The sequence below is a fragment of the Ylistrum balloti genome, unplaced genomic scaffold (genome assembly GCF_031769215.1).
Source record: "Ylistrum balloti isolate Yb309-2 unplaced genomic scaffold, AGI_CSIRO_Ybal_v1 Utg369672, whole genome shotgun sequence".
Taxonomy (NCBI): domain Eukaryota; kingdom Metazoa; phylum Mollusca; class Bivalvia; order Pectinida; family Pectinidae; genus Ylistrum; species Ylistrum balloti.
Window position 1 is genome coordinate 1,573,429 of NW_026781917.1, and position 144,179 is coordinate 1,717,607.

Sequence of the window (144,179 nt, forward strand, 5' to 3'; positions counted from 1 at the left end):
TCTATTCTATAATCGCTATCTATATCTATTCTTTTATTCAGTAATTGATGTTATTGCATGCGATGGGAGACGAACTACAGAAATGATGAAACTTTTTTTTGAAATGATAGCAATAACAATTTCTGCAACCAACATAATGTGTTGATTTTTTTCTGACAAGAAGATAGATGCAGTCCATGATCCTACATTTCACTTCCTCGTTTTAAAGTGAGTTTTAACCTCTCACATGATCAAATCCATTTCAGATTGTGTATTATGTTGCTGTCTTCACTTCATCAATCACAGTTAATCCCACTGTGGTATTTTACTAGGGTCTCATTGACTGTATACACATTAATATCCGACGTTAAAGTATTGAAAGCTTTGATATAGTCAGAAAATTGTTTTATCTGTTTTCGTAAATTAAAAAAGATTCAACATGATTTTGTAAGAAAGATTTCGTCTTTACTTAAGCAATTCGAACAACCTTTAAAAAAACAACTATATCGGATGTAGCGTTCACGGATTCGTTTGATAAGTTTGAAATTCAGATTTTTATTTTAAAAAAAAACCGTTCTTATCACAGTTTTGAGAATATATATGTAACACTTTAGCAAAACAAAATTAATTGAAATTAAAATGAAACCAAATATCGATAATTTCAGTTCGATTTTTACACCTTTGCTTCCGTTTACTTTTTTCTTTTTTTTTTTTTACATATTTATCTAATTTCATTCTATTATCATTATCATTTTTTTAAAACTTATTTTATATTATGTTATATTTTGTTTTTTTTAAATGTGCCCTGAAGCTAACAAGACTTTGTTTATCCCTGTATTCAAAATACATCTATTTTATCGAGAGATAAATATGTCTACAGGGACTGAACATCTACAAATCACACACAGGTATATATCAACCACCACACCAAGCAAGCAATTCGTTTATTCTATTGGCAAACATTATAGCAACAGCATGTCTGGACGTAATCCTTTCTTCGGAATAAATTACGCGACATCTGCGTTGGAATCATTTTTATTAAATTGAAATAGAAGTTTTTTAGGCACGTCAACAATAGTTTTTTTTCCCTTCTTTCCTTCAATAGCCGAGATCAAATTTTGTTTGTGTTTACTAGCGCTAATCGGTTCTGAGATATGTCAAAACGTTATTTCTTTCTAAACAGATTGAAGCAAATTAAACGTGTCTCTTAAAATAGGCCAATAAAGTGACATATAAGTAACATATACATATATCGTTGAAACACATCACGAATGTTGACGTCACAGATGTTTTCTAAACCGGGATGTTTTCAATCGAGAAATTCACAACCTTAAAATGCTATCGATTCGAGTGGGTTTTTTTTTTTTTTATCTAAACACGTACAATACCGATAGTATTCTAATATGTTTCTAGTGCCAACATCGTCGGGGAAGTTACAAAGTTATATTCTAATTTACAAATTAATGTTTTTGAACATCTTAATTCAAAATGTCTCTCATCGTTGAATAATTCAGAGTGTAATGAATAACCAAACACATAATATATACCTGAGAAAACATTAACAAGTTTTTGACTTCTTATTGTGCATTTTGGCGTGGTGGAGTTCACAACCAAGTTCATCGATAACAGCAGAGAAAAATCACAGACAGTCTATGTGGATTTAAACTTAATGTTGTGACAAGAAGAAGTACACACTCAAAAGAGGCTACTTTAGACAAGGAAACCTGTAACCTGAAATCTTCATTTCCATATGATAGTTGCACACCAAAGTGGATTGATAAAAATCGAGGGCACATTTTATTTGTATTCTGAATTGTGTGCTCTGGCGTACAAGATTGTATAAACACGCAAGTGGATTAAGGAGAGGAAAATTCGGAGACGTTTTATTACATATCAAGGTTTTTAACAAGCATATAAAACTTCCATTTGAACGATGATAAAGACGAGGATCTGTTATATTGGTATCATCTTCATTGCTTGCTTTGGTACGTATCATCAATATCCTTGCTGACTTGTGTCTAACATTTTGAGTAACGTTACATATACCGCTACTGTATCTGGTCAAGTCGTTGAATCCACAAGTTAAAAAATGATATATGTGATCGTTTACAAAACCGCGTTTATTTAAGTGATTGTAATTCACTAAATACAACACATTAAGGCCAACGTGGTAGATCATCATCGTCATCATCATCATTAACAACAACAACAACAACAACAACAACAACAACAACAACAACAACAACACCAATATCTACATAAAGTAATATTCAAAACGACACAGAATTACAGAGGAAGCAAATCATAGTGTGGGTGTCGCTGTATGATGTTAACCTAAGTGTAGGTGTCGCTGTAGGATACCAACCAAAGTGTTGGTGTAACTGTAAGATACCTGTAGGATATCACCCTAAGTGTAGGTGTCGCTGTAGGATATCAACCTAAGTGTAGGTGTCGCTGTAGAATATCAACCAAAGTATAGGTGTAACTGTAGGATATTAGTTTAAGTGTAGGTGTCGCTGTAGGATATTAATTTAAGTGTAGGTGTCGCTGTAGGATACCAACCAAAGTATAGGGTGTCGCTGTAGGACACCAACCAAAGTGTAGGTGTCGCTGTAGGATACCAACCAAAGTGTAGGTGTAACTGTAGGATACCAACCAAAGTGTAGGTGTCGCTGTAGGATACTAACCAAAGTATAGAGTGTTGCTGTAGGATATAAACTTAAGTGTAATATAATGATAATAAATTTATTCAGGATAAATATGTACAGATTTGTATACAAAACATATGGATATATAGCACATATAACATGTTATACATAATTAGGAATAAGTTGTTAGCTATATCTTTAATGTATCAGCTAGTTATGATTATTAATAAAGACAAAAATACATATATCCTAGGATCCCCCCCCCCCAAAAAAAAACCCCGTTAAAACGCTTATTTTCATTGGGGTCCTTAAAATGGATTTACAAATGTATTTTCCTCAATAATATCATAATAACTAGCATGATTCTCTTGCATTTTGTTTTGAAAGTGACGTTTCATTTGGGTTTTGAACTTAAGCTTGTTTGATATACTTTTAATATCATCTGGAAGAGAATTCTAATTTTTGCGCCAGTAAAGTAGAATGTTGAAGAATCTTTACCTTGTACTGATGGGAGACTGAAATTATATGCAGAAGATCGAGTATTTTGTAGAAAAGAATTAAACACATAGTTTGGAGCCTTTTCAAGGAAAACATTAAAACTATCATTTAGTCTGATGAGACTAACCCTATAATTAATGTTTAATTAACATGTTTGTACGAAAAACAATCACTGCATCTTATACTGTACCTATTTTGACATTCAAAATAAATTTATTACTTTGTTTTGCGCTACCTGTAATTTAGGTCTGATACCGAGAGAGTGAAACGAGTGGGACATCAGAGCGGAATAATTTCATTGATGGTATTTGATGTTAATGGGGAATAGTTATGACATGCAAAAGAGAAACACAATAAAGCTGGCGTTCTAAAGTTACAAGACTGAGCTGAATTTGCATCCAATAATGGAAAAAAGGATAGAAATATTTTCTTCTTGTCGCTCTACGAATGAGATATCTATGTATATTTTAATACTTGGTTTTAGTACTCATACGCTGTTGAACTTTCAGGCTCAATATTTTCCTCGTGTACATATCCTTGGGGAGGAGGACCATGGAAAGACTCACTAGGACGAACAACTATAAACTTTAATAGCAGCAGCATGCAAAACTATGATCTGTCATTTAGAGGATCTGTTGTCTCCACATGGACCTGTTTGTTTAAGAATGGATCCTTAATTCTTTCAAGGTAGGTATTTTCATTTTTTTTATTTTGCAATACAAGTAAATATCAATAGTTCTAAACAAAAAACTAAAGTATTTATGAATTGATATGACATTTTTATCCGCAAGTTTCTTCTTTTTTGCTTATCATCTCTATTTAGAATTTTACGAATGAAATATTTTATCATGTTTTTAGACAATGAGAAAAATTGCTGAGATTTCTGATAGATAAGTGAGGTTAAAGAGAATGTTCACACACTCGGTAGACATTTTTCATGGTTTCCTTTTAAGAAATGTTCCAATTTTGGTAGCGTCACGTTAGCACATACAAGAACATGACCCGATAGTTCAAGTGGGTAAGACGAATGAAACGATAAAAAAATGCTTTAAATGGTCTTACAGTTGTCTGACTGATTAAACATTAATGTTTGTATATCCCCACCACCCTAAAAAGAAACCAAAACATAACAAAATGCTTTAAATGATGTCAACCAGGGTCACCAAATCACCCACAAACAAGTCAGTCAGGGTCACCAAATCACCCATAAACAAGTAAGCCAGGGTCACCAAATGAAAAACAAGTCAGCCAGGGTCACCAAATCACCCACAAACAAGTCAGCCAGGGTCACCAAATCACCCACAAACAAGTCAACCAGGGTCACCAAATCATCAATAAACAAGTCAGCCAGGGTCACCAAATCCCAAACAAACAAGTCAGCCAGGGTCACCAAATCACAAACAAACAAGTCAGCCAGGGTCACCAAATCACCAACAAACAAGTCAGCCAGGGTCACCAAATCACCCACAAACAAGTCAGCCAGGGTCACCAAATCCCAAACAAACAAGTTAGCCAGGGTCACCAAATCACCAACAAACAAGTCAACCAGGGTCACCAAATCACAAACAAGTCAGCCAGGGTCACCAAATCACCCAAAAACAAGTCAGCCAAACAAGTCAGCCAGGGTCACCAAATCACCAACAAACAAGTTAACCAGGGTCACCAAATCAACAACAAACAAGTCAGCCAGGGTCACCAAATCACCCATAAACAAGTCAGCCAGGGTCACCAAATCACCCACAAACAAGTCAGCCAGGGTCACCAAATCACCCACAAACAAGTCAGTCAGGGTCACCAAATCACCCATAAACAAGTCAGCCAGGGTCACCAAATCACCCACAAACAAGTCAGCCAGGGTCACCAAATCCCAAACAAACAAGTTAGCCAGGGTCACCAAATCACCAACAAACAAGTCAACCAGGGTCACCAAATCACAAACAAGTCAGCCAGGGTCACCAAATCACAAACAAACAAGTTAGCCAGGGTCACCAAATCACCCATAAACAAGTCAGCCAGGGTCACCAAATCACCAACAAACAAGTCAGTCAGGGTCACCAAATCACCAACAAACAAGTTAACCAGGGTCACCAAATCAACAACAAACAAGTCAGCCAGGGTCACCTAATCACCCACAAACAAGTCAGCCAGGGTCATCAAATCCCATACAAACAAGTCAGCCAGGGTCACCAAATCACCCACAAACAAGTCAGCCAGGGTCACCAAACAACAAACAAGTCACCAGGGTCACCAAACAAACAAGTCAACCAGGGTCACCAAATCATCAATAAACAAGTCAGCCAGGGTCACCAAATCCAAAACAAACAAGTCAGCCAGGGTCACCAAATCCAAAACAAACAAGTCAGCCAGGGTCACCAAATCACCCATAAACAAGTCAGCCAGGGTCACCAAATCACCAACAAACAAGTCAGCCAGGGTCACCAAATCACAAACAAAGACGTCAGCCAGGGTCACCAAATCACAATCAAACAAGTCAACCAGGGTCACCAAATCACCCACAAACAAGTCAGCCAGGGTCACCAAATCACCAACAAACAAGTCAGCCAGGGTCACCAAATCACCAACAAACAAGTCAGCCAGGGTCACCAAATCCCAAACAAGTCAGCCAGGGTCACCAAATCACCAACAAACAAGTCAGCCAGGGTCACCAAATCACCAACAAACAAGTCAGCCAGGGTCACCAAATCACCCATAAACAAGTCAGCCAGGGTCACCAAATCACCCACACACAAGTCAGTCAGGGTCACTAAATCCCAAACAAACAAGTCAGTCAGGGTCACCAAATCACCAACAAACAAGTCAGTCAGGGTCACCAAATCACCAACAAACAAGTCAGCCAGGGTCACCAAATCAACAACAAACAAGTCAGCCAGGGTCACCAAATCAAATCACCCAGGGTCACCAAAACAAGTCAGCCAGGGTCACCAAATCCCAAACAAACAAGTCAGCCAGGGTCACCAAATCACCCATAAACAAGTCAGCCAGGGTCACCAAATCACCCACAAACAAGTCAGTCAGGGTCACCAAATCACCAACAAACAAGTCAGCCAGGGTCACCAAATCACAAACAAACAAGTCAGCCAGGGTCACCTAATCACCCACAAACAAGTCAGCCAGGGTCACCAAATCCAAAACAAACAAGTCAGCCAGGGTCACCAAATCAACAACAAACAGGTCAGTCAGGGTCACTAAATCACCAACAAACAAGTCAGTCAGGGTCACCAAATCACCAACAAACAAGTTAACCAGGGTCACCAAATCAACAACAAACAAGTTAACCAGGGTCACCAAATCACAAACAAACAAGTTAGCCAGGGTCACCAAATCACCCACAAACAAGTCAGCCAGGGTCACCAAATCACCCATAAACAAGTCAGCCAGGGTCACCAAATCACCAACAAACAAGTTAACCAGGGTCACCAAATCAACAACAAACAAGTTAACCAGGGTCACCAAATCACCCACAAACAAGTCAGTCAGGGTCACCAAATCACCACAGTAAATGTTACAGGCTTGTGTACAGTATGTACGCAAACTACCACATCCAGGGTCTCCTTCACTACAGAGTTCATATCTGATGGAAATAGATTTTACAGTTGTTGTGTATCAGAAATGACTTTGTCGATGTGAAATAAATATACATATGTAAATGTGTTTTCTAATAATTAATATTGCATTATTTCAGAGAGAATTCATGACTAAAAATTTTTTTTTTTTAAATCTATATTGGGAATGGCTCTTCAGTAGTTCAGAAACGAATAACTTCATTTGAAACGTATGACCAAGTTATCACAATGTGCTCAGGCTGTACGAATACGAATCGAGACTAGTTGGCCGACTGCTTTGGAAAATGTATGGACGGATTAAATACTTACTTCTGCACGATTTCCGTGTCATTTGTCAATTTTTCCCTTCATTGTAACACCCTCTAGTACCGTATTCTTCACTGAGGTAATGCTATCTTCTAAAACACAACGCCATTTGTATTAAGAAAATCCACAGCTTTCAATACTTTTGTTATTGTATCTTCAAAATCAACAGTAAAACATGCAGTTTCTGTTTCAGAGAGTTAAGGAGTTGCTTAAGCTAGCATTAAACAAATGACATATATCAAATAAGTATTTTTAACTTGTCGTCACACCAACTCTTCAAAAGCTCGACAAAATTCAAAATTTTAAGACTTGTTTCTACATATGCCACCAGTTCTATTAACTTTTGTGTTTGTTTTCATTAAACCATGAGCACAACATTTCTAGGTAACGTGACATTGGTTACAACTCCGTCATTTGCACCAAACCCATGTGACCTGACAACTACAACACAAGTTCCAACGACAACAACAACTATTACAACAACAACTTCACAGAACCCAGCCAATCCAGGGACTACATCTCAAGGTTCCGGAACTGCTAGTAATCTATCACTCCATACCTTTCCTATATCTGTTAATGTTTGCTATGGTAATACAATGTAATACAATGTAATACAATGTACGCATTTTAAAACTCCAATGAAATACCAACAATAAAACTAGAGCAAATATGAACAAAAGAAAGATAAACACAAAGACTCCAAAATCAGTACAGGGAGAATAAGACCAGGTGTTCCGACGACACCTGCCGTATTGGTATGTACAAGTAATACCATGTTCCCAAAATGAGAACAAGGTATAGAACAATTTGAGAACAAAAATTTTCATAGTTCGTTCTTGAATTTTTATCATGATTTTATAGGTAAACATTGGCTTTCGAGTATCATTCATCAGCTGAAGCTTGCATCCATTTATTTTGTTGAGAGGCAAAGCAAACCTAGAAGTCGGGAGAAAATGTCGACAATACTCACAGATGAAATGTAATAGATATTTGATAACAAACCAAAGGTTTTCCCACAAGTATACTTTTTCTTACAAAGAAAATAATCTCCAAGATAGCTTACTAGAAATAGTGTAATGTTCACAACCGCTAACAGACAAATAATGTTTCAAATATTGATTTTGATTTTAGAATATTTTATTGTCTTGGTGGTATTGACAATAGGAATTGGGCAACAGGCAGAGCCTATGAAAGCCCTCTCCTTACAGTGCATAAACAAGTATACAGACACATCAATCAAAACTAAAGACAACAGATAATAATAATATTAGGAATAAGAATGTAGAAGATAGATTCATATGGATGATTATATAACAGAAATGCAAAATAGGCATCACCATCATTTGTATTATTGAGTTCCAGAGCAGTAACATAAACTAAAAAGTACAATTAGGTATCACAAGATATTACAAGACTGGGTCAAAATATGTCCATTTGTGGTGGGACAGGCTGCAGGTTTCAAACATTGTATCGGCAATCATGAAGAAACGGATGTGTGGTCATAATCATCATATCTCACAGTTTTTAAAAGTTCAAAATGACATATTCTATATGTTTTAAAATGTGTTAAAATGTTACTTAGGATATAAAGTCATTTGTATTTAGCTTCAAGATCTGGTATTGAACAGGTAAACAATGAAACAATATTTATTTAAGTTGATAGCGACATAATTTCATTGAAAAATATTCTCGTTTACATTCAATTATCAAAGTTACGTCTGATTGTCATTGTATCTTATGCTATTTATTGAATTATTTCAGCCGAAACTTCCACAAGTACTGAAAGAACATCGGTGAATTTAGGAGCCGTGATAGGGCCAACCATAGGCATTCTAGTGTTAATATTTTTGATATCGATGATTGTGATATGGCTTACAAAGAAAAAGAACGACTGCAGTCGTATTGGTCAAGGAGGGATCTCACCGGACGAATCAGTGGATGGGAAGAACACTAGATGGAGTTAAGCATATCTTCAACAGCCGATATGTGTTAAATACTAACGGTTTATGATGAACCAATCTTTTCATTTCTACCGATATGGATAAATTTCTTATCTGATTGGTATAAAACTCTTCATTATAAAGAGACACTATGGAGTTATTGCCGAGTTGGTCTCTCTAGTTTCTTGTTTTACTTTTCATCGCGAAACATTCAGTAGAATCTTTTCAAAAGTATAACTTCCCTTTTTCAAAAGAATACGTTATGTATAGTATAATTAAAAATGTTAAGGTAGCAGGAAACAGTTAATTTGCAATTTTCCTGAAATTATTGGTTATTATGTTTAAGATATACAGGTATAGCAGTTTGGTTATACATTTATAAACTACAATTACATTTATAGTAGAGAGATAAAATTTGTGTAAATAAACAATTTCCTCTAATTTCTGACATGTGATTGCCATGATTATCAAATAAAAAGTGCTAAAAATGAAAAAAATACTGCTAATTCCAAACTAACAAGACAAATTTATAGAAGAAAAAATCAACAACACTGTCATGGTAACAAAGTACTTACATTTCAGAAAATTCTAAATCGGAAGTCCTTCACAATATGACAATGGGTACAAACATTGAAAACTGTAAAGCAAGTTTCTGGTGCGTAGACACATATTCGAGACTGCCCAAATAATAATCTCCAACACAAAGCAAAAATATTATTCTGAAAAAAATGAAACCTCACATTGTTAACTTCAACATGACAAGACTAACTTTACCAAGGATTTATTTTTCAAATTTTACTAAAAAAAAACCTTTTTAATGGGGTCATCTTATGAACAAAAATGTCACCCATTGTCACACCGAGAAACTGTGTACAAGACGAGCAAATCGATATATCGCTAAACAGTGTTATTGAGTAATATTAATTTTCCAGTATGGTGTATTATGACAAATAATATTCTCAAATTAGGAATAAGGGAGGTAATTTGAAAAATTAAAATCACAATAAGCCTCAAGTTTTCTTGAATAAAGTTGCAATTGAAACTGAATTGAGTAGTCTGTGCTTCTGTGAATTTAGATAACTGAAAAGTAAGTAGATATATATATAGTCTTATTGATGACGTCATAGTAACTGGTGATGCCACAAGAACTATGACGTCATCGATTGCTAATGATGACGTCACCAATGCACTGTGGTGTAATGTCATAGTGAAAGCTAGAAATCGCACAAAACCTTCAGATTAGCATCTGACACATTTCATGTCCGCACCGAGAAACTCTACTGCTACCTAATAACTACTTTATAAAAGTAAGGTAGGAATCGCTTAGATAATTTTTACCTTTTCATGGACGAGATAATAGGTAGTACACAGCATCACACAGAACAAAATTATCTCTACACAGAATCAGGTAAGTGCATGAGAGGATCAAACAGAAGAAAATTATCTCCACACAGAATCAGGTTAGAATTAGAGAATCTAATAGGTACCACACAGCATCACACAGAACAAAATTATCTCCATACAGAATCAGGTTAGAATTAGAGAATCTAATAGGTACCACACAGCATCACACAGAACAAAATTATCTCCACACAGAATCAGGTACGAATTAGAGAATCTAATAGGTACCACACAGCATCACACAGAACAAAATTATCTCCACACAGAATCAGGTAAGTGCATGAGAGGATCAAACAGAAGAAAATTATCTCCATACAGAATCAGGTAAGTGCATGAGAGGATCAAACAGAAGAAAATTATCTCCATACAGAATCAAGAAAGAATAAGATAATAGGTAGTACACAGCATCACACAGAACACAATTATCTCCACACAGAATCAGGTAAGTGCATGAGAGGATCAAACAGAAGAAAATTATCTCCACACAGGATCAGGTTAGAATTAGAGAATCTAATAGGTACCACACAGCATCACACAGAACAAAATTATCTCCATACAGAATCAGGTTAGAATTAGAGAATCTAATAGGTACCACACAGCATTACACAGAACAACACACAGAATCGGGTTAGAATTAGAGAATCTAATAGGTACCACACAGCATCACACAGAACAAAATTATCTCCACACAGAATCGGGTTAGAATTAGAGAATCTAATAGGTACCACACAGCATCACACAGAACAAAATTATCTCCATACAGAATCAGGTTAGAATTAGAGAATCTAATAGGTACCACACAGCATCACACAGAACAAAATTATAATTATCAAGTATGTTCAATAGAGGATCAAACATAACAGTATTAAAGTATTCAATTCCACAGCTAGATAAGTGTTCTCGGCACACTCGTACTTTATTTTGGTTTGTTTTGCGGTTCTGACATGGCAAGGCGAGCCACCTTTATCACCGATGTTTCAGAAATAATTTCTATTACTGTATTTTTCGGTAAATCGTCCCTGTTTTCATTTCTCTAATTATTTCGGGAGTTTATATTGATCGGCCTCGTTGGCTTTCCCGTCATTGTGGACAAATCCATATCTTGTTTGTTGAAAAAAAATTGTGAATTGTGACAAAGCAGAAAATTGTTCCTTCGTCAAATAAGCTAAACAAGATGTCTGAACAGTTTTGATATGTCTACACTGAAGTAAGCTTACTGGACTACTGTGCCTTGATATGTCTACACTGAAGTAAGCTTACTGGAACACTGTGCCTTGATATGTCTACACTGAAGTAAGCTTACTGGACTACTGTGCCTTGATATGTCTACACTGAAGTAAGCTTACTGGACTACTGTGCCTTGATATGTCTACACTGAAGTAAGCTTACTGGACTACTGTGCCTTGATATGTCTACACTGAAGTAAGCTTACTGGACTACTGTGCCTTGATATGTCTACACTGAAGTAAGCTTACTGGACTACTGTGCCTTGATATGTCTACACTGAAGTAAGCTTACTGGACTACTGTGCCTTGTTATGTCTACACTGAAGTAAGCTTACTGGACTACTGTGCCTTGATATGTCTACACTGAAGTAAGCTTACTGGACTACTGTGCCTTGATATGTCTACACTGAAGTAAGCTTACTGGACTACTGTGCCTTGTTATATGTCTACACTGAAGTAAGCTTACTGGACTACTGGGCCTTGATATGTCTACACTGAAGTAAGCTTACTGGACTACTGTGCCTTGATATGTCTTCACTGAAGTAAGCTTACTGGACTACTGTGCATTGATATGTCTACACTGAAGTAAGCTTACTGGAACACTGTGCCTTGATATGTCTACACTGAAGTAAGCTTACTGGACTACTGTGCCTTGATATGTCTACACTGAAGTAAGCTTACTGGACTACTGTGCCTTGATATGTCTACACTGAAGTAAGCTTACTGGACTACTGTGCCTTGATATGTCTACACTGAAGTAAGCTTACTGGACTACTGGGCCTTGATATGTCTACACTGAAGTAAGCTTACTGGACTACTGTGCCTTGATATGTCTACACTGAAGTAAGCTTACTGGACTACTGGGCCTTGATATGTCTACACTGAAGTAAGCTTACTGGACTACTGTGCCTTGATATGTCTTCACTGAAGTAAGCTTACTGGACTACTGTGCCTTGATATGTCTACACTGAAGTAAGCTTACTGGACTACTGGGCCTTGTTTCGCACTTTTGTGTCATTTTACCCTGAGTATAACATCTGTTCTGTCACGACGTCCTGGAGCCTTTCTATTCTATCATTATGATTTGATTCCAGTGGTCATTGGCGCTGCACGTATATATATATATCCTTATTTGATACACAAAGTAAGAAAAGATATCCTGTATCTGATGATTTGTTTGGCCATTGCAATGTTATATAAAAATATCAAAAATATCAAATGAGGATCAGATCCAACACCAGAGTGTCTATGTTACACAAAGACGTTTGAAATTAATATTTAAGTGCACAAAATATCTGATGAGGCAAATTTCGGAGGAACTTATAAGTATGATCAGACTAGCAGCTGAAAAAAACAACACTTTGTTCGTTTTGTTAATTTCTACATTATCCAGTCAATCGTCTATAGATTGGAGATTTAGGTCATTATTTGTGTTACATCATTGCTGTTTTAATGATCTCAAAATATTAACATTAACAATATCTAGATACTAATTCAATAAGTTTACACTTATAATACATTGATTCCGGATTAGAACAAACAAGCCACGAGAACGATTAAAATAGCTGTACGAATCAGTTTAGTTCATTTATGGATAAACTGTATTTATTTCTAAATTTTTATCAAAGGTACTTTTGACTTGTTAGTCTTTTTATAATCATTTGGAATTGCAGATGGAAGTCATTGCTTTTTGTTCAAATGGTTTGCTGTGCCATGCCTGCCAAGTCATTTGAATAGTAAAGAATACACACATTGACTTGACGCTGTTTTGAAATTAAACGATACTGAAAATTAAGGAGTTAAATAAATTTTCATCACCTACAATTCTGGTTTTAACATTTATTTCAACCTATATTGATTTTCTTTCAATGCCCTCAAGGTTTCAATAATTTAGACCCTTAGTATCGTTGACGAGTCCTGGAAGGGCGAAACAGCTGTATGATGCAGCTTAATATTATTTTGGCTATACGACATTCAATTCTATATTTATATTGAAAAATGATATCTCTGTGTTTTTAATCTTATACTAAGTTACATTATAGACAATGTTTCTGCTTGTGTTGTAATGCTGATTTCTATAATAGAGGTTAGTCTGGCAGTGTGTCAGACTTTTATCCGAGGTCATACAGATAAGACACTTCAAGTACTTAACCTTTAAATACGTCGTATCTCAGGTAGGTGGATCTAATCAAAATTTTTATGATACTTTATGTAAAACATTTTGGATTTCCAACGGAAATAGTAAGTAATACTACGCTTGTCTTTCTTTCTCATTCCTGTTCAATAATCACTGGTCCAAAGTCTCAGAATACTTCGAATATCTTGATCCAAAGATTTGGGTTTGGCAAAGCATGACCAAAGATAACATATCTGATCTTAAGCAATATCACGAAATGTTTGTAATATCAGAAACCTTATGGAAATCTTACCTCTGAATGATGTAACCCAACATAGGACAACCTATACGTCTTGCAACTGGGGTTAGAGGTACCCTGTTTTTGAAATATTCTTTTTCTTTCTATGAAGCTGGACGTGTTTGATACCTGTTTGTCATGTTACTGTTAACCATATCTTCATTTATGAACATAATATCACCTCCTTGGATTGACCAAGTTTTGCATGGTTGGTGTCGTCGAAGAAGCAGAAGACGCTAACTCTCCCGGAACACCTTGTCTTATTATCTTTTTCAAGATTTTTCATGTAAATCTTTTTAGTGTATTCTCCTTGTTTGATTGAATATGAGTGTGGAATATATTTATATTAACATGTTAATATTTTCTTGGGTTTTTGTGTGTTAATATTACTCCTGTATACAAATTGACTGACATATCAGTCTAAATTAGTGTATATTCTGTTCTGTTTTCCTGTATCATTATTCCATTCACCTGCCCCTCTTTATATTTGTTTATGAATTCTGAAACGGAATAATCTGACTAAGATGTAAAACATTCCCTAGGTATCAGATTTCATTGTGCAAATTTGACGAAATTAAAGTTCGTAAATATTACCCAGTATAGAGTGCGCAAACATTTGTTTCAAGTTTATGTTATTTGTTTGTGGTTTTAATAGCATTTTCTTTGTATTATAAAGAAATAAGCATACTTACCTTGTGCTTTTTCCCAATGCTTTCCTCAGTCGCCTCACAGACTCCAAAATTTATGCCATTAACATCACTGACGAGTCCTAGAAGAACGAAATAATTGTATGATTTAGCATCGCTTACGAGTTCTAGAAAGTCGAAATAGCTGTATGATTTAGCATCACTGACGAGTCTTAGAAAGACGAAATAGCTGTATAATTTAGCATCACTGACGAGTCCTAGAAAGACGAAATAGCTGTATAATTTAGCATCACTGACGAGTCTTAGAAAGACGAAATAGCTGTATGATTTAGCATCACTGACGAGTCTTAGAAAGACGAATAGCTGTATGATTTAGCATCACTGACGAGTCTTAGAAAGACGAAATAGCTGTATGATTTAGCATCACTGATGCATTTTAGAAAGACGAGATAGCTGTTTGATGAATTTTTAATCATGACTTTGCTTCACTGTATCTTACTCTAAATCTACACCTGTGTGACTTTTGTGCAGATTAAGTTATGTTCAAAACAGATAGATGTTGCTCGGGCATTTTTGTTCAATTGTGTTCGTTGGTTTGTGGACAACAACGTCATCAACATAACGGATAACATTACCTTTTGAGTCGATACAATTTATGAAGGACACCACAGGGGTCTGGTTTCTTATTCTATTAATGGCACTATTGTTTTATTACATCCTCTTATTACCTGAGGGATTTTTGGTATGCTTTCTTATTCAATGAACTATTTTATTTAGAAACTTAATTTTAATTTTTTTTTTTTTTTAAAAATTCCCCGGATGTAAGCTGAAGATGTATTGATGAACTTCCTCTGAGATCATTTTCCGAAGAAGAAGTAAGAAAAAGATACTATGAGAAGAGGCATATATTGTCACAGGTTTTTCATACTGTTAAGAAAAGATTCCTTTTGTTTGCAAATGGGAGGATAAAATTTATCCGAAAGACATACACATCGTTATATAAAACTAAACAAGAATTTCCGTTTTTATAATCTTAAACAAAAAAAAAATACTATTTTTTTTTTTTTTTTTTTTTTTTTTTTTTTATTTTTTTTTTTTTTTTTTTTTTTTTTTTTTTTGTTTTTTTTTTTTTTTTTGTTTTTTTTTTTTTTTTTTTTTTTTTTTTTTGCACTCAGAGAACAAGATACTGATTTCAGCAATGTTTACTTCAACAATGTGTTTCATGCGTTTTCTCTCCAGACTTGTACACTCACACTTTTTCGTACCAATTTCCATTCAACGATTTTTTAGAAGTACGCATAGACTCGCTCATACATCCATTCCTTATCAGTATATTTATAGCAGTCTTATTTTGTTTTTAAATCAATTACGCGTCTGGGAAAATGTTGTACCTGTCATAATCTATGTATTGTTTTTACATTTATTAACATTCAAGGTATCTATTTTTTAATTAAGCAAATGAACACTCTTACTCATTCACAGACTCGCTCATACTTACTTTCCTTATCAGCACATTCACTGCAGCCTTGTTTTGTTTTTCAATCGACCCGACAAAAAAATTAAACTATATATATTTCTATATTTGTTTCACTTTGACAAGATAGCATGACAAGATCCGAATCGATATGTTCGGATATGTTCGATTAAAGAAAAAATTTAAAAGGAAAGATGAAAAAAAGGAAAGATGAAAAAAAGGAAAAAGAAAAGGGGTGATCATATTTGCAAAATATAATCATATATAGATTTTCCATTACGTAAATAAAGGTGTATAATCATATATGCATACCATACATAATATAAACAAACGTCTACTCACACATACATTTCAATTTTCACGCACAAACAATTATTTATGTATATGTCTTTTTCATTTCATAATCAGATGTTTTATATTAAACTCTTATACACATACATGTATTTTTCTGTTGCTGAATCGTACTCTATCATTTTGTCTCATTATTGTGCTTTTTTCTTTTATCTGTTCAATAATTATTTTATTATCACCTTGTTTTCTATTGTACATGTCATATTTTTGTTCCCATCACATACCTAAACATATCAATGGTCCAGGTTGTCTAGTAATGAGTTGAGCATATTAGGTTTTTTACTCTTATAAATTATTTGCATATTTTTTAATTCATTCTTAAATATGTCCTTCACATTTATTATTTTTTGCTTTTGTTCGCTCAAATGGTAAACTTTATATATTGTAAAACCTATTAAATATAATATTGTATTGATTTCAGTACAGTTCTTTTGGTATATCTTATATCCATATATAATATATTTCAATTTCTTCATATCAGTTCTATAACTAATTTTTTCAAGTATTTTTATAACAAAATCCCATAGATCTTTAAAGTATTCGCATTCAATAAAATAGTGATTATAATCTTCAGTAACATTACAGAATTTACATACATTATTTTTTTTCTATTTTCCGTCTTTTCAACAAAACATTGCAAGGTATAATGTAATGAAAAAGTTTCCATTTAAATATAAATTTAAAAATATAACGGTTATCTTTAATTGTATTAAAATTAAAATCAAACATATATTTGTGTATTTCAGTTTTCTCTGGCCTAAACTTTTCTTTCCACATATTCAAGCAGTAGCTTTTTAAAAATTTCCTTTTTACGGCCTTATTGTGTAAATCTTTGTTTTTCAAACAAAACAAATTGATTTTTGTTCCCCTCATCTTTATCGTTATTCGTTTATCCAATTTAAATTTTGTTTTACGCGATTGTTCAGATAGCAATATTTCTTTCCATTCTTTTGGTATTGCTTTCTTCACCCTTGTTGTTTCCACAATCCAGTTTCGTTTTTCTTTTACTTTCTTGTAAATGATATTTTCGTCAATTTGTCCTTGTTTATTATATCTTCTACAAAAACTATGCCACTATCCGTCCAAGTTTTGTTGATTTCCGTATGCGTATATCTCCGTTACCCCATATAATAGAGTTTCTTATATCTCTATAACTGTTTTTTACTTTAATTGAACCTTTAATCTTAACCCACGATTTTAAAATGTCATAATAAAAATCAAACAGGTCCCTGTTCACGTTTTCTATATCTGTTAAATGGGCAATATTCATTTTGAAAATAAGTAAGTCCTTTCCATATTTTTCATACTGTAGGTTTGGAATAATTAGCCACCATTCCATCATTTAATCTTTTGACCCAGCTAATTCTTAATATATCTATATGAGATTCAATGTCTTACTTTTAGCCCCCCTTGATTATAATTTCCAATCATAGTTCTTCGTTTTACTTTGTCTGTTTTTCCTTCCCATATGAAATCATAAATCTTTTGTTCAAGTTCTTTTATCTGTTTACTCGAAACAGTTTGTGTACTGGCGTGATACGTAATTTTTGGTATGAGAAGGGATTGCACTATCAGAACTCTCCCTATTAAAGTTAATTTTCTTCTATTCCAGTTTTTCATCAATGCGTCAATTGTTACCATTTTACTTTCCCAGTTCATGTTATTGCAAACTTTCTTATTTGTACCGAAATACACCCCTAATGACTTAATTTCGTTTCGTGACCACTTGATATTTTCATAAAACTTACCCCTGTTTTTATTACAGCCTAGCCATAAACCTTCTGTTTTCCCTCTATTCAAACTTAGTCCAGATAATTTCCCAAACTCTTCTATTATATTTAAGGCAGTCAGTATGTCTCTATATTTCAAAAACAGTGTCGTGTCATCTGCCAGCTGTGAGATCTTTATTTTCTTATTACATATGTTAAATCCCGATATGTTCTCATTATTTCTTATTCTACAAGCCATTATCTCGACAGCTATTACAAAAAGTAGATATGAGAGTGGACATCCCTGTCGAATTCCTCTTGTTATTTCGTAATCTGGAGTTAACCAGTTATTATTTTTTACACATCCCCTGATATTAGAATAAAGCGTTTTAACCCAGTCCTTAAAAGAATTACCAAAACCAAATTTTGTCAAACAAGAAAACATGAAATTCCACTCAATTGTGTCAAAGGCTTTTTTGAAGTCTATGAAAATTATGGATGCATCTAAATTAATTTTTTCCGAATAATCAATTATGTCTTGTATTTGCCTAATATTATATCCGATAAATCTATTTTTTATATATACGTTTTGGTCTGTGTGAATAATTTTTGGAATAACATTTTTAGTCTAGTCGCTAATACATATGCTGCTATCTTATATTCAGTATTTAAAAGGGTTATCGGTCTCCAATTTTCGAGATTCAGTATATCATTTTTTTTAGATTAATGAAATTAAGCCTACTCTTTCTTCGTTTCACTGAATTCTTTCTGTGTTTCACTGAATTCTTTCTGTTCATACGCTTCATTTTAAGATTCAGTAACTATATGTCCAATCTTATCCCAAAACGTCTGATAAAATTCTACACTTAATCCGTGTTGTTGTTTCTTGTGGCTGATGGCTTGTAGAATGTTCTGTCAATCTTAATTAATACACTTGTCAGCCAATAGAATATTTTAATATAATAAAAATTTACCAACCAAGAACGATGAAATTCAAAAAGTAATCAAACTATGTAATTTTATGTAAGAAATATCCCTACTCTATTTCTCCGTATTTGGTAAGTAGAGGCTAATTATAGGACATACCTTGTAGGTCGGGGTGATTTCTTTTATGTCTTCTGTTGAGGAAAAATCGGAGAGCCGAAGAATACGCTTTGCTCTATTCCATTGCTTGATCAGAAAAAGAATCGGGTGTTTTCTTCTGTGTTTTCTTTCTAGGTGACATTGAAGAGGCCAAATTCTCCTGCATTCAATGTAACAATAATGACATTGGATTTTTCCTTTCTCTGCTGTTGGCTCCTTCTTTCCGTGCTTTAAAAATGCTTAGTATACCTGTTATAAATTTCTTTTTTCAGAAAAAATGTGGTTCTTCACCTGTTTCGTGTGCGTTTCTTGGCTAATATTGAATGTGGTTTTTGCCACCGACCAGAACTGCCTTTGCGTGACCGGCTCTACAAAGAAGATTTACACTAGCCCGGATGTTACTCGGGAGGAGATCGGCCTCGCCATCAGAGGCGAGTGTTTACCTGTAGCTCATACGAACGACGAGAATGATGCGTGGGTAGCTGTCGATTTCATAAAGAATATCATATTTCATCAACTACATTTGGTGAGTACTTTTTTTATTGTTATTTTAACTAACTTTATTATAAAATACAAATTGAAAATTAATTTTGAACGGATATCCCTATATACTATATTTGTATTTACTTTATGTGTTTAATTGATGTTCTGTATTTAACATATGTTGTTTAGATAGGGTATATGGCACGCGATAGTGGTGTGGTGTACCGGCAATGTACAGGAGGACAAGAAATTGCTTTTCTTACTACCACTGAGTCTTATATCACATACAATCCCACAACAGGTACTGTAAGACTTTCAATTCATCCTATTTCCCATACAATCCCACAACAGCTACTGTCTATCATACCTCTAATTCACCCTACAGCCCATACAAAAATTCCACAACAGCTACTGTCTGTCATACCTCTAATTCACCCTACAGCCCATACAATCCCACAACAGCTACTGTCTGGAATACCTCTAATTCACCCTACATCCCATACAATCCCACAACAGCTACTGTCTGTCATACCTCTAATTCACCCTACATCCCATACAATCCCACAACAGCTACTGTCTGTCATACATCTAATTCACCCTACATCCCATACAATCCCACAACAGCTACTGTCTATCATACCTCTAATTCACCCTACAGTCCATACAATCCCACAACAGCTACTGTCTATCATACCTCTAATTTACCCTACAGCCCATACAATCCCACAACAGCTACTGTCTGTCATACCTCTAATTCACCCTACAGCCCATACAATCCCACAACAGCTACTGTCTGTCATACCTCTAATTCACCCTACAGCCCATACAATACCACAACAGCTACTTTCTGTCATATCTCTAATTCACCCTACAGCCCATACAATCCCACAACAGCTACTGTCTGGAATACCTCTAATTCACCCTACATCCCATACAATCCCACAACAGCTACTCTCTGGAATATCTCTAATTCACCCTACATCCCATACAATCCCACAACAGCTACTGTCTGGAATACCTCTAATTCACCCTACATCCCATACAATCCCACAACAGCTACTGTCTGTCATACCTCTAATTCACCCTACAGCCCATACAATCCCACAACAGCTACTGTCTGTCATACCTCTAATTCACCCTACATCCCATACAATCCCACAACAGCTACTGTCTATCATACCTCTAATTCACCCTACATCCCATACAATCCCACAACAGCTACTGTCTGGAATATCTCTAATTCACTCTACATCCCATACAATCCCACAACAGCTACTGTCTGTCATACCTCTAATTCACCCTACATCCCATACAATCCCACAACAGCTACTGTCTGGAATATCTCTAATTCACCCTACATCCCATACAATCCCACAACAGCTACTGTCTGTCATACTTCTAATTCACCCTACAGCCCATACAATCCCACAACAGCTACTGTCTGTCATACCTCTAATTCACCCTACATCCCATACAATCCCACAACAGCTACTGTCTGGAATACCTCTAATTCACCCTACAGCCCATACAATCCCACAACAGCTACTGTCTGTCATACCTCTAATTCACCCTACAGCCCATACAATCCCACAACAGCTACTGTCTGGAATACCTCTAATTCACCCTACAGCCCATACAATCCCACAACAGCTACTGTCTGTCATACCTCTAATTCACCCTACATCCCATACAATCCCACAACAGCTACTGTCTGTCATACCTCTAATTCACCCTACAGCCCATACAATCCCACAACAGCTACTGTCTGTCATACCTCTAATTCACCCTACATCCCATACAATCCCACAACAGCTACTGTCTGTCATACCTCTAATTCACCCTACAGCCCATACAATCCCACAACAGCTACTGTCTGTCATACCTCTAATTCACCCTACATCCCATACAATCCCACAACAGCTACTGTCTGTCATACCTCTAATTCACCCTACAGCCCATACAATCCCACAACAGCTACTGTCTGGAATACCTCTAATTTACCCTACATCCCATACAATCCCACAACAGCTACTGTCTGTCATACCTCTAATTCACCCTACAGCCCATACAATCCCACAACAGCAACTGTCTATCATACCTCTAATTCACCCTACATCCCATACAATCCCACAACAGCTACTGTCTATCATACCTCTAATTCACCCTACATCCCATACAATCCCACAACAGCTACTGTCTGTCATACCTCTAATTCACCCTACATCCCATACAATCCCACAACAGCTACTGTCTATCATACCTCTAATTCACCCTACATCCCATACAATCCCACAACAGCTACTGTCAGTCATACCTCTAATTCACCCTACATCCCATACAATCCCACAACAGCTACTGTCTATCATACCTCTAATTCACCCTACATCCCATACAATCCCACAACAGCTACTGTCAGTCATACCTCTAATTCACCCTACATCCCATACAATCCCACAACAGCTACTGTCTGTCATACCTCTAATTTACCCTACAGCCCATACAATCCCACAACAGCTACTGTCTGTCATACCTCTAATTCACCCTACAGCCCATACAATCCCACAACAGCTACTGTCTGTCATACCTCTAATTCACCCTACAGCCCATACAATACCACAACAGCTACTTTCTGTCATATCTCTAATTCACCCTACAGCCCATACAATCCCACAACAGCTACTGTCTGTCATACCTCTAATTCACCCTACACCCTATACAATCCCCCAACATATATTGTCCGTCAGGCTTTTCATCAAAGTCTTAAATAATTGGATATTTACGTTAAAAAATACTTTGCGCTAGCGGTCATGTTAATGTTTGCTCTAATTGCAGACGGTCACAATAAACGATTTACATGATGAAACAAGTTCTAAAAATGTATGGAAAAAATTTCTTACAAATCTGTGGTTTATATTAATCATTTGATTTATTCTTCATACAAATATTCCCATCTAAAAATAAACTTCTCGCACTAGAATTTCTACCACAAAATCCTTGTTAACATTATATTCAAAACCAACTTTAACGAAAACAAATATGATCGGGTTTAAGATAGAATCTAACCTGCTACTTAGAACATCAAATATGATATTGTCAAATTATCTTTTCTACTAACGAATTTACTTCTCTCCATACTAATTAACTTGTCTAATCATTAATAAACTTATCACCAGTATAGAAATAACAACTACGGAAGAAACCCTCACAACCGCTAGTGCTTCCGCCTCTCCAGAAACAACGCTTATGTCGACTTTGAAACCGACGTCTGATGTCATATCCGGAAGGGTCACAACACCTATTACATCTATCACAGATGGCGCAACAGTATTCTCAACTACAGAATCAGTAACTTTGCCACCAACGACAGAACCAGACACGATGCCACCAACGAAAGAACAAGGTACGTTTCCACCATCAACAGAGCCAGACACGATGCCACCAACGAAAGAACAAGGTACGTTGCCACCATCAACAGAGCCAGACACTATGCCACCAACGAAAGCGACAGATACGATGCCACCAACAAAAGAACAAGTAACTCTCAACGAATTCACCTCTCGTGCAACATCAACAAAAGACGTGTCCCCCACGACATCGTCAATGATGCCAACAACGAATTCGGCTTCTTCATGGATGACAGTAGAATTCACTTCTATAGAACCCGTATCTAGTACGTCACACAGCATAGTGAACAGTGAAGTTACGACCGCCTCAAAAACCACAAGTAATAGGACTACTGTACTTCCCCTACCACAATCCACTATTACGAAGCAGAATACAGCAATGGAAACTACGTGGCATGGTTCAACAGCCATAACCAAGCCCACAGAAGTATACTTGACGTCAAATACTGATACCATGACGTCAGAAATCACTAAAGAAGCAAGTTATTCTGCAGAAACGACAACCATTTTTGTGTCGCCTTCTACAAGTACGTACTCACTTTTGTCTATATCAAATTTTACGTGAGTTACAAAATTATCAAAAAATGTCTTTTGGATTTAACTATTTCGTCTTTCGATTGTCTCACATTGGTTTGATTTACTAACTTTGATATGTTGTTTTTTCTGTAATGAATTGACAGTGAAAGCGAACACCAACACTACAGATACGTCATGTGGTTTGACATGTATGAATGGAGGTATATGTATCACAGAACCTTTAGAGTCATGTCTTTGTACTGGGGCATGGACCGGGGTGTCATGTGACATGTGCTCCGGAACTACATGTTACCAAGGAGATTGCTTCATGATTGGTGCCACGCCCAAGTGTGTATGCAGCCCTGGATTCACCGGAGAGTCTTGCAATGAAAGTGAGTAATTACTGAATGGCTTCACAAATTTAGAAAGGTAATTCATGTTAATTAACAAATATTCAGGTTCCTATTTGCCACATGATTTATTTTCAATTCATTGATCATGATTCGTATTTTTTATTTTATTTCGCCTTGTCACGAACTCATGTAAATCATTAATTTTTGAATAGACAAAATAAAAGTGTTAAATGCACCGTTGGTAATCAGGTCTGTATTCACTGCAAATATTTCAAAACTATCTTATCTTGACATACATATGCATTATTTCATTGTAGCCCAAGTCTGTAATTCATCAGAGATCTCTATTGGAGGAAAATGCTATACATTTAGTGAGTATATTCTACACTGAAGAAACTTCCTTTACAGAAAAAAAGGCAGAATGGATAGAATGTGCACGGGAAGAAAAGTTACTACTATTGCGTTGACTTTCAATTTTGAAATAGAGCCCCTTGTTTTTAGTTCACTTTCAAAGATTTGATGGGTTTTTTTCCCAAAGCTTCAAATTTTAAATAAAAACAGATAAAAACATTTAAACAGTATTTTATTCAGAGCAGTCTATAATGGTCACAGTGTAATTATTATAATCATAACTTTCGTTTTCTCACTAGACTATGTCTATGAAACATGCCAGGAAAACTACTGCATAAACCAACCAGGTACCGAATGTCTCGTCAATTCGGAAGGTATCTACTGTCTTTGTAAGGATGAATTTAACCCAACTGATTCAACACCGTGTGGATGCCCTGCAGGTTACGTGAGACATCTTAACGGCACTTGTGTCGGTATGTATATATCATTCGTAACAGATCGAAAGAAAATATCACGGAAGGAAGGTAACGTGCACACACACACACACACACACACCCACACACACACATACCTCCCCCCTCCTCCCTCCCCCCTCCCCCCCAAAAAACACACACCAGAAAGGATATACTTAAAACAAAACCAGAAACAAACAAATAATGATGAAAAGGTAAACACAAAAACAACAAGCAAAACAAAAAATGGAAACGAAAAAGAGAAAGTAAACTGTCAAGAGTCAAGATCAGGACATTATTTTAAATGATAATTGACGTTTAAAGAATTTTAAAGATCTGTCACCATTGCACGCATTTATTGCAGTATGATGTAAGAAATTATGTAGAAATAGATTCTGTGGCATGACTTAGACTATCCTTGCTTCTTTATGCAGTGTATTTAAAGATTCGTAACACAAAGACTGACCATCTACAGAATTGTTTTCTAGAATATAACAATAATTGTTTCATGGAGAAGTTTTCAAAATACAACTGATCAAAGAAGCATTAGTTTTTTTTCCTCTTTCCAGAAATAGACTGTCGCGGAGCTTCAACTTGTTCACATGGTACCTGCTACTTTAGATCGTTTTATAACTTTGGCTGTTTATGTGATGAAGGATGGCATGGAGAGAATTGTGATTTGGGTAAGTATGAATAAAACATAGGATGGAGGACTTCCTTGGAATGGTATAGTATAATACTTTCGTGAAAATTATCGTCACAGCCAGTGCATTTTAGGGAAGCTTATATATAAAGGTATGCAAAGTCATGAAAGCGTTTGAACTGCATTAATGATAAAATGTTATACAAGTATTTAAAAGACACTGGTCATTGTGCCAATGCCCTTCTTGATATCGTATTTCTAATCACTGATTTGAATGTTGACCGTCATGGCCTATATTTGTCTTTTTAATTTCTTATAATATCTCCCAATATGCAATTATTTGTGTATAAAAGCGTCTTGCAATATGGAATTTCAGGACCTACACATACTATCATAGTTTCTGAACTGAAATATCCAGAAAAATCTATAAATGCTTACAACAGATAACTATGGATACATGTCTTTTTTATCTGACAGGATGAATACCTTTGGTTTATTCTGCTTTACTTTCGGTTGAATTTCGCTGAAAATAAGTCACTTGTTAAATACATATATTTGATAGTAATGCATAATTTGAAAGAGAGAATGATATTACTTATTCGTGTATACTAAAAGGACCATAAACGACCCACCAGTTGACTTTTATCATCACGTAAAATAATAAAACATGGAAACCATGTTACCGAGCCTATAATAAAATAAAGAAAGTAACGACATAAATGTGTCATATTCTTTTATCATTCATTGTGTTATATACTTATAGAGTTAAATGCACATCCGTATTTATTTATAGATATTCTAGGCAGTTTAAATTTATATTTAGATTTAGACCTAATATTGCTCATATTTAATAGAAAACAAATGTTTTGCATGACTTATTCATAATTCGACTTTACTGTTACGAATTTATGATTGAAGGTATTTTTGTTTTCTCTAATATAAACCATGTCAGTCCTATTTGGAGTACCTCAAATGGCATACAGCCTTCCAGTCGCCCTCCTGTAATATCTACTGCTTTGTAATATTTGTATATAAATAGATAAAATAAATATTGCATAAACAATTAACACTAGTTGGTGTTAATTGGGTTATTGTAAATATCTTTAATGCCCACTTTCATTGCCATTGCACACAATTAAAAACCGACAGATTTCTATAAATTATTTTCTGTTCTTTCACTAGCCGTGACACAATGTGGCGATCATCTCTGTAACAATAACGGTACGTGTGTTCAGGACCCAGACGCCATGTGTCACTGTGCTGATGCCTGGACGGGTCCAGAATGTGACATGTGTGGATTACAGACTTGTCACCACGGAGTTTGCATTCTAGATAGATACCAACAACCTATGTGCGTATGTGACAAAGAGTATGGCGGACTAAACTGTGACCAAGGTGAGTTCAACCATGTAATCTTAAATGAGAATGTAAAGAATATACCAGTAATAACAAAAAAAAAAAAAAAAAACATCCCGATTACTTGAAGACAAAATAAAATGAGAAGAACACACTTAGTTTCCCGAATTCCTTGAATAGTGTGATAAAACATCATGTTTGACCATTGAAAATAATTACAATTTGAAAAAATTATTTTTCTCGATTAACGATTTTTTCTCTCTCAAAATATCTGCACCTGAATAAAGGATATCAGACATTTCATATCATTTATAATATTTTGAGCAATATACTCTAGTCAAGGTAGGTATTATTTTTTTTTCGTTTTTTAGCATTTTGTCTGCCTGTTTACTTGTTTTTTAGATTGTTATCTAAAGTATCGTAAGGTTTTTGCTGATATCATAGTTTAAAACTCTTCGTTTCTACGAATATCTATTTTATTATAAACAATCCAATTATGATTGTCATTTATTAACAAAACCGACACGCTCTTAAATTCACGTATAAAATCTTATTTTTAACAATTGCGAAACAAACTTATATCACTATCGTTGGCGCGAATAAAAGCACGCGAGGGGTTTTACTATGAAAGAAAATTAGAGTAACTGGGAAAATCGCATGTGGTTGGGCCGTTTCACGTTCAATCTGTGTCGTCTTTCAAAAAAAATGAGAAAGTTACAAAATAATGTCTGTACATGGGATTTCCATAATAATCGTCCCGGTGCTTTATACACGGTTTCAAACATAAGAATCTAATGACCACTTGAAAAAATACTTTGCATTTTCTTCCTGTAAGTGGTGCAATGTTCTGGACAGCAATTTGGAGGACACTGCTATGGAAATGGTAAGTATGGTAAATGTTTGAAGATAATTATTCCAGACAATTACTTATATCGGAATTTTGCAAAAAAACATTTTCTGACAACATTAAAAATGTATTAAACTCTTCTAATTGCATTTACTGACAGCTGTGCAAGTATTCTACCCCTCTTATAATCATTTCTGATAGATCAGTTATTTAAATAACAGGTCATTCTATATTACCCATATTTTCTTTTTTCGTATAAGAAATAATTGATTTATTTGTTTTAAGTTTTACTGCTGTTATTGATTTCTTTAATTTGATTTTCATGTTTCACCTTGTTTTTAGAACTTCAGAATTTCGCCCCTTGTATTGAAAACGTTTGCCAGTCAGGTCAGTTGTGTGTCGCCGCTCTCCACACCTTCAAGAATGACCTGTACTGTGTGTGTAAGGAAAACGCCACTGCAGCCTACTTGACGACAGATTGTGGCTGTCCAGAACGGTCATTACGTAACTATCGTGGGGAGTGTGTAGGTAAGGTCAACCAATAAAGTTCATGACCTTTCACGAGTTCAAAATATTAAGTTCGTGACATTTGGTAGGTTTTTATGATATTCAGCAGTGAGAGTGAAAACATTGAAAGAAACATACAAAAAGCCCTTGTATATAAGCTTGTCGTAAGGGGTTTATTCATTGAGAGGATTGTGTCATTTTTCAGAGGTTCAAATGAGAAAAGTTTAATAATGATCATATATGATGATGCAAAACAGATGCATTTTATAAGTAAACAAAAGTATACATGTATGTAATAAATATATCCTGTTCACACAGTGTTTACCTAGATTTGAATAAAAATATTTGTGAATTTCCTAGCACCGTTTTTATCGTACAAATGAAGTTTTACAATGAATTTCAATAACTGTGATTCCGTGGAAATCAATATTGTTATCACATAAATATTCTGCGCTTTCGTTTTACTTTATTGGTCTAAAGTGTGCAGTGAGCAGCACTCTCAATATAAAAAGACATTCCCTTATTATTGTTTTATTTATTTCCAGACATTCTGTTAAAGAGTTGAGAACAAATTCATTACGGTAAGTTTTAAAGAATGATACCTTGAATTCATTGATTCGATATAAAATACTGATAATTGATATGGTGTAAAAAATTTGGGGTTTTTTTCGTTTGTTTTAGCTCACTTGGCCTTTTGTAATAAAATGCTACCAGTCATGAAGAGGGGATTTTGACAAAAAATTGGTCAGACGCATCCTAAGAGGAAGAGACACATTTTCTGTATAAATGGTTAAAGGGGGGATCAATATTGTATTAATGGTGGATGGTGCCCCCCTAGGGCAGGAGAGGCGAGACGGGAAATAGAACAAATTCTTTTAAATTCTACTCCTGTAGATATGATTTGGTTTTGCCATAATTTGGTGTGAATCATGTTTAGATGAAGGTAAATCAATTTTGTATTAACAGTGGATCTCGGCACCCTTGGGTGGAAGGGGCGGGGCCTAAGAGGGGAAATAAAGCAAATTCTTTCAAATCCTACTCTTGTTGTAGGAATTATTGGGGGCGGGGTCGGGTCGGTCGAGTCCCACGTGGTAATATCTTGAAACAGTTGAGATCCCCACCCCTAAACCATACATGACATTGCAGGGCATCCAGGGATATCCACAATGTAACTGGCCCTTGGGTGTGACCCCACCTCTCGAGATCTAAACTTAATTTCTTGGTAAAATGTTTGAAACAGTCTTAATCCCAACCACATAACCATATATATATGGAATTGTATAGCACAAAGAGATAAACACATTTGTAAGATTTAAATATTTGGTGTGGCACACCTCATTGGGCATTATTTCTTGTTTATATTTTTGACATTGTTGAGATACCAAACCAGAAGATAAAAGATAGCGGTGCTAGGCAACTCGCAAGGCAACAATTAATCATTCCGAATGTTGTATAAACGCACACATTATACCACATGTGGTATAACACTGTGGCATGTTATAATCCGTTCACAGATTGAACTTTGACCGAAATTTAATATCATATTAATTGATATCATTTGTTTTCCAATTTTATTCATTTTAACTGCCTTTTTAAAATATGGTTCTCTCTCATATTTCAAAACAAATTAATGTTTGCCTTTTTTTTCAGCTCAAGAAGCATTTCAAGATTGAAATTTAATATTTTATATGAAATTAAAATAAAACTCGCAAAACACGTGACTCCAGTGTTTTTTAATTTTTTAAATTATGGTTAACAAGTGCACACTGAATCACGATAAACAATTTCAAACAAGTCATGCACAATAAACAGGCACTGACCAATGTACAGTCACAGCACCATAATAACAAATAACAAACAATGGTAGTGCATGTATTACAATATAACACAGATAATACTAAAACGATACCAACACTGCACATCACATCTTTTTACTAATGATTTTATTACTACTAGATAAAATGATTTCATATATTAATGTAACCTTATTAAGACATATAAGTAATAATCGCATATGCACACAAATGCATTCTTTAAAACGTTTTTCTTATAATTTTTATTTGATACATAAAATTGACAAGACTGGCAAGTAATATGCATTCTGAACATCTGTACACTCTCGTGCTTTTACAAAAACAAAATAAATATCATTTCTCCTCAACACATTTCACTCCATTTAAAAGAACAATTATAATTATGAAAATGGGCATACTCGGACATATCATGATGATATCCGACGAATTTTCAGTATTCCATACGATTCTCTGTTTAAAATGCATAAGCTCACCGGAAGGTAAAGCGTCTCCTGCTTCATTGACGGGACCGGCCACGTAATTGCAAGTACCCATTTTAAGAACATGGTTTGTAACATCGGAACCGTTCGGCTACTTAAGAATCAATTCACTTCAGACATCGAGATTTTGAATCCTTTCTTTTGTCTCAGAACAACAAAATCACGTATCGCCACACATCAAATGAAATTGAATTTAATGTATAAAACCAATCGAGATTTCACAGTACTTTTTTTAATTGGATAGTGAAATATCCTTTTGTTGCAATTTAGATATCGAGAGTATTTTAAGCAATTTAACACGACGCAAATTTATAGAGGATGTAATTAGTTATAAATGCGATTACCAGATGAACTTTTTAAAAAAAATCTTGAAAAACAAATATTTTTTCTTTCAAAGTTATCTTTGAATAGAATTTCGAATCCTAACGTCTAGATAACCGCTTTGTCATAAATGATTTAATTTGTTACTATCCTATATTAGTCCGGCAAGGGTCGGCATGATTTGGTTACGGGGACTCGAATGGTAAAGTTATCATGTGTGAGAAGTTATACGTAATTTACCGAGTGTTATGGATTACAATATTAAAGGGGAAATCAATCAAATCGTAGGTCCCCTTCTTTCGGAATACCTCTAGAAAATCATGTAAAATGTAAGTTCCAAAGAAAATCAACGTTAGAAGCATTGCATATTAATGGGAACAACGCAAACGTCAACCAGACTTGAGTTCAGCTACATGTTGTTTATGAAAGCCGTCATCTCTGATTGAAAACTAAGCTGAGTCAAACCTTAACTGCCTTCGATTCTTCTTGTACGTCAATAATCACAGGAAGATCAGATGTAGAAAGCTAGAAAGTTTTAAACACTCGAACCTAATTACGACATTTCACTTCTCGCAGCCCTGGGCGACTCCCTTGGCCAGTACCGTGAGACCAGCTCCCATGTATAAAACGGGCCATACCACGTAGTCCAACTTATCCCCCGTAGTTGTATAAGACGAAAACAAGTTAGAATCGAACGCTGTTCCTCGCTCCACTAACCATTCCATCTCTAACGGTGGGTTCTGAAACGAGGTTGAAATATTAGTCATTCAGGAATAGAAAAAGGGATATTGTCAAACTGAAAATACAAAATTAAATTCATCATGAAATGATATTAAATAAAGTGGAAAGTGTTAAAACAAGTCCTACGTGATCCACTGTGACTCTGGATGAAATCATATTCAAGAGTCACATGTAAACAACAAAAGACATTCGAGATTTTGGGATTTTTTCCCATTTTATTGTACAATGTTATATCTGCCATCTGTAACATGTTGGTTCATATTACGAGTTACTACCCTTTGAACCAGTTACGTCATTTACCTGAATATCTAAAAACATATTTACATATTTCTGATGTAAAACACGACTGGAAAACCATGAATATGTCGAATTATTTGAGAACATGGTCAATTTAATTTATTCAATTTATTTAATTTAAATATTAACAACACTAAAATATATATTTGAAAAAAACAGTCGCCCATTTCTAGAGAACATTACAATAACGTTTCTGAACCACTAACCAGCCTGAACCTCCAACTATCAAATACTCTCTGTCTTACCTGAATAGCCATGTACCAGCAGAGTTCCGCACATTTGTGTACATAAGCAGCGATTTCTGGCTCTTCTGACCGAGCGCCGAGACGAGACCAGCATATCTGACAAATTTGTAAATTGCAATCAGATGTCAGTTTCAAACTACAATCATATTGTAAGTGCTAGTAATTTTTAACATTCTCTCTTTGACGGTGACCATCCTTGCTTGTTGCAAATATGATATATGTTCTTACAAGGCGTATGATATATATCTGGCTTGTAACCAACGGTTCCATGAAAACATGTATAGTCGGGTCCAAGTTCTCTATCATGTGCTATTTCTATAGTGTTTTGTCGGCATCGATATACAGAGTTTATATCGAGTTTCTGTGTTTAGAAATGTTATATTGCATTGTTCCGTAACAAGCATCGAGGATGCTGTAAACTCGTTATCGACAAAGGTCATTGTTTATTGTGCCAATTACACTGCTCTCGGCTTTGGCAACAGAAATGAGGCAAAATTAATGTTATTCGTTACAAATCAGCACAGACATAAACCAAGCAAACATTGGAAAATGAAACCTACTTCTCTGATATGAGGAAGTGTATTTACTGCCGTTTTTTTCTGGAAGTCTCGAATGGCTACAGCCACTGATGTGGGTACAGCAGTCGACTGGGGCTACAACATATATCACTAACAATCAAATGATGAATTATTTGAATTGATCGGCGGATACACATAAACAGTGTTTTTAACCAAAAAAACTTGAAAAGGGTACATCAAAACACATTCTATTGCTTTTGTTATTGTGTAGTGCCTTCATCTAATTATTTTTGACGTTTTGGTCACACAATATTGATGTTCTACAAAACCTGATTTTACAAATGATATCACTAAACATGATATATATACCAATATTTTAGATTTTAGCGATTTGATCAGGAAATTGGTGAAATTGTGGCAATCCATAAACCTTGTAATATTTCTACGAATGCAAAGTACGTAAGTGTTCTTATACTCAATACTTTATCATAAAAATACAAGACAGAAAATTCTTGATGATTTGATGACAAACTGTAGTAACGCTCCTATATAAGCCGATATTTCCTGGAAACCGTTTTTACCTTATTGTCAAGAGATAGACAGCGCTTGCACCATTCCCGTTGGTCCTCTGCTTTCTTTCGACAGATTTCATAACACGTCTGTAACACAAGATACATGTGTTTGAGGATGCTCACTCTACAATATCTGAAAATTCGATTTTTTCGCTGAACCACAAATGTGTAACTGATCTGCTGTTATAGGGAAGAGTTGTGTTATCATTTTATGTAAAAATGATTTTATTAAAATATTGACAAGATCGGTAATATATATAACAACATAACTGTATCGTCCATACGTATTTCAATTTCTAAGTGAAATCATAGAAAATTACGAAATATTTGGATTTGGATAAAAATGAGACAATGTAACTCGCTTAATTTTGACAACAAAGAATAAAAAATGAAAATAAAAACCATGGACTAACTTTTATACATTTAAATATTCCTGCTCGAAAAATGTTATTACGAAATCCTCCTTTTTTCTTTTTTCTTTTAATACGATACACCTAACTGTAAATTACCGTGATCCATGTTAGAAGGGTGTCTGAGCACGCTCGTTCAGTCTCGTGAGACTTCGTGAGGCACTCAAATGCCTCAGTCCATTCTTGGCTGTAGACAGCGGTTAGTCGTTCCGCGATAGTCGTTGGTCTGTTGGGGTCACTCATGTCTTGAAGGGCGGGATTCCCGTCTATAAGGCGGTTGTTTTTAGCTACGACCCTATACAAATAAACGTGAGATGTTAACATGAAGTGATGAAAACCAACCGATTAGAGAGTTGCCGCCCTTCCCGCCTTAAAAACGAATTCCAGGTGATCTTTGTGTCCATTATGCATCTATCTGTAAGTGTCTACAAGAACATGAAATTAACATGATCCCTATGCATGCTCATCATTCATCAGATATTCTTCACTTTAAAAAAAGATGTAAAGTAAAGTCAGTATATAACTTTAACGTTATGTGACATAATGTCTTTTTAACGATAATGACTAAATTTGATAGATCGAACTCATATCGATTTTCATCGATTTCAAATTGACATAGCAAACCTTGGTTATACAAAATGGAAGAAAAAAAATTACTAAACGTCATCCTGTCCCAAACATATGCATTAGTCTTATCTCGTTATGTAACAAATTTTGTACTTTTTTACAAAAGGAAAATTCTACAAAAACCAACATGTCAACAGAATCATAGTCCATATTTAATTCAATAAAACTCCAGAAAAACATGACTTATTTTTTATGGAGATTCGCGAGAGCAAGACCTATCCATGTGTAAACATTTCTCCGAAAAAAATACACTTGAGTCACCGTTAATAATAGGTTCAGTCACGCCTTATATGCTTTCATCTTTACTCTGTTCAGTACTTCACAGGCCATTTAGACAAAAACATCAAAAACCACAGTGCAGTTTTAATTGTGTTTAAAACATTATAAACGGTATGCGAGTCGTATTTAGTTAAGTTATAGCTCATATTCAGTTTGTTCACAGATGTCTTCTTTCATTTTAGTCACAATGACCAAACGGAACTCCCAATATCAATTTTTCCCAAATAATAGCGAGCGTAACTCGAGCCCTTAAGATAACACGAGCAAATAAAGAAGTTTACACATACTATAAGGCATGAAGTTGTGATACGGAAGTGGAATTCCCAGTAATGCTTTGCGCCAATGGCGCATGAAAACGTGGCGGACATAGTGACAAATATTCTCGCTCACAAAAACGCTAAATAACGCGAGAAGACGACAAGGGTTTGGCTGAACGAGACTACGCGATTAGTATTTTAATCGGGAAATGCAGTGATTGTCCGAAAGGATAAACTAGGTGAAACAAAACACCATAAACTAGTACGGAACTCTATAAACATAATAAACATAATCTTCAAGGTAGGAAGAGTTCCCTAAGCTTTAGATTTAATAATTATTGTCGCCAAATTAAATACATAAAGTTATAATACCAAGTTCGCTTCAAATATCTTTACCATTATTCAAAAAATAGATGACACCTAGATATGGTCTGTGTATAGGTTACGTTCATCGTCATTACGTTCGTGGTGACAATTATGTTTGGTTACCTCCATGGTAACAATGATGTTTGGTTACCTCCATGGTAACAATGATGTTTGATTACGTCCATGGTAACAATGATGTTTGATTACGTCCATGGTGACAATGATGTTTGGTTACCTCCATGGTAACAATGATGTTTGATTGCCTCATGTTAACAATGTTGTTTGATTACGTCCATGGTAACAATGACGTATGATTACCTCATGGTGACAATGATGTTTGATTACGTCCATGGTAACAATGATGTATGATTACCTCATAGTGACAATAATGTTTGGTTACCTCCATGGTAATAATGATGTTTGGTTACGTCCATGGTGACAATGATGTTTGTTTACCTCATGGTGACAATGATGTTTGGTTACCTCCATGGTAACAATGATGTTTGATTACGTCCATGGTAACAATGATGTATGATTACCTCATGGTGACAATAATGTTTGGTTACGTCCTTGGTAACAATGATGTTTGATTACGTCCATGGTAACAATGATGTTTGGTTACCTCCATGGTAACAATGATGTGTGATTACGTCCATGGTAACAATGATGTTTGATTACGTCCATGGTAACAATGATGTTTGGTTACCTCCATGGTAACAATGATGTATGATTACCTCATGGTAACAATGATGTTTGATTACGTCCATGGTAACAATGATGTTTGTTTACCTCATGGTGACAATGATGTTTGATTACGTCCATGGTAACAATGATGTTTGATTGCCTCATGTTAACAATGTTGTTTGATTACGTCCATGGTAACAATGATGTATGATTACCTCATGGTGACAATGATGTTTGATTACGTCCATGGTAACAATGATGTTTGATTACGTCCATGGTAACAATGATGTTTGTTTACCTCATGGTAACAATGATGTTTGATTACGTCCATGGTAACAATGATGTTTGTTTACCTCATGGTGACAATAATGTTTGGTTACGTCCTTGGTAACAATGATGTTTGATTACGTCCATGGTGACAATAATGTTTGGTTACCTCCATGGTAACAATGATGTTTGATTACGTCCATGGCGACAATAATGTTTGGTTACCTCCATGGTAAGAATGATGTTTGATTACCTCATGGTGACAATAATGTTTGGTTACGTCCATGGTAACAATGATGTATGATTACCTCATGGTGACAATAATTTTCGATTACGTCCATGGTAACAATGATGTATGATTACCTCATGGTGACAATAATGTTTGGTTACCTCCATGGTAACAATGATGTTTGGTTACGTCCTTGGTAACAATGATGTTTGATTACCTCCATGGTAACAATGATGTATGATTACCTCATGGAAACAATGATGTTTGATTACGTCCATGGTAACAATGATGTTTGATTACGTCCATGGTAACAATGATGTTTGATTACGTCTATGGTAACAATGATGTTTGATTACGTCTATGGTAAAAATGATGTTTGGTTACCTCCATGGTAACAATGATGTTTGATTACGTCCATGGTAACAATGATGTTTGATTACGTCCATGGTAACAATGATGTTTGATTACGTCTATGGTAACAATGATGTTTGATTACGTCCTTGGTAACAATGATGTTTGTTTACGTCCTTGGTAACAATGATGTTTGATTACGTCCATGGTAACAATGATGTTTGGTTACCTCCATGGTAACAATGATGTATGATTACGTCCTTGGTAACAATGATGTTTGTTTACGTCCATGGTAACAATGATGTTTGATTACGTCTATGGTAAAAATGATGTTTGGTTACCTCCATGGTAACAATGATGTTTGATTACGTCCATGGTAACAATGATGTTTGATTACGTCCATGGTAACAATGATGTTTGATTACGTCTATGGTAACAATGATGTTTGATTACGTCCTTGGTAACAATGATGTTTGTTTACGTCCTTGGTAACAATGATGTTTGATTACGTCCATGATAACAATGATGTTTGATTACGTCTATGGTAACAATGATGTTTGATTACGTCCTTGGTAACAATGATGTTTGTTTACGTCCTTGGTAACAATGATGTTTGATTACGTCCATGGTAACAATGATGTTTGTTTACCTCCATGGTAACAATGATGTATGATTACGTCCTTGGTAACAATGATGTTTGTTTACGTCCTTGGTAACAATGATGTTTGATGACGTTTATTGTGACAATGATGTTTGATGACGTTTATTGTGACAATGATCTTTGATGACGTTTATTGTGACAATGATGTTTGATGACGTTTATTGTGACAATGATGTATGATTACGTCCTTGGTAACAATGATGTTTGATGACGTTTATTGTGACAATGATGTTTGTTTACGTCCTTGGTAACAATGATGTTTGATGACGTTTATTGTGACAATGATATTTGATGACGTTTATTGTGACAATGATCTTTGATGACGTTTATTGTGACAATGATGTTTGATGACGTTTATTGTGACAATGATGTTTGATGACGTTTATTGTGACAATGATGTTTGATGACGTTTATTGTGACAATGATCTTTGATGACGTTTATTGTGACAATGATGTTTGATGACGTTTATTGTGACAATGATGTATGATTACGTCCTTGGTAACAATGATGTTTGATGACGTTTATTGTGACAATGATGTTTGTTTACGTCCTTGGTAACAATGATGTTTGATGACGTTTATTGTGACAATGATGTTTGATGACGTTTATTGTGACAATTATGTTTGGTTACCTCCATGGTAACAATGATGTTTGGTTACCTCCATGGTAACAATGATGTATGATTACGTCCTTGGTAACAATGATGTTTGTTTACGTCCTTGGTAACAATGATGTTTGATGACGTTTATTGTGACAATGATGTTTGATGACGTTTATTGTGACAATTATGTTTGGTTACCTCCATGGTAACAATGATGTTTGGTTACCTCCATGGTAACAATGATGTATGATTACGTCCTTGGTAACAATGATGTTTGTTTACGTCATTGGTAACAATGATGTTTGATGACGTTTATTGTGACAATGATCTTTGATCGTGTATAGTGACAATGATGTTTGATGACGTTTATTGTGACAATGATCTTTGATCGTGTATAGTGACAATGATGTTTGATGACGTTTATTGTGACAATGATGTTTGATGACGTTTATTGTGACAATGATCTTTGATGACGTTTATTGTGACAATGATCTTTGATTACGTCCTTGGTAACAATGATGTTTGATGACGTTTATTGTGACAATGATGTTTGATGACGTTTATTGTGACAATGATCTTTGATGACGTTTATTGTGACAATGATCTTTGATGACGTTTATTGTGACAATGATCTTTGATGACGTTTATGGTGACAATGATCTTTGATGACGTTTATTGTGACAATGATCTTTGATGACGTTTATTGTGACAATGATGTTTGATGACGTTTATTGTGACAATGATCTTTGATGACGTTTATTGTGACAATGATCTTTGATCGTGTATAGTGACAATGATCTTTGATGACGTTTATTGTGACAATGATGACGTTTATTGTGACAATGATGTTTGATGACGTTTATTGTGACAATGATCTTTGATGACGTTTATTGTGACAATGATCTTTGATGACGTTTATTGTGACAATGATGTTTGATGACGTTTATTGTGACAATGATCTTTGATTACGTCCTTGGTAACAATGATCTTTGATGACGTTTATTGTGACAATGATGTTTGATCGTGTATAGTGACAATGATGTTTGATGACGTTTATTGTGACAATGATGTTTGATGACGTTTATTGTGACAATGATGTTTGATGACGTTTATTGTGACAATGATGTTTGATCGTGTATAGTGACAATGATGTTTGATGACGTTTATTGTGACAATGATCTTTGATCGTGTATATAATAAATTGTTTTTAATTGTATTCATTACAACACTACAGTTACATTTATATGGATTTGTAAATTGAATTATTCTCTGCATAGTTACCCCTAGTTTCATCGAATTTCGGTTTAACTCATTGTTATGTTGACATGTCGGTTTTTTATCTCTTATTCTATATCTTAATATCGATATCCGCCGCTATTGATTTTCTTAAATCGCCATATTAAGTTTCGCTCTTTTGGCCCCTCGTATCAGACTGCCGAACTGCCAAAAACTCTGGTTGTGATATACACTAGAACAATAACGGCGTGTTACATGATGATTTAAAGGTAGAAATTGATATTAAAGCATTTGATACTAATTCATATTTGCTTAACAACTATTTACAGCGATTTTTGTATGTGATTGAACAAGTTAAATCAACTTAAGGTGGTATGAAGGCATTAAGACGTGATAAAAGCCTAAGAAATCCTTGGAAAATCTTGAGGTCTGCAGGGTTTTCCCTCAGCTCTGCAGCCTATTATGTCCGATTAGTAATTTTGGCGAAGGGCAGGCGTGAATTCCTTCGATCTATTTCTAAATCTTTTGTAATGTCAGTAATAACTCTCAGTTATTTTTTCATAAATGCATTGTTTTCCTGTCTTATTTACAAATGAGTAACATTTTCTAGCCAAAATTTTAAAGCTATCGTTATATTTTTAATTTTGATTTTTTAATGATTTATAATCTAAAATCTTTTTTCGAGTCAAATTTTATTTCTCAGACGCACGCCAACTTCATGTACCGAGCAATGCAGGGCGCCTTAAATTGTATAGGAAGATAAGATTGATACAACTACCTGTTCATATGCTCGTTCTTCTCAGCGTACATCTGTTTAAGTTGTTTTCGGAGCTCTGCTTTCTCTCCTCTCAGCACAGTCACCTGTTTCCGTAGTTCCGTCACTACATCCGGGTGTATACGGGGAGTCCTGGAGGAAGACAAATCGCTATTTATGGCACAAGGAATTCTGGTAAATTCAAACAATTAAAACAAAGACATGATGCATCATGAGAAAGATAAATAATTTATTTTGTTTGATTTACATTGATCAGAATATTTTTGGAATTTCCCATTTAATCTAACTTTATGTGCTTACTGTGTACTCATCTTGAAATCTTCAATCGTTTTGTCTAACTGGCGCTGAAGATCTGCGTTTTCTTTATTCAGCCTCGCAATAGTGTGTTTGGCGTCTTTCCCTTCTCGTTCTTGTGTTTCACACCTACAAAAGTTTTAACTCATACCACTGAGTAAGGATAAAGGAAGATTCGCAAACACAAAGCATGTTTTTGCTGAAACCTCTTGAATGTGGTGTTACATTAACTACTTATGCAAATATGTAAAACACATAAAGACGATGAAATTTGCTATACGTTGTTTTTTTTTTACTCAGGTCTGCACTTAAATTTTGCTAAACTTTATGGTTGTTTTGAACTTACTTTCCTAAAAGATAAGGCAGTTAACCTAGCTATATTTCATATATTTCAAAAGTATGCATAAACTTATTCTCGTGATAATATCTGACGTCGTGTCATCGGCTAAGACAAACCAGTCAGAACGTACGAGAGAAACTGACAAGTAATTAATGTGGATGTGTTTTGACATATAATAACAAGTGGAATGTTAGAATAGAGTTGTCACACTTACTTGGCTTGTAGGTCTTTGTATATGTTGTAAGCGGTCTCGGCTGATGTGGAGTCTACGGGACCTCGACGTGGGGTTCCGGGCACGGCAAACGGTTGCTCCCTGTCTCCTGGGCCCTGACCGAATAAAGGTTAAAATATTTCATTCCAACAGACCAACAGCTGTCAAAAAGCCGAAAATATTGTCAAAACTATGTTTTCTATTTTGTTTTTGTTTTTTGTTTTGTTATTGAGTTGTTGGGACGGGAGATAAATAGTATGTTTAAGCAGGGATTGAGTAGAGGAATAATCGATATTTCACTGTATAACATTATAGAACAGGGCATAGCTTTTCATCCAATGACTGTTCCACTTTAGTGCTATTTTTTTCAGTTTGACAATTAATGTCTAGCTAGTATATAGTACATATTCGATCTACGATCATTCGGGTTTCAAAACTTTTAAGCATAGACATTGTTGAAATATCTTTACTTCATCGTATCACCTTGTCACAAATGATACCGACATCGGACAAAAGTTTACAAAACAACATGGCACCGATATACAATGCATACAATACAAACTGAAGGAGTCACATTTTCTAAAGGACGAAAACGACATTAAAATCAGAAAAGGCGGTCAATGACAAACAATCTTCCCCTTTTTAGTGTCTGAAATTATCAAGATATTTCATCTACTCGATTCCAATCAATTAAAAAGAATGCAATATTCCAGATACATCAATAAAACGGTTGTGTTTCAGAAAAAAAAACTGTTGGAATTGTGAGTTACCGAAGTATAAACGAAAGCTCCATGGTGACCGCCTTATTTGTTCTAGGCCATCATTACACAGAATAATCGTATATAATTGTCACATGGTCGATCCGATATTTCCGGTTCTGAATATTAAACGGCTATTATATGTTATTTTATATTATTGATCATGTGCTGAATGGTGTTATTAATTAAATACAAAAGCCACGTGAAACGTTTGTTACTTGTATAGATTTATCATTCCACATCAATTACTATATTATGACTGTGGTTATAAAAATTATAGATCTTTTTTAATGAACACTTTTAGTATTTGAACAAAGTAGAATACTATCGTGTATTTAGATGCATGCGGCACCACGAAAATAGACCGGTATCTGTGATATTTTTAATGAGCATCGCGCATGCCCCAGAAACATTTCCGGTCAAACACTGATGTGATGACGTCAGGTCATCAAATACAATTCCTTACCAATCATATTGCCTTGGTTTTGTGTACATTGTTCAAGCTGATAATACATCTTGCGCTTTCCATCAGCGGGTGAATGAACACTCGATAATAGATTAGTAAATGTTTAAGACCCTGAAATGTAAGACCTGCACTAACGTGAAGGCCATTAACACAGAACTTGCTCAAAGCTTGTTCAGAGTTAACGAGTAATGAGAATAAATAGATAATGAATAGATAAATAAATAAATAAAAAAACAAATAAAATTGTTGCTTTTAAAGCAAAACTAATAAAATGAGTCCGTCTTACTTATATCAGCAAATATTCCTGATTTTGCTGAATTCATTCACTATGGTCAATTCTATCCAATCCTTTGCCAACTTGGACCTTGAGCATGCTTGTATTTGATTAACAAAAATACTGACCAGTTTCTTGTCCATTCCAGAGCGGACTGACCGGAGCATAGTCTCATACTTTGTCTGAATCGTCCCTTCCGTAAAACTTCTCCATGGATACTGACGTAACAAATCTTCAGTCTCCTTGTGAACTTTCTCAAGGTCAAATTTCAACCTCTCCAGCCGCCCCTTTAGCAGTTGTCTGTTGGCTGTCATCTTCGAAACTGTGAAGACAATTTGAGTTTTACGTGGTATAAATAGGTTCGGTGAACAATAACGAAGGATAGCATGGAACAAATCCTTGGTCTCTCTAATACGCTGTATGTGGTACAATTCTGTAGATCCGGGATATCGAAATACAATTGAATGCAACTTTGTTTTTGTTTTTTTTAACCTATGACACGACCTTCAAAAAGGTCAGTCTTGAATCAGTTCTACAACAGGAACCTTCCATTCAATTACAATACAGATCAATTCCTGACCCTCCCTTCCACCCTTCCACCTGTGTTTCTTATATAGTATTTCTAGGAACTCGAATCCAAATACCAACTGCTAACGTTTTTTACCCTTCACATGTCTACAAATTTGGCATCGTGGAATTCAGTCTAGCATCTGGGCTACAGTATATGTTAATCATATAGTAGATTTACGAGAAGATTGCATTTTACCACACCAATAATTACACTCATTCCCTTTATTGTGTTTTATCTGGATTCCGGATATGTTGGACTTGTACCAGATCGAGTAAATAAAGCCGATCGAGAATTTTGTATCACTTTAAGGCCTTATGTTAATAAGACATGTAAATTTATTTTATTTTAGAACTTCAAAAATCACAACAAAGTTTCTTTTTCGGTCAAGTCGCAAAGTTTATTTCATGTTTGAAAATCAAGATAAAATCATTTATTGAAAATATTTACAATCCAACTAGAATGACGTCATACAGATCGCACGCGACTCCCGCACGAGGCTTGCCAAAACTCCGTACATATTCTTGCCAAATACTGATTCTAAAATAGCATTCTTCGGCCTATACTAAACACGTACTTATCTTTGTTATATGGGAGATGACCCAATAAAATTGATAGAAATCACAATCATATTCAAATTTGTTGAATTATATGCAATACAACACGGCTAATTGTCTGTTTTGGTTTTTTAAATATGGAAACCTCGATGATATGAATACTAGACCAATATATTATTGAACCAACTGCTCATAATCTAGCAAGAAACAGGTATCTATAATCTGTCACATTTTTGAAATTTTCAATATCAACTTGATGAAATCAATGTTATTTTAAAACACATTTACATAGCGTTAGTCACTGAACTTACTTGCTATCGGAGAGATATTTCTAAACAAGGTCTTCAGTACGAAAGATGTCACACTTCTCGTGTCAAATGTAAGTTTAAATCCCCAGGATACCACTGTTTTGACCACAACTGACCCGTGGTTGTTATATAAAAACACCTTTCTCCTGGATGTTCTGTTTTGCCGTTAGTCTAAATTAAAGTTAATTTAAACCGGCCGGTACCAGTCACCTTATTTCTCTAGTACAGGAAAGTCGACGGTCCAGTTTACCAATAAAACCCTGTCGAGTTTCAGTCGTTTTCACAGCGGACGTCCCCGCAAAACAATAAAGCTTTTAACAAAATGCTAATAGAACATTTGTGATTTATAATTCATATTATTTGTGTTTAGAGTGTTGCTCTATAGAAATTAACCCCGATTCTATATGTCCAGTGACGTCAGTTAAAAAATACATGTATATGTGTATAGTAGTTAATAGTTTAGTTCTAGGGACGTATCAAATTACAAATAATTTGCATGAATTAAATAGTAAATTTGTAACTTACCTTGAGGTAGGTAATGTAAATGTCCCTGATAACCGTTCAATCCCGTAAATATCGTCCTCACAGAACAACTCCCATGTATAAATTAAGAAACCCGTTTACTATAAACATTTGCTATGACGTTTTATGTTTTTTTCACAACACCCAACTCAATAGAGCTTTGTTCACGTTTTGTTCATAAAGAAAATACCTTTGTTTTAGATGTCGTAAATACACGTGTGTATTTTTATCCTTCAAAAAGAATTATTTAAACTTGTAAATATCTCTTGCTTAAATTGTTGATATGACCAAATATATATAACCGTATGATGTGCACTTTAAATCGCCCATGAATGGCCTGGCGATGGCACCCTGGGTAATCTGATCGCCAGTGCTATTGACGAATATAAATAACACCACGTGACCAGTCAACCGGAACCGTCAACTATAAACCGGGTCGATAAAATCACACAGTCTTTTGTTTTTATTCTCTTCAATACACAGATTCTCATCAAGCGTAAAACTAATTATTTTTAATCAAGCCTTTGAATGTGAATGTAATTATCCAATTAATGTTCGTTTGTTGTGTGGCTTTACCAATACATATTTGCGTCCAATTTGATCGACGTAATCTATCCATTTTGTTTCAAATACCCGGTGCATGGTATCATGTCACGTCAATCAATTACAAGTCTTTATGACGTCCATTTATAAACATGAAAGGTGACTTTACACAAACAAGTGTAACATTGAGTTGGGATAATAAGTTGTGTCACTGGTAAACTGAGCGAACATGATAAATGATTAGAGATATTAATCATGCGAGCATATTTACAAGTTAAAAACTGACATGAATTACATATTATCGCTGGCTACATAGTAAGGAACTAGAGAGGGAGTTATTCCCCTTTAAACGTAGCTCTCCTTGTCGAAACTTTGAATACAGTTGAATTCAACATTCTTCACTGAAACAGCTTAACTTATTTGATCAAATTTCAGAGAAAACTCGTTTGTGCAAGAAACCTGTAGGCATTTATTTGAAAGTACCACGCATGCCTTAATGACACTATAATGTTGTGGCACCTTAACAGGGGTCACCAGCAAGTGGAACATCAATGCCATTCTCTTCATACATTAAACATGCAATCAGACAATAATTTTGACCCTATATTATGAGAAGGACTCACATATGTCGCCTGTAAATATATAGTAATCCATTTTTGTTGAACATTCAGTCGTCTTGAATCGAACCCTGACATCTAGTAACATCTGGAAAAACCCCACACATTTAACGATATAATAATATATATATATATAATAATATATGTTTAAATGACAGAGACTTTTATCAAACCGGCAGTTCTATAAATACGTGCATATACAATTGCGTCTAATGAGTGGACTAAAAAGTTCATTGAGTGCACTTAAAAGCACATCATGTGTCCCATCTTAGCGAGAAACACTTTCGGCGCCTCTTGAAAATATGGACAGATCAGGTGCCTCAATAAATATGAAGATTTCGATGACCACATCGCAGGCGAACTCTCTAATGTTTCTTGACTGGCAACGGTTTCTAATTACAACCATATGAAGACTGATGTTGATACGGGTTTTAATGGATTAAGAACAAAATATCGGCGAAACAGTGACTATACATGTTTTTGGAATAAATACGGATATCCTGCAACTGGGCTTATAATCGTACACTCTGTTGTCAGGTATAAATACCCTGTTTGTTTGTCTGCTTGGTCAGACAGGTATCGTTTTCCTATCACCTCCAGCTGATATTGTCAAGATGCAGATTGAACCCGTCTCCTTGGAAACGGGACACCCATCTGCACGCGCTCAGTTTAGGTTCGTTGATGTCTGCCACCGCTGACGCCATTTCAGGCCTAAATGAAACCATTTTCACATATCTTATCTTATAAGCCATCAGGGGCTGATGACCTTCCACGAGACTACATGACCATCTAGATTCAGTAGGTAAAAAAAAAAAAAAAAAACGAAAAGATTTTTAAAGTAGGTTTCCGTGCAAAAGATTTCTCTTTTGAAGCACTTTATCTAACACGTGATTCTATCCTTGATACAGAAAGATACACTGACAGAAAAATAACAACGAGACAAAATCTAGGTCTGTTCTTGTTGTCATGGATACCAGTGGTAAAATCTGTTCCCGGGGCGTGTCGCTGTTCTACGGACGCCCCCACAAAAGACAGTTTATGCACCGCGTTACCGCTTGGCTGTTCCGTCGATCTAGCTGTCAGAAACAGTACCCCGTTGTGTGTGAAATCGGATCTTTCAAAGAATTTTCAAATAACTTTTGCAATCTTCTGGACGCCATCTTTCAAAGATGTTGGATGAGAGCAGTAATTGAAAACCTCCGATAAGAAATTAAGGCTTTTTGGAGATTATCTAACTCGACGGCTTGGTAAGTCCCTTTGAATACTGAATATTCGAGCTTAAGCGGGCTTAGTTTTAATCAGAAATTTCACACAAGCTATTGTGTTATCAGTTTCACAAGATAACGATCGTTTTCACAACATCTTAAACTCTGTTTTAAACGTTTCTTCCTATTGCTCGATGACCATGTTTTCTTTAGTATTGTATCTTACGGTGTTTGGTGAACGTGCTTTATGATAAAATGATGTATGAGCGTTATACACACGTGTAGTTAGCATGCAAATAAATCACGTGCAAAAACTTGCAAACATACATGGAGTCACACACAATACAAAACGCAATAAATACCAATTCAATTACACGCGTGATCTTCGTAAAAAAATACATAAAAATACTATTTTACTTAAATTTTTTATGAATTTTGTTCATATACATATATATATATGTTTGATGTCCATAGTTCAAAAATGATAAAGATGTTAAAACAATTTAACAGACATAAATGAAACATCCCTCTCTTATCACTTTGAATTCGTCGACTCATTGATGCGGGCGGTTTTACTTTGACCAAGAGGTTACAAAGGTCCCTAAGTTCCAGGTGGTAATGCCGTTTAGGCCGATGCTAACCTGCAGGCCTACAAATGTTCACGGTAAAGTCGTCAGCTCCGGTCTGGTATATATCTCCCACAATTTTCACAAGTACGAAGCCTGGGAAATGTAATTAAAAAATCCACATAAAATTGTTCCCTTTTTCTCCTTACAGATTCAGCAAGGTTGCTAGCTGTCTCCGCTCACAGGTTTTAACGTTTCTGGTCTCTGGGCTGGTGAATTATACCCAATGGCGGTAAGTCAACATTTTATCTTCTGTTAAGATTTTTTTGATATGTTAATTCATTCTAAAAAAGCAGAAATAGTTTTCTTTCTTTAGATGTGTGGCCATCTCGAGTTTGTCTTCGATTTATCTACTTTGAATGTTACTGGTCAGTTAAACAAGATTCGGAATACACGGGTCGTTTTTGTAGAAAGGGTTCAAAACAAAAGGAAATATTATTACTATGCGCCAGCTTGTTTGTTGGAAAAGAGAGTCTGTCGGAATACGGAGAGAATGTATAAACCTAAACTAAAAGTTTGTTTCTTAATTCCATTACACAGTGCATGTTTATATGTATGGTTGATTGTAACCGATTATATTACTGAATTAATTCTTTACAGTGATTGTTCATGTTATCAGAATTTTTTAACGTTTTGTTCCCGGTAGGATATCAGATTAGACAGGTTGAGAGTTGTCTAGAGTAAAACCTGCCAAAACCGACATTTTTTATACAAACTGACGACCGGTTTATTATACATTAAATTTCATTACGTTAAACACAGCGTTTGACTACAGAAGTTTTGTATTGTGGGTTTTTTTGCAAGAAATGAGAATATTTCAATGCAGCAGGATTTAAAAGTGTTTGAGAGACAGATTACACGGGTCCATCGGGACACAAACATCTGCAAACAAAGATAACTCGACTACACCATGTTTATTGATTCTATGATTTGATAATTATTGTGAAACCTCTCAATACGACAGCTTTGTTAAACAAAACATCGGTCATATTAGACAAGTGTCGGAAAACACGGATGGTTTATGAATTTATTAAAGCGGATATCAGAATATCAAAGGGGCAGATAAGCCAGAGCACTCATAGAATAAGATAAGACAGGATGTGATAATACTCATGGCATAAGATAAGACAGGATATCAGATTAGTCAAAGGATCAGATAAGACAGGATGTCAGAATACTCGTAGGATAAGATAAGACAGGATTTCAGTTTAGTCAAAGGATAAGATAAGACAGGATATCAGATTAGTCAAAGGATAAGACAAGACAGAATGTCAGATTAGTCAAAGGATCAGATAAGACAGGATATCAGAATACTCGTAGGATAAGATAAGACAGGATGTCAGATAAGTCAAAGGATAAGATAAGACAGGATATCAGATTAGTCAAAGGATAAGACAAGAAAGGATGTCAGATAAGTCAAAGGATAAGATAAGACAGAATGTCAGAATGCTCATGGGATAAGATAAGACAGGATTTCAGATTAGTCAAAGAATAGATAAGACAGGATGTCAGATTGATCATGGGATAAGATAAGACAGGATGTCAGAATACTCGTAGGATAAGATAAGACAGGATGTCAGATTAGTCAAAGGATAAGATAAGACAGTATGTCAGATTAGTCAAAGGATAAGAAAGGATGTCAGAATAGTCAAAGGATAAGATAAGACAGGATGTCAGTTTAGTCAAAGGATAAGATAAGACAGGATGTCAGTTTAGTCAAAGGATAAGATAAGACAGGATGTCAGTTTAGTCAAAGGATAAGATAAGACAGGATGTCAGTTTAGTCAAAGGATAAGATAAGACAGGATGTCAGATTAGTCAAAGAATAAGAAAGGATGTCAGAATAGTCAAAGGATAAGATAAGACAGGATGTCAGTTTAGTCAAAGGATAAGATAAGACAGGATGTCAGATTAGTCAAAGAATAAGATAAGACAGGATGTCAGAATACTCGTAGGATAAGATAAGACAGGATGTCAGATAAGTCAAAGGATAAGATAAGACAGGATGTCAGATTAGTCAAAGGATAAGATAAGACAGGATGATAGAATATTCGAGGGATAAGATAAGACAGAGTGTCAGTTTTCGCTGCGGTCATATTAGACAATATCTTCAGAGTGCAAAGAAGACACAGTAGACATTTAAAGTTTTCTAGGTGCAAACCTCGTACCAAATATAAACACAAACAAGACGTATGTACCGTATGTGCACAGACGCTGAGAAATATGCACTGCATTCTAGAAAGTTTAAATATTTCCATATGTTGGTCATAAATTGATTTATATATAAATATGTATGTGTGTGTGTATGGATATAGGGGCACGGCTGTTACTTGAGGTCAAAGGTCAGGTCAAGGTCGATTACACGACTGGCTCGTAGTATGATATTCGGGAGATGATACCACTTTTCTGTTATGCATATGTCGTTATCGACTGCCAACTCAAATGTTTTCGACGGTTTTTTTAAGAACACTGGAATGTGTTTTATAGAACTTACCGTCCTGTTAGCACTATTTCACCCACAATACATTACGGTTTTGCGGTTTTACGTGTTTTTACTTCTCTAATTCCGAAACACGTGGTTCTCGTGAGTGGATGTGCAGATGCACGTGTTGGTATATGCAGGTTTTAGCTATTGATAAGTAAACCTTGTCGAGTTACTGGTGTCTGTATCTACGAGGTATTTACATACCATTTATCTTCATTAGTGGTTTACATAAATAGTGCAAGGTGTCAATGGATATTTAAACCAGTAGTTTTCAACATTCCTGCAGTTAACCTATGTTTCTGCTGACAATTTGTTATTTTGTGTAAATTCTACAATTATCTTGACCAATTATATTAGTTAAACATTGTCTTAGTGGACTAAACAAACCAATTTCATACAATACTGAAAACGGAATAGTCTGAACTCGAAATAAATATTACTAATTCTAACTGGCTTGTTTTCAGGGCAATTTTACCACAAAGGCAACCATGATTTATTTTCATGATTTCAGAGAATTCCGTTTGAGTAGTATAGATTAATTTAGAAAGTGTGATGGATACTTTCATTTGTAACCAGCTGTAACTGGGTAATTAAATACGGATTCTAGTGTCGCATTTATAACTGCCTAATCCGATTTCCCCTGTATTCCGATTGTAAAAACCACACATAATTTATTTAACTGAAAAATGTAGGGTAAAAGAACAAAAAATAAAAAATAAAAAAAATAAAAAACAAAATCGTGGATACCAGTATTATGTTGGACCAATGTACTTTACGGAATGAATGATGACTGGACGGAGTGGACAAATGTGAGTTGGACACTGTCCTCTCTTATTAGCCATTACATGTGTAAACCATCTTATGAATGTACTATTAATTAATTCCTTAACGTAAGGATGGGATACCTAAAAGCCTTGACCACTCCTATTCAGAACACTCATTAATTATCGATAGGGCCATCGGTCAGACAACTTCGGCCACTCATGATTAGTTAGAGCTGTGAGCGGCGTCGGATGTTTAGGAGGGGGAGGGGCATGTGCGCTGGCGTGTAAACACAGCCCAGCATCAACCCAACCATAGAATGCATTACTGCTGTTATTGGTATGGGGTTCAAAAGATATGAAATATGTAACATCTTTTAAAAATAGTATCAGAGGCACTGTAAGGGGCATTTTAGTATCATTATGAATTTAAACAGCTGCATGTCATTCAAAACAGTACCAGCTCTCGGAATTGGAAAATTGGTATAGTTTTATTCCGAAGAAAATCTCGGGGAAATGTATGTTTTATGATTGTGATAAAGAACATATCTTTAGAGTTTACATTTCCTCAATCTGTTCCTTTTTTATAAACTGCTGTCAACACCAGCTGAGCGGGGGCATTAGGGGTGGAGAGCCGAGATGCGTTCTTGTAGCATCTCTCACTACAGAGCTAACCATAGTATAGTGGTACTGCTGAGACGTCCCAAAGCAAGTTATCTTTTACAGCAATCGTAGCGTGTTTATCAGGATAAGATGAGAGGGGCCCGATAGTCACTGAACGGCCGATACATATTTACTCCACATTGGACTAATCAGCAGTGTTATTGGACGAGTTATTAGAGGGGTGCGTTCGTGTATATTTCCCAAGCAATACTAGTAGGGTGCGTTCGATTACACTTCTCCAGTTTTTTTCTCTCCACCGGTGGCAGGGCTGTGCAGTTTTCTTCACATTCGGAACACGCCTACCGAAGGAGGAATACTGTACGTTAAACCCTATTTATTTCAACGGGGATTTGATTTATCACGTAGCTGCAGTTGTTTTGACAGACCTGAGTGGAATCTGTAGTGTTGTCCTCTTCATAACAGAGGCGTGTGTGCAGCAGTGGTGACATTCGTTGGGAGTATTAAGCATACTGCGTACATTGAATTTTTCCAATAGCTATTCGGAGTACCTTTATTACACTGAGGTAAACAGGGTTTTATTTTCATTGGAATACACAGTGTGAATATCATTTCAGTCTGAAAAATCAACACAGGTCGTGGTAAGAAATTTGCATGTTTCATCAATGTCGTAGACTTCATTTCAGGATTTTGTTGAATCTGTGTCGTGTTCTGAAAATCATCCGGATTGTTTCTAGTTTTGGATAACCTTTGATCTATATAAACAAAAAACTCCGATATTGTATCTTTGGTTCTACCAAAAATACATCTATTTGTTACCTTCGCGACAAGGGTTTCAATGTTTTCATCTTGATTACAATTGTTTACACACTGTTACCTGGACGATAGTTGTTTTAACACTGTTACCTTGACGACAGTTGTTTTCATACTGTTACCTTGACGACAGTTGTTTTCATACTGTTACCTTGACGGCAGTTGTTTCCACACTGTTACCCAGACGACAGTTGTTTTCATACTGTTACCTTGACGACAGTTGTTTTCATACTGTTACCTTGACGGCAGTTGTTTCCACACTGTTACCCAGACGACAGTTGTTTTCATACTGTTACCTTGACGACAGTTGTTTTCACACTGTAACCTTGACGACAGTTGTTTTCATACTGTTACCTTGACGAAAGACGTTTCAACAATGTTACCTTGACGAAAGACGTTTCAACAATGTTACCTTGACGACAATTGTTTCAACAATATTACCTTGACGGTAATCGTTGTGACCATGTTACACTGTAAGTATACCTAACTTGTAACCTTGAAAGAAGTTGTATACACCCTGTGACCTTGACTTCATTTGTACTGGCCCTGTACAGGAGTTGAAATCTTGACAACAGTTGTATCTACATTGTAACATTAACAGGAGTTGTATCGATCCTGAAACCTTGACAACTGTTTTACCGGCTCTGTAACCTATGCAACAGTTGCTAATCAAACGGTAGGTGCACCGACATGATAACCTTGACAACAGTTGATTTACACTTTGACATCATTTGTTCCGAAAATGTTTTACCTTGACAAGAAGTGTTTCGACAATGATAAATAGACAACGGTTGTAGCTCCATTTTGCATACCCTAAAATTGCCGTTGCTGTATTGCTGATGTGTTTTTACCTGTACCGTCACGTGATATTGAGCTGTACCAGTCAAGTACCGTGGTCTTGACCTTGACACGTCTATTGTTTTGGCAGATTTTAGTGATTTCCCCTAAACATGAGGCGATCTGGTGTTTACATTGTTAACGAACCAGCCGAAGACCCACCTAGTGCAGAAAACGGAGGGCCTGACCACGTGTACCTGAACAAAATGTCGGAAGAAGGCGAAAACGGAGTGGGAGAAGAAATGATGAACGATACTGTAGGACTTCCGGTAGAGGCATCCACACCTACGCCAAAGAAATCGAAAAGGGCCCGCTTACCTTCTGTATACAGGTGAGTAGGATATATAGAGTGACAACATGAATGGATGGGTTTTGTTAAGCTCTCACATAAAATGAAAAGAAGAGGCATGATACAGAAATTAATCCTTGCACACATTTACCGTGGCTTGCATCTTTGGCTAATGGATTCCATTTTTAAAATTAAAATTAAGTTAGCTTTCAGACAGTTTACTGATACCAAAACCTTCCTGGTCATACCGGTGGTCGAGATTATAGCGACACCTGTTAGCCGGGAAATGTGCCAATGTCTGGTGTTCTACTTGTTCCGGTGCCAAACAGTAACTAGTTATTAATAAAACCAGAATGTCATAAATCATCTCTGATATAAACTGCTCTTCCGTCAACGTTCTAGATTTACAGTATACTTGATTCAAGACCCCCACCCCACCACATCCCCTCCTCCCAAAAAAATCGCATAGGTATTGGCATTAACTGTATGCAAACAGTCATCTGAAGTTACAAGAAATTAAGTGAAATGATTTAGAAATGTTTTTCCTCTCTTAAACGAAATACACTTTGTCATTGCTTCTCACTTTTACGTAATTGTTTTTTTCTACAACACAGAAGTTAACAATACTTTAATGAACCTGTTTACATGCCTTGTTACATGTATATGTCCTCTAGGGCGTGGGCGTGTCGATATTGCACCAAGATGCGCGTGAAATATTTGGCTGATTGTATACAATCTGTTGGCTTCGAGAGACAAACGTTCTGTCGATCAAGACTTCAGAGAGAGAGCCAGAGAGACAGAGAGAGAGACGTTGTGATAGGCTCGGTATAGACATTCAAAACGTGATACACTCGGCAACTATTTAATCAGTTAACTTTTAAATTAAGCGTTATTCCCATTAAAAGAACAGTACATCATGCAACGATATCTTACGGCACAGACAGACGTGATGCGATGTTTTTTTCCACTGTCTCACGTTGTGGTTTAATTAGCGAAAAAATTAAAATATATTCACATAGATCTGTCATGAAGGATCAAACTTCGTCGTCTGTAATATGTGTCGTGTGGCTGCGTTCCACGTCACGCTTTTAGAAAACATATTACTTTATTTGCAAATAACAAACTTGCTACACTATAATAACTCCTATCATACAAATACAGTGACGTAGATGGACTTCTGAATTATTTCCATTTTGCTCTATTGCTATTGGATCCATTGACGAACTGTCAGCAATATTCATATCACATTTGTTTACTTAAAGCTGACATTGTAGTGGATTTTTATCAAAGAAATTTAAAATCATCGCCAAGTTATATATTTATCACCATGAATACGGCATGCATTCATGAAGTTTTGAACAGTAAAACCATCTCTAGGATAAGTGTACTCCAGGAGTTCGACCTCAGCATTGGTATAGCTCTGAAAGGAGGGGGATTAAGCCGGACCGGAAATGACATTTCTTCTGGTGCCAAAACACATTTTCTGTCTTAATTTAATTTCCGATAGAGATATAGCACAAATCTGTTAGACACTGTAGAGCGATGTCGTTTAGACGGGGCGACTCAACAAAGTTCACAGTTAAATTTAAAACGTATGTTTTGATAAAGGGTTATCTCGACATATGTTGGAACGGGGGGAGGGGGTTCTCATTACAGAGAAATGTGTGCAATGAGGGGAGGGATAAAAAAGGTGGGAAAGGGGCGAGGAGAGGTGTGTAGCAAAAAGAGGAGAGAAAACGCTAGCGAGGAGAGGAGGAACAGAGAAGAGGGGGGAGGGGGTGGGAAGGGGACGGCAACAGACAGAAAGATGAAGTTTGGATGGGTGGGGATGTCTCACAATAGGACAATTTCGCTCAATGAGAGTAGTGATTAAACAAGAGATGGGCGAGGAAAAGTGGTCAGTAGTGAGGGGACAAGGATATGTGAAAGAAGAGAGTTTGGGGCAGACGGCATAGTACATGTAATAGATGAGAAAAGAGAGAGAACATTAGCTAATTTAAAGCTTGTAGGATGAAAGCAGAGATCGAGAGGAAGGTCTGATTAACATGGAAAGGGGAAAATGGAAGAAACGAAAGGAGAAGTTATCACCGTATTGGAAACTGGTACGATGAAAGAAGGAGAGGAAAATATCGTGGAAGGGTTTAAGAATAAGAAAGTTACCTCGAGGCAGAGGAAAGGGAAGAAAAAGAGAGAGGCATGACAAAGGGTGGAGTATAGGGTTAAACAATACAGGATAAGTATAGAGATAAAAAAAACTCGAGTGACAAATGTAGATCAAGATGAATGGAGGAGAATGGGGACGGGACTGAAAATGATATCGGATAGGGGAAAGGGAGGAATGGTAGGGGGAAGAGGGGGAGTCTGTTTCAGGCGCTATCATGGCTAACATCGCATTACACAATATTACCCGCACATAAACAGATGTTTTCAGATGTAACACGGTTTAACTTACACAATTATCATCAAACCTGATTCACCTTCTTACTTGTTTACAAGATGATTGTGTGCTGCATTTCTCTCGACCTTCTCTCGTCGCTCATACCATTACAAATAATGTCAAGTTGGCGGATCGTATTAAATTGCCGGTGTTTCACTATGACCGATATAAAAATGTTGGACACTTGTGATAAGTTTCTCCTTTATTTTCCACTGTAATTTAACCAATCGTCGTTGTTGCCATTGTCGTACTCGTCGTTGTTGCCGTTGTCGTACTCATCGTCGTTGTCGTTGTCGTACGCGTCGTCGTTGCCGTTGTCGTATTCGTCGTCGTTGCCGTTGTCGTACTCGTCGTCGTTGCCGTTGTCGTACTCGTCGTTGCTGTTCTCCTCTTCCCCCTCATTCTATCATAAATCAAGCACACACAACATGCCAGTGTTTTTCTGACCATGTACACACTGGTAATTACTGTATACTTAAAGTTGTTAGTGCCGACTCCTCCGTACAGAAGTGACTCTCCCGACTGGAATTCTAATCATGTTTAACAATCCATTACATAGAGACACTCATAACAAAATATTTCAATAAATCCAGACAAATAGGACTCCGGATAGATAGAGGACATGTGTATTAGAACGGTTACAGTGTGACATTCGTTCGGTTAATCGGAATTCCGGTTTTCGGAAATTTCAAATGAATCACATGATAGTAAGATAAACAAGCTATTCCTGATCACTGATAAACAGCTGTTATTATCTATATAGATATACGTATATAATATTTATACCTTGTATGAAATATGACACGTGATGAACACATTTTTTATGTTAGTAAATGAAGGTCACAGAGATAACGGAACCTAGTCACGTGCTCGGAAGCTCATATCCCGATAGAACACGTGGATATCCACTTAGACTAACAATTTTTGCGACCTTTTGCATCAGATGATCACATAATGAGATAAGGGTCACAGGAAATTAATGTAGATAAATCGAGTGGAGGGATCCTCGTAATTCCGACAGATGCTGGGTCACGTGCGCGCGACCACGGCGCGTGCGGCGATGTCAGATGGTTAGCCAGCTGTGACATGTAATACGTATTTCTCCGCCACAGGAAGTTGCGAGGGGCAGCATGATGTTTATTAGAACTGATACCTCAGTTATATCAGAGATAAACACGGAAATCTTTACTCACAGGTTCTGTCTTCTACGCTTGATATTGACTACCTTTTTGTGGTCCTATGAACACGTGATAAAATTCAAGATGGCCGCTTAAATTTTGTTATTGGACTCATGTATCGCTTATGATTCCACACAGACCCTAACACGTATAATAACGGTTTACATGCAGTCTGTAATATGAGTTAGATTTTGGCATTACATTTTATCTGACTGCTGTAGTCGAATGCAGCGAGATGCAGGAATGGGTGGTCTCGTTCTAGGAGCATATATGATGTTCTGTATCATTTAGGTGTTTGTTATAAGTTAATGGTAATGCACTTAGTGCAAACACACACGTGAATTGCGCCTCTCAGCGGTTATCTCATTTGATGAATGTTAATGATCCTTGCAACCGACATAACATCAGTTTGGTGGTTACATGCTCTTATGAACTAATCAAAGAAAATTAAGAGGAAACCTGCAGAAAAATATGTCAGTTTTTCTTTGCACTTCCCAGTTTTTAATAATCGCTGGTTTAACTATTGGGACAGCCTTTTAAAAGTCACCTGTTTAGAACTGGTCAAAATGAAGTATGACTTTTCACGTCTTTGGCTGTAGGAAATAGGAGTGAAAACGTTGAATTCAGATTTTCATATATAATCTACTGTATACTTTACGGTCATCATAATGTTATCTCATTGATAAATATTTTTTTTGTGCGATATAAAGCCGAACGTATTTGATGCCCGTTAGTTTGCCTGATGGTTCGTTGTTGATTGTGCTTGTTTGAGGACGTGGCATTACTTATTTGGATTGACCAAGATATATTATGGCTGGTGTCGTAAATGAAGAGGATTCCGGAACACATGGTCTTATTCTACTTGTACTTTTCCAGGAGTCTCAGTGTCGATCTTTTTTGTTTTTCATCAATTTAGTGTTTGATTTTAGATGCGGTAAACGTATTGGTGTTTCTTTGCTATAAACAACAACGAGTATTAAAATAATCAAATTAAGACTAAATGAATTCGTTTGATTTAGAATTACCGATAAAGTTTTCCTAAATAATAGTAGCATCAATGATCATGCATTCCCACCTCCCTTCTCCAACTCCTCTATAATCACTCACAGGATTGAAACGCGTGCATGTTGTATGCACGTGCTGTTTACACCCCAAAACAAAGTAATTTGTAGTTTGTAGGTTTTGTGTGTTAACGGTTTAGCATGCTCAGTGCGATTTTCTTTGCCCTAATAATTGGACGAAGCTGTCAGTCAAGTGGAACCACATATTGGGAAAATATTTGCGGTGTCTCGTGAGCCGCAGAAATTCACCTATTTAACCCATGTAGACGATTTGTTATCTTCGTCTTATTAACATCCAAAAACATTACACGTGCTTTCATAAATAGATAAAAAGATAATAATACAAAGTACTTCTGAGCGACACCGAAACTTTATGAAAAACCGATGAAGCATTTGAGCAAATAAGACGTAGATTTCAATGTCTTTGAACATTATGCGGTGAAAGCGAGGCTGTGGTTACATTATAGTTTTCCTTAATTCAATATACATTTGAGGATAAAAAAAATCAAACCACAAACATAAAAAGAAGAAAAGAAAATGGGGGTTGGTGTCCGATATTGGCAGAAATACAAGTTACAAGAGGAGCCTTGAACACCAGTCGTTGGCATGAAACTTGAAGTATATCTATCACTGTCTGTCTAGTTCAGATTTCAAATGTATTTGATGTATGCATACAATAATGTGCAACAACTAAACATTTAGTGTCTCCTGTTTGTTTTAAGTAATACCTAGTTCTGCTGTAGCTGACATTATTCAGTGTCCAACAAATTGCTTTGCCGAACTATAAGGGGTGTTCTGGTACACAGGCTTTATAGTGCACATTATCTTATAAGAGATGGACTCATCTGGAATATGACAAAACGTCAGAATACTCCGAAATCGTATAAGCCATGTTTCGCTTTATCTTCATATTTCGTTTATTTTATCTGTATTTGTAAATACGTTCAATGAACTGCGCTCGATGATCCTCGATGACGTCAGTGACAGTCTTTTAAACCACACATTTATAATATTTTTGTTTTGAATTTTTAAAATGCTAAATTTATTTTGAACGTCAGCGTTGCCACAAAATATATCGCATGCTATTTATTTAACTCTGTATATGAGTCACAGCTGGAGGTAGTCTTTCATCTCTCGAATGTTGACAGTTCACTCACACTTAAAAGAATGCAAACCAGATGTAAATGTCAAAGGTCTTTTAGCGTCAAACCGCTGAAGGTCATGCTTTTTTCACTTTGGTATTTTACTCGAAATTAGGTTAACATGTTGGTGTACACGCATAGTATCTAAAAATAATTTTAATCGATGCAAGGTAAAAATGTTAGAGTTTTTATTCGGTAAAAGATTGTAAATTTTATTTAGGTCTTGAGGTTTCAGCATGGAAATGATTTGTTTCTCCCTACAGAATATTCTGCACGTTAATTATTATCACAGTACGCGTTTCTCCTGTATCTACTTACGCTAGACGCCGAGCAAATCGCAGGCCCTTCACATCTAGCGTGCTCGCCTCTTATACTACTCTACTAGGACGTCCCAGACTAATACTACCGACCCCAGCACGGAATTCCTTCCGCATTATCTCTTGTAAAGATTTCACTGGTCTTGTATTGATAATTCGGGGGAGGAGGAATGTTTGTTGATTCAGTGAACATAACAGTTTCCGGAATATATAGGTAACTTTGGTGATTTGTTTTGGGTGAATTCTACTGGAGAAAAAAGCATGATGAGGTTTTGGTTTGAACACCGGAATACGGCTCCGTAAGTATTAAGTTAATCGTTAATCTGTCACGTGTTTGTTACGGTCATGTAAACGCTTGGTATCAATTGAGGTCTAATACTGTGGTAATGATGGACAACCACAGGATTAAGAAACATGGCGGCCAAAGAAATGGCGCCATTCGAACAGTCGATGTCCTTCGTGTAATGCGTCCGAGAAGCTGACCTTCACTTTTGAGGAAATGGAATTAATTTCAGATAATAAAAACTCATCTTCATCACTTCACTGTCAATGTGTATTGAAAACTTTTGAATGGTCTTATTGTTTTGATAAACTGAAAACAATATTAAATGCATGTTTTCGATTTTATACAAACATAACTACAAGGTCACAGACATTTGCTGACGTTTGTAGAATTTAATTCAAGATTGAATAAGACTATTATACAGAGATGTGTTTGATTGTTTGGATCATGAGCAGACAGTGTCATTATAGAGATGTCTCTAATGGATAGATGTCGCTAAAAACCATGCATCTATATTAAGATACGCGTCATTTAAAATAATCGCGAAGACAAAGACTGGTGTTTTGTCATCCTTCTGCATTTCCTAAGATAGATAGAGTAGTTTAATGATATTTGTTGTGCTATTCCCAGAAAAGGAGATTTTTTCCTATGGAATGTAGAAAGTCTTAGATGTTATAAATTAATACTTTCTTAAACGGGATAATTCTAAGTAGAGACGACACATTTTCTTCAAACTATCTATGTAAGAATCAACTAAGACAGACGAAGGATTAACAAGTAAAAACTAATATCGGCCAGTTTTCTCTGCGTATTTTATCAGCACGGTTGGAGCTTCTTTGAGTTATCTAGAAGGTGGGACTGTGCTATAGGATACAAACAGAGATTGTCGACGGTGGAGGGGTCAAAATCACCACCTTGCTGTTACGCTTCTTAGACAAAAATTCTCTCTGTATTTGTTTAATTCACTTTTTTGGTCTTATTCCAAATGATTTGATTCAAAGACACGTGGTGTTTTACAAGGTGAAGGTCAACTGGCGCGTGCAGGTCATTGGAATTTGACTCGTAGGTTTACATTTATTATCATATCATGAAAACTATATTCGTGTGATGACATCATAATTGTTATTAATATGCACATGTTGCCATGTAATTTGCAATGACATGAGCGACTTTCTGCTGGTTAGTCAGGAAGAGAGTCACCATTAAGATCTACTACTAAGTCTTAAGGTTTAGAGGAGCGATGCCACAGTAATTTCAGTAAATTCAATCGTCTGTGCATTAGTTGCAAACAGCTTATTTTCTCTATGCGGCCCTTTCCGTCTAATTACTTCAAACCTTTATCCATTCCTTTCCTAAAACCCCAACCGGCTGCTTTCTACCATGACTGGTTAAAAACCAATCTTCCACAGATATCACCATTGACCCCATCATACCCTGTGCGGTCGGTCGCTCTACTTACTGCATGTACATTCCATACCAATCTACTATCGCCCTAAATCCTCCCTTTCTCCACCGCTCCTCCCCAGGACTAGCTCCCAGCCCCCTAAGCTTTTGAACATAACTGCTTATCTATATTCTTACACATGCTTTTCTCTCTCTCTTTAATTTTAAACACATGGTCTCTAGAATCGAACTTGTCTAAAAGACAAAGATTATAAAGCTGCTAAATTTAATAATCAACAGAGGTAAGGGTCCTTCTCTCATTTTTGTACCATCCCCCCTCCACACACATACACACTCACCACATTTTGTGACCTCGAGGGTTGAATATCCCCACCCTTCCACCCCAATATATTCTTTCTCTCATTTCTCATTCTAAAATATTTAGAAAAAATAGCTTCAGAAACATTGACCTTCAATCCCTATGATTCTTGCAGCATCAGCTATGAACACATTTTCTATGGAAATGTCCTTGACTAGTATATCAGAATACCATGCCTGCCTATGTACTCTATGCTGACCTGTAACAGTTATACTAATTGCTTGTAGGACACGGATAGAATGAGCGTGTTAACAAGTCCATGCTGAGTAATAACACTACAGATAAGCCACAAGAATCCATGTTCTGGTTGTTGAATGATTTGTACAGATAAACATCAAATTCCCGTTCTACAATTGTACACGGTACGATAATCATCCTTATCACACCAATCTGTATGTACCCACCGCACCATCAACACTTCCCGCCAAAACTTGTGTACTATTCCATGCCAGGCATGTGGGGTTACGTGTATTCTCGGCTTCATTTGTACTTGGTTGTAACTCCTGCGTTAGAGATGTGGTGCTCGGATTCACCACAACAATGTTTATATAAATAATGTTTATTGTCGCTGTTGCTATGCGGTAATGTTGCAAAGTCAGCCGTAAACATTGTCTTGTATTTTGGCAATCAGCTTATCTGGAATTTTAGCAGAAAGACAGAGAAGAAAACATGTAATAGATGTTTATGTTAACAACATACAGACGCAATTTGTGTGTCTACGTGTTTGTAATACCTTTTTGTATAAGAAAAATAAGTAAAAAAACAAGAAACCGATAATATAACTGAATTAAAACACAAAACTGTGTTCCGCATTTCAAATAATGTGTACAATTTGAAAGGAATTAAAATCCAGATATATTTTAATGCTGATATTGTTTTTTTTTTTTTTTTTTGTTAAAAAGCATAATGACTTCCGGTTTTAAGGTGACGTATGTTTTTGTCCATTTCAGATCGTCCCTGGTGAAGCTGTTATGTGGGCTGTATGCGTTAATTATAGTTGTGCTCGGAATAGTGTTTTCTACGGCCACTTCACTGACCGCCAAAGAGCGAGAGCACCAGTTCTATCTGGAGGTAATATCATCACTCACTTATAAATGAGTCTATCTATGTCCTTGCATTTCAATACTATTTTGGTATTGTTACGTTTTTTCGGTAAAGTCGAAAAGTCTGAATGAGAAAGAGGTAATATCAGTTACTCCTATTCGCCGTTCGGGTTCGCCATTAACTCCCTTATTTTCTCCATTTTCAGGTATTCCTGGTGTACCTCTATGCATTCTCACTTGGGATGTTGATATATTTCCAATGTGGCCTCCTCAGTGGCGTAAAAGTTAAGAACAATTATTATGAACCCAACATCCGGATATCAGTACGCAATGATGGAAGTATCCACAAGTCACCGACTGCGTCGCCGTATCCGACGCGCGCGGCCGACGCAGGCGCGAACAGATCTGAAGAAGTTCAGCCTCTGGATCAAAGTAAGGCGGAACAAGTTTCCGTGGGAAGTTATCACAGTCATATGGAGCTTCCCGCCCCCGGCGGTGTGGCACATGCCGGGGAGGGTATCAACTTCTACCTCAGACTCGGCGCATTGGGTACGTAATAATGACAATTCTTTCGCTTGCAAATATGTAAGCTGGTCTTAATATGTAATTACACCATGTAAAATCACTTATTTTCTTCCATTTAGAAAATTAGATACATGTATTTACTCACAAATCAACCTACCTACCAACTTACCAAGAGAAGAAAAGAATGATTAAAAGATAAATCCGTTTTCACACGTGCCTTCATTAAGTCAGAATGTTAAATGTTATCAATAATAAGAAAAATTGAAATATGCTGTTATTCACAACTGAGAAAAGACGGATGTCTGTATAGTCATCTTTTATAAAATCATACAATGTCCACAGTCATAACAATGATATATTTGGTTCATTCATTGGCTTACATGTAGTTAGTTCCGCTTTATCGCCTTTTCCAGCATTCGCCTGCGGCAGTGTAATCTTGGATGGGTTCCACATCGCAACCAACTTCGAAACAGTGACGACAGAGGAATGTAAAAGTCCCATTTTTATCTTCGTCTACGTCATGCATCTACTCTTTACCTTCGTCCAGACGTTCTTCCTCTTCAAAAACCACAAGGTAACATTTAAATATTCGTACGAACATAACCGGAAATGTTGAAAACCCATACGAACATAACCGGAAATGTTGACTATCGATACGTTCATAACCGGAAATGTTGACTATCGAACGAACAAAACCTGAAACTAATCTAGCAATATTTAACCACAGTGTTGAATATCCGGTCGAACGCAACCGGAAGCTAACTACAAAACAATCAAGTCAGTATAAATATTTATAAACGCAAACCACATGTAAAAAAATGTGTTTGTAAACATAAACAAAAAATATCCAGATGTATTCCTAAAATAATCAGAGATGATGCAACAAGATGTTGACGGAAATAAGCAGGCAATCAATGTCACACCTAGGGCTTATGTATATCATTAAAAGTGTCTTGGAATGTTTCGGGGAACTGACAAAAATATACAAATAAAAAGAAAAAGAAAACAAAACGGTGACCGCTAAAAGTCTGACAAGATGAAGGATAAAATAGCATACATTTAAAAATATCTATAAAACCACAACTCAAGCGAAAAAAAGAGAATTCATTAGCACGTGATTTCGTTGATATAGTACTCACAAAAAATATAAGATAAATGTTTATTTTGCATTATTAGTTTTTAAAGGAAGAATGAATTCGTATATTAAGAGAGCATACGAAATGAATGGAAAATAATCCCCACAGAAATTAATGACGTCACTGTATACCGAAAACGCCCATTTACACATAACAATCCTTAGCCTTATAAACATGAAACAGTTCTTTATATAGAAAACCTGGGCTGATATTGATAAATCTTTTAATAAACAACCCACGTTTCTGCTCCATTTTATTGCATGTTGTGCTAAATATGAGATCAATTTGCTGTTATGTTTCCAAACTTTGATCAAAGAAACTACACGATTTCGGTTTTTGCTTAAATCCCACTCCGTAACCATGGCAATGTATGCCAATAACAAATGCAGACTAGAACGCTGGCTATTTGTTATGATGTTAGCAGATATATGGGAATTACTAGCTTTGTATTGGCTGAATGCCATACACACCTGCAGATAATTACAGAAACCGAAAATCATTTTGTTTGATGGAAGAAAATTATGTACACAATGATATGCAACATTACATGTTTCATGTGATCTGTGCTCGATCGTGTTTCTAAATGGTCGATTTATGCATTTTATTACAAATCATGACTATAATTGTGATGTCAATTTTATTGTGAGACTGGAAGTGGGCGATTCCCATGGGTTGTTAAACATCCCATGTCACGGATGACTTACAAATCCAGCACCAAGCATTACTAACGAACGGCAGGAATAAGTGCCATTCCTGACATGAACACCGATTATTGAAGGTTCGTTCTGGAGTTGTTAGATACATCAACATGCTTGATGCTTCTTATTACGGACGCAATTGCAAAATCATGTGTAACGTTCACGCATGAGACACAAACTCGAGTAGTACAACCTCGAAGCTGTTTTTACAGATTTTGACCAAAATAAATCTTGAACAACAAAATGTATATCTATAACATTAAAAGAGCGCCGAGCGCCAATTAGGACGAAATGGATGAATACAAGCCAAAATATTGCATAAGCAATGGATAAACTGCAAGACCGTACGGACAATACATAAGATTGTCCGGTGTCACTTCCATCGGCTATAGCCGTGTTGTAAATCTAGGTCAATCCAAGAAGGAACACGTTCTCAAATTGAGAACCGGGCTAATGACATGACAAAGTTCTAGAACAGATATGGTCGATTTACCTTTCGTTCAACGCTGACATGACAATAAATGGCAACCTCATCACCCGACATATTTCAGAATATGGACAATTTAGAAAACTTGTTTAACTCCAAAGTTTCATTAAAAGGTCCAAATAGAAACCCATTCAAATAGTATCATACATTTCTAGATATTTCCTTAAAGTTGCGAAAGCTAGATAAAGATGATGCTATATTACATTAATACTTGCTGTATTTTCTTCAACATTGCAGAGATGTTGAACAGCTCTGCTGGGATGTTACAGCTACATGATAGAGCCGTTTCTTAGATTAATTTGTTGGCATGGGAAGTAATATGTATTAGTAGGATTCTATGGTTCTGGCATTTTTATATAAACAGTACATTCCGTCGGCCATGCGTGCCAGAAGTTGTCAGAATGTCCTTCCCACTGCCATAGAATGTAAGCGTCTCTGTGATAGAGTTCATCACTCGATTAACGACATCGTATGATGGGCAGATAATGTTATGTTTAGAGTATTTCTAATGTAAGTAATTGGCGAAAAATCTCGGAAATAATTTCGGTATTCAGACCTTCAATATCCAAGAAATGCAACTTGTGTTCATCAACCAATGAACTCAAATCAATCTAAGGAAGTTTTCAGCCCACCTGGCCCGAACTGCTATGTGTGCTTATACCGTGGCACGCCGTCCGTTGTTCGTCAATCCCCCTGTCCGTTCGTGCAAGCATAGAAGTTTGCCAAAAGAAATGACTTGACCCATGTTCAAGGTCACAAGTGGCGAATTTGTTAAAATCTTTAAACTTTTTTTCGCTAATCAAAAGACCCCGACGCATGCTATTTGGCTTAAAGGTCTCTGGGAAAATAGCCCGACAAAACCTGCAAAATACCATATTTAAGGTCACAGGGGTCAAATTACCTATAATCCAAGTCATTACTATCAATGTTTAGAGTTGAGTATTAGAAGCTGTTTGTAATGAAAATTGGTTGAAATTGATTGGATGTGCCCACAGTGAATGTCAATGGTGTAGGTGTTGATGTATTTGTGATGAACAGCGTTTCTATTGTTGACAAAGATTGAATACAAGGTGAGCAATGCAAGCCCAATGGGCCTCTTGTTTTTAATATCGGTATGCAGATAATAACTTTTTTCAAACTAGTTACAGCTAACAAGGACTGCGGTATAAAAATCGTTGTTTTAAAGTATTCATGTTAAAACATTGTATGCTTTTGTAAAATAAAATCTCTAACTCCTTATACACAAAATTCAGAAATATTCACTTGAACGTTAAATAATGAATATCCAATGTAGCATTTGAAAAAGCCAGTCGCGAAAGAGAAACAAAACAAAGTAAACAAAAGATATTGCTGCACCGTTTGACTATTTCTATATGAAAATATAAAATCACGACATGTAGTGCTTGTCATTATAAGCTATCAATAACCTTAGACATAGAGTACAATTCTTAAAACACGATTGACGCCAACAGCAAAATAAAAGCTTCTACAATTTAAATCAAAATATGATTACTTCTGGCATGGCATATTTTAAAATCTAATTTATCACTACGAGTTAAAAATGTAACTTGAAAATTGGAGGACGAATCTTGCAGTGTACCTCTTTGAAAGTAGACCGACATTGCATGCCAATATCTGCTTATCACCGAGAACTGGCAGTCTGACAGATTTTGAACACCGCCACAGATTATACGCAATAAACTCGGCTATTTCGGTGAACAGTAAATTTTACTATGTCCAAACGTACCAGAAACATGCACATTATACATTACGAATTGTAAGAAGTGGCAGGATAATTGACTCTTCACGATGACTCGATTTAATGGTATGTTAACTTGTATTTAATGGTACGTTAATGGAGTTTTGTTGACTGTGAGATGCGTAATGATACGCGAAAACTTCTGAACCATATAGATTACACCAATTTGGATAAATTGACTGAATACCTACGCGAAAGCAAATAGTTCGGTAAACTTTTCACACATAACGACACGAAGGATGTTTATGCCTTTATATCTGAGATTGGGAATGGCAGTTTTAATCTTTTCATTGACATTGACGCTGTTATGTTTAATCAGATAAAATGAGCAAAAGGCGCGCTCTTCTCCTGTGAATATTACCTCAAGAAATTAATTCAGAGCAAGGAATCACAGATGAGAGTATTTGCGCCCCACCCCCCACCCTCGCCTTTTTAACAAATATTTATACTACGTGTATACTTCTTATTCATAATAGGACTCATCATTGACCATATGTATACTTTACAGGCCAAATATATATAAAAGATCATGTCAACAATATCATCCATATGTAATCAATATATGAAATTTTATATTTAAATGCATACACTTTTATCAATATTAGTTATGTAAAATCTGGTAATCAAATGCAAGCATCGTTAATAACTTAAATAAATAACACATTAACAAGGCTTTAAAAACGAATAGAAAAAGAGAGACTTTATTGAATTAGTACTAAAAGTTGATGTACCGGATGTATTTTTCAACAGCCTAAGGAAGCAAATATTACTATCACATGCTAATAGACACGTGTCAAATTATATTGGTAAGCGGTGAAGATGTTTTTGATGTGTAAACATTTGGTAATATCTTGTCAGATATATTACTAGACAATAAACAAAGTGTTGCGTTATATAACTGATTGGCCCTGATTTCAGTATACTCCGGCTACACATATAACGTGGCCATTGGACCATGAACAAGGATTGTTAGCTTGTCATCAGTATGTTTTCCAACAACGTCGTATGCTGTGGACATTTTATAAACAAAACTAATTGCTCTTGTTACTATACCGAACGGTTTTAAAACTTCATAGTAATATGACAGAGTATAACAAAATAAGTGTTTAAAAACTTTATCATACAGACGTTTCGACCTTTTAGGGTCCTCAGTGACGATAAGCTGAGACTAAAACTGTTTAAACCTAGGATGAGACGGGGAAAAAAATGTTGGAAACAAAATTAGATGAAAATAAAAATGAAAGGAAAACATGAAAAATAGACTTTTAGTAGATTTTACAAGAAGATTTTGAAAATTGAAGAAAATGTGAACACTGATTATTAAGATGACAGAGCTTTTGATGCGATAGTAGTGTAGTCGTACTGGTGATGAACATGTGTTGGATGTATTATCAGACATGCTGACTGGTATTCCATTGTTCCAGTATATCTAAGACAACAAGAATACATACACTGTACATGAGTAATCACATTAAGTGCAGCATCATCAATACCGTCAAATAAACATACGTCAATGAAGGATGTACGTACTGTTCGCGACATGGAAAATTTGTGTTGATTTGTGAGAAAAGGAATCAAACTTCAGTTCAAATATCAGTGGAACACAATTTCTACCACAATAATTGGGTGTTATTGAACTGCGACGGCATCAGTAAATTCTTACAGCTGTTATTTAAACAAACATTTATACAACACTTGGTATAAACAGTCAACGCGTTTTGATTGGCTGACACGCTGAACTTTGACTGGAAGAACACTTTACGCACTCGTTGAAGTTAAAACGCACACTGAGTAGTTGAGGGTTGTCATTGTAATATAATTAAACAATCAATTATTCCTTATTATTTGTAAGAAATCATAATGACTCCACATATTTCTGAAATTGTCAGTTCTACGTGCTAATTATCAGCTTTTCACCACAGGTCATTACGTCTAGATTGATATCGTAAACAAAACACACGTGGATATAGAACATATCACTCCATTCTTAGAATAACTCTTTTACTGCGGAAGAAGCAGATCAGTTGTATTTTTGTATATGATACTTTTTCCACTAGTATAGGATATTTTTCAATAATTACAAAGAAAGCCTGCGAGTTTTATTGCTGTAAAAGTTCTATACTTTTGTTTCTCACACTGTATCGGGGAGTGAGCTAGTGACATTTTTTTCATCTTGTTTGATCCGACCAAATCAGCTTTGTAGCTACGGTTGCCCTTTGAAACAATGAATCACTGTAAAGAAGGTATGATAAATGTAATGGGAAACTGGAAAGCGAGGAAAAGGCTGGAGTGATCAGTTTTGATTACTATTCGAAAGCCAACATAAATTCTACATGTCACCCATCAATTACCATATGTGATAACATGAACTTGGATACAATATACCTATTCATTACATCCTCGGAGGAGGAATAAGATGCCAAGGAATTTAATAAACGACTTAAGACATAGAATGGTAGGGATTCTCAATGAACGTCGCAGTTGATGATTATGTTAAACTTACATCATTCAATCTTAAAGTCATGGGAAAATATCATTAGTTATATAAAGATAGCATGGTAACAGCGTATGTTGCTGAGGTCAGAAAGTTCTCATCAAGGATAAATTCGAATCACTAATATTATGGGAGAATATCTGGTTATCGGAGAAAAGAGGATAGGATTTTTCTTTGTAACATGATGGTATCATATTTTAAGAATTTAAGTGAGACTGTAAGCAAAAAAAATGGGTAAACTTTTCTAAACAACGTCAACGACAATCAATTCCTGTCTCACAATGCTTCTTCTTTCGAATCAAAACACCGTGATTCCAATGAATTTTTATGAATACATATACGACCAGTCATTATAACTCATGTAGTGTAAAACAAGCATGTCTGTTATTCCTACTGTTATTCGTGATACACATTGAATGTGATGAGGCGCACAAACGTGCTTTATGATGTGGCGCAATTCTTTCTGGGACTTTACTCTAACTATATTAGAGCACTTTTATTGTTAAAAACAAAAATAATAAAATGATCAGAGGGACTTGTATGCTGGAAGTATGATTTATGTTATAGACATGTTTTAGTTTCATCCTCGTCGCAATCTGATGATTATATTCTGAGGTTTTAAAAGAGATACAAAAATCTATACAAATTAAATAATTTTGTTAAAACATTAATTTACATTGAAGTTATCGACGCTTATTAGCATGTGCACCAATCAGTGATGTCTGTTAGAACTGGTATCGTTTTTATACTATTTACGAAATCAGGTGGCAAAGAAATAGTTTTAAAATACACGAAAATTGAGCCCTGAGAGAAAAAAAGCTGTTCTGCGTAATTCAAATTTAAATATTTAAGAACATAAGAATAAGAAAATCCCCTGTATCAATCACAGCATTACTCATATGAAATGAATATTTAAAAAAGTAAATTGACAGAGAAAGTCGAAAAGGTAAGCCCTTTTACTACATTTTCTGAACTATATCGTGAAATCTTTGTCTGTTTCAATTAGACGTAATCTCAATTTTAAATTTGGCAGTTGAAATTTCCCATCGCCTGTATGTTAATTTCTCACGAGTATAGCTATATGATAAATGATGCCAAACTTTGGTATCAGACTCTGGAATGTGTCGGTAAGGCCGTGAAATATTAAGATAACAAATGACATTTTTATTTGACCGTAAACACTTTCTATGGTGAAAGGGAAGGTCTGTCTTTCTCGAGAAATAATCAACATGATGATAAGATACGGGTGTCAAATATTGAAATACATCTGTGTACCCAGTGCACTATGAGGTGCACTTCGTGGTGCTTTTGATAACATAAAGCAGATGTGTACTTTTCCAAACAGTTACAATTATATATTTATGTGTTCACGTGTTATATATCACACTGTCTTACGTTCAAGGTGAAAGAATATGTATGAGAAAGAAAAAAATATTTAACAATACGTTATGTAAATGCTTCTGTACTACTGTAAAACTGATTTCTTTTTATGTGCGATTTAATTTCGCGAGTTTCGCGATAGAAGAAAATTGAGACATGAAAAAACAACTACTGTTAACGTGCCGAGTACATAGTATAAAAGTAGTCCGTTTTGCGAAAATATATCACCACCTATAACGATAAAAATATGATACAATCGTTCTCTATCAAGATGTAGTCTGCTTTGCGAAAGTTAATCACCGACAATTAAGACATCATATACAACGAATACTCTATAGCACGACATAGTCCGATTCGCGAAAGACCGTGAAAATTAGTAAACAAAAAGAAATTTCGGTTAACAGTATCATGTTCGATGTTAGCGCTGTTTTTGGTAAAATTTTTATGTATAAGATGTCAATTTCAAACTTTAGATGGGATACTCGACAAAGTTAACAAAAAGACAAACAAAACGTATAACCATACCACTAAAACCACACGTATCAATCTATATTACAAGTAACCATTCAGTCAATAAGACGCTTTTTAATAGGATTTAATAGGATAATAGTGAACGCAGGAATTTCTGCCTCTGTATTCACATCAATACAATGTATTATTAATATAAACATAATATTAGACTAGATATAAGACGCTGTATGATCGTACTTCAGTTCAAGATCTTTCCAGAAATCGTCTAGGTGTTTTTCAAAATCATGAACATTAAGTGATGAAATTACCCATTTTGTTAGGATTCACTAACTCGGAAAAATCTAATGACAGTTTTGTGTCATGATTGGTATTCCCAGCTATTTTAACCAATTCCTTATCTAAATGCGAGTTAACATTACGATGTTTTCCCAAACATTTTGCTACATCAGCTGCCAAAATTACTGAATAAGGCGCTCCATACATTTTCATTAGTCTTGTATCTGTCTCAGTAAACTTGATGTAATAGAAAAATACGTGACTCTTATAATTGTGATCTCTTGGATGTTAAGAATTTATGTTCAAAATACAGATAAGCTGTAGAAGAATGTGTCTGAGGAATACCCTACAAAAAAATAAGAGGAAGCGGTAGTCTGTCTACAAACTGTTGTATGCCGATATAAAAAAAATCCTTCCAAATTCCAAACTCATGACCTTCAAAAAATTTATGAACTTAAGATTTAAACACATTCCCAAACCTAGTATTTTTATAATTTAATCAGGTATTAATGTCAAACTAAGTCAACATGTATGTATCAGGTTCATTGGTTGGGTTGGGGGTTGGTTGACCTGTAGCATGCTCTTATAACATATTCTGATCATTTAAAAAAAGCGATGCCAATTTAGAAAGAACAAAAAAAATGAGAGGGTAATTTCAACTATGGCAAGACAAGCTGTTGCTGTCAAGTAAGAAAGAAAATATCTTAACCACAAGATATCCACTGGAATGTAAACACTGTTGAGTTGCGATGGCCCTGTTTTGGAGCCTCTATTTGCTAGCATGAATGCATTGCTTAATATGATGTAAACTTTGTCAAGTTAGAATGGGTAAAACGACTAACATTAGGCAGTAGTTATTTGTCTGATATGCGCCCTCGTAGATTTCATAGCGCCAATCCATATCGCAGACATACTTGAATAATGTTCTTAATGTTATATTGCACTGTCGTCAAAATGGCCCTCTTGCGCTTCCTTTAGTATGTGTGATTTACATGAGTGTCCAGGCATCAAGCATTGAGTTTTAAATATCATATCTACTCGGATGGCTGAATCATCAATTATGAATTTCGTCATTTTGGGTCTGACTATAAGTAATAACATTTTATTATGTTTTTTCTACATCTTGTGATTACAAATGATAAATTACTGCCTTTTTATGCCGTATTTCCAGTTGACTAACATTGCTAATGGGGTTTCATATTTTACATACACAATATATAAAATAAAATTGTATATCCGCTGTTCCACTATTCAAAAGATATTGATTGTTCACATATTTCTGTAGGGTTCTCCTTGTTCTAAGAATGTAATATAACATCATTAATTTTCGTGGGAGATTTGTTTTCGTTGATTTTTGTGATCAACGAGTTTATATTTCTAATGTTTAATTATACAATTCTGATTTTAATTGAATAATAGAGTTAATTTATGAAATTAAGAATCGTGTCAACGAAAAAATAAATTCATGTGAAAATATTTAACTGTATAAATTTATAGATTTACGAGATAAAGTCGACTCGTTTCTCATGCAGCATGTCGTAACATCAGACTATGCATTATTTTCGCTCACAGTTGATCGTTTTTTGATATACCTAACACTTTTGTCTTTCTGCCAGATATACAATATAGTTGTTGTTCTGTAAATGGAAACCTTCAGAATAGATAAATTCTCCTTTACTATATTTTGAAAATGTATTATCGTTACAGCTGGTGATTGACAAGGCAAAACCATTGGTCCGTTTTGGGATGATGCATCTGATGGCCACTAATTTATGTGTTGTTATCGTAACCGCAGTTACGGAAACAGCCGAAGATTACCGACAGGATTACTTCAACAACCTGTTGAAATACCAGGCTCTCAACAACATCACACCGAGTAAGTCTTAATAATTGAAATATCCATAGCCTAATTTTGATATGATTATGACGTATTAAATGAAAACTGAATCGATTTTATTTTCATGCTTTACGAATGACGATTATTAAAACCAAGTTATTTTTTTACAATTTCAAGAAATAAAGAAGGACGAGACAGCTGTATGATGCAGTTCAGTTCATTGTTTTGTTTTACTGTATCAGCTTCTAAATCCGTAAGAAAACATTCACTCGTGTGTCTTGTATAAAATCTCTGTCTCGTTATACTTTTAAATCGAAAATCAGCAATAAACTAATCGTACTTATTGTTCTTAAAATTGCAGAAGACAATATGACTGGAAGTTGCTATCGACAGGAGACACTAGCTCGATCTGCCTCTCCGTACCTCTTCCCAAGTCTTATCATCTACAGTATCATCGCTGCTGGTATCATCTACCGCCTCTACCAGTACATCGGTGTGAGAATCAAGCAGAGGTGGCCTAGTCACACTTCACTGACCAGCTCTGTACCGGCAGGGGCAGCAGCAATCGACTGTGAAAAGGCCAACAAGGGGCTGTTCTTAGGTCTCCTGGTGGCCGTACTCACTCTCATCGCCATGGCAATTTTCTTCGTGTTTGATACGAGGGTAGATTCACCCGACACTGCCATTAAGGTCTTTTTCACCACCGAGATAATCCTCATGGTCATCACAAGTGTCGGTATTGTCTGGGGATACATGCGTCTGTCCATCCTGAAGTTCCTGAAGACCATATTTTTCTCTGTTGATTCGGTCTTGTTGCTTGTGGCATTGGCAGGATCCTACATCTACTTGTGTTTCACTTTGATTTCTGTTTTCTCCTTCTGTTCGGAGATGGGGACGGATACGATCAAGGGAATCCTGAGTCTGGTGACGATCGCCCTAGCTCTTTGTCAGATCACTCTGCAGACCGTCTTTATCCTCGACGGCCTTTGCCGTTGTGCCGAGAACGACGAACAAATGATGGCTAAACCTGGTCGTGCTGTTGTTACCTTCCTTCTCATCTGTAACCTGGCAATGTGGATCGTCAGCATGTTCGAAATGAAGAAAACTAAGGTGGTCGAAATGCATGAAAATTTCTACGGAATTTTGGCGTGGAATATTATAAATCACCTTTGTGTTCCTCTCCTGATTTTCTTTAGGTTTCATTCGGCCATTTGTCTGTCCAAAATATGGTATAACGCTTACCAGAAGGAAAAGGTGCCATAAAGACATCGACATATTTCAATAATAGTAAACCTGGGATTATTTTGAGAATCCATGTCTTGTGAGAATATTGGGCAGCTCTACAACTGTTAATGGGAATATTTGTTTGAACACCATTCGTGGTGTAGTTTATTTCCATAGAACAGGGATCAAATTCAGATATAGAATTCATAATCCCCAACTGCCTTATGAGATTAAGACCTTTAACGTGGAGCACCGTTTTATTGCCTTTAGAATATTTATGCACTATGGACAGTTTGAAAGAGCCAAATTGTTTTACTTAACAGTGTGCTTGAGGATATCTTGACACGTTTCATATTGTTTTACACGTGATTGGTTAAAACTAGTCGTTGCTCTGACGTCAGTGCTGAAATGCTCAAGAATTCTGAATGTGGTTTTTGTAATGTTGGTAATTTTCCTAGATATTGTATGTATGCAATAACTATTTAACAGATTGCTCAAGGCAAAGTGTGCTTTTGCATGACATACGTGGAGGATTATGAACTATTCAATGTTGGAACAAGGAAATACGGTAACTGATTTGTGAGAAATATTCGAAAGATTGTGAAAGATACGGAAACATTAGGAAAATGATGTGCCCGAACTGCATATTGATTGGAGTATATTGTTCCGAATGGATTAAAAACTAATGAAGATGGATTTTAGGTTGAGTCTTATTATGAGGAATATGTATTTGGGATATATAGTGCATTAGAGTCATTGTTATGGAATTGTATTAACGAAATTTCTTTCGTTAATGAGAGGGCACATTAGCAATGCAAATTACACATAAAGGATTACATATGTTTCATCAAAGGTGTTGCTAATGGACGACGATTTGTGGTCAAACAGGATGCAGTAACATGTCTTTGTCACAATAGTGTTGTCACAGTATTAACATTTAGTGTCAACATATGACAACATTGTGTCAGTGTGTATACAATGCCATCACAATGTATTCAATATTTTGACACATACTGAACGATACGATGTCAATAGATATTTTTTGACATTGTATGTTGTTGACACTTATGGATGGGTGTTAACACATTGATAATATTGTGTTGATACAATGTTGGCATTGTGTCGATTCATGTTTGACATTGTTTTGACACTGTGTTGACACACTATTGACATGGTTGAGGGACCAGGTGTAATATCCGTCGTCTGCTAAATCCACGCATTATTTCTAATAAAAACTAGGTATAAGACTCAAGAAAGCTTTTTTATTGAAATATGCCTTGGTGCTTTTAAGTGTTTTTTTCATATAGGAAAGTCATGTTTGAAGTTACAAGACTGTTCATTAATTTTGCTCAGTTCAGATAAGATTCGATTTTGAAAATCCATTTTCCCTGTTTCCTGAAACATTTATATCTTGGTGCTTTTTACATTCAATGAACTGTACTAATTTTAAATGAAGACCCTAAAACGCGGTGAATAGGTATATACCTACTCGGTGAATAGGTAAATACCTACTCGGTGAATAGGTAAATACCTACTCGGTGAACAGGTACATACCCTCTCGTTGAATAAGTACATACCTACTCGGTGAACAGGTACATATCTACTCGGTGAACAGGTACATAACTACTCGGTGGACAGGTACATAACTACTTCAAAGTAAATTGCTTCATTAACAATTGCATTCATATGAAGTGAGACCAAGATGCATTTTTATAGAAATTCTAATAATTTTTATTCAGCTAAGCTGCTGTGTATGTTTGCAATCTTTTCCTGACGTTTATTTACATTATTTTCTTTCCTGGTATCACTTATTCAAGGCATACTTGTTAACAAGACACCAGACATGAATTGACGTGCAATAATCAATATTTTCAAGGCTAATTTTCTCCTTAATATAAGCTAGTAATATAAACAGGATTGGTGATTGGATGATACAGAGGTATTGATGAAGGATTTTAATGATAATAAGAAACACGCAGGCATAATATGCCATACCAATACAGTTCATTTTCCCTTTATTTATTATCATACTTGTTGGCTTTCCGATCTAGAATGGTAATACAATGATACCAATCTGCAGCTAATCATCTGTGTTTCTTATCCAGTTTTTATCTGATCTCACAATATGAGAGATAATGTGTATTTTTGATTGTAGAGGGGGAATTTGATGTTGATTTAATGGGTCTAAATCTACGAATTTATTTACTCGTGAATCAGTGAACCATTAAATTTTGAATTCGTGTATTTCTTGAGGACCAGATATTTTTTGGAAGAACACTGCTCACGAATAAGACTTTATTAAAATAACCTTTAAAATTTAAGCCCACGAAGATATGTTATTAAACAGAAGATTTAGGGCTCACTGCGAATCACCCAAATCACTTCTCGTTTCGTTGAGTACTATGTGTGTCCTGTACATAGGGATCAATTTGTCCCGTACGGTTTTCTTTATCATAATTTGTGAGAATCCAGGTTGTCGCCTGTCATAGTGTTGACAATATTGTACATAATATTACAGCCATATACATTATTTATTTATTGTTTACATATAGAAAGCGTCCAGGACGTGCCTTAAATTTCAGTCGATTATACCTTTTCACTTCGTTGTCCTATATCCGTCTTTTGATCATATCAGAACTGTGAAATACTTGCAATAAAGAAGTCACATAACAAGTATAAATTGTAAATGGTAATTCGAAGCTTTAACTTAAAAAAAATTAACATTTGAAAAATAACCAGCGAGAGTGAAGTACCATATATATATATATAAATGAGAACCATGGGTTTTTGGGACCTTTTTCTACCAAAACGTTAAAAACGATATTTCGAGAATGAATTGACTTGTTATATACCCACGTGTGTATTGTTGACGACATCTGTTGTGGTGCTATATATAAATTATAGTAAAATGATGCCAAAAATATGCAAAACTGACAATATCAGAAACACGTGGAAATAATTACCAATCATAACAAGTAAAAAATGAGTTGGTTATCTTTAATAAAAAAAGATCTATCTAGATATGAAATGAACTACTTATTGCGCGTTCTAATTTCTGTGTGTGTTTTAAGTGTCCTTTCGGTCAAACTTCAAAGTTAAACCAATCAAAAGACCGGAAGGTCATATACCATTAGTGGTATAAAACATGTATTTATCCAATTGTCAGCACGTTTACGCAATGGTCTGAGTGTAAGGTAACACAACCTATTGCGGGTATATTCTAATCTGAATATTTGGCAATAAACAAGATGTGGATGAAATATATGTATTTTGTCAATGTAAATATTGTTGCTGTATATTTTCGCAAATATTTGGTGCTCTAAAGTTTGATTGTGCCAAAATATTTACATTTTAGTTTCACTGTGTTGTTCTTAAAATTTGAAATGATTATGTATAGATGGAACACATTATCCTCAGCGAGTTTTACGTTAAAAAGGTCTGTACCATCATAATTATCTATGAAAATTTGATACTAAAAAAAAATCAAAGAAGAAAAAAAGTTGGTAACTAAAGGAAATTGGCGCATCGTGCATTATCAAAATCCTAATCAAGAAGTTTGTGTCGAATACCGGTAGGTTAGTGAATGTAACCTGTGTATTGCTCGGATTTAAAAAAATGATTTACAGTAAAAATTCTAAAAAAAAACCCATTATTTTAGAATTTTTTGTAGATTTTCTTTCTAACATGATAAGGCACGGGAACTGTCAAATATTGATATTCCAAGACATGGTATTTTGATATACATTTATATATTTACATAACAAATCATTTATAGGTATATATTTATGTACATTTATATCGTACATGCATTTATATATATGTAGATAAGAATGTCTTACCTCTGTCTGTAACAACCCACCTACCCCCAACCCCACCACCACCAATAGCTAGAGCGATTTATAAACAATGCTGAAAATTTCCCTCAGTGCGTGATATTTTCGCAGCACAGTTATTTTTGCAATTTCTGCGTTAAAAATGGAACACAAAAATGACAGTCAATAGTTCAAGTCGATAGAAACTTCATAACTCATTTATTTTTACTTTCTTGACAAAAAAGTGAAATCCTCAACATTCATGCAGAAGTCATAAATGCAAGATTTTTTAAACGTTGCATATTTATGGCTGGATATTTAGTAAGCCTTGATTTTATATCGTAAGCCTTCACTATTTTTCAGTGCCTTTATTCTATTTTGAAGAAAATGTGTTTTGGTAAAGAACAACGAATCAAAAATATGTTTCTGTGTACATTTTAAGATTTTGTAGTAATTAACTAAATACAATGTTTGTGCCTTAAAAAAACATTTGCACAAAATGGGAAATGTTGAAAAGTATGTCGTAAAGTGTTATTATAAAGAGAAAGTATGTAGAGTTTTGTAGTAATAAAGTCTTTGTACCATAAAAACTGGTGACATTTGTTTTCTATACACTTAAGTTCCAACGATTTCCCATACTCGCACCTTTAACAATATGAAATGAACAATATACAGGTAAGTATACCTGAGTGGGAGGATTTGTTTGTATGATACTTTGATTAGTTTAAATGTGATACAAACACGCAGGTATTCACATATTTCTACATGAAAACCAATCCACAAGTTTTAGGTCATTTCGACCGAACCCTATTGCTTTCATGTTTCGTCAAGTGTCGTCCACCGTGCGTAAACTTTTGCTTCAAACTGCTTCTCTTCCCACATGTCTGACGATATTTCAACCAAATTTGGTCTGAAGGAATGTACAAAAGACACACAAGTGAATGGCAATTTTTTGATAATTCAGAATAAGATACAGTAGAGGCAAACAATGAATTAAACTGATGCCATAGAGGTATTTCGTCCTTCTAGGACTTGTCAGTGATGTTACATCATACTGCTGTTTCGTCCTGCTAGGACTTGTCAGTGATGTTACATCATACCGCTGTTTCGTCCTTCTAGGACTTGTCAGTGATGTTACATCATACCGCTGTTTCGTCCTTCTAGGACTTGTCAGTGATGTTACATCATACTGCTGTTTCGTCCTGCTAGGACTTGTCAGTGATGTTACATCATACCGCTATTTCGTCCTTCTAGGACTTGTCAGTGATGTTACATCATACAGCTGTTTCGTCCTTCTAGGACTTGTCAGTGATGTTACATCATACCGCTGTTTCGTCCTTCTAGGACTTGTCAGTGATGTTACATCATACAGCTGTTTCGTCCTTCTAGGACTTGTCGGTGATGCTACATCATACTGCTGTTTCGTCCTTCTAGGACTCATCAGTGATGCTATATCATACTGCTGTTTCGTCCTTCTAGGACTTGTCAGTGATGTTACATCATACAGCTGTTTCGTCCTTCTAGGACTTGTCAGTGATGTTACATCATACAGCTGTTTCGTCCTTCTAGGACTTGTCAGTGATGCTACATCATACAGCTGTTTCGTCCTTCTAGGACTTGTCAGTGATGATGTCCTTCTAGGACATCATACAGCTGTTTCGTCCTTCTAGGACTTGTCAGTGATGTTACATCATACTGCTGTTTCGTCCTTCTAGGACTTGTCAGTGATGTTACATCATACTGGTGTTCCGTCCTTCTAGGACTTGTCAGTGATGTTACATCATACAGCTGTTTCGTCCTTCTAGGACTTGTCAGTGATGTTACATCATACAGCTGTTTCGTCCTTCTAGGACTTGTCAGTGATGTTACATCATACTGCTGTTTCGTCCTTCTAGGACTTGTCAGTGATGTTACATCATACAGTCCTTCTAGGACTTGTCAGTGATGTTACATCATACAGCTGTTTCGTCCTTCTAGGACTTGTCAGTGATGTTACATCATACAGCTGTTTCGTCCTTCTAGGACTTGTCAGTGATGTTACATCATACAGCTGTTTCGTCCTTCTAGGACTTGTCAGTGATGTTACATCATACTGCTGTTTCGTCCTTCTAGGACTTGTCAGTGATGTTACATCATACTGCTATTTCGTCCTTCTAGGACTTGTCAGTGATGTTACATCATACAGCTGTTTCGTCCTTCTAGGACTTGTCAGTGATGTTACATCATACTGCTGTTTCGTCCTTCTAGGACTTGTCAGTGATGTTACATCATACAGCTGTTTCGTCCTTCTAGGACTTGTCAGTGATGTTACATCATACAGCTGTCTCGTCCTTCTAGGACTTGTCAGTGATGTTACATCATACTGCTGTTTCGTCCTGCTAGGACTTGTCAGTGATGCTACATCATACAGCTGTCTCGTCCTGCTAGGACTTGTCAGTGATGCTACATCATACCGCTGTTTCGTCCTTCTAGGACTTGTCAGTGATGTTACATCATACTGCTGTTTCGTCCTGCTAGGACTTGTCAGTGATGCTACATCATACCGCTGTTTCGTCCTTCTAGGACTTGTCAGTGATGTTACATCATACTGCTGTTTCGTCCGTCTAGGACTTGTCAGTGATGGTACATCATACTGCTGTTTCGTCCTTCTAGGACTTGTCAGTGATGTTACATCATACCGCTGTTTCTTCCTTCTAGGACTTGTCAGTGATGTTACATCATACAGCTGTTTCGTCCTTCTAGGACTTGTCAGTGATGTTACATCATACAGCTGTTTCGTCCTTCTAGGACTCGTCAGTGATGTTACATAATACAGCTGTTTCTTTAGTGATGTTACATCATACAGCTGTTTCGTCCTTCTAGGACTTGTCAGTGATGTTACATCATACTGCTGTTTCGTCCGTCTAGGACTTGTCAGTGATGGTACATCATCCTTCTAGGACTTGTCAGTGATGTTACATCATACAGCTGTTTCGTCCTTCTAGGACTCGTCAGTGATGTTACATAATACAGCTGTTTCGTCCTTCTAGGACTTGTCAGTGATGTTACATCATACAGCTGTTTCGTCCTTCTAGGACTTGTCAGTGATGTTACATAATACAGCTGTTTCGTCTTCTAGGACTTGTCAGTGATGTTACTTGTCCTTCTAGGTGTCAGTGATGTTACATCATACTGCTGTTTCGTCCTTCTAGGACTTGTCAGTGATGTTACATAATACAGCTGTTTCGTCCTTCTAGGACTTGTCAGTGATGTTACATAATACAGCTGTTTCGTCCTTCTAGGACTTGTCAGTGATGTTACATCATACAGCTGTTTCGTCCTTCTAGGACTTGTCAGTGATGTTACATAATACAGCTGTTTCGTCCTTCTAGGACTTGTCAGTGATGTTACATAATACAGCTGTTTCGTCCTTCTAGGACTTGTCAGTGATGTTACATAATACAGCTGTTTCGTCCTTCTAGGACTCGCCAGTAATGCTAAGGGCTAAGTTTGAAGCCTGTGAGGCGACTATGGAAAATACAAAATGATCAAAAGAAAAGTCAAAATCTAGACGGGGAGGTGCCACATTATTAAGTAAAGTTCGTACATCATAATTTGAGAACAGCGTCAAGTACATGTATATTTCTGAACTGTGCCACTATTGAATGAATAAAAAAGTGGCCAGCAGGTTACGGCAAACCTCGGGGACGCGGGACTCTTAAAGATTGGAAACATAAGTGATATAAATGAAGTTGATTCGACCACCGGTCTTTGGGCTGAGCCAAGGTGAGGTTCAATAGGAGAAAAGGGGAAAGTTGTCTTGGGTGTCTTCCTCTGATACGTCAGGACAGATAATTTACCAGATTCGCCCGGAAACCTCACTGTCTAGGCTTTAATAACTTTTTTACGTCCTATTAATAGCCAGGGTCATTTAAGAACGTGCCAGGTTTGGTTGGTTGATGAGAGTTGCCTGAGAAAACCACTGATCTGCGGCCAATACCTGACGACTGTCCCACGTAGGCATCTAACCCAGGACCCAGACGTGGAGGCAAGTGATAAAGACGGTCAGAACCTTAACCTTTCGGCCACAGCGGCTAATCGTTGAGAGGGGACATCATAATTAATATACATGAAGGTGACTCCGAGAAATCGAGGCGCGAAGCATGTTAGGGGAAGGAAAATTGGAAAATGATACTGTAAAATTCTTCTCTCATATGTGAATATCATTTGAGGGAGGGCAACTATTTCCTACAGATTGCTGGATTCACATTGATTTTTCTCATTTGATATTTTGTGTTGTGTACCTACTTGACTCACCGACTAAAGTTGTCAGTAAGTTCGAGTATATTTCCGTTTTTGTCTCGACATCTCTTAGCATTGGGTATTTGTGACCACCTTATCACGTGAAAAGTAGGCGGTGCTTATTATAGAACCAATTGACAGTATAACGTGTAGAGATTGCTTACAATGTGCATTTTCTCTTTCAAATTTGGTATCTCACTTTAAACTTACTTTACTTTACATCAAACGGAATCAAATCATTGTACAGCTATCATCGGTATGATAAAATGGTTAAAACATGGGTTGGTGGATAATTATATCTTAAGAAAGCATGAACGCCTATTCCGATACGGTTGAACGTCACGTGTAGATTAAATCTAAATATTTGTCGAATTTCTTTAAGTTTTACAAAAATGTTTTGATGATGGAGTAAACCTTGTATAGTTTATGAACCTGAGCAGGACAACAGACCGGGAAAAAACAAATCTTGTTTCCTTTAAAAATTCAAGTCACCGAAAAAAATGTTCTGATCAAATCCAAGTAATCTGACATGTTATTCTGAAAGCGGCACAGTGGATGGAGATTAAAGTAATCATAGTATGTGTGATTGTATCATTACGTCGGGGTATTTCTGCTGAATCATGTAACTCCAACGTCGATATGAAGTTATGTCTCCTTGGACAAAAATCATCTATACAAATTTAGGTTTAATTCTTTCTAATTGACCTAGAAAAGAACCCCTCCCCTCTACCCTTTTTGAAATCGTCTCTTTACAACCTTGGAGCGTTAGAATATTGATTTTGTACGAAATAAGCATTGAATCCAAACGATGCGATTATTTCCCCCATGGAACATGGCTAGGTCATTAAGCTTTGGCTAATTACATAGTAGCACACGTGTGCTTAAGTTACAAAAATGACCTGTCTCTAGAAATCTAATACAAAACCGGAAGCAGTGCATGGAGTAAATAAAGTTGTTATAACCTCCAATACAGGTAAACAATATTGATAGATCACTTAATTTAGTTAGTTCAACTTTCTAAGAAATTATAAACGTTTAAGATTAAACGCTTATTGAAAATAGAAAACAGTCATTCCATTTACAGTACATATTTGCTACACTGCGGTTGGCGAGCAAAAATTGAAATTTTCATTACTTTTATGAGACATTTTATTTCTGAAAAATTCTGAGGTCTGAGAGAAATATGAGCATGTCTAATGATAAAACTTCATTTTAACAATTTATTTGATAAGTTGTGTACTTTAAATCCAAAGTAATTAATTTCCTGATATGTTAAGTCAGGTTTCAAAATAAGGCTTCTCACATGTACTACATAGATATTTATCGTTTCATATATGCCTTCTGATGATGAATGTATTGAAATATAAAAATATATGAATGGTTCCATTGATGTTGCAAACACTTGTAAAGCACCAAGCTTTCATGTGCGATCATATAGCCCGGAATCAATTTCATAGTTTGTGATAAAAATTCTGTATTCATCAAAGAGATATTAACACGGAAATACCAGTGTTATGTACTGTACCCATTTGTGTTTGCGATTGCAAATAGACATGGTACTTCACTCAAAATTATCAATTGTTTTTCTTAATCAATTCCTTGTTTATTAGAAAAAAAAACAAAACAAAAACAAACAAACACAACACAACAAAAAACAAAAGCACGAATGAAAATTATAATAACTCCTGAAATCTGTTGCATATGATGCAAATACAAAGTTTTTGCCATTAGAAATAATGGATTTATTGCCTTCAAAACTGGTCTTGGGATTCATTTCCATTGCCTCTTTCCCGTATCATTCTTTAAATTAGATTAAAACTCCAGTTAAAGAAGAAATTGTGCATCTATTTAACGGTAGTGCAAAACGTTTAGATAAAGACTAGAAAAAAACAAAATTGATGGCAAAATTGGGGTGAAATTATACATCCTACAACAGATAAGCGGAAAAGAAAAAGTGCATTTTAACTTCACTGGTGAGGGCATGCTATCATTGCATAAAAGACGTTTGATTCGGTCGTTACAGCGCAAAATATCCATCAAAGACATTATAGATTTACATTGTACCAATCTTTTATCACTTAGCAGATAACTATCAAAGAAATATCAGTCTGTTGTTTAAGTATCAGTAGGCCCTAGCACATCTTGAAGTGTTGCTGGCATTTTGTCGTAGAGTTAGTGCAAAGCATTCCTGTTTTTTCCTCCTTAATTAAAACTCAAGTCTTATAGCATAATCTTCCTTTGCGTTAAATATAATCGGTCAGTGCCTTTAAGACAAGTATTGATTTCCCTAGGTAATCCTCTCCCGTGTTAATGACCTCTAATTTTGATTCCTGTAGAGCTCGAACCCCGGACCGTGGTTCCTGCTGTGTTGGCGTTTCTGTACCGCACACACTCTGAAGTTTAATTGATATATTTAGTACTTCTCTCTCGTGTTATGTGTCGGTGTTATCTACTCCCACAGTCGAGAGGTCTGCACCTGTTAACATTTGGAAGTGTAAAGAAAACATGGAAAGTATTCCTCCCAATCAAAATGCTTTTTATTTCTTCTCGTAGCACCTCTTCTTTAGCCTTCGATTATTATATCTACTACTTCGGTGTTTGCTTGAGATATAATGCTGTTTGTGAGGTTTTTGCGCCACATTTATTTTGTCCTTGCTTTAAATTATACACTTTTACTTCCACGTGAGAAATAAACAGGTAAGAATAATCGTTAGCCAAAGAGATGCCTCGCAAGGTTCTGTTGATATTCAGGAAGCTCAATTGTATATAAAAAGAACACCGGATAAAGTTAATTATTGTCCACGGCTTTACTGTAATGCTTTTTTTTTATCTGTGTGGGGCGTGTGTTGGTGTATGTATATGTAGAGGGAGAGTGTCTGATTTTCATCGTTTACTGATAGAAAAAATGCAAAAAATAAATACTTGACACCTTGCAAATACAATTAATTGAGAAAACCATAGTCCGTTACATAAAATTCGTGAAAAAATTACCCTTTTTGCTCGAATTTTTTTTTTTTTTTCGCATTTACAAACATGTTTTGGTAGTGAACACGTACGTCTATTCCACAGAGGAAATTAATACTATAAATAATACACGTATCCTTTTATGAATGATAGATTTCTGTCCCTGTATTAGATCAATTTATATAATAAGTTTACACAATCCGCCTGCAGAGTTTAGGGTTTACATCATTGTAACAGATAACGTCATATGAATAATTTGTCAACTGATCATGGAGTCATTGACGGACTCTTGTAAAAGTGCAACCACACTGAAATGTCCTTATCTAGACACGGTAATATACATTTGATAGGCAACGGACTAGCCAGGCTTGTGTTTAATAACTTAGGTCAAAGTTTGGGGAGAACTCTCAGCTCAAAGGTGACGTAGTGTCATACCATGAATTGAAACTTAATAAGGAAAAAAAGAATTTTAAGAAGAGATCAGATATTAAGATCACACATCCAGTGGAACAGTCTGACCATGAAATGAGATCAGTCGGTACAATTCTGACGCTCTACCTATCGAAGCTAAATCTGCAAAGATACAAAGACAACCTGTGCATACAGACCACTGTGTACGGAGAACAATTGACTATAGGGATCAACTGTCACTACAGGTCATTATGAAGATTTTGCTACGTAAAACATGCATGGAAACGCGGTCATTATCTTTTACATTTGATATATACTTGTGCGGAGGACAAATCTGGCTGGATTTTTAATAAGTTCTATAATTTATACCAAACTTTTCTTGATCCAGTCAGGTATTTAATTACTCCCGATAGATAAAAGAGATAAACACGAAGGTATGTCTATATAAATACACGTAAACTAAACAAATCTACGTTTGAACTGTTCGTAAATAATTTCCCAAAAGTACTATTTCAATAACACATATGTATAAATCATCTCTTGTTACTATCAAATCTCCACCTGTCTAAACCCATCTGAAGAAACGTCTCCTCAATTACAGGTACATCGTCTGCCTTCAGCAAGGTAAGTTGTGAAGAACAAACTCTTTCGCTCGTAAACTTAATATCCAGTCAACGCCCAACAGCCACTACCGTTCGTTATATCGCAAGTGTGGATTTCGGATCGTTTGTTATATCGTTTAGCCCTCTAATTCGACTCTGTTTTATTACACCCCTGACACGATAACGCTCTATTTAAAGCCCTTAGTCCATACGTCACACCTAAATGAGGCTGAACACGTGCTACCTTTATTAGTGTGCCTTCAGTTCGCATATTAACTAAAGCAATACCCCAATAAGAGAACATGGAAAACAGAACTCATTTTTACTGTTAAATGTGTAGGTTTTCCCCTGGGGTGTTCGTCCTGTTGCCAAGGAACTATTTAGTCAGGGTTTTCTACCTGTTGACTATATCAAATAACTTTTTTCTAAACTAAAGTTTTCCCATATGCTGGCCAAATAAAACTTTAACCTCGGTTTTCTAACGGCAAATGCTGGTGTTCTAACATCTAATTATAACATATCGCATCCCTTGATGAAAACGTTCATGTACTGTGTGTGACGAATGACAATCACCAGAAAACGATCACCACTCGGGATGTTTAGCTGATTGATTTTTATGTCTTCTGCTGTTGCCTTTTTGATTTCCGCTTCTGCTGGCTATAATGATGGTGTGATATCATTTTTCCATATTTCATACGAGTCCAACCAAAGTGGACAAGGTTGATACATTAGCTATTAAGCAAAACCTTTAATTTTTTTTTACGTGAAGAAAGAAAAATAATAATAATAAATAAAAAAAACAAACAACATTGATCCGAAAATATGAACAGGTAGACAATGATGGTCTCTTGACTATATACTTTCCTGTGTGAAACAACCTTCCCGCCATGATAGAAATTAAGATGTCAAATGTAACTAAAAGAATACCTATTTATTTTAAAAATGACTGGTTTCGGTGATGAAGCTCAAGAAGCCTTCCCTTCCGGAATGCCTAGTCTTATTCTCCTTGCAATTTTGTAAGTCTCATATAAACCTGGTATTGTCGATTGATAGTTAACGAAAGAAATTCAAAGAAAGCATCTTTTCTTTGGATCCCAAATCAAATCAGATGTGTTCTTGAGAATAACGAAGGGCTCTAGGAAGATTTCTACATCCTTCTTTCTGTAGTTTATCTCTGAACATCCCGATGTCACGTTATCAAGTCATGTACTGTGACTATTTCAGCGGGATAGCACTTTATATTCAAGCGTCCTTGAGATTGCTTTTTTCTTTTTCAGATATTGCCACGATTTATCTTTCTATAAAAAAAAAAAATCAGAGCCAGTATATTGTAAACCATGTAAGTACAGAATAGATACAAATAGTGAAGCACCGAGGAGATTCTGGAACATATCTCATGTAAAGCATTTGCAACAAGTTCACATGATGCACGTATGTTTATTTTCAAAATGACATGTTACAAACAAAAACGTTTAACAAACACTTACTGCCAATGAAACTTTATAAAAATTTCTAAGTGAAGGATGCCAGACGTAAAATGATTTTTATCATTTTGCATTTAACATCTGTCGGTCAAACCTGGCAGACTCACAGCGACAAGGATCTCTGTTGTCTGATTGATAGCACGGCCATCCAGACCTCTGAAGCAGCGGTATTTATACAGAGTAAACCTTGTTTCATCTGTCTTTAAAACAACCTTTACATTTAAACTACAATTTCGTCCGATATTTCTTATCACACAGGATGTGAGTTGATATATTTTTATCATTTCCTGAGATGTCGGATGTAGTGAGATAACGATTTCCAGCGAGGCAGGGACTTCCCAATTTCCTGCCTTTACCACCCATCCTGGAGTGCCGGCTAGTAATTATACGTCCAATCTATCGGGACATTTGCAGGCTCTGATTGGTAAATAAACCTAGCGTTTTATATCCACAGTAGTGCCTAATAATACCTGGGTGTTTACATTAATGAATGTTCGCCCTGTGGGAACTCTACAACAACACACAAATTAAATGTTGAAGGAAGGCTTTGGTGCCAGTAACATCATCTGTGGACTGTCACGTGCGTTTTTTCTCCAAGTGTCCTACGCGTCAGGTGTTTCTCAATTTGGATCAGTGTGATACGGTGTTTACTTTCATTTTGAAACAAAACAAAGGACAAGGGCCATTATTGGTGAATTTATTCAAGCTTACGTTAATGAAAAGTCGATGACTATAAATCAAGTTTTTCTCAGCGCTGTGAAAATTCGAAACAAACGAGACAATAGCAACGATATACTATGTGATTTCATGATATAACTGTTGGTTAAAAGACACGATCCCAACGAGCAGGACAACTTCGAGCAACTCCAGTAAGTTCATCATCACTTCGGAACTTACAATTGTACATTCGGAACTCCTTCCGCTATGGCAGGTTACAGAACACAGGCGCTAGCTAACGCACCGCTTTGTGACGTCAAGAACACACCACGAAACGACACAAGCCAGCAACAACAAAAATTAAAATACATCGCGGAACACAAATCCAAACTACAGGATGAAATCAAACAGCTAACTGAGAAGCTGAAAGAGAAGACTATAAATGAGAAGAAATTACTGGAAGAAAACAAAGCTCTAAAGAGGAAAAGAGGTAAGCCCCAGCCAGTCCAACATCCCATGGACTTCATCAACGAAACGGAGGACCTCAAAAAGACAAATCAAGAGTTGAAAGCGAAAGTGTCATACCTCTTACAGGAAAACGAGAACGTAGAAGCGCACAACGAGGAGTTGATGCGACGTATTTCTGATTTTAAAAGAGCGCTGTTACAGAATAACAAGTCAATTTCTCAGTTGAATTATTACTACCATGTAAATTGTGAGCAAAAACGTGAAATCGAACAGCTGAAATATGAACTTCAGATGGAAAGAAGGAATAAACATCAGGTTTCAGGTGAAAAACCTACTGACCAGACAAGGAGAGAGTTAACGAATTCGTAACAGTGACCATTTCGTGTGTGCCTATTTCCGTCCTAACTTCTCAAACGATTTACGGTATATGATTTCCCCGTTGTCGGCCATTTTGGACCAAGTTTGATTTTTCAATATTTTTATGGACATATACCTCAAATATTCAATTGTTTTCAATATTACAAACAAGTAATTGATAATCATAATTCGCATTACTTCAATTTAGTTTGCATGTAAATACCTTCTGTCCTTTGTAGTATATCCTCTTATGTTGTATATTGTAGCATTTGAGCTTGCTTTGTTTATGATAAGCTATTGAAAGCATAGTTAGCTTGAATACAAAACGAAATTAATCAAATCTTAATTTCATACAATCTCACAAGTAGGTTTAAGTCTGAAGCTGAACTAGGCCAGTTTGCTGAACCTACATGCAATGATTGAATTCGTTTGAATAATATCACAGTTAAGTTCATACACATGTACTTCTCTGAAATAATCAGATGTATTATATATATAGAGAGAATTAAGTTGTTGTATTATGGGAATATTGCTTCTCCTCGTCTAGATTTTAACATTTCTTTCAATCACTTAAGATTTTTTCAGTCGCCTCCTAGGTTTCCAAATTTAGGCCCTTGACATCCTTGACGAGTCCTTGAAGGACGAAACAGCTGTATGATGTAACATCACTGACGAGTCCTTGAAGGACAGCTGTATAATGTAGTATAATTAATATTTTGACTCTAGGGTATCTCATTCTATATTTGTATCAAAAGGTTTATTGCGGTCGTCATAGTGATCTCAAAGAGAAATATTCGATTTCTTTGTGCGACATGAAGCTGGACGTGTTTAATGTTCGTTGGTTTGCCTGTTGGTTCAATTGTTGTATACATTGTTTTCATCAGAGAACATGACATTTCTTACTAGGATTGACCAAAATGTACATGGCGTGTGTCGACGATGAAGCAGAAGGCGCTCACTCTTCCGGAGCAATTTCCCTTAGTACTTCTTCAGACTTATCCGTGTAAATCTGTCTATTGTCCTAATTTGATTGAATTTGAGTTCGGATTATTATTATTGACAGTTTGGTTTTCTTTTCTTTTTTCACTTGTGTCTCTTCTTTTGTACAATCTTTGTAAACAAATAATTATGACATTATACCACACAAGCAATGTATCTTGACAAGATGCAGGCAACAGAAAATGGTTAAACATTTTACTTATGACATGGGAGAAGCTGAATTTTATCAGATTTATTGTTAAAGTAAGTAATAACAGTAGCACATTTATTATTTTTTTTGTCATAGTAAAAAGGATTTCATATATATGTCTGGTAAAGACTGAGTTAAACAAAATATATCAAATGAAAAGGTGAATCTACCTTTTTCCCTGAACATATATTATTTCATTAACAGGTAAAATGTGGGGTTTTTTTCGTTTGTTTGTCGTCATTTGAATTTAAATAGTGATAAAATGTTATCATTGGAGGTTCTAATTACACCACATGTATCCTTAACCACGTCTTTTGACCATATGAAATGTCGGCCGCGTCGTCGTCATCTTCAGCTGATTGGATTTTACTACTGATAATGGAAACTATCGGATGCAAAAGATCACGTGACATGCCATTTACTATTTAAATTCATTGATAACTGGTGACAATATCGTTTAAAAATGTGTACAAAACTAGAAAACTGTCGATTACGGTTCCTAATTCTAAAAGGCCAAAAAATCTGTCTCAATATCGAGTAGTTGTGTACAAGTTACCAGGTGCTACTGATTTATAAATGACAATATCTTAGTGTTATCTATTTTTTGTATATTTCAGATAGTTCATTCCCTACTGATCACATATTGACATCAGGAAATTGTTTATTATCTATCTCCTGTATTATGTGATATGCAATAAAATATTCCACCGAACAACATTGATTTTCTTCTTTATACATCTTCTTGTCATCTGTCAAGCTAATGTAACTAAACACTATCGATCCAACTGTAGTCACGTGTCTTCGAACTGCGCATGTCGAGTTCTCCTTTTGCAGTGGATCTAGTTAGATTTCCTCTCTGGGATAAGTAAGTAATATCTATCAGAAATCCAAAATATGACCAGGACTCGTATTTTCACTGCAGTTCTGTTCAATATGTTGGCATTCCAAATACGACAGCTGCTTTAACTTCTTTCTAATAAGTTCCATACTCTTGCTTAATTAGAAACTTGACATTAGAATTGTCGTGACATTGACCTATGACATCTTGTCCTCAGATTGATCTTAGATCTCGTTTTGCCATTGAACTAAGTGCTAAGACCTGCTGTCCTGATATTGACGTTGGAACTGTTGTCCTGGTATTGACGTTGGACATGTTGCCCTGCTATTGACGTTGGACCTGTTTCCCTGCTAATGACGTTGGACCTGTTACCCTGATATTGAAGTTGGACCTGTTTCCCTGCTATTGACGTTGGACCTATTGCCCTGATATTGACGTTGGACCTGTTGCCCTACTATTGACGTTGGACCTGTTTCCCTGATATTGACGTTGGACCTGTTTCCCTGGTATTGACGTTGGATCTGTTGTCCTGCTGTTGACGTTGGACCTGTTTCCCTGCTAATAACGTTGGACCTGTTGTCCTGCTATTGACGTTGGACCTGTTGTCCTGCTATTGACGTTGGACCTGTTTCCCTGCTTATTACGTTGGACCTGTTGTCCTGCTATTGACGTTGGACCTGTTGTCCTGGTATTTAACTTGGACCTGTTGCCCTGCTATTGACCTTGAACCTGCTGTCATGCTGATGACCGTGGATCTGTTAATCTGACATTTGCCTTGTGCCTTTTTTTCTGATAATAATTTTAGAACCCTTGTTCTAACTTGTCCTTTAAGTAAAGATAAGATTTGGAGACAAATGTTGACAACTAACCGTGAATTAAAACAACTGATTCACAAACCATGACCGGTATTGACACCAGCATTAAACTAAATGAAAGTTAGTGTGATCAACGGAGAGTCATTTGATATAACGACCACGAAAAGAGGTACAATGGTGCCCAAGCATGAAAATTTAAAAACTGAGGTTATTACGAAAACCCATGGTTGGAAATCCTGTTGGATTCCAAAAATAAAAACCGACCCGAGCATCCTGGAGGAAATGCTGTGTTTAAATGAAGTCAGAATTTCATTTGTCAAAAGCAGAAGTTCGTCTTTAAAATTCTGTCTAATTATCCACAGAAACATCAAAAGTTTACGCTGAACTTGGAAATGAACCAACAATCAATATAATTTAAGTTTACACGGTTTCTTGATACAAAGCTGTGCGCTACTGAATGGTACCTGAACAGTTAGATTATTTCCAAAACACTAAATTGCTGCTTTTAAGAAATTTTGAGCAAAGTATTATTCTAAAGCCTTGCCAAGTAATCCCTATCGTGATGTGGCGAGTATATCTGGTTTGTGTAAAAAGAAACCCCGACTGATACTTTCGACATTTAACATCCGATATAATCTCTGAAGCCAACCGATTGAAATAACGAACCGTCCGGGTTTTCTGACATTTGATAAAATTAAACCTGTTGATGGATGTACGTCGGTAAACAATGTCGACCATAAAAATAAAAACAAAGAATACGCTCAACATTTGGTTAATTTATTATACAAAAACAACAATTCAAAATGTCTTCTGCATAGACATACTGGCTACAATGGTGCAAAAGTATTAAAGAGCGAAGAACGTGCACTCTCTCACTTACAAACATTTAAACATAGTTTGGTAAATCTAGTTACCGAAAATGGGTTCATATTGAATCTAAATACATTGAACTCACTCCAACCAACATCCCCCAACATCTATCGGTCACCTGGTGCTTGTCCCTAACATCTGCATGCTATTATTCTATCGACCAATTATTTTACCACGCGAGCAATTGCCGCCATAGTATAGGCCTGAATCGTCGTTATCAGCATATCGCACTTTAAGACAAATAATGCTGCAGATTCTCAGTGATTCTCAGACATAATGTTTAAAGAATAGAGAGTACTACATAGCAAAGAAAACAGTAGTGAATGAAAACGATATGCATTTATCAGCACATGCAGGCTTTTGATACGGAGGAATAATTTAGTATTAGTATTGTAATTACAGGTATAGTGTTCCTGATAGCATCCTGTTATCATAGTAAATTCTGGTATAGTGTTTCAATACATGGCATTTTGACTGGTAACTTATATTTGATCTGAACAAGAGGCTCAAAGGGTCTGTAAGGCTCACCTATTCTGCAGTTTATATATTGACAACATAATTGGGCGAATAGATTTTAGTAACATTCGCGTTCATACGAAACATTATAACCCTTCTTTAGAGTAAATGTTGTTGGCCATGCAGCATGCTGGGATGAAGGGCTACCACGTTTAAATGAATGACCTACATTCACTATCAAGGCAACAGCTGTCAAATCTTCACACGACTTCTCAATAACAAAGAGACACAGGGTACAGATTGTTATCAGGCCTGTAGCATTCTGGACTAAAGGATTACCAAGATATTTCAATCCCTAATATCACTTCCTCTTGGTTATAGGGAAGTCACTTCATGCAAACCATCATAAACTAGAAATTATTTTCACAAATGAAAAGATGGCCTTACATATAGGATCTATAAAATCATTTATGCGAAGATTCAACAAAGTAACACTGTTTTTAACTCAATTACATGCTCCCGAAGACAATTAATCTTTACCAATTGCTGACAGATGGTCTTAACTGATATTCTGTAATAGGCCTGTTGAAATTCAACATTAGTTCCTATCATATTTACTCAATTGAATTAATAATTAAATGAAGATCCAATACCAGGAACAGAACAACAACTGGATAATTGTAGATATGTCATCAATCTTATAAACACTAAGGTTATGATTAACTAATTTTCCCCATGACAATGTTAATATTAATTCCGATAAATTTATCCCTAAAACAAATGCACCTACCAACACAGCATCTGGGTATGTAAGCAGTAGGCAGTCGTTAGTAAGAAGGGCCCAGGAATATAAGCATGCAGGAACAATGTCTGGTATGGTCTGTTTCATAGCTGTGTGTGATTACAATAGTCTGTGGGTAGTAGCCATTACTCTAAACCTTTCTCCTATACAATTAAGCCAAAATGTCTACATAAATTATAACCTAAAAAATCCATAATAATTTATACAAAAGACTTGATAATGGATAGCACCTTTCAGCGCAACTGTAGAATTGGGGACAGGAGAGCCAAATAAGTTAACTGCATCATCAAAACCTAGGAGCTATTTGAGTAAAACAAAATAGAATGGAAAATTCCAGATAGGTAAGTGTATATTCCCTGTAATTCCGTGAAGTTCGTATTTTTTATTTATATTACAATATCATGAGAATGTCGACTACATGTTTATATTCTGACCTTGACACTATTTGAATGTTTTTTGAAAAAAAAAAAAAAAAAACTATCAAATATGAAAATCCACAACTTCAACATGCAAGGACTTCGAAAGTAAAAATGACAAGAAGGCCCAAAATGGTAACAAACAGTACTCAGATATCAAATCTGGCCAACTTACATAAGTGAATTCTTCAGCTTTATTCAAACAATGCTAATACCGATCTTTGTGTTTTAGTCATAGCAGAATAAACACGCTACTCTCAAACTGACAAGTCAATGAAGACATGCAAATTGCCAAATAAATATGTGTTCTTAATTGAGGTCAAGTCATAATTCCCAAATAAAAAATGTTGTTATATAATTACTAGCAACAGGCCGCAAGGTTTTTCACATTCAAAAACACATTTTATCCATTTTCCTACTGACAAAAACAGATGGTTAGAAATTCTACAAATATTTTTGCTTTTATGTTTCATCAATGGGAAAATCTGATACACAAACAATAGATTCTTAAAGGTACTATGAGATATTTCTCTACGTGAGAATATTGCGTATTTACTGTTGTATACATGACAAGGGTTATAGGAGAGAAAACGGTTCTAGGTTTCCATGGTAACCATGTAAAGTGTCTGTGAACACATCATCAAGTATATCCACACTAATCAAAACACGATTACCCCTGGTAATTATGTTTACATGGTTGTGTTCAGTCTCAGACAAATGCTTTCTCTCCACAGTCAATATGTTACCTCTCCACAGTCAACATGTTACCTCTCCACAGTCACCTCTCCACAGTCAATATGTTACCCCTCCACAGTCAATATGTTACCTCAATGTTACCTCTCCACAGTCAATACGTTACCCCTCCACAGTCAATACGTTACCTCTCCACAGTTAATACGTTACCCCTCCACAGTCAATACGTTACCTCTCCACAGTCAATGTGTTACCCCTCCACAGTCAATATGTTACCTCTCCACAGTCAATATGTTACCCCTCCACAGTCAATATGTTACCTCAATATGTTACCTCTCCACAGTCAATATGTTACCTCTCCACAGTCAATATGTTACCTCAATATGTTACCCCTCCACAGTCAATATGTTACCTCTCCACAGTCAATATGATACCTCTCCACAGTCACCCCTCCACAGTCAATACGTTACCCCTCCACAGTCAACATGTTACCTCAATATGTTACCCCACCACAGTCAATATGTTACCTCTCCACAGTCAATACGTTACCTCTCCACAGTCAATATGTTACCTCTCCACAGTCAATATGTTACCCCACCAGTCAATATGTTACCTCTCCACAGTCAATATGTTACCCCACCATAGTCAATATGTTACCTCTCCACAGTCAATATGTTACCTCTCCACAGTTAATACGTTACCCCTCCACAGTCAATATGTTACCCCTCCACAGTCAATATGTTACCTCTCCACAGTCAATATGTTACCCCTCCACAGTCAATATGTTACCTCTCCACAGTTAATACGTTACCTCTCCACAGTCAATATGTTACCCCTCCACAGTCAATATGTTACCTCTCCACAGTCAATATGTCACCCCTCCACAGTCAATACGTTACCTCTCCACAGTCAATATGTTACCTCAATATGTTACCTCTCCACAGTCAATATGTTACCCCTCCACAGTCAATATGTTACCCTCCACAGTCAATATGTTACCCCTCCACAGTCAATATGTTACCCCTCCACAGTCAATACGTTACCTCTCCACAGTCAATATGTTACCCCTCCACAGTCAATACGTTACCCCTCCACAGACAATATGTTACCTCTCCACAGTTAATACGTTACCTCTCCACAGTCACCTCTCCACAGTCAATATGTTACCCTCCACAGTCAATATGTTACCTCTCCACAGTCAATTCGTTACCCCTCCACAGTCAATACGTTACCCCTCCACAGTCAATACGTTACCTCTCCACAGTCAATATGTTACCTCTCCACAGTTAATACGTTACCCCTCCACAGTCAATACGTTACCTCTCCACAGTCAATATGTCACCTCTCCACAGTCAATATGTTACCTCAATATGTTACCTCTCCACAGTCAATATGTTACCTCTCCACAGTCAATATGTCACCTCTCCACAGTCAATACGTTACCTCTCCACAGTCAATATGTTACCTCAATATGTTACCTCTCCACAGTCAATATGTTACCTCTCCACAGTTAATACGTTACCTCTCCACAGTCAATATGTTACCTCTCCACAGTCAATATGTTACCCCTCCACAGTCAATATGTTACCCCTCCACAGTAAATACGTTACCTCTCCACAGTAAATACGTTACCTCTCCACAGTCAATATGTTACCTCTCCACAGTCACCTCTCCACAGTCAATATGTTACCTCTCCACAGTCAATATGTTACCTCTCCACAGTCAATATGTTACCTCAATATGTTACCCCACCATAGTCAATATGTTACCCCTCCACAGTCAATATGTTACCTCAATATGTTACCCCACCACAGTCAATATGTTACCCCTCCACAGTCAATATGTTACTCCTCCACAGTCAATATGTTACCTCAATATGTTACCCCACCACAGTCAATATGTTACCTCTCCACAGTCAATGTTACCTCTCCACAGTCAATATGTTACCTCAATATATTACCCCTCCACAGTCAATATGTTACCTCAATATGTTACCCCACCACAGTCAATATATTTCCTCTCCACAGTCAATACGTTACCCCTCCAGTCAATACGTTACCCCTCCACAGTCAATACGTTACCTCTCCACAGTCAAGACGTTACTTTTCCACAGTCAATATGTTACTATCTACGTCCACTAGACCTGCAGTTTTTGTGATGTAGCCTTGACATTCCTAGCCCATCTGACATTTTTTCATTTTACATTTCAGTTTTCTATAAAATTGTTTCTTGTTTTTCTTCTAAGTATCAACCAAGAAGGAACAGTTTCTGCAAATATTGAATTACAGGCTTCATGCTGTTGCCTTCACTTCAAATCACATGTACAATAACAATGGAAAGCAACACTAGTGCCATTTTGTGTGTGTATTATTCTTACATCAAAACGGGATCAAATATATAGATTTTATTCCTATTTTAACCTCCTGATGTGCTTAAAGGCCTCAGAAATATAAAGAAATTTCGTCAGATTCATTGAAACATTTTCTCACACATATGAAAGTATTACACCTTTGTACGATGATGATCCATTAAATATATGGTGCCAGAGACAGAAACAAAAAACCACTGAAGAACCACCACCATATCTGATGCTATACAATGTTAGGTAATAGTAAGTGAACAGAGAATCTTACACAGGTTTTCGTTCCAGATGGGATTTCAAAAACAATAATGACATTTGTCTTTAATTTTACCAAGCTTTCAATAAACCCATAATACCCAAAACGTGTTCCAAAAACCCCAAACCTCCATGTTTATTTGCAATCAACTCTGTAAATACAATGTAATACCCAAAGAACCATAAAGAAGTATATAAAACGTTAACCAGAAACCCGTGAGGTTGCAAAGCTGGTGAGTAATCTAGACTACATCTTGGGATCAAAGATTTTCAAAAGGTTCTGCACGTTTTATCGAGATAGCGCCACCTAGGAGCAGACCTGAAAGGGGATGTTAAATGACTTTAAATCAGAATCTCTAGTATTCCAGCTACTTACATGTTCTCAGCCTTGTCAAGTAATCAGTCTTATGATCAGGCACAGAGCAAGTCTGATAAGTGTAATGCATATACACTGGACTTTTGTATGGAGGCAAAGACCAAGGAGTCAGATGTACTAAACGTGCATGTAAGAATGGTTAGGTTTGTAACAATGTTACAATAAATATGTTTGGCATTGTGTTTTTAATAATTTTTTAAAAATGAAGAAAATCTAAGAGAATTTTCATTCGTTTGCAACTTTCAGTATAGATTTAAAATAATTTACTACGGCCTCAGTTCTTGCTTGAAAGTTACCAAGACGAAGACAAAGACGTTCCAGCAGATCTTTTGTATTATAACTTGCAGATAACATAACATTGATTTAAGTTTGTTTAAGCGTGAAAGAGAACGGTTTGTGGACTTGAATATTTTTTACTAGAGAGAACAAGTAAACAATAAAAATGAACCAGGCATTATTTTTTAACCTTCTGATAAACACTTTTCTGAGCAGGACATTGTACGATATTTGTCTTTCCAGGTGCTGTTGATATTAAAACAAGGAGGACTGATATTTCCTGGATGGCAATACTGGGACCTCGCAGTAGGAGTATATAGTGGTTGGTTGTAATGGAAATCAGCAATGTTTATCTGGTCTTCATTTAAATGTAATTCTTTCTTAATGCATTGATATACTTACTACTGCCCTACGGGAGGGAGATTTCATTATAGACAAAATTCTCAAAGTATATACATTGTTGCTATCTTTAAACATATTCCATCTGGATCATATTAGCTTAACTCAAAACCTTTATACAATGTATTTCTTTGAACAATTTATGTTTCGTTCTAGTTTTTTGCTTGATAAAGAGTTTTAAATGAAATACAATTTCAATAAAAACATGATAGCAAGGAGCAGATAAATAAATAAGATTAGGTAATAAAAACCACAGACAGTGGAAGCTTTCAACGTCAGGCGTTCTAATAGTCTTCTGAAAACTCCAACCATATTAGTTTATAAAAACGGTGAATGAAAAAGTAAAATGCTACTTCAGTATGGACTTCCTATTAAACAGGAAATTAGTAATGACTTAAGAATTACATTAATTCCCCCATTTAATCAGTGTATGTGGATGTATTTAATGAGTGAACTCTTGGAACTCAATTAATATTCATAACTTTTCAACAAATCTACCACTGCTTTCTACTTATATAAATATGTTCTGCCACAATAAAGCAATTTTGATAAAGTTCCATCACATAGTATATCATAATTGTATCAACCTATTTTTATATCAAAACAAAAAAATACATTTAAGTCCTTTTCATTTTAAAAAAACAGTATAAATCTGTATAATTTCATAATCAATTTTCCAAAATCATCAGCACATACACCAACGCCATGATAGGACATGAATATCAAAACTATATTTCTTACAATTAATGGTTCATCAACTCTGCTCTCTTTAGTTGCATTCAATATATAAAGATACACAGAATATCAACACAGACTCAATCATTCGGAATCACATCATCTGTAAAACTGCTGCATATTAATTTGTTACCATTCATGCCATGTACAATACTAATAAATATTATTCAAACTATTTTCAGTTCGGACCTTTGCAAATAGAAACCGAAAAACTCTCTACGTTTTTTTCTCTCTCTCATTTTTTTTTTCATTTTTCAGCGCAATTCAAGGGAGGACATTATGAAACATTACCAATATTTTTACACAGAAACGAATAAGAAAAGTATTGGACAATTTGTCACAAATGGAAAAAAGTTTGATAAAGGTGCCAGTCATTCACACAGAGCATAATATTTGAATCTAGAATACCTCTGTTAACTATTACAACATACCAAGTACTTCAATAGCATATTGCTTTCAAAAATTCATTATCATTTGTTCTTGTTCAGCTTCACTGTTGAACAGTTATGACCAATACAATGAGACACAATATCACATGATTTATAGTTCTAGATTTTACAGGCAGGCTGGACACTGTGATCAATACACTAAGTAGTCAAGGTTCTCTACCAGTCAGGCCACCACCTACTCTATCAAGATCATTTGTACCTGTACATTGATTTCCTCTTGTGATTGGAGCCTTGTTTATAGTGATAGTGATGTCATTACAGGAACATTATGATGATGCAGAAAACCAATTACAAATCACTAAGTATCTTATTATATATCTAAAACAGGTTTTTTTTTGTCTTATATTATTGAACTTCAAGATTAACATCCTGTTTTTCCTGTCCATACTGTGCAATTCCATAAAAAAAAATCCACACAAAAATTCCAGTGATATTTAAACATTAAATCTTTTTTATGAATTCAGGTTATTGGCAATATGAAGGCACACTGCATTTCAGGAAAAACAGCATGATTTTTTTCATAAAAACTTCTTCTCATGATGTAATGATCAAATCATAACCACCTGTCATTTGAGGTAACCTCTGACAACATGTCACCTCCAGACATCAGAACTATATTTACATTTTTCATGACGATGTCCCATTAACTCACCTTTAATCCAGATTGTATTCACAGGAGTATAGATGCAATCTGGACCAAAGGACAATTAGATGACATCATTTTCCTGCCATTCTGACTGACATTACACCAATGCTTTGCATGTTGCCTCAGATAACATATATTATAGCTTTACGTTAATCATTTAGCTGATTGTGATTTTAAAAAAACTTTCAAAGCATGCAAACATACAGCAAAAAAAAAAAAATCTAAATCGAAAAAAAAAAAAAAAAAAATGTTTTAAATAATATCTGATTCTTAAATATAACCATTGAATGTCTGTCAGATTGTATTTATTGTCACTATGAATGCAATATGGGCGACAGATAAAGAAAATGATGTATGTTTGATGACGTCAGTTTTGATTACCAGTAACATAATCTTCTTATGCAGAATACTTTAAAAGCCTCCCAAATCTATCTTCAGGTTTATTTTCTATAGAAAACTCAGAAACATCAAACATAGCACATCTACATAAACTATTTTTACAACATAAACTATCTCTTATCTGCTGTAATACAGATCTGTGAAATTGCACATCTATTGCCCATAGGAGGTCCAATTACAGACTAACTATTAGTCTATATGAATTCTCCACAGAAAGCAGCAAAGAATGGTTCTCGAGTTTGACTAATACTGCTTCCTGAACAAGTGCACAAACACAATCTGAAATACTGGATGTTCTTTATGAGATCACATATAATCATGCTGTTGCTTCATCATGCTCATTGGCAAATTCTTGAAAAAGAAATAAAAAATAATAAAAATAAAGTGTTGTTTTAGGATTACAAATTTAAAGCAAACCATGCCATGCAACTCTAAGTAGCTAGAACTAACATTTATGATACAATAAACCGACTATCAGTAAAGAAAATAAAAAAAATTGACCTACCAAACGCAGGTCTTCATTACATTTATATCAGGATAAATATTATGATATTTTGCAGTATAGCACCAAACCTTGGCAGCATAACAATATATCTGGAAACTACTGTATCAAATGTAGATAGAAAATGATCAATAGATCATACTAAGATATAATATTAAAAAAGGGCCATATGAATGTTAAATATTTACTAAGACCAATAAACTTGTGAATATGTCTTGACTCTGTGACTTAAAATTGTTCTGTTTCTAAAAATACACTAAGTGATAGGTGATTGATGTAGCACTTTCTTACCTCTCAGTACCTTCAAACCTTTTCTAAAAATTGATTCTGTATTTCACATACATGGCAAAAGCATATTTTACCCATACCTACACCTATTTCTTAGCTAAGGTCTTGATTTTATAAGAATAACTCTCATTCCACACTGACTCAAGTTGGTAGCCTCCAAAGACCTTTCTGAAATCTGAGTGGGGTCTAAGTTCTGATGCCTGTTCCTTCCATTCTAGAATTGGCCCCATTGAATTATACGATGTAAACAAGTACATCAAAAACCCATTCATCATCTCGTCATGGCCTTTTTAATATGATGCACTTTGGCATGGTCACATGGTCCTACGCCTATGTGCATGTATCATATTTACTATAGATCTGAGCCTATTTTCTAGGTAGTTTGAAGGAAAATCCATATATACTTGACATTCTGTACTAAGTATGTAAAAGATGCAGCTTATTATCCCAGAATCTAACAATTAATTATGACAATGGTTGTTGGTTAAGTTAAACTTCACAAAAACTCAGAACAACAGTATCTGCAATTCAATATGTTACATGTTACATAGTTCCAGTGTGACCTTTCTATTAGGCATTACCATAAAAAATTATGTTAACACTTCTGTAAACATCAAGTCTGACAACTTTACCCCCCAAAATGTAATCAGTTATTCCGCTAATCCATCAGGAGTTTGGATGGTCCATGAATAAAACATGTAAACGTAAGAATTTTTTTTTTCTATTTTGCTGCTTTCTGGTTAATGAACTGCATTTTGTTACAGACATTCCAACATAACGCACTTCATTTAAAATATCTGTTGAAAAAACAGCAACTTTTACACCAGTAAACAACAAAAAATTCAAATTATTTCTTAATCCAATATTCAAAAACATCAATTATCAGCCTCATTAATGTTATTGCTTTAAATATAAGCCTAGTTTAGCTTGTATAATCACTTCTTCTTTGATTACATAAATGCCATCAAAAAACTAACGATTCAATTTGTAAATCAGTAAATCTGTTCATATCTTTAAAAGATTTTACAACAAGAAACATTTCATCAAAAAACATCATAAAATTTCACACACGTTTAAGTAACATGAAGCAATATAACAATTTAACAAGTAACTTTCTGTTATATAATAAAACTGGACAGATTTTTAAAAAGTCATGTGACATCATGTAGTAACCAATCAGTGATTGGCTTTCATATTGACCTTCATCTTAGTCTGTGACTAATTTCATGACCATTCAGGCATCAAATACTCCCAAATTGTTATCACTTTTTCAGACATACACTTCTGTATGCCCTAGGTCCTTCACACATTCTGCATATTCTCCTCAGGACATATAAAATCTTTCACTCTCTCTTTGGCTCTCCCATACTGTTATCAACAAATGAGGTTTCAACCTAGTTTCCTTACCATCAAAGTCAAATAAGTGATATCTGTCAAATTGGTTCAGTCCAGAATGGCCTTGGCTAATTACTAACTGTGTTACCAGTCCACTTGCATGAAATTCAGTATTTATCAGTTTTATAACCAGTTCTCAATTCCAAGGATTTGCTTTTCAACATTTTGAAGGATTTGTTTATCAATATTTTGAACTACAATCCAAGGCATCTTTGATTTTCCAATGGAGTTCATGTCTTTTCTTTGCAATTGCCAGAGGAACAATATTGCATACAAGTTAAGACATACAGACGAAAGTCTTCATTGTAAATGACCATCAGAATTTGAATGTATCCAAAGTCAAGGATTATGGGTCAGAGGTCAACTGTGGTCACATGGTCAGTGAAATCTAGTGATCAGGACTTTGAGATTGATAGGTCAATGAATCAATAATTTTAATGAAGAAATATCAGAAATGTCAAAGGTTAAGGTTGAATATGATGAACATTAATGAAGAGCTAATATACTGAGGGCTATTTATTTGTGTTGATGTTGTAGATCTCAATGGTTGAGAGTGGAATCATATCTAAGTGTTGGGGACTGAACTTAACATGCAGTAGACAAGAGATCAAAAACAAAGGTCAAAGGTCAAGGTCAGGGTCACAGTTCAGTATGTTGGCCTCCTCCACTGAGGCGTGGTCCCTTTTTTCTTTCCTTCTTTTTCTTTGCTTTACTTTTTGGTTTGCTGTCTTTGAACCTCATCTGTGTTAAAGTAAAGAAGACTCAAAATGAAAAAGTGCAGTCATATTTCCAAAGGAAACAAAAACATACATCACAGAAATTTCAAATATATGGTGTATTGACTGGAGTACTTAATGTGGTTGTTAGTTATAATCTAATATCTTGACTTGTTATCAAAAAGTAGGAATTAATGTATAATCTAAGTGTTAAAAATATCTCCCTGTACCTTTGGTAATTTTATGGTGAAAGTTAGTTTCACAGACAAACAATCTGACCAATCACTTATCTGTCTGTCCCTGATTATAAAGGCACTTCAACTGCAGCTGCCTAACAATAGTGTATTTGTGAAGAAAGTTTCCCAAAGATATTCACAGTAATAGTATAATCAAGAGAAAGAAACTAAATATACAAATATACAAACTCACACACCAGCTTTTATCAATATACCCTAAAATCTTTAATACAGTGTAAAAATACTCCTTTTCACTACTTCTTATATACAATAAGGGAGAACAGACACATTTTCCCATAGACTGTTCACTTTTATTGGTGTTGGTGGTAGCATGGAGTTTTTTTTTCTTTTCAAATGAAGAACATGATTGGGCAGGTGTCCCCATAACCTTAGAGATTAGAGATTCTAAAACATTGGCCATCTCCACAGTGTCAGAAGAAATAGAATGTACCAATCTGTAGCTAAGTTCAGACCACATTACTGATCTATAGAGCTGTAATATCATAGTTAACCTGCTCTAGTAGACTAGAACTCTTGTTAATAGGACAGGGTTCAGCCGATTCTTTGGGTCAGTGACACTGACCAGAGGTTACCAGAAGTTAGAACTTAGTCATGGACCATTACAGAGCATTATATTGACTGTGAAGCCTGGAGGTAGGGGTCAGAAGAAAGGGATCTGGCTTGTATGGAATCTTTACCATAATATGGTCTGACATTTCTTGGTCAAGGTGTTAGACAAAGGCAGAACCAATTTGTACAAAATTGACAGGAATTGATTCTGCTTCACCCCACTGTGCCCCACTGTGTTACACTAATTGTTGATGAGGAGTATTTTTATATACTGGTATGACCTTTGTCTCTTTGTTTACTGGTATGATCTTTGTCTCTTTGTTTACTGGTATGACCTGTGTCTCTTTGTTTACTGGTTTGACCTTTGTCTCTTTGTTTACTGGTATGACCTTTGTCTCTTTGTTTACTGGTATGACCCTTGTCTCTTTGTTTACTGGTATGACCTTTGTCTCTATGTTTACTGGTATGACCTTTGTCTCTTTGTTTACCGGTATGACCTTTGTCTCTTGGTTTACTGGTATGACCTTTGTCTCTATGTTTACTGGTATGACCTTTGTCTCTATGTTTACTGGTATGACCTTTGTCTCTTTGTTTACTGGTATGACCTTTGTCTCTATGTTTACTGATATGACCTTTGTCTCTTTGTTTACTGGTATGACCTGTGTCTCTTTGTTTACTGGTGTGACCTTTGTCTCTTTGTTTACCGGTATGACCTTTGTCTCTTTGTTTACTGGTATGACCTTTGTCTCTATATTTACTGGTATGACCTTTGTCTCTATGTTTACTGGTATGACCTTTGTCTCTTGGTTTACTGGTATGACCTTTGTCTCTATGTTTACTGGTATGACCTTTGTCTCTTTGTTTACTGGTATGACCTTTGTCTCTTTGTTTACTGGTATGACCTTTGTCTCTTGGTTTACTGGTATGACCTTCGTCTCTATGTTTACTGGTATGACCTGTGTCTCTTGGTTTACTGGTATGACCTTTGTCTCTTTGTTTACTGGTATGACCTTTGTCTCTTTGTTTACCGGTATGACCTTTGTCTCTTGGTTTACTGGTATGACCTTTGTCTCTATGTAAATATCAAATTCAAATATAATTGAAACTTATTCCTTATCTTTACAAAAAGAATCCTTTATCATTGGACATCTGTGTAGTCTGGCATCAACTCTAATCTGACCCCTGTGTATTCTGACATCCTGTCTAATCTGACCCCTGTCTAAATTTACCACTGAGTGTTCTGACATCCTGCTTAATCTGATTCCTAACATCCTGTGTAAGTTTACTTGTGATTATTTAAGCACCTAATTTGGTCTCAGAGTATCCTGACATCTAACCCTGAATATTCTGATATACAGCTAATATTAACCCCTGAGTATTCTGATATACAGCTTATATTAACCCCTGAGAATTCTGACATACAGCTTATGTTAACCCCTGAGTATTCTGACATACAGCTAATATTAACCCCTGAGTATTCTGACATACAGCTTATATTAACCCCTGAGTATTCTGACATACAGCTTATGTTAACCCCGAAGTATTCTGACATACAGCTTATGTTAACCCCTGAGTATTCTGACATACAGCTTATATTAACCCCTGAGTATTCTGACATACAGCTTATATTAACCCCTGAGTATTCTGACATACAGCTTATGTTAACCCCGAAGTATTCTGACATACAGCTTATGTTAACCCCTGAGTATTCTGATGTACAGCTTATGTTAACCCCTGAGTATTCTGATATACAGCTAATGTTAACCCCGAAGTATTCTGACATACAGCTTATGTTAACCCCTGAGTATTCTGATGTACAGCTTATGTTAACCCCTGAGTATTCTGACATACAGCTTATGTTAACCCCTGAGTATTCTGATGTACAGCTTATGTTAACCCCTGAGTATTCTGACATACAGCTTATGTTAACCCCTGAGTATTCTGATATACAGCTTATGTTAACCCCTGAGTATTCTGACATACAGCTTATGTTAACCCCTGAGTATTCTGAAATACAGCTTATGTTAACCCCGGAGTATTCTGACATACAGCTTATGTTAACCCCTGAGTATTCTGACATACAGCTTATGTTAACCCCTGAGTATTCTGACATACAGCTTATGTTAACCCCTGAGTATTCTGACATACAGCTTATGTTAACCCCTGAGTATTCTGACATACAGATTATGTTAACCCCTGAGTATTCTGACATACAGCTTATGTTAGGCCCTGAGTATTCTGACATACAGCTTATGTTAGCACCTGAGTATGCTGACATACAGCTTATGTTAGCCCCGGAGTATTCTGACATACAGCTTATGTTAGCCCCTGAGTATTCTGACATACAGCTTATGTTAGCCCCTGAGTATTCTGACATTAAGCTTATGTTAGCCCCTGAGTATTCTGACTAACAGCTAATATTAACCCGGAGTATTCTGACATACAGCTTATGTTAACCCCTGAGTATTCTGACTAACAGCTAATATTAACCCGGAGTATTCTGACATACAGCTTATGTTAACCCCTGAGTATTCTGACATACAGCTAATGTTAACCCCGAAGTATTCTGACATACAGCTTATGTTAACCCCTGAGTATTCTGAAATACAGCTTATGTTAACACCTGAGTATTCTGACATACAGCTTATGTTAACCCCTGAGTATTCTGACATACAGCTTATGTTAACCCCTGAGTATTCTGACATACAGCTTATGTTAACCCCTGAGTATTCTGAAATACAGCTTATGTTAACCCCTGAGTATTCTGACATACAGCTTATGTTAACCCCTGAGTATTCTGACATACAGCTTATGTTAACCCCTGAATATTCTGACATATGCACCACAATAACATGTAACCAATCTCATTGTTAGATGTGTCAATGTGACATGAGTTTAAATCTCTTCAGTGATCTTGGCTTCGTCAAGAGATGTATTCATGACTGGGTTATGTAATGAAACCCAAGTTCATTCGCAGCATCAATGATAAAATTGCCTGCATTTCCCCCTTGATTTTGTTCTTTTTTCAATGCCTACTAGAGGTAGACAAGATACTTCAATACAGATCTTACCATTGCAGTGAAAAAACTGATTTAAATTCTTAAAATCAATTGACCAAAACCAAATCACAACTTGACCTGCATATTGTTATGACCACAGAACTACATTCCAAATAGCAGCTTTATATCACTGTTAAAGAGTAAAGGAGTGGAAATGAGATTATGACAGGTTGCTTGCCAAGGGTAACACAATATGCTCCAACATAAAACTGTGAAAACATTAAAAACATCTTGGTAGTTTATGAAAGCATTTGACCCATTCATCATTAAATGCTGATAAAGAAGTTTGTTGACATATCTACAAGTATCCTTGTAGCTGAGTTCATATGCAATATGGAAAGGCACTTATGATCAACTCATGTTTTATAGTAGCTTTCTACTCCAGCAAAGTAGAGTCCAATGTTATAACCCTATTCCTCATGGTTCCTATAGAAGAAGATGTTTTAAGATGAGTGGACAAATGGACTGATGAATATTACTGAGACTTATATCTGGGTATAACATCAATAAAGCTATGCTTCTTAAAATGTCAATATCATATTAACCTAATGTCATTATCACATTTATTTAATATCAATATCACATTTATTTAAAATCAATATCACATTCATTTAATATCACATTTATTTAATATCAATATCACATTTATTTAATGTCAATATCACATTTATTTAATGTCAATATCACATTTAATTTAATGTCAATATAACATTTATATGTCACTATCATATTAACCTAATGTCATTATCACATTTATTTAATGTGAATATCACATTTATTTAATGTCAATGTCACATTTAATTTAATGTCAATATCACATTTATTTAATGTCAATATCACATTTATTTAAAATCAATATCACATTTATTTAATGTCAATGTCACATTTATTTAATGTCAATATCACATTTAATTTAATGTCAATATAACATTTATATGTCACTATCATATTAACCTAATGTCATTATCACATTTATTTAATGTGAATATCACATTTATTTAATGTCAATATAACATTTATTTAATGTCAATATCACATTTATTTAATGTCAATATCACATTTATTTAAAATCAATATCACATTTATTTAATGTCAATGTCACATTTATTTAATGTCAATATCACATTTAATTTAATGTCAATATAACATTTATATGTCACTATCATATTAACCTAATGTCATTATCACATTTATTTAATGTGAATATCACATTTATTTAATGTCAATATAACATTTATTTAATGTCAATATCACATTTATTTAATGTCAATATCACATTTATCTAATGTCAATATCACATTTAATTTAATATCAATATCACATTTATTTAATTCTGTTTCATTGCAATTTGATTAAATGACTGATGAATTTGGAAACAGGACCACCAACTTAATTTATCATAAATATCTCGTATTGCAGCTGTGTATGTATACTAGCCAAATTCTACATGAAAAACATCAGTACAGCAACAGGCATTGATTTGATGGCACATACTGCGCTCTATCAGTCCATGACTCAAATGTCAATTTGGAAATCAACGTTGGCAATTAAATATAAAATATCAGTTCCCATCACTATCAAAGTCTTCTCAATTTACATTTACCAATTATATTTTCTGATCTGTGAAGTAAATACAGTTTTGAGATAGTTTGTGAAATTTTGTCTGAGCGTGAAATGTTAACTTGAGAGAAGCAGATCCTAGCAATAACAGTTACTATGATACCTTACGATGGTACATGAAATCTGAAAAGTTACACCCTAACCAGCCTACTGCAATATTTCTGCAGAGAGCTGATAACAAAGTCTCAAATGGGTCGAGTTTCATTTCATTTTATAATTATGTACCTAAAATACATTCCAGTTATCTCAGACTTGATTGCTCTGTGAAATATTCTTCCCCAATAATGTTCTGTAAAAGTTTATCTCACTTACCGTATTTATCCAGAAATATTCTTTCCCAATAACATTCTGTAAAAGTTTATCTCACTTACCGTATTTATCCAGCAATATTCTTTCCCAATAACATTCTGTAAAAGTTTATCTCACTTACTGTAAAAGTTTATCTCACTTACCGTATTTATCCAGCAATATTCTTTCCCAATAACATTCTGTAAAAGTTTATCTCACTTACCGTATTTATCCAGCAATATTCTTTCCCAATAATGTTCTGTAAAAGTTTATCTCACTTACCGTATTTATCCAGAAATATTCTTTCCCAAAAACGTTCTGTAAAAGTTTATCTCACTTACCGTATTTATCCAGAAATATTCTTTCCCAATAACATTCTGTAAAAGTTTATCTCACTTACTGTGTTTATCCAGAAATATTCTTTCCCAATAACGTTCTGTAAAAGTTTATCTAACTTACTGTGTTTATCCAGAAATATTCTTTCCCAATAACGTTCTGTAAAAGTTTATCTCACTTACCGTATTTATCCAGAAATATTCTTCCCCAATAACGTTCTGTAAAAGTTTATCTAATTAACTGTATTTATCCAGAAATAAACGCAGGTCTCATAATAACCCCACCCTGGTAAAACATCACTAAATAGAAATTATATCAGCTGTTATTTTTGTTGTTCTGCAAGAAGCCAACTTTTTACTTTGCATCTGACACCTAGCTTTATTGCTGGATAAACATACATGATATTTTGATTCTTTGTTTTCTGGGTTTATCACCCCACGATCAGTCAGGGTCATTTTGAGGCAGGACCTCCTTGTAGTGGCTACCTCACTGATCAATAAACTGGAGGCCCATCACATACAATCCTGGATACAACCACGAGAGCACACAGAATGGTTCATTTCTCAGTTTCTCAAGAAACAAAAATCGCCACAGGTAGCGAACCATGCATCTTGGATCTCACCCCAAGGTCATGTAGACCAACACTCTACTGACTGAGTTAGTGCCACACATCACTAGCTTCCGTCAATCTACAGGCTCTACCAGTACAGTGCAGCAAAAATCAATTCATTGTAATTTTTTTGGCAAAATGTTGAAACGTTTTGATTTTGAGATGAATATAACTTGACTGCTACTTGAATCTTACAGACAATTGCACTGCAGCAAAGTGGCATCATTTTTTATGAGTCTGTCTGTTTTTTCATGAACAGCAAACCTTATCTCTATTATATTACTGCTTGTAAATTGCATGTTTCAAGTAATACATGTGGCTATATATAGATATCCTTATGTAGGTGATTTTCAGGTTGAAACCTTTAACCAAGAATTTTTGAGCATACTGTTAAAGAGATAGTTTCACCTGTTTAACAGTGAATCTGTGATAATTAAATTAGTTTTGAGATTTTCTACAGAGAAATAATTCTGCACATGTGTTTGACTATACAGGTAGCCAAGATTTAGCTATTATTGTTGAAATTAGTTGACTGGCACTAAAGTATCATCATCTTTAAATTTAAATAAAGAAATATCCTCCTCAACAAAAGTAAACACAATTACATTTATCACACTGCAAAACTGCATCTTCAAATGTTTGTGAGTGGTTGGCAGGACACACTACTTCAGTAGACAAAATAAACCAGGATCCCACTTTTCTTGTCTTTGGTTGGTTTTGTAAAATTCTAATTTAAGAACAGCAACATCGCCTCTGCTCTAATTGATCATTAATTTTATCTTACCTGCTCTTTCATCATGTTTTCATTCTTGAAAGGGTTCACATAATTCTCTTCCTTAGGAATCAGATTGACTTCTTGAGCCATCTAAAAAATTACAAATCAACAACACAAATCACTTGATGCAATAGTCTGTAGTTGTGAAAATACAGATCTAGAATGGATGGTTCATATAAATCCTAAAATCATCTTCATCCTCAGAACTAAGGGAAATTATATGACATACATATGTAATAAGAAATTAATGAAACAGAAAATCCTCAGAAGATGGTTTAATTTAAAACAGACTCATTTATATGATATGTTATTTAAAATGATTTACGTGTATAATGAGAACATATCTGTGACCACCTGCACTGTTAAACAACTAGAATTATGTTATGCAAGGGGTAGGAAATTAAATACTAGAGTGATGGAAAAGATAGTGATGGCATTGGGTATAAGGAGAGGGAAAGGGTATTTGGATATATAAAGGTAAGGAATAGTATGTAACAGACAGACAGAGAGACAGACAGAATGACAGACCGACAGACAGACATAGGATAGGATAGCGGGGATCTTAGAGTCTGACAATGCATCTAAGAGGGAGAGGGAGGGCTAGGGAGCAAGAGAGTATATAACTATGAAAGAGAGGGGAAGTGGAAGGAAGGGGACAGTATTTAGCTTTGAGGGAGGGGATGTAACATTCAGGCAGGGAAGAGAGTGGGTAGGACAAATGATCTAACTGTGGGGGAAGGGGTAGAGGATCTGTTTGATGATGGGTAGTATCATATCTGGTGATAGTTACATACTACACAAAACACCTGGTCACCATGGTAATAAAACATAATCAGTTACAGGGAAATTACATCTTTGGCAATTTATTCCAAGAATCACAAGCTTAACCACCAATAACTGTGTTAATGATCAATCCTCTGTCCTATTTGTAATACAAATTTTATGATACATGTTTTATATATTTACATGTAAAGGTAAAATTGTTAGCATTTTTGTTCAGGGGTTTAGTATTAATACCTATAATGTGGTAAAAACATTTAAGTGTTGAAGCACTTAAAAGTTGACTATGCTTTACCAATAATTAGGCACAGATTCTTTACACTTCATCAGAGAAAAGAGATCAAAACAAAGACTTGTGTGAATTTTATTGTTCTGAAAATTGAATTTCCTGTTTCTATTAATCTCTGTCAGAGGAATGTTAATGTAGAATAGACATAGACCTACACAGCTCTGAAGAAAACATCAAAGAAAAATCTGCTTTCATGTAGCTTAATGTATAGTCAGCTTTACAATGATAAACTCTATGATTTTTTTTTAAAAAGAATTTTCAGGAGATATTTTATCTCACTTCCAAATATTAGAAAAAAAAGATGGCTCATCATAAAGATATCAAAATAATTGTGAAGTAAGCTCATCAATGTATTTGATCATTTTAATAATTTATACAAATGTAAGCTGACATGTAATTCAAAAACACCCAAAGGTCATTACCAGCAAGCTGTCTTTATCTTATACATCTCTTCCATATCTACACCATATGAAGTCTACAACCCTTCTGATACAGAGGCTGCTAAAACATCATTTGCATAAAGCCATTGGAAAACATGTTTAGCTTCACCAGCTAAAGTATTTATTTATGTAAATTTTTAAAATCCTCCTGTTGAGAAAAGCTTGAAAATTAATTTTTTTTATTTCTAAAGTCCAGCAAATCATTCTGAATACCCTTACTTTGATCGTGAATTTTAACATTTTTAAAATTACCAAGTTAGTTTTTTAAGTGGTTGAGTTCTAAAGTTGACAAGGCTTTGAATAAGTGTCTGATTAACTTCAAGTATACACTGAACAAGATGGGTATGAAAGAGTTCATTCTGTTCATATATTTACCAGTTAAACACAATCATATTGATTCCTATTCCACATTCCTTTATTAAGAGATTGCCTGTTTCTTATAATGTAATTATATACAGATCTTAGTTATTTTTGTCATGTCATTATTCTAGATTTTGTAATAATTTTTATTTATGTTTTTGATTCAATGATTTTTTTACTAGAAAAACATTATGTAACCTATTTATCCAGCAATAAGCCCATTTTGCTAATAAACCCACCCTAACCCAATGTAGTATCAGATGAACTACCAACTAATACTATATCACTGTCCAATTAACTTCATGTAAGAGACGGTGATAAATTTACAAGCTTATAACACGATGAGAGAGATATTTAGATTCACAAGTGTACACATACATTTCAGATTTTCTGTCACTTTACAAAGGAGAGGAAAGAATTTCTAAAGTATTTGCTGTGTAACATTACTAACTCCACTTGATCCTAACAATTTTAATGTCAAATTCATTACAACTGATGTATCAAAGAGGACTTAGTCACCTCTTAGTTTGTGTAAAACACAAGTACAGGGTTGGGTTGGCGAGATATTTGTATGGGATAGATTCTAATTTTTATGCGATTGATGTGAATATGGTCTAGTGACATTATATATTTGTACATGACAACTAATTTAATCAAATTATCTCCCTTACATGTCTGATCTGCTCTTGGTGATATTTAGTGGGGAATATGATATTATTTGGCAATTATTCAGCTCAAGTGCAGAAAGGTCACAGACAGACTGAAACTGAACCAAGTGCATTTAAACCAAGGCTGATAGCTATGATTGTCTGCATGGTTTCCTAAACAGGAAGTTCAAGTACCAACAGGAAGTGGGGCTGCAATTGCTTAATACAACTAAAATTCTGCTGAAACATCAGGAATGCCCCAACTCTTGCTTGCAGTTCATCAACTGTTTTAAGTTGCTTAACTACAATCGACAAACATATCTGGTCATGTACTTCTTCAAAATCAAGGATAAATAGTTAAATGTTTCAAAATGAGATGTCATTTAAAATATCAACGTCTTATTTAACAATTTTCCTGAACAGTTTCTACATCTCAATGAATTTCAATGATAGTAACTCTCAACATATTTGATTAATACAACTTTTGACAGCAGCAATTAATTTTTATTTTTTGATTTGCAGTTCACAATTAGCATAATGACAGATGATTCCATTGAGAATTTCATACTATGGTCAAGGCAATGTTGCTCACACTGGATTTCATATGGAATGTTGCAATTTTCAGTCATTGCTGCTATGTTACTGTAAATTTCTCTATGGTAATATCTGGTATTTATCTGCCGACAGAAATTGTATGGATAAGTCATATCAAGTTACAGGATACAAAAAAAAATTTAATTTAAATTTAAGCAAATGACATTCAACTGAATTCATCCTATATTTCAAATGAATTCCATTATTTCTATATTCATCCTTAAAATGAAGATTAATTTTCTTTCTTTTCCCATCTCTGATGTCATTTTAATATCACAGTTATCTCCTGATAAACATTCTCTACAAAAACCACTACCATACCATCCATCATAACCTCACTTGACACATATAAACATCACATATAAACATTTACATGCAATGGAAAGATGATACGCTTAGTTAAGTATATCCTGTGTAAATATTTATTTCTGACTTTCATAAAAAACACAGTATACACTTCTGCCTCAATATTCCTATGTTATTTATTAAGAGATATACAACTACACCCAGCTATATCATATATAAGAGCCCACACACATAACTACTTTCTAACCCATAATCTTCAACCCCTCAAAACAAGTATTCATTCAGACAATACTCTCTAAACCCTCCGAGCATGTGTCCATTCAGTCAATACTCTCTAAAGCCTCAATACTGGTGTTCATTCTGACACTACTCTCTAAACCTTAAGACAAGTGTCTGTTCAGACTATACTCTCTAAACTCTCGTGTCCAGCATGAATCTACTCACTAAACCTTTCGTTCAGCTGTTGAGATACTCTCTAACCCCTTGCTCACTAAACCCTCAAAACGAGTGTCCATTCAGACAATACTTTCTTAACCCTCAAAACAGGTGTTGATTTATTCAGATACTAATCTTGAAAACCTTGATACAGGTATCAAGGAAGTCTATAACCCCATGTTCTTTAAACCCTTAAAACAAATGTTCATTAAAACTCAACTATCTTAACCCTCGATACAGGTGTTCAGATACACCCTAACCTCATGTTCTCTGAACCTAAAAACAAGCGTCAATTTAGACACTACTCTCTAAACCTTCAATACAGGTGTCCAATCACACACTACTCTCTAAGCCTTCAATACAGGTGTTCAATCACACACTACTCTCTAAACCTTCAATACAGGTGTCCAATCACACACTACTCTCTAAGCCTTCAATACAGGTGTCCAATCACACACTACTCTCTAAACCTTCAATACAGGTGTCCAATCACACACTACTCTCTAAACCTTCAATACAGGTGTCCAATCACACACTACTCTCTAAACCTTCAATACAGGTGTCCAATCACACACTACTCTCTAAACCTTCAATACAGGTGTCCAATCACACACTACTCTCTAAGCCTTCAATACAGGTGTTCAATCACACACTACTCTCTAAACCTTCAATACAGGTGTCCAATCACACACTACTCTCTAAGCCTTCAATACAGGTGTTCAATCACACACTACCCTCAAAACCTTCAATACAGGTGTCCAATCACACACTACTCTCTAAACCTTCAATACAGGTGTCCAATCACACACTACTCTCTAAACCTTCAATACAGGTGTCCAATCATACACTATTCTCTAAACCTTCCATAAAGGTGTTCATTCAGACAATACTCTCTAAACCTCCAATACCCTCAATGTATTAATTCAAACATTACCCTCTAAACCCTTATTGTAAGTGTCCATTCACACTCTATTCTGTTAACCTTCAATACAGGTTTTCATTCAAACACCACTCTCTCAACCTTAAGACAAGTGTACATTCACACACCACTCTCTCAACCTTATGCCAAGTGTCCATTCATATACTACTCTGGACCCTTAAAACCAGTGACCATTCAGACACCACCTGGTACTCTCTAAACCTTTAAAACTCTAAATTCTCATATTGGTTCATAGTAGACATCATCTTATCTGGAAACACACCATTTTGTGGTTTAAGAATAACAGATGTTAACCATATTTTCTGCTTGGACTAATTCCCCCTTATACTGAATGGTAGTAAAACCTCCAAACCCTACTCATCACCATCTTGTCCAGTGCCTTACCACAGGCATATATCTCTCTATATCTCTACAGGGGGTATACCAAAAAGGCTATCCTTGACTTGGTTTCTGACAATAAATATGATATTCTTCATGAATGGAATTCAGACCTGACAGCAGGATGAGTTCATGCTGTTGCTGAGAATACCCACTGGACAAATCAGCTCACTCAATGCCACACTAAATAAGATATGTTAAAATGCATTACAATCAATTCTGGCAAACAGGCAGATAAATGATCTTTTCTATTTTACAACCAGAAAGAAAGTCTAACTTTCGAACTTGTCCAATAATTTAATAAAACATTACCTGAATCACAAAATTTGTCTACAGTACACACTTTTTATATACAGTATCCATCTTCTGGCCTCAATTGCCTCCCTTTCCAAACTACTCTTTTCTTTTCTAACAGTGTTGCTTTTTCTTTGCTGTATCTTTGACACAATTCATTTCTAAGGGTATATAGTGATAATGTAAGTTTCTAGAGAAAAAAACAACTTGGCACCCTGCCAACTGTTTGAGTACTCTAAGATCTATGGATATAGGTTTGGCTTTTTACTCTGGGTTACTTGGAAGCTTAACTGCATCTCTCGTAATATTTTTATTTCTGCGGGAACTATCAATGATAAAGTGGCTGCTAAACTGGTAACAGTACCAGCATTCATCGTGGGAATATTTTTAAAAAGATTTGTAAAAACTGATAAGAAAATGAAGTAAATTTTATAAACTTTACTGTCTGTATATCATTTTTCATGGCAGAACTTGTCTGTTATGAAATTGATCTTGTCAAAATCTGTCATCACCATGGTTTGGTTATAGATATTTATGGTGATCTGCCGGGGCTGTAACAACACCTAATTGGTTGTGAGTCCTATGCATATCTCAGCTATGCTTCCTAAACACAGTAACACATTTATGTCATCAGCTCCTATCTGTGAATTGTACAGTTACAGAAACAGAGATGAATCAGCAGAGGTGTAAAATACACACCCTGTGTATATCCACAGAAATGAATCAGCAGAGGTGTAAAATACACACCCTGTGTATATCCAACTATTGGCTTTGACATGACCTTGGCTACGGCAAGATGACACTTCAGTGTCACCAAAAAGACAGTAAACATATTGTCTAATCTCATGAACTGAAAAGCTTCATCAGATGAATGTTGGCAGCAAGGTTAGCTAAACAACTGGTGGCAGCTTAATTAGGTTAACTGAACAAACGATGACAGTATAACAAGGTTTTACTGTATAATGGTGGCAGTTTCACAAGGTTTTAACTCACAAATGGTGACAGTATAACAAGGTTTTACTGTATAATGGTGGCAGTTTCACAAGATTTTAACTCACAAATGGTGACAGTATAACAAGGTTTTACTGTATAATGGTGACAGTATAACAAGGTTTTACTCAACAAATGGTGGCAGTATAACAAGGTTTTACTGTATAATGGTGGCAGTCATAACAAGGTTTTACTCACAAATAACAAGGTTTTATTGTATAATGGTGACAGTATAACAAGGTTTTACTGTATAATGGTGACAGTATAACAATGGTGGGTATAACAAGGTTTTACTGTATAATGGTGGCAGTATAACAAGGTTTTACTGTATAATGGTGGCAGTATAACAAGGTTTTACTGTATAATGGTGGCAGTATAACAAGGTTTTACTGTATAATGGTGACAGTATAACAAGGTTTTACTGTATAATGGTGACAGTATAACAAGGTTTTACTCAATAAAAAGCAATATGTTCAAAGAGGTTGAATGATTTCACTTTTGTTCTGCTTGTACTTTTCAGATTGAGATTTACTGGAGACTAGAGCATAGTAAAAACTCTGTCAGCAGACCAAATCACCAACATCACCATATGGTGGGAGCATCTGTTGCTGATTATGTAACTTTTCCTATCAATGACAGCCATTGTCAACAGTTGTAACATAAAAGTATGAATTACAGGGCTTTGTCTGGGTATTGCCTTTGTCTGAGTATGAAGGATGTTACTATGATTGATATTGACACAGTGTAGTTTTCTGTTTACCAGGCATTCCAAAAGAATTAACAACATGAATTTATCTGATTCTTTCAATACATACAATTCAACAATATCCTGATAGGACACAATCTAATTTTAACAAATTTACATAGATTTAACAAAACATAATTGACTATAGTGAAAAATTTAACAATTTGTGATAATTCTCTAAAAACAGATAGGAGACTTGAACCTTGAACTTAGGGCTATGAAACAAAAAATCCTCAAGGTGTCATGATTTCAAAAATTCTATGTACACAGTAATTAACATCTATAAAATAAGGTCCCTTAAAACAATTAACTTTTTATAAATAATAACAAATATAACGAAAATAGCTATACAATCAGACCTTAATGTCCTGTCGCATTCACCTTTCATTGACACAGATTACAGGCATAGTAATACCCACATGAGGAGCATAGTTAATCTTCACATTCATAGACATTCACTGTATTTCATACCCCTAACAAATAACAGATGAGCAGCATAATTATGCATATATCAATGCGCCCAGTTTGTATATTAAAGGTAAAGTGACGAGTTATTCTAGTCAAACTATCAATGTAATTAGTATTTTACAACATAAACACATCACTTACCAGCGAGAGAAGTTTTGCACTATTTCCTTGGAAGATTTTAGATTCATTGCAGAACCACACACCCCAGCCTAGAATTAGATGCCATTCTTTATTCTTATCGAAAATCTCGTGTGTGATATCTGGCAGACGAAGAACCAGGTCACCAAACATGGCTACATTTTCCAGCACCTTGGACATACCTGTTAATTAAATAGAAATTTAAAGGTACAGTTATTTCACAAGTGTGAATTAAAGGTATGAACAAATTTCACAATTTTTCTGTGAAATTCTCTTCCACTGGTTGGTTTTATGAAAAATTCAGACTTTCACAGATACCAAAACTACAAACTGAAATTCAAATATTGTTGACGATACAATTTTCAGGAAACCAATCTTTACTATGTAATACATCACAATTGATCAACTTAAAAACAATGATTGATCTAACACTACAAAGAGTTATCCCCCTTCAGATTTGTCCAAGATTTCAGAAGACACAGACAAGTACAGTTCAAGTATTTACAATACACTCCCTGCATTTCCTGTAAAATTCCTAGAAAAAATATGACAATGGTGTGTGTTGCAATTGCAAATGAGAATTACACAATCATAGAGTCAAAGAAAAAAAATCTCTGAAAATAGATTTTTTTTACCGGGTATGAATGGATAATTATGATGAGAATATGTTACGACAGGAAAGCAACCAAGCACCACTCCCTAGAATAATGAATAATATCCTTCTATTATTTATAATGCAGGTGTTTCAACTAACACATGTCTTGTAATTCAGAAATATAATAACCTAAAAATCACAAACTGTAATAGCGCAGTTAAAATAATAATCTTAATCCTGTGCAAACACATTTGAAAATTAGCTCATCTGAAAAACAAATCACTTATTACAAAATTATATATCATTTTTTGTTATTGTGATGTTTGTTTGTCATTTAAAATAACAATTTTCAATATCAAACATTTTTTGATTGGATAAAACATATCTTTTTCAACATTCAAGTGAAGAAACTTGTGTCACCTTCTAATCCCACAGTCTATTAATGTTTATTTTAATTCCTATATATTAACTTGAAATATTCCATTATTACTATTGTCCAACATGACAATTCAGTTACATTTGAGTTGAATACCATGTAGACGTACCAAATCAGACCTGAGTATTCCGACATCCTGTTTATTCTGACAATATACCATGGGATGCCAGATAACTCAGATTTATATACATTTATCACATAATTGCCCTGTTTTGTCATAGATATTGCAAGACACATGTGTAATTACACTATTGTGATTTCATCAATAAGTCATGTCATGTTGTGAAAAACGCACTGTCCATGCATGCCAAAATAAGTAATCTTACAGGAAAACTAATTTGAAAGTTTTTGCATTTCTTCCAGAAATATTGGTTATATAATAAACAGAATCTTATACTCAGGTGCATATGTACGATATTTATCAAACCTGCCTAAATGTTGGTGAAATATCAAATGATTGAACTTGGTTAATAAATTTAACATTGCATTAATACACATGGAAGATCCTTGTTTTATTGATAACTTTAACATGGAATGAATTAGGTTTAAGTTGGATAAGGTCTGAGGATCTAAATTTGGCATTGAACAAAACATTCATTTCAAGAAATTTTGCAGAAAGTTTAAACAGGTGATTGGGAAAATCCTACACTGCTGCCATTGAACAGGAGGTCCTCTGTTTGCTGTGCCTACTAGCCATCCCATAATGTCAAAGTTTGTCTAATATACCTGTATGTATAAAATGTCTGAACACTTACACACTTTACATAAAGTACAAATGTGTATGTCTTAGTCTGGTGATTGGCGTCGACAAATCCACATTCCATCATCCCCCACACATAATTTTTACGAATTTTATCTTTCCAAATCTAATTTTCCCACAGATTCAATAAACATCTACGGGACAAAAGTGCAGGTCCCTACAGGCAGAGAAAGGCAAATACTGAGGTCTTACAGGAGAGTTAAGAGGAAACCACAAATTACTTTCATTCGACAATATACTCAGTTGTCGTAGAGTTTGGCACCAATTCCTGCGATAATCAGATATGATTTTAGAGCTGTACTGTAGTAACTGTACTCTGATTTGTTACGATCCATATGGTAAGTGGAGAAATTTTTATGTTGAATCACAAAGGTGACTCCAGCTCTTGTTATTTACAAAACATTTTTTCAACAGATTTTAAGGATTTAGGGAGAAGCCCCTCAAACCCCCTCCATCATCCCCTCCCCCAATTTTGGGCTGCCCCCTCCCTTTCCCCCACTTCAGGGCAGCCTTCTTTCCCCTCCCCTTCTCCAACAATAGGGCAGTCCTTCTCTCCCCTCTCCCACTTTTGGGTAGCCCCCTATCAATTATTCTTCAGAGAAAAAAAAACACTAAACAAGAATAGAGTGGGGTCTGCTCAGTGTCTAGCTTCATTTTTATCATTTTCTAAAAAAAAATTTCCTGGCTATTTTCCTTCAATTCTTTTTGAGAAATAGACAGAACATGCATCTCCTAAGAGACATTAAAAAGAAATGCAATTTCTTCAGTTTATCAAAATACATGAAAACTGATTTGATTGGACCACAGAGCAGTATACGATCCCAGGTTACTAATATAACATTGCTACAATCTATTTCTAATAAAAATGACTGTTTGATTGTTTCTAACTTAACTGCCATGTGAACATCCAGGGTAATGTTGAGGTGGGGTCTCCTCGTAGTAGCCCATGACTACCTCACTTAACAATGTACAAGAGATCTGTCATAGGCTGTCCACAGCAATACAGGTAAAGTGTCTTGCCCAAGGACACAACCATGCCAGGACAGACTGGTCTGGTTCTCGGGTCCCTTAGAAAAAGAGACCAAAATGGGTAGGCCAGCTTTGAACCATAAAACTTGGATCTTCACCTAGATTACAGAGGCCAGCACTCCAATCAAATCAGAACAGGCCATAACAGATAAAGGCAAAATAAACTCTTACCAATTACCAAACAGCAGAATAAAAATATGAACAGAAAAAAGTTATGATAAAAGTGTTAAACAGGGCTAACAGTCTGTTATTTTACAACTAGATACATTGTAGTTCTAAATTATTATGGGATAATTCATGGGACCCGGCATCCCAAAGGTGTCAAACCATCAGGTGTAGGAGCCAGAGGAAATGGGCTATATAAAAAGTTCCTCAATATATATATAAAGGTTCTGTAAACATCTGTTGCTATGGTAACATAATTAATGTGAAAATTAGTGCTTTGTAATCAACATGATCATATAAAATTTTTAACGAATCTGTTTCTAATTAATTATCCATTATCATATCTAAATTTATGCTAGATAAAACTCTTTTATATTTCTCAGACCTTCCTTACAACTTTGTAGGGTAAAATTAAGTGAAAATCTTTAACTTTGAACTGGTGGAGCTGTTTAAACAAACCCAGCATGTCCAAATGAACGGAAGTGTCAATGGGGCTGTATGGTGTTCTAATAAACTTTGAGTTTGACCTGAATAATTCTATACGATAATTGTTGATTGATGGAAATGCAGATGAAATAGATAACCATTTCTTGTTGTTTTTTACAATTTACTGTTATTTGTTAATCTCAATTGATAGAATAAAACAGAAAAATGTGATAAATGCTTGGGTCAAATAAATTTTCTGAGTACATAAAAAAACACCTCCTTGTGAAAAGTAACTGAAGGTTACTTTGATGGAAAAAAGGGGGAAAAATACCTTTAACATGACATTTGGCTCAATTAGATGTAAATTTATCAATAAAACGTTTCTTTCTAGATCCAAGATTTAAAATGGACTGATCACTGCAGGTGATTTTGAAACAAGTAATCAAGATAGGGAGAGGGGTCATGAAGGGTTTGAGCAGTGATATAAGGAGTGTGGAGGTGGGAGATAGTGGGGATAGCCAATCATCATCATACATCCCTAGCCAGATTAGCAGAAGTATAAAACAACCTCCCAGCCACCGGAGCCCTGACACAGGGGGATGTTGACCCAGAAAGATAGCCCTTTAATCCTCAGATCTCCAGATAGGCCTGTTTACAGTAAAATAAAACCACATAATCAGTGGGTACAGGAGTTATGTCCCCTCCCCAGGGGTTTGACCGTATCTGGCCTGTTTGATGTATTTCCAAGGATAAAAACCTGCTGATGCATCCTTCACACTCCTCCTCACTCCCTCATACTCCTCTTATATTTATCCCCTATGTCTACCTATTTCTTTCCTTCCAAATCATTCCTTCCTATACTTCCTTTTCAAATCTCTGCTAACTTCAATCATTGGCATCATTTCTATCCCTTCTCTCTATCCCTTCATTATCTCAAGGTTATCTCTACCCCTTCTCTCTATCCCTTCATTATCTCCAGGTAATATCTACCCCTTCTCTCTATCCCTTCATTATCTCCAGGTTATCTCTACCACTTCTCTCTATCCCTGCATTATCTCCAGGTTATCTCTACCCCTTCTCTCTATCCCTTCACTATCTCCAGGTTATCTCTACCCCTTCTCTTTATCCCTTCACTATCTCCAGGTTATCTCTACCCCTTCTCTCTATCCCTTCACTATCTCCAGGTTATCTCTACCCCTTCTCTCTATCCCTTCACTATCTCCAGGTAATCTCTACCCCTTCTATCTATCCCTTCACTATCTCAAGGTAATCTCTACCCCTTCTCTCTATCCCTTCATTATCTCCAGGTAATATCTACCCCTTCTCTCTATCCCTTCATTATCTCAAGGTTATCTCTACCACTTCTCTCTATCCCTGCATTATCTCCAGGTTATCTCTACCACTTCTCTCTATCCCTTCACTATCTCCAGGTAATCTCTACTCCTTCTCTTTATCCCTTCACTATCTCCAGGTTATCTCTACCCCTTCTCTCTATCCCTTCATTATCTCCAGGTAATATCTACCCCTTCTCTCTATCCCTTCATTATCTCAAGGTTATCTCTACCACTTCTCTCTATCCCTGCATTATCTCCGGGTTATCTCTACCCCTTCTCTCTATCCCTTCACTATCTCCAATTATCTCTACCCCTTCTCTCTATCCCTTCATTATCTCCAGGTAATCTCTACCCCTTCTATCTATCCCTTCACTATCTCCAGGTTATCTCTACCCCTTCTCTTTATCCCTTCACTATCTCCAGGTTATCTCTACCCCTTCTCTCTATCCCTTCACTATCTCCAGGTTATCTCTACCACTTCTCTCTATCCCTGCATTATCTCCAGTTATCTCTACCCCTTATCTCTATCCCTTCACTATCTCCAGGTTATCTCTACCCCTTTTCTCTATCCCTTCACTATCTCCAGGTAATATCTACCCCTTCTCTCTATCCCTTCACTATCTCCAGGTTATCTCTACCCCTTCTCTCTATCCCTTCACTATCTCCAGTTATCTCTACCCCTTCTCTCTATCCCTTCATTATCTCCAGGTAATATCTACCCCTTCTCTCTATCCCTTCATTATCTCCAGGTTATCTCTACCCCTTCTCTCTATCCCTTCACTATCTCCAGGTTATCTCTACCACTTCTCTCTATCCCTGCATTATCTCCAGTTATCTCTACCCCTTATCTCTATCCCTTCACTATCTCCAGGTTATCTCTACCCCTTTTCTCTATCCCTTCACTATCTCCAGGTAATATCTACCCCTTCTCTCTATCCCTTCACTATCTCCAGGTTATCTCTACCCCTTCTCTCTATCCCTTCACTATCTCCAATTATCTCTACCCCTTCTCTCTATCCCTTCATTATCTCCAGGTAATATCTACCCCTTCTCTCTATCCCTTCATTATCTCCAGGTTATCTCTACCCCTTCTCTCTATCCCTTCACTATCTCCAGGTTATCTCTACCACTTCTCTCTATCCCTGCATTATCTCCAGTTATCTCTACCCCTTATCTCTATCCCTTCACTATCTCCAGTTATCTCTACCCCTTCTCTCTATCCCTTCATTATCTCCAGGTAATATCTACCCCTTCTCTCTATCCCTTCATTATCTCCAGGTTATCTCTACCCCTTCTATCTATCCCTTCACTATCTCCAGGTAATATCTATCCCTTCTCTCTATCCCTTCATTATCTCAAGGTTATCTCTACCCCTTCTCTCTATCCCTTCATTATCTCAAGGTTATCTTTACCCCTTCTCTCTATCCCTTCATTATCTCCAGGTTATCTTTACCCCTTCTCTCTATCCCTTCATTATCTCCAGGTTATCTCTACCCCTTTTCCCCTAATTATTTTCTTACCACATCTTTCCTTTTCTTTCCTTTTTTCTCTATATCACTTCAATATATTCAATATATATGTTCCTTACAACATCCCTCAATCTTTTCCAATATGTCCTTTACACCCATTACTCTGCTAATTTTGTATTTTATATATCTCTAATTTCTCCCCGCCTACCTCAAAATCCAACCACATGAGTCACCGATCAGCTCGATAAACACCTAATTATAGCGAGAAAGATAATACTGGCACTCAGTATCTCTTCACAAGATTCTGATATAAAGCTGTGACTACTTTATTAAGAATTAGCCAAGCTACTTGAAATGTCAATGTTTGTGTTTTTGTGGGGGTCAGTTTTATCAGACAAATATACATGTAGGTGATGATTTATCATGAAGGATGAGTACACTAAAGGCACCACCTGTTGTCAATATTAGATACTAGTACCATGAGACATCAGTCCCTGATTGAGGTGAAAAAGGGGGCGCCACCTGTTGTCAGGTTATCTATAGGGGGCACTGTAACAATAGGTAAGTTAGGTTCACTTCATGTATAAGGGGCACTGTTGTCCCACTAGGTTATACAGAGCACCAGCTGTAGGGTGGCCATTTGTACTAACCACTAAACACTCTGGCCAAACCCCCTCACATCATTTTATCATCCTGTCGTATTAGACTATCACAATGGGGGCAGTCTTACTGTTATTATTTAATACGATAACAGGGGCAGTGTTGTTGTCATTCTTTGATAGAAGTATAGGGTTGCCCCGTTGTCATTCTTTGATAGAAGTATAGGGTTGCCCCGTTGTCATTCTTTGATAGAAGTATAGGGTTGCCCCATTGTCATTCATTGATAGAAGTATAGGGTTGCCCTGTTGTCATTCTTTGATAGAAGTATAGGGTTGCCCCGTTGTCATTCTTTGATATGAGAACAGGTGGCATCCTTAATGTCATTCTTTGATATGAGAACAGGTGGCATCCTTAATGTCATTCTTTGATATGAGTACAGGTGGCACCCTTGTTGTAATTCTTTGATATGAGTACAGTGGCACCCTTGTTGTATTTCTTTGATATGAGTACAGGTGGCACCCTACAGAAGGCAACCCTTGATGTCATTCTTTGATATGAGTACAGGTGGCACCCTTGACATCATTCTTTGATATGAGTACTGGTGGCACCCTTGACATCATTCTTTGATATGAGTACAGGTGGCACCCTTGACATCATTCTTTGATATGAGTACAGGTGGCACCCTTGACATCATTCTTTGATATGAGTACAGGTGGCACCCTTGACATCATTCTTTGATATGAGTACAGGTGGCACCCTTGACATCATTCTTTGATATGAGTACAGGTGGCACCCTTGACATCATTCTTTGATATGAGTACAGGTGGCATCCTTGACATCATTCTTTGATATGAGTACAGGTGGCACCCTTGATGCCATTCTTTGATAAGAGTACATGGAATGCCACTTTATATTTATATAGGTGCTGGTGCAGGTCATAATGCTGAAATACTCACTGTCTCTTATTGTTGTATTCACAGGAAATGGGTCTCCAGGCATGTATCCCCATTCTGTCAGGTTCACCTTACCCTCACCTAGAACCTGGTACAAACAGGGCAAAATGAAAACATCCAAAATAGTTAAGTAATACTATAGTTACATCTGCTTATTATGTTTCGTTAAAACACAAGCATACAGCAACAGTATGTTTTTACTTTTTTGCCATCAAGGCAATGTTCTGAATGATACTATTATCTAAAATTCTCACAACTTTTTGAAAAACATATCTTGTAATTTTGCTTTTGAAATTACATCATGTCATAATTAGAATTTGTCTGTACATATAATTTCAGTGTTAATTTACCTTAAACAACTGTTGGATCATGATTTTGACAAGTTGGTGACGCTGAGCATAATCCCCAAATGTCTGGATAGATTTGACAGCATCAAGCTGCATCACACGGTGTTTCTCAAAGAGGCTTCTATCTGTTGTAAAGCTAAGGATACCACAGTTATCTCCCCTTATATTGAAATCCTTTGTAAAGATCATGAAAGCTAGCCTATTACATATTCACTCTATCAGTCATCCAAGATTTTAACAAATCTTATTTAATAAAATTAGAAATTAATCAACAGTTTATCATGTTTCAAAATCTAATGACTCAATTGTTTATTTTATGATGAAACACAATTTTTTAAACATATTGTTTATTTTAATTTGTATTGTGTCTAGTGCTCAAGAATTCAACCTTGGGTCAATAATTTATCACATCATTTTACTGAATCTTCCACCTGGAGTCTCTGGAAAGAAATGTCCCAAATGTTCCAATTTTACCAATGCCGAGGGTCATTATTTCCTTATCTTATGATCACTAGGTATCAAATCCAGAGCCACTGGGTCACTCTACTGATGAGCCAAAGAGACAGTTGATTTATGACGATAGGAAGACATTGGTGTTGTACCAGGGACATCTAATTCTGAGTTTGAAAATTACATCTGGCATTTCAAATTCAACTGAAATGTGTCCATCATTTTATTTAACTCCTGATAGCCCACTTTTGATATTTTTTATTTTCTTTTCATCAAAAACCAATCACTGTGTTATCTATAAGGATATATTTTTTCTAACAAGACAATAATATCATGATGAATTGCAGTCCCCCATCAAATGTAAAATTTTATGCCAGGAATGCACAGATGATGAATTCTTGTAGGAACTAATTCTTGATACGGGATGTTTGACAGACTGACTGTATTCAATAACAAATAGTGCCCTTGTTACTACTGCAAATAAATCTCCCGGATGTATACTGATAAGTTGTGCTGTTTTACTAAATAATCACACCTGGTGATATGTTGTCTTCCAATGTGTTTCTTTATTTAATTGTGTTTGGTGGCATGAATGTGAAACTATTCACTGTAATATCAGTAATTTTAGCTGGCATATCAATAATATCACAAATTCACAGCTTCAGTCAAAGGTCAAAATGTAGGTCAAAGTGACCTACATTTGGTAAATGACATACTGCCTCATCTATAGGTCAACCAATGCCTGAAGTATGAAGTTCTAATGACAAGTAAATTAGGACAGAGTCCAGACAATATACAGTATTAAAGGGGAAGGACAGACGGACACAATGCAAACTGTACATATAATTCACTCCCAGATTTAGTCTTCCCCTCTAGTACTCAGAAGGGGGCTAATAATCAATCATGCTGATCTGTTTCTAAAAATGTACAAGATCATACATACACATATATCTCCTGAAATATCTTTTATTTATTTATGTTTCCTCTGGGTTGTCATTCTTTAATGAGCACAAAAAGACAAAGATTGCAGACAGTGTGTATGATGAAACTTTTACTGTACATATCCAAAGGCCCTTATGGATGTTGATGGAGGTGATTTACAAAGCAAAAATATACTGAGGGAATATAAGTTGATGTTTCAATGTTTAAATCAGTACACAATGGATGTGGAAAGCACTATAATCATTCATGTCCTTCTTCCTTGTTACAAGGACTGTGATTAATTCTAAATATTGATCTCGACTTGTCAAAGGACACCAAAGCTTCTTCTCCAATCAAAGAGAAATTTGGAACTGTTTAGTACTATTGACTTTGTTAAGAAGTATACTCATGACTCCTGAAAATATTATTGGAGTCCTGTCTACAGAATCTAATACCAAAATTAATCAAGAATCTAAGATAAAATCTTAGCGCCCCTGCCCTCCACCCACTTCTCCCCCCCTCCCCCCCCCCCATCCTTCACCCCCCCATCCATCCCAACTCCTTTACCTCTCAAATTCCCAAAATTTTGATCTTACCATTTTCCAGAAAACCTTTATTCAAACTCTAAAAGTTAAATGGCCATTTCATGGTTAATGGCATCAAAAGCTCAAAATAGCAAGATAGATATATAGAGGTTACATAATGTGTGATTGTTGGATATGGTATTTCTTTCATTTGAGTTTTTCAAGAGTTTCAAAAAATACAAGCTTTACTGAAACTTTTCATAGCTTTTGGAACAAAAGAGACAGAAATATCTACTGCAACCAGTTTGGTGTTACCTGTTTCTACCACAATACAAACTTGAAATGACCTGTTCTGTATCTACACGTGTTTTGTTAACATCATCAGTTGAGACATTATGACAGGACCTTTGGTGAAATGCTGCTTATTAATATGAAAACTTGACAATTTCAGAAATTCATGGAGACTTTGTAACTCATTACAAATGATGACTAGAGTTAAATAGGTTAGTTTAATTCAAAGCAAACCAGGAAAGAAATCAAAATAAAAATCAAATTCTTACAAAACCGATTGTAAACAACTTATTGCAGTTTTTATTTCTGTAAGTGTGTGAAGCAACCTTTTGATTTAAGTTCATTCTGTCCAACAATCATCCATTTTGTTAAGCAATCAAAACATACTAAAATGTTACACCATATGTGGAATGACATTTATGTTTATACAAAAGTTGGAATGATAAATTGATGCCTTTAAATTTGAAAATTAACATCTATTGAAGAAGAAATGAAAGCACAGAATTGTAACTTTCATATGACTGGATGCCTGTTTCCATAGTTACTGCAGGAAAAGTCAACTCAATCTCTAAACCAGTTCCCTTCTTCATCTACCCCTTTCACTTACAGATATACCTACTCTTCTCACTTTTCTATCTTGTTTACTAAGAGGTCAAAGGCCACAAAAGGGATTATTGTGTAGAATACATTTCTACGATATCAGGTAGAGCTGGGGAGATTATTGTGTAGAATACAGCTCTATGATACAAGATTGAGATAGGGAGATTTTTTATGTAGAATACAAAACTTTGATGCAAGATGAAGATGGTGAGATTAATATGTAGTTCACAAAATTTTGATTCAAGATGGTATTGGGCAGATTATTATGTAGAATACAAATCTTTGATACAAGATGGAATTGGGTAGGTTATTATGTAAAATACAACTCTATGATATAAGATAGAGTTGGGGAGATTTTTATGTAGAATACAAATCTTTGATACAAGATGGAATTGGGCAGATTATTATGTAGAATACAACTCTTTGATATATGATGGAATTGGGGAGATTATTATGAAGAATACAACTCTATGATATAGGATGGAATTGGGCAGATTATTATGTAGAATACAACTCTTTGATACACAGTGGAGCTAGGGAGGTTATTATGAAAAATACAGCTCTTTTATATGTGGTTTAACTTGGGTGAATATCTTGCTATGATTCATGGTATCAACAAAAACAATAACAATGTATTCCCAGACAACCAGATATGTCCTTACTTCTTTCTGAAAACTTTTTAATGCTGGAAATATTTCAAAAAACATCAGAATGTCATTGATTTTGCAGTTCATGGATAGAAATGGACGTGACTTTGGCCATCAGTCAACAATAAATAGCAGTAACTGATGAAGCTTACATACATATCAATCAATGACTGAAAAATGTACAAGAGTTTGTTTTCCCATTTTTTTCAGGAAATGTCAAAGTCCACACATACCTTGTAAAACATCAATAACATTTAGAAGCAAAGTCAACCAGCTATGCTGAACAGGAAAGCTTAGGGCAAATAGCAACCTTTATATTTACACATCAATGCAAAGTTAGTCAAGTTCAATTTGCTATACAATGTCTTAAGGCAAGACCCAACTGATTCAATACATAATCTAAACTATACATGTGAAAGAGGTTGAGTAAGTTGCATTCTGTGTATTTGGTGACTGTCTGGTTGGATTACATTATTTTATCAAGTCAGAATGCCTCTTTACAAACCTATTGTAATACAATTGTTTTTTAAAATTTTTTGATAGAGTTATCTCCCTCAAAATATTTAAAACTAAAAAAATCACTTTCAGTGAGTAATATAGTAACCTATTGATTTCAAATACTATCAAATCACAAAAATTAATCAAATAAGAAAAGCTATAGTTCCATCCATAATGCTTCTAACTTTTGGTTAACCAAGGCGAATATTGAACCATCGAAAGTAATGGCGTTAACAGAATATCACAGCCATTATGTTATCAATGCATCATTTACATATTAACTAATTTACTGACTGCATATGCTTTTGTTTATCACATATATATATATAAATGTACATCTTCATCTTATTGTAGCTTCTTAATGCATGACTTATTTGTAGAAAACACCATTCAAACAATTATAGGTGAAATTTTATAGCAAAAGAAAATCTCTGTGGAAATGATGCTTTCTCCTCTTATCCACGAATCCATGAATCATGATGTACCTGATTATGAAAAAAAATCTACATTCACTTTTTCCTTTCTAAATAACTATGTTTCTTAACTTTGAATTTTCTTTAGTTCATACTTTAAAGAAAATTTGATAGGAACTGTTCTTTGAGTCTATAGTAAAAGCCAAATTTTTATTTCTAGATTTTATCATTTATTGAATTGTTGGGAGGAGGCCAGAGGAGATGGGATGGGGACAGAATTTTCTCTATCATTTTAATTTGAAGAGTTCAAATATACATCTTACAAGCCATTATTGTATTTGGCTGAAAAGGCAGTGAAATATGGGAGTATGTATAGTTAAGTAATTTTTATGTAACTTATGTAACTGATAAATATGATTTAACCTTTTCACAGACTATTTGAAATCACATAACCTCTTATATATAGTATTAACTATCATATACATCATAAACATTTTGTTTTTTGTGTGTTTTTTTTTTTGTTTGGTTTTCTTTTTTATGTTTCTAGGATATTCCTACAATGCTTGCAGGTATACATACTGTACATGTATGAATAGATAAAGCTGATAGCCAAACCCTGATAAAAACATAAAAATCCCAAAACATCTCCTACAAGCTTCCCACATTCTATCAAGATGCTCAGTACCCAAAAATCAATCCAGTTTCCAGCAAGTAAGTGGAACCCCAGAACTCCAGTCAGATCAATACTACTGGGTGAAGTATGGGCACATTGTAATAGCTGTTAATGGCCGTGACTGGGAGATAGGGCATGTTGTGCCTTCATATCCGAAACAGTTCATCTCCTGTTTTACAAACTCGAGGGAAATTTGTATCTACTATAGCATAAGCTTAATTGGTGAAAATTTCTTCAAATGTCTTTTTTGAGCAATATGTTCTGTTTTTACAAAGTGACAAGATTAGAAATTACACTATAAGCTGTGGATTTCTTTTCTATGGAAATGTACAGTTACTTTGCCAAATGTACAACGAAGAATAAGACAATGAATAGGATAATTAATTTGTCTGTTACAGACATAATCTTAGAGAGAGAGAGAAAGAGAAAAAAACATATTATTGTTCTTTGTGTCATGTATGTCTAGCAGCATTGTTGAGTAGACATTGTAATACAGTCAGTGTTGTTATACTGCCAATGAAGAAGGATTGAATTTTGTTTTTAATTAATATCCCTGGTGCTTAGAAACTACAGGATCTTCTGAGTGACAACATCTAGCATGAAACATTCATTGTTGTTAATATTATATTAACTTATCGTGTTTCTGAATTGTCTGACACACTGTCAGAAAAATCAATAAATTTGCTAAACGGTGTGGTACCAATAAAGTTACTACAGAAACATTTCATAAAATGAACATTAATAATAGCAAGCTTTTTTTTCTTTCTTTTTTTTTTTAACATTTTCACTGATTATTACATTTTTCATTTCCTGTCTTTTTCCTTTCTTTTTTGTCATTATATCATTTTGGTAAACTGAAAATAATTTTCCATCAAATAATGATTACAAAATATAAATATTAATGAAATTGTTATTTCTTTGAAACTCTTGTGCTATTGATATAAATGTACTTTTCTTTACACAAAAAAATAAATGTGTTTTCAGAGCATTTTGTTAGGAAAATTGACATAATTTAGGTGATAAATGTTAATAAAACCTCAACGTTACTATATCAGTTTCAAACTGACTGGACGATATCGGAAACATATTTATAGTCCACGAGTAAAAACACATTAAGGAAGCATAATCGTACATGAAATTTTATCTCTAATGTTTTTAATCAGAGTTAATGTAAATTGTAAAAACTCAATACATAACTGTATTAAACTCCGATATACACTGCATTTAAAACACAACACGATTTCGGCCAGTTTTACTACGTAAAGTTGTCTAGAGTGTGGTGTATATGAACACCAATCATGAAAAAAGGATACACATATCGATAGGTGAGAGGTTCCCTCCGCCATCGCTGCGATCTTTTAAATTTTCGGCTGGGCTTTCTCCATTGCCATCAGAAGATGCAGAAGCAACACCAACAATCACAAAAGTCATGAAAAGTCTAATTGAAAGTAAACGATACATTGTATCACGTTTCACATCACATTAAAATGACAAATGTATGTCGTTGTCTGCTTTCCCATCCGCCGGCGTCGGTTTCGACATCCTCACTGAGCTGTCAACACGTGGAAGACGTACACAAAAAACTTGGGAAACACCCCTTTCAGAAGACCTCGGAGTTTAACGCAATAAGTATTCGATGAGTCTAGAAAACTTCCGAGTCTTTCAATCTCGCGCATCCGGAAGTAGGGAATTTCTCATCATGGCTGACGTGGAGTTCCACGGCCAAGAGGTTAGCAACAAATTTGTTTTTCTTTCGGTCGTTAAAAATTTTCATCTGAATTTGAGTGTTTCAATGTTGCTGTTGTACATCATTCAATACCTGTTGGCATAGACTGACGTCTGAATGTATGAGTTGACCTATACTTGACATGTTGTCAAATGACATTTTCTGATTTTAATTTTCATCTCGTTGACAGGATGACTTAAGTGAGTTGTAAATTGGTTATAGAATCTTAACAACAATTCAAATGCCGAACTTTTAAGACTCTTTCATTGTCAATTACGTTTGATGAATCAGCAATCGAGCGTTCCCAAGTCATTGATTCCTTACAAATTTTGCCTTACAGTATAACCTCTCTGGTCCGGATTCTTTAGCTAACTAATTTCCGTTTAAACTCCGTGAGTTTATATAATTAGCCCATACATAAAATGATAAAACGTGAATATCTAGCACAATGTACAGAAATACTTGAAATGGGAAAAAGTATAAAAAAAGTGGATTTCTCAATGCCTCCATTAGGAATCGAAACCGGGATCCCTGGCTTACTAGTCTGACACTCAACCAATCGAGGTAAAGAGAAGTTCTCTCTAGCCAAGTGGTATATTGCGGCTAGTATTTTACCAGGGTTACATGTTCCCCCTCCAGGAAATAACTCATCCGCGAGTTTCCAGGGGTCACAGTGATGCAGATGGGGCATGGCTTAGTACTATTCTCAGGTCCCTAGATGGGCGCCATGTGTAACACAAGTCATTATTTATTTCAATGCCTCCACCAGGAATCGAATCCGGGACCCCTGGCTTACTAGTCTGGTGCTCAACCAATCAAGCTTAAGAGAAGTTCTTTCTAGACGAGTGGTATATTGCAGCTAGTATTTTACCAGGGTTACATACTCACCCTCCAGAAAATAACTCATCCTCGAGTTTCCAGGGGTTACAGCGATGCTGGTTGGGCATGGCTAAGTACTATTCCCGGGTCCCTACATTGTCGCCAAAGTAACAGAGGTCATTTTTTATTTCAATGTCTCCACTAGGAATCAAACCCAGTACCCCTGGCTTACTAGTCTGGTGCTCAACCAATTAAGCATAAGAGAAGTTCTCTCTAACTGAGTGGTATATTGCAGCTAGTATTTTACCAGGGTTACAGTTTTATGAATCTTAATTAATTTTTGACATTCACTTAGAGTGAATTGCTATTAATCTTACTTCAATTATTGTATCTAACTTTCATTTCAAAAGTCAGTAGTTTCTGGCTTGATAGCAGCAGACACTGTATATCACCTCTGTTCTGATACATTGTCCTTTTTACTTACTGTATCAGCAGGGGATGATGAATGATGTGTCACTTGAAGGGGAGATAACTGTTCCTGGCTTGGCTCAAACTGAAGATGACGAGGATCATTTTTCTACACTGGATGAACCTGTCAAGGATACAGTGGTATGTGCATGATCATAATTAACTAACACAGTCTGGTTTTTATTAACAAGAATCAAGTCATTCTTATCAGTGTCATGGAGTTATCTTGCCTGTTGCTTGTTGTTTTTTTTTCAACAGTATCATTGTTATAAAATTTTGATATTAGAGTATATCAATAATTTTGTATATTAGTTATATGTTTTAGATGATTTTGTAGAAAATAAACCTGATTTTACATGTTTTTGTTTTGTACTTTCAGATGCGAGATGTAAAAGCAGTGGGCACTAAGTTTTTCCATGTCCTGTATCCAAAAACAAGTAGAGCACTTCTAAAAGAATGTGAGTTTCCTGAACATGTAATATGCCATCCCACCATACCCCGGTCAACATGCCATCCCACCATAACCCGGTCAACATGCCATCCCACCATACCCTGGTCAACATGCCATCCCACCATACCCTGGTCAACATGCCATCCCACCATAACCTGGTCAACATGCCATCCCATCATACCCTGGTCAACAAGCCATCCCACCATAACCTGGTCAATATGCCATCCCACCATACCCTGGTCAACATGCCATCCCACCATACCCTGGTCAACATGCCATCCCACCATACCCTGGTCAACAAGCCATCCCACCATACCCTGGTCAACATGCCATCCCACCATACCCTGGTCAACATGCCGTCCCACCATACCCTGGTCAACATGCCATCCCACCATACCCTGGTCAACATGCCATCCCACCATAACCCGGTCAACATGCCATCCCACCATACCCCGGTCAACATGCCATCCCACCATAACCCGGTCAACATGCCATCCCACCATACCCCGGTCAACATGCCATCCCACTGTTCCCTGTCAACTTGCCAGCCCACCATAACCTGGTCAACATGCAAACCCATTGTACCCTGGTCAACATGCCATCCCACCATAACCTTGTCAACATGCCATCCTACCATAACCTGGTCAACATGCCATACCACCATAACCTGGTCAACATGCCATCCCACCATACCCCGGTCAACATGCCATCCCACTGTTCCCTGTCAACTTGCCATCCCACCATAACCTGGTCAACATGCGAACCCATTGTACCCTGGTCAACATGCCATCCCACCATAACCTTGTCAACAAGCCATCCCACCATACCCTGGTCAACAAGCCATCCCAACATACCCTGATCAACATGCCATCCCACCATAACCTGGTCAACAAGCCAAACCACCATATCTTGGTCAAAATGCCATCCCATCATACCCTGGTCAACAAGCCATCCCAACATACCCTGGTCAACATGCCATCCCACCATAACCTGGCCAACATCCCATCCAACCATACCCTGGTCAACATGCCATCCCACCATAACCTGGTCAACATGCCATCCTACCATAACCTGGTCAACATGCCATCCCACTATACTCCGGTCAACATGCCATCCCACTGTTCCCTGTCAACTTGCCAGCCCACCATAACCTGGTCAACATGCGAACCCATTGTACCCTGGTCAACATGCCATCCCACCATAACCTTGTCAACAAGCCATCCCACCATACCCTGGTCAACAAGCCATCCCAACATACCCTGATCAACATGCCATCCCACCATAACCTGGTCAACAAGCCAAACCACCATATCTTGGTCAAAATGCCATCCCATCATACCCTGGTCAACAAGCCATCCCAACATACCCTGGTCAACATGCCATCCCACCATAACCTGGCCAACATCCCATCCAACCATACCCAGGTCAACATGCCATCCCACCATAACCTGGTCAACATGCCATCCCACTGTTCCCTGTCAACTTGCCAGCCCACCATAACCTGGTCAACATGTGAACCCATTGTACCCTGGTCAACATGCCATCCCACCATAACCTTGTCAACAAGCCATCCCACCATACCCTGGTCAACAAGCCATCCCAACATACCCTGAACAACATGCCATCCCACCATAACCTGGCCAGCCAAACCACCATATCTTGGTCAAAATGCAATTCCATCATACCCTGGTCAACAAGCCATCCCAACATACCCTGGTCAACAAGCCATCCCACCATACCCTGGTCAAAAAGCCATCCCAACATATGCTGGCCAAAATGCCATCCCACCATATCTTGGTCACCAAGCCATCCCAACATACCCTGGTCAACATGCCATCCCAACATACCGTGGCCAACATGTCATCCCACCATACCCTTGTCAACAAGCCAAACCACCATATCTTGGTCAACAATCTATCCCACCATACCCTGGTCTAGATGTCAACCCACCATACCCTGGTCAATAAGCCATCCCACCATACCCAGGTCAGCATGCCATCCTACCATACCCTGGTCAACAAGCCAAACCACCATATCTTTGTCAACATGCCATCCCAATATACCCTGGTCAACAAGCCATCCCACCATAACCTTGTCAACATGCCAACCAACCTTACCATGGCCAACATCCCATCCAACCATACCCTGGTCAACAAGCCATCCCACCATACTCAGGTCAACATGCCATCCTACCATACCCTGGTCAACAAGCCAAACCACCATATCTTTGTCAACATGCCATCCCAATATACCCTGGTCAACAAGCCAACCCACCATACCCTGGTCAACATGCAATCCCACCATACCCTAGTCAACAAGCCAAACCACCATATCTTTGTCAACATGCCATCCCACCATACCCTGGTCAACATGCCAAGCCACCATACCCTGGTCAACATGCCATTCCACCATACCCTGGTCAACATGCAAACCCATCATTCCAGGTCAACACACTAATCAACCATCCTCTTGTCATCATACCAACCCGCCTTCCCCTCGTCGACACACCAACCCACCACGTCTGTCAAAAAAAAACAAACCCATCATTTCCTGGTGAACATACCATCCTCAGGTCAACACACCAATTCATCATTTCTGTCAACCCACCACCCCTATCAACACACCAACCCACCAGGTACTACCCCTGTCAACAGACCAACCCATCATCTTCTGGTCAACAAACTAACAAACTGTCCCAAAGATCATCTCCTGGTCAGCATACCAACCCACCACTCTCAGGTCAGCCTGCATTTTCATGGCCTTTGTATTACTTTTAGCTCACGTGAAGTTTTTGGTCACATGATCTTGATATGTGTAAAATTGGGAAAAATCTCAAATCCCAAACCTTCCAGGCCAAAATACCTATCAGGACCTTTGATAGTGATCAGGTTATGCTATTTCATTTTGAACAAATGTATAGAATCTCCTTAGATCTGAAAAGGACATATTATTAATTAAATCCCTTATTTTGAGATACTTAGTCTTATTTTGTAAAATGTGAAATTTCTTTTCTTTTCTCTGCAGGGGACCTGTGGGGACCACTAATCCTTTGTGTCTTTATGGCAATGTGAGTTTTTAAAGAGATATTTAAAACGAAGATCATTTGAAAATTTACTGACATTGTATGGCTGCTCATACCCTTCTGATGTACAGACACTGGAGGTAGGGGGAGGGGATAGGGAGTTTATCAACAATCCACTGTGATGAGAAAAGTAATGGTTATCTATATAGAACAGCTAGTTCTATACAAAATATAATAAGACTTATTAATCTGAGGACCATTAAAGGGGTAAGATATAGGTCCCAGAAGCCAACATTCCTCTTCTCGGACACAAGGGTCTGACAGATTTTAAGTCAGCTCTGGTGATCTCGTTTTATATTGTTTAGATTCCGATCAACAACTGCGGCCACTGTGGAAACTTCTGATAACTACTTTAGATGTATAGATTAGTTTATCACATATTAAACATATAGAATTTTTCAAAATATCAGATCTGAAATTAGACATAACAGAGCTTCTGTTGTGTCTTATTCAGTCGCTGTCTTTGTGTCACAAACAAAAAGTAATCAATGGATTCAATGCTTACTGTGTTAACTTATCCATAATATCTTAAAATTTATATGTTAAAAGGCCATTTAAATATACATCTGTTCTTGTGTAGATCTCTTCAGTGTTTGTAACTAATAACACCTCATACTGATATAGGAATGTAAATTTTGTCAACAAAAAAGAGGTGTTTCAATAGAAAGTTTAAAAATTTTAAGTAGGTAGTGCACATGTAATCCATTATATAGGGTTTTAAACGTTTGTAATCAAAAGGTACATGGTACACGTCATCTCTCATGTGATCATGATCACTCATGTGTTTAAAGCTTTACTGTTTTGATGTATACCATCTCTGTCACTAGGATGCTTCAGGGTTCATCTGAACACCTAGACAAGATGAACGATGGAGGTCCACAATTTGCCGAGGTGTTCGTTATCTACTGGGTTGGAGCAGTGGTGGTTACACTTAATACCAAACTTTTAGGAGGAAACATGTAAGTAAATTTTACCTGTGGTGATAAAGTTCCTCTGAGGCTTCATACTCATACATACACATACATACACCTCTATCTGATATTTCACCCACACAAATTGGATTGATTGCTATTTTATCAGATTTGCTTTTATAGTTCATTTGAGATGGAGTTTTTTCAGAATTTCAACTTTTGTTTTTAAGTTTGATACATTCCTCTTGTGAGTGTCTTTTTCTTTTTGATGCTAAGTTACTCATATTGTCAATGAGCTGCGAAATGGTACACAATTACATTTCAGTTTCTTAAACTATTATTTGTTCAATGGCCTCCTGGCCTTATTGAAGAATTGGTTAATAAATACATGTATACATGGGAGGATGAAGAAGAGGAAAAGATTTTTAGTCACTCTCTGTTTTTTCTATTTTCTCTTGGGCTTCCATGTGCATTGCGTTATTTTACAAAAAGCAATAAATCTTAAGCACTTGTATCTGAATACATAATATGTATTTTTAATTTTTAATTTTTGCCCCCCATCTGCCCACTCTCCCTGATCTATACACACTCTTAGTTTTCGTATGTGAGCTTCATGAAATAGCCTTGTAATGAAACCATTTATCAACAGTTTCAAACACTCTAAAACAAAAATTGTAATTGTCATGCATGAAAATATTTCCTGATTTCTCTAGGAAATAAATTTATAATGAAAATGTTTATCTTTATTTGATTTGCAGCTCATTTTTCCAGAGTATCTGTGTTCTTGGATACTGTGTGTTCCCGCTGACAGTGGCTTTGATTATATGCCGTATTGTATTAATAGCCAGCCAAACAACAGCACTATTCATTGTCAGATTCATCATAGTCGTTGTAGCGTTTGCCTGGTCTACATTTGGTAAGTTCCTTGGTTAGTCAGGATCTTGACCCCTAAAATGACTCTTGGATAACAAGTTTCAAAGAATAAGTTTCCTATCTGATTATAAATTGATCCATTAAATTCTGACATCCAGATCAAAATTTCCGGCAACTGCTTTGCTATGACATTTATAATCCTTTTGATTCACAAAACTTTGCTGGCAAATATCATTTAATGGTCTGGTACTTTATGTTGTCTGCCTATGAAACTGTGCAATGCTTTTATATACTTTATTTTTTTAATTCGGTAATGTATTAGCTGCATGCTTATAAAGTACTGTATGAATTTATAATTTTGATGTCTTTAAGTAAAAAAGATGTACTTAGATTATAGTCTGTCCATGGAGACATCAAAATCAAGAACCAATAAAAAGAACAATGTTTTCAGTATACTAGTAGTAATGGCATTGTAATGGTTTTTTTTATTGATTTCAGCCTCCACAGCATTCCTGGCAGATAGCCAACCAACCAATAGAAAAGCCCTGGCTGTGTATCCCATATTCTTGTTTTATTTTGTCATTAGTTGGTTAATTATATCTCACACACATACATAGCACTAACGATTTTAAACTCAAGTAAATTGTATTGTTTCATACTTGTGGGAGCTATTTATTTTTTTTCATTCATAACATTTCCATTGATTATGTACTTTCTTTGTTGAACAAAGTCTGTTTTAATATAAACTTGTAGTACATTTTTGTCGTATAACTTAGTTGGTAATCTGGTTTAAAGTTATCATTAGATTTTCCACTTTGTTTCATTTTCCGTTTTTCATTACCGGTAATCTATATCTATTGCAATGATGTAGATTTTACGTTACAACCATTTTATCATTTTCAGAAAAAGGCTTTTTTGCTTTGGTATGATCAATTTAAGTACAATTTAGTTTAAATTCATTTATAGATTTTTCATTTTGTTTGATGTTCTGTTTTTCTTTGTTAATCATTGATTTATGTACATTTGTATATACAATGATGTTAATTGTGTTTTACACTCCATAAACTGGAAATTTAGCGATTATTAAAAAGAGATGTTTCTTATTTCTGGTCCGAATAACTCTTACATTTATTGACTTTTATATATCAAACTGAATTTGGACTTTCAAGATCAATTGAATTATACCCTAAAATCTGTTTAGGTATGAATTACCAACCAAATATACTGTACTGTAATTCTGGTTCTAAGGTACAATTTATACCATTTATTCCAAAATCCTGTCTGATCTGACCATTTTGTTTCTGTCAGAAAGTGTGTCAGAATAAAGAGGTTTTACTGAAATCGCGTTTCCAAAGGACGTATTGTTTTAATAGTCTTAATAGGTACAATTACACAAATGATTGGTTATGTACAACTTATAAACTTATGTAAATGATAAATTTGAAATCCATGAAGAAGACTTGTTTAAGTTGAGTGTGAAATACAAAATCTCATTCTTAAATATTCCCTTCTAAGCACATTGACAGTTTAGATCATATCATTGACTTTAATCAATATTGCTGACAAGTTTAATAAACTGATTAACAAAAACAAAACAAAAAAATGTCCTGTAAGCTTAAGGTTATGGACTGACCAATGTTCAACAGTTTGACAATTGTTACCAAATCTGATTGGTCAAATTTACTGACTTAAACCACTTATTAACACAATGATCAGGTTTCACTGACTGATATAAAAAAGTTTGACCAATGTCAAGGTCTCTGACTATTGTCACGATCAGTGTCTGTCAAGTTTGCACAAAGGTCAAGGTCAAGAGCAGTGTCTGTCAAGTTCGTGTACAAAGTTCAAGGTGTCTGACCAATGTCAAGATCAGTATCTGTCAGTTTGTGCACAAAGGTCAAGACCTCTGACCAATGTCAAGATCAGTGTCTCAAGTTTGCATACAGAGATCAAGGTCTCTGACTAAGGTCAAGATCAGTGTCTGTCATGTTTGTGCACTGAGGTAAGGGTTTCCAACCCGTGTCAAGATCAGTCTAATGTCAAGGTCACTCACTGATGTCCATGTTGATGACCAAAGGAGCAGTCAATGACCCTGAACTAGTCACAGTCAATGACCATGAACAAGTCGCATCAATGACCCTGAACTAGTCAACACATAGCTACAATATTCCCTTGCTCTTTAACAGAAATTTTACTTATTCAGAGTGTCAATCTTCAAAGTTTTGTATGTTATGCTGATGAAAGCTTTAAATTTGTATATAAACAAACATTTTACAAATTCTACATATTTTGAGTTTCATGTAAAAGTCACATGTTATGTGTTGGATGTAAACTAGTGTGCTGAGGTAACCTATATTAACTATGGTATGTGCCAACAGAGATACAGTTTGAAATTAACTATAAGCCAAATTCTAAAACAAAAAATAAATACAGAGGTGCATTTTCTTTCAAGTTCAGACACTGAAAGGTTTTTAACTGATATAATGTTTTTGCTTGTTAAGTAGTGTTATGCAACAAAAAATATATAATTTTCATATGTAAAATAGGATGTTTAGTATGCTAAAATGTATGAATATGACTCTGTATTAATCAATTGTTTTATTTCAATTACTGCATTAGGATATTAAGAATAAAACATTTGCATACCAATTGTAAAATATTTTGAGGTAATTTGCATACCAATTGTAAAATATTTTGAGGTAATTTGCATACCAATTGTAAAATATTTTGAGGTAATTTGCATACCAATTGTAAAATATTTTGAGGTAATTTGCATACAAAGTGTAAAATATTTTGAGGTAATTTGCATACCAAGTGTAAAATATTTTGAGGTAATTTGCATACCAAGTGTAAAATATTTTGAGGTAATTTGCATACCAAAATATTTTGAGGTAATTTGCATACCAAGTGTAAAATATTTTGAGGTAATTTGCATACCAAGTGTAAAATATTTTGAGGTAATTTGCATACCAAAATATTTTGAGGTAATTTGCATACCA

The 144,179-nt window shown here is 35.7% G+C and overlaps 3 protein-coding genes across 5 annotated transcripts; 2 read left to right on the forward strand and 1 right to left on the reverse strand.

Annotated features, from left to right (window-relative positions):
* The first annotated feature begins 46,422 nt into the window (after positions 1 to 46,422).
* On the forward strand, positions 46,423 to 78,910 carry LOC132563135 (proton channel OtopLc-like). 3 transcript variants are annotated; one of them, XM_060227898.1, is made up of 8 exons: positions 46,423 to 46,608; positions 47,344 to 47,424; positions 52,801 to 53,040; positions 62,129 to 62,249; positions 62,428 to 62,770; positions 63,160 to 63,320; positions 73,155 to 73,323; positions 73,646 to 78,910. In XM_060227898.1, the coding sequence occupies exons 3-8, from the start codon at positions 52,823 to 52,825 to the stop codon at positions 74,545 to 74,547; spliced, it is 1,914 nt and encodes a 637-aa protein (XP_060083881.1). In that variant the 5' UTR covers positions 46,423 to 46,608; positions 47,344 to 47,424; positions 52,801 to 52,822; the 3' UTR covers positions 74,548 to 78,910. The 3 variants fall into 3 exon arrangements, with proteins under 3 accessions (XP_060083881.1, XP_060083888.1, XP_060083895.1); XM_060227905.1 differs by lacking the exons at positions 46,423 to 46,608; positions 47,344 to 47,424 and adding an exon at positions 51,159 to 51,625; XM_060227912.1 differs by lacking the exons at positions 46,423 to 46,608; positions 47,344 to 47,424 and adding an exon at positions 51,653 to 51,700.
* A 25,434-nt stretch (positions 78,911 to 104,344) lies between these two features.
* On the reverse strand, positions 104,345 to 134,311 carry LOC132563040 (coiled-coil domain-containing protein 134-like). The gene is made up of 6 exons (XM_060227804.1): positions 134,164 to 134,311; positions 127,837 to 127,958; positions 127,490 to 127,574; positions 119,723 to 119,901; positions 111,925 to 112,005; positions 104,345 to 104,446 (listed from the first exon to the last, which is right to left on the reverse strand). Exons 1-6 carry the CDS (start codon positions 134,309 to 134,311, stop codon positions 104,345 to 104,347), a joined length of 717 nt encoding a protein of 238 aa, XP_060083787.1.
* A 238-nt stretch (positions 134,312 to 134,549) lies between these two features.
* LOC132563030 (protein YIPF6-like) lies at positions 134,550 to 142,083 on the forward strand. The gene is made up of 7 exons (XM_060227792.1): positions 134,550 to 134,579; positions 135,888 to 136,004; positions 136,243 to 136,321; positions 139,339 to 139,381; positions 140,224 to 140,355; positions 141,066 to 141,223; positions 141,679 to 142,083. Exons 1-7 carry the CDS (start codon positions 134,550 to 134,552, stop codon positions 141,795 to 141,797), a joined length of 678 nt encoding a protein of 225 aa, XP_060083775.1. The 3' UTR covers positions 141,798 to 142,083.
* Positions 142,084 to 144,179: the final 2,096 nt, after the last annotated feature.

What these genes read in the sequence shown, in the direction of transcription:
- LOC132563135 (XM_060227898.1), top strand. Translation starts at nt 52,823, where the DNA reads ATGAGGCGATCTGGTGTTTACATTGTTAACGAACCAGCCGAAGACCCA. An exon ending in AGCACCAGTTCTATCTGGAG is followed by an intron (nt 62,250 to 62,427) that starts GTAATATCATCA and finishes CTCCATTTTCAG; the next exon opens with GTATTCCTGGTGTACCTCTA. An exon ending in TCTCAACAACATCACACCGA is followed by an intron (nt 73,324 to 73,645) that starts GTAAGTCTTAAT and finishes TTAAAATTGCAG; the next exon opens with AAGACAATATGACTGGAAGT.
- LOC132563040 (XM_060227804.1), bottom strand. Translation starts at nt 134,311, where the DNA reads ATGTATCGTTTACTTTCAATTAGACTTTTCATGACTTTTGTGATTGTT. An exon ending in CCTCTCACCTATCGATATGT is followed by an intron (nt 127,959 to 134,163) that starts GTATCCTTTTTT and finishes GCTTTACAACAG; the next exon opens with ATAGAAGCCTCTTTGAGAAA. An exon ending in AAAACATGATGAAAGAGCAG is followed by an intron (nt 104,447 to 111,924) that starts GTAAGATAAAAT and finishes ACTTTAACACAG; the next exon opens with ATGAGGTTCAAAGACAGCAA.
- LOC132563030 (XM_060227792.1), top strand. Translation starts at nt 134,550, where the DNA reads ATGGCTGACGTGGAGTTCCACGGCCAAGAG. An exon ending in TAGAGCACTTCTAAAAGAAT is followed by an intron (nt 136,322 to 139,338) that starts GTGAGTTTCCTG and finishes TTTTCTCTGCAG; the next exon opens with GGGACCTGTGGGGACCACTA. An exon ending in CTTTGTGTCTTTATGGCAAT is followed by an intron (nt 139,382 to 140,223) that starts GTGAGTTTTTAA and finishes CTCTGTCACTAG; the next exon opens with GATGCTTCAGGGTTCATCTG.